Below are 144,179 nucleotides of genomic sequence, written 5' to 3' on the forward strand. Positions count from 1 at the left end.
GTGCCGCTGTTACATTGTTACTTTTATTTTGTATTAAAAATTAAATTCTTTTTAACTGACTGTGCGCCTACGGCTCTGTCCTATTTTAAATAGGTACCTACCACGGGTCACATATATAAAATCTTCTTATTTAACATTTTTAACTCTTTTTACTGTTCTTTTTAACTTGAATACATAAAAATGAATTATTTTAAAGCAAACATTAAAGATAAATGACATAATTGCCTTTGAGGAATCACAAGTTGTGTTTTATTAAATTATATAAACAAAGAGGATTTAAACGTGGGGCAAGGACAGGTGACCAGTGTTCTTTAAAAGACAAGTTCATTGACTTTTTCCATGTATGCCCTGCTTTCTAGCAGACAGGGCATACATGGAACTCTATAACAAGTGGCCAGCATAGCATACAGGGACATCTGTGCTCAGTGGGGCCAAAGAGGTTTGCGTTAAAAAACAGATTTATGAGATTTTTAGGGTTTTGTGGCCAAATAGAAAACCTGGAGAGGTAGACGAGGTCAGTTTAACTGATATCAGTCCTATCACAGCCATTAAGGGGAAAATGTCTTCTCTTCCTCGGTGGACTCTACAAACACAGTCTACTGAACACAGTGGCTAAAAATATAAAATGCAGAGGCTGTTGTAAAAGTTATCAGCAGCTTTCTTTTAGGGCTCTGAATGTTGTAATTTTTTCAGTGAGAACACAACACACGTAAAACCTGCTCACAACTAAGTCTGGATTTTGGTCTTATACATGAGTCCAGGACACTCAGATGCAGGTCAGATTTCCATGTATCTGAAATGAGGTAATCAATGTGTTTAGAGAGTCAGTCAGCTCTGATACTTCAGGGTCACTGCAGGAAGGTAGAAATCTGTGTGGAGAGACAGGAATAGGAAGTAAAGTGACAAATTAGAGAACAGATTATTTCACAATAAAACAGGAAGTGAAACAAAAAGAAAACCAAAGGATCACCACAGAGAGAAGAAAATAATAGAATCAAAGTGAAACTAGAAACGTTCAGAATAACAATGAGTTCAAAGTGTGCGGAGGTCTGATGTTCCAACAGTGTTCAGGCTGAGAATTATTACCTGCAATGCTCCAGTTTGACCTCATGGTGGCAGTGCTGTCTCACTGTCATAATGTTTTATAGATCATGTGCAGGTGTCAGCAGTGTTAATATGTAAATCTAGTGCAGTATATTAATCTTTGTGTCATTGTGAAGTCACATAATGTTGCACTAAAAAAATAATATTTTAAAAAGCTCAAACAAAGAAAGTGTTCATGACCTTTGACCTTTGAATTTATAATATCTTTACCCACATGATTGGAGCAGAACTGGAAATCTTTGGCTTCTATAACCTGTAAAAACTTCAGATTTTAAGATTTTTTCATGCAGTGTGTGATTTTGTGACACTTTGTGGTGTCATTGTGACATCGTATTGAAAAAATAAACTGTGTGTTGTTCATCTCTCTTCATGTCCTTTCATATTAGATATTATACTCCACATGGTTCCTTTACATTAATTTTGAAAGTCAACTTTGACCTTTGGCCCTAACAACAAAGGTCTACACTGCTAACACACAGACCGACAACATGACAGTGTTTGTGTGTTTGTTGTCATGGCAGCAGCAGCCATCAGTGACACCAGCACACAAAAGCAACACAACAGCAGGTTCAAACACTCAAAGAGCTGCATTACATTTGAATGTGTGACTGGTTGCTGAGCTGTTTGATGTTATGCGTCAGAGTTCAGCTTCACATGTTTGAAATAATAACACATTTCTGGGAGCAACAATGACAGAATAAGGAACAGGACAGACGATGACGACCTTCTTCTGTTGGACATGTGCACATCAGTTATATGCATTGATCCAGTGCTGTTTCACAAGTACACACACACAACAGGAAGCGGTTACCGCTTACAGATGAAGGTCATGTGGAGTTAACATCTGATTTACTGTTGGCTGGTTTCATCTGTGAAAACAAATGAACAAACTTCTTTTGGCTCTCAGAGGAGGCGGACACACTTTTTCTCCTCTCCTCTCCCTTATCTTCCCTGCTTATGTCCTTGTCCGGTCTCGTGTTTTTTGTATTACTTTCCCTGGAACACTCTCTCAGAGTCTGTTTCAAAGAACAGCTTTGAAAGTCTCATGAGTTGTTGTAACAGAAAAATTACCATCATAATCCGGCTACCCCTCGGTGCCAGCTGTGGGCTCAAGGCTGGAGCTGAAAAAAAAACTCGCTGATAACGACTATGTTGAGTCTGTTCCTTCCCATTCCATGCAAGGCCACCTGGGTTGGCTGGAAGACTGTTTACTTAGCCTGGCAGGGCGAAGGTCACTGTCTCAGCTGAACTATGGACACACACACACACACATATACTGATACTGATAAGCAGTCACTGACGCATCGCCCTCCCTACCCCAGATCCAACGCCACCTCCAACGCTTACCTCCCCTCTGATGTGGACATCAGGTCGAAGATTGCAGCGGTCAAAGATTGCAGAAGATTGCAGCGCAGGCGCAGTTGAAGATTGCAGCGGTCCCAGATCAGCTGTACACACAGGAACACTTTCCCATGTTGCTTGTCTGTGTTTATTGTGCTATGGTGTTTTGATATCTGTACATTCCTGTATTATCCTTTTGTGTTACACCTTTCAATGTTTTTTTTTTCCTCGCTACCTAGCCTGACCTGTCTCCCCAATGTGATGTTTTTGTATTGTATGTACGGTCGGCAAGGTCTGTCATCTCAGTTGTGGGCAAAAGACCTGCAACTGACATATAAAGGCTATCTCTCTCATCTCATCATCAAATCAAATGAATTGAATTGAAGAAAAGCTGTCAGACTTTATCTGACACAATATAAAGAAAATCACCTCCATCACAAAGCGGAATTGTACTCAGTTACTCTCCTGTACTCTCATTACAGTCATGTGACAAGACTGTTTACAGTCATGTGACAAGCATAAAAGTTACTGTACAGCTATCATTTGTTAACATGACGCTTGTTCTTATACATGTAATACATTTATTACCAAACTGAAAGTTTATCCGCTGGTCATTCGACATGACGAATGACTTCTGAAGTCTTAATTCATCTCAAGACGCTGTAAATTCCCGTCAGTAGCACTTTCAGTCCACTAGTAAAGAGTAGTTCTATTAATCTGTGCTTGAACCGGAACTGGATGTAAGTCCCAAAAAACTGAATTTTGGAACTGAAATTGAATTGTAGAACTGAAACTGAATGGTGAGAGTGAAACTGAAATTATTTGAGAGCTGAATTTTTATAGGATAAAATGCAGTTTCAAAGCAAATCAATTCATTTTCAAAATTTAAAATTCAATTTAAATTTAGTGATGATCATTTTCAAACCATAAATTCAATTTCAAATTAGACTAATTCAAATTCAGTTTTCAAAAGCTTTTATTCAAGTTACAATTCAGATTCAATCTGAGCAATTCCAATTCCAATTTAACTTATTCAAATTCAATTTCTGATGGCACAGATACTATAAGTTTTACTTCAGTGCAGTTCAGTGATGGATGGAGGACAATTTATTGTAGGCACAGAGATCCTTAACAGGGAGGAGAAAAAGAGTTACACTGGATCACAACAGTAAATTCTAAGAGAACAAGATGTATTTAATTTTATCCAATCCGATCCAAACCATCTTTATTCATACAGCACTTTAAAATACCCAGCACAGGACCAATAGAATAAAACAAAATGGTAAAAAAAACAAACATCAAAATTAAAACAGCCTTATATTTAAAACAAGATAAAACAAACAGAAGAGGCCTGTCTTATCTCAAAAGGCAGATTGTGCTGTGGAACAATCTCCTCTAAGTTTATGCTCAGTTCTGATTACATTAAGGGACAGTCATCAGCTGGCATCTAAATACACATTTAGGGCGACCAAAAACCATCACCTCCGTGTTTTTGTCATTGAAGTCAAGTCAAGTCAAGTTGGCTTTATTGTCACTTCAGCCATATACAGTTTGTACACAGTGAAGCGAAACAACGTTCCTCCAGGGCCAAGGTGCTACATGCAACATAAATTAACAGAAAATCACTAAACTAGCTAACTAGAGACAGGACAGACTGACCTAACAAAAATTACAACATAAATTAACAAAAACTAACTATCTAACTAAAAACTAACTATTCTAACTAGGTAGGTAGTGCAAAGGAAACCGTAAACATACTTGGTAGGTAGGTAGTGCAAAGGAAACCGTAAACATACTTGGTATGTAGGTAGTGCAGGAACAGTAAACATAAAAATATTGTGCAAAAAGAGCATTTACAGGTTGATGTGTAAGTCCAGTCTCAATGCTTTGAGGTAGTTGAGTTGAGTGATAGAGTGTGTGTGTGTGTGTGTGTGTGTTTATCAGTCCAGTCCCTTTTTGTTGAGGAGACGGATGGCTTGTGGAAAGAAGCTGTTGCACAGTCTGGATGTGTGTGCCCGAATGCTTCGGTACCTTTTTCCAGATGGCAGGAGTGTGAAGAGTGTGTGAGAGGGGTGTGTCCAATCAGCCACAATGCTGGTGGCTTTGCGGATGCAGCGTGTGGTGTAGATGTTCTTAATAGAGGGGAGAGAGACCCCGATGATCTTCTCTGCTGTTCCCACTATCCGCTGTAGGGTCTTGCGGTCCGATATGGCACAGTTCCCAAACCAGGCAGTGATACAGCTGCTCAGGATGCTCTCAATAGTTCCTCTATAGAAGGTGGTCAGGATCGGTGGTGGAAGCTGGGCCTTTCTCAGTCTTCTCAGAACGAAGAGACGCTGTTGGGCTTTCTTGTGCAGGAAGCTGGTGTTGAGGGACCATCCGAGGTCTTTATCCAGGTGGACGCCCCGGAATTTTTTGCCGTCGACGATCTCCACAGAGGAGCCGTTGATGCTCAGCGGTGAGTGGTCGCCTCGTGTCCTCCTAAAGTCAGCAACCATCTCTTTTGTCTTGTCAACATTCAGAGACAGGTTGTTGTCTTTACACCAGACCGTTAGCCTCTGCACTTCCTCTCTGTACGCTGACTCGTCGTTCTTGCTAATGAGACCCACCACGGTCATGTCATCAGCGAACTTAATGATGTGATTTGAACTGTGTGTTGCTACACAGTCATGAGTCAGCAGTGTGAACAGTAGAGGACTGAGCACACAGCCTTGTGGGGCCCCAGTGCTCAGTGTGGTGGTGCTGGAGGTGCAGTTCCCGATCCGTATTGACTGAGGCCTTCCGGTCAGAAAGTCCAGGATCCAGTTGCAGAGGGAGGTGTTCAGGCCCAACAGGCTCAGCTTTCTGATCAGCTGTTGGGGGATGATCGTGTTAAATGCTGAGCTGAAATCTATGTACAGCATTCGAACGTGTGTGTCCTTCTTGTCCAAGTGCGTGAGGGCAAGATGGAGTGCAGTGGAGATGGCGTCATCCGTTGAGCGGTTATAGCGGTATGCAAATTGCAGTGGGTCCAGTGAGGGGGGCAGCAGGGTCTTGATGTGTCTCATGACGAGCCGCTCAAGCACTTCATGATGGTGGGTGTAAGTGCAACAGGACGGTAGTCGTTGAGACAGGACACAGAAGACTTCTTGGGCACGGGGGACGATGGTGGTGGCCTTGAAGCACGTGGGAACGACGGCACTGCTCAGAGAGATGTTGAAGATGTCGGTGAGAACATCTGCCAGCTGTTCAGCACATTCTCTGAGCACTCTGCCTGGGATGTTGTCTGGACCAGCAGCTTTATGTGGGTTGACTCTGCGTAGAGTTTTCCTCACCTCAGCTGTAGTGAGACACAGCACCTGGTCGTTCGGAGGAGGGTGGACTTCCTCGCCGCCACGCCGTTCTGCCTGTCGAACCCGAGCGTAGAAGTTGTTCAGCGCATCTGGGAGGGAGCCGTCACCATCACAGGCAGGTGTTGTCGTCCTGTAGTTGGTGACGGCTTGTAAGCCCTGCCACATGCGCCGTGTGTCGCCGCTGTCCTTGAAGTGGTTGTGGATTCTCTGGGTGTGCACGCACGCCGCCTCTCTGATGGCCCGAGAAAGTTCCGCCCTAGCTCTGCTAAGCGCCACCTTATCTCCCGCTTTGAAGGCAGAGTCTCTGGTCCTCAGAAGTGCACGCATTTCGCAGTAATCCACGGTTTCTGATTGGGTCGTGAGATGATGGTCTTGGAGACAGTGACGTCATCGGTGCATTTGTTGATGTAGCTGGACACTGATGACGTGTACTCCTCCAAGTCAGTGAAGTCGCCGTAAGTTGCTGCCTCCCTAAACATGTTCCAGTCAGTGCTCTCAAAACAGTCCTGAAGAGCAGAGGTGGCTCCTGCTGGCCAGGTTTTCACCTGCTTCAGAACCGGTTTTGATCGCCTGACGAGTGGTCTGTATGCTGGAATTAGCATAACAGAGATGTGGACTGAGTAGCCAAGGTGGGGGCGGGGCTCTGCCCAATATGCGCCGGGGATGTTTGTATAAACAAGATCCAGCGTGTTTTCCCCTCTCGTTGCAAAGTCCACATACTGATGGAATCTAGGAAGCACTGACTTGAGATTTGCATGGTTGAAATCTCCAGCAACAATGAACAGTCCATCCGGGTGTGTGTTTTGCAGTTCACTGATGTTTGTATACAGTTCCCCTAACGCTTCCTTAGCATTAGCGCTAGGTGGAATGTACACTCCGATAATGAAAACAGTGGTGAATTCCCGTGGTAAATAAAAAGGTCTGCATCTAACAGTCACAAACTCCACCAGCGATGAGCAATAGCTAGAAACTAGCACAGAGTTCTTGCACCATTTCGCGTTGATGTAGATACACAGGCCGCCACCGCGAGTCTTACCACACAGAGCTGCGTTTCTGTCGGCACGAAACGAGGCCAGCCCGTTCAGCTGAATAGCGGCGTCCGGTACTCTGTCGCTGAGCCATGTCTCCGTGAAAATAAAGACACAGCAGTCTCTAACCTCACGCTGTGTAGCCTGCTGGAGTCGGATATAGTCCAGTTTATTATCCAGGGAGCAGACGTTGGATAAGATGATGGACGGGAGAGCCGGCCGGCTAGGGTTTGTTTTTAGCCTAGCACAGACTCCCGCCCGCTTGCCGCGCTTCCGCTTCCTCGCGCACCGCTTCCTCGCGCACCGCTTCCGATGTCCCCTCCTCCGGCCGCCGGCATCAGGCAATGACGAGGCTTCGAGGCCTGGTTCGCGGAGCAAGCCGAGTTCACGTAGCGTTTCCCGCAGCCCTTCTTGGGTGTCGTTAACCGGGTTATTTAGGTTGCAAAGTGTCTGGCTGTTGTATGTACGGACACCAGTTCCGACGATATCCATACATGGAGTAAAATAAAAACACGATACACACAAAAACGTAAACAATGTAGCACCATTTTTGGCTCCGGAGTGGCCGCTGCGTGCTACTGCCGCGCCGCCATCATCCGCCATACAGATGAACAGATTTATCCAGAGGAGAGATGCATCTGTACAAACGATTTCATCCTTTAAACCTGAACTCTGTAAACGGCTTAATGTTCGATGTGCTAAAGAATAGAAAACATTATTTCCCATCAGACCATGAGAAACATTCAGGCATCTAACACAGTAACACTAGTTAGCTGTGTGCACTACTAAAAAAAGGCTGTTCCAATTCTCAGCATCGCTCCTCTCTTTTCCTGAGTCCTTAGCAGTTCTCCTTCTCACGATGACGTTTTCCTTGAGGCCAAGGAAAGAGTTTAGGGAAAGGAGATAGGCGCTAATTTTGAAATAACAACCCACGTGGATACCTTGTGACGCTGAGTCACGTGACCGCACAGCCACAAATCACAGCAGAGCCGGGAAAAGGGGGCGGAGAAAGTGTGTGTGTAGAAGAGAGAAGTCGAGCAGAGAGAGCTGCTTTTTTACAGATACAATTGTCAAAATCTGAAGGGAAAAGTGTAGTTTGGACAGAAAGTAGGAACTTCTGGCAAATGGCATGGGATAATGAAACAAAAGGGAGACATTTATATAGGGTGCAAAACACAATAGAAGCCAAGAGGAGTAGCGGATTAAAGAGATAAGAGGAGGTTGTTATCAGTAGACTACGAATGGGCCACTGCTTTTTGAATGGGACTCTTTTTAGGATAGGTATACATCTGACTGGGTTGTGTGATGGGTGCACTGATATGGAGACGGTTGAGCATGTACTCCTTGGTTGTAGGAAGTATGCAAGTCACAGGAGGGTGATGTGGGGTGAATTGAATGGTGGAAGGGAACTTACGTTTGAACAAGTGGTTGATAAGTTAAGTCACGGTGAAGGGAAAGTGTTGGTTTTTCGGTTTTTGAGAAATACTGGTCTCATCAAGAGGATCTGAGGATTCAGGAGTGATGGATGATTAACAGCCAGGAGATGGCAGTAATGCAACAGTTTTGGATGCAGGCTGCCATTAAACTTGACTGACGAAGAAAAAGAAGAAGAAGAAGAAGAGAGCTGCTTTTTCTACAGATGATAGGAGAACATGAGACAGGGCTTTGTGGAGTGTGCCAGGAGGAGGAGGGGGCAGTAGAGCATGTAATACTGCAGTGCAAGGGTTATGATGTGGAGAGTAGTGATGGTGAGATGAAGCCTCATGATGAACTGAAGCTTTCCACCCAATTGGTCGACTCATGGTTCGAAGCACTGTGATGATTCATTTGCTCTACTGCGCCATCAAGTGGACAATTCAAGTGAAGTGGGCTCTGTGATTATAATGATGTGATGTGTAAACCTCTAAACTGAATAAATAAATTGTTTTCATGGTTATTTATCCCGAATATTGTCTCAGTATGTGTGATACAAAAGAGAAAGTGGAAACTATCAGGACAGAGTTTTGGTATTATTGTGTAACTGTTAGCCTCAGACAGTCAGTCAATAGTTTAATTCAGATCATAGATCAGTACATTTGCATATTTTTATAACTATAAAAAGAAAGCTGCCACTTTCGATACTTTATCTAATGTGTAAGCATCACAGCAGATGCCTTTGTGTCAACGTAGCTGAGGCTAAAACAGAAAAACGATTTTATAAAAAATATTCAGCAGTAGATCAAAACTGAAAGAAAACCATTAATCAACAAATGAACATTACCTGATGCTGCTGAATTGAAGCAAAGCAAATTGCAGAGGTTTTATTAGACACACAACTTAGCGTTTTGCAATTTTGCATAATGTTAAAAAGTTTAAATTTGCTTAGCCTATTGAATGGCAGAAATTAGGTTTTCTTTTTGGAAGTATTTAAAAGGGAAAAAACAGCGGCTGACAGCGCTGTAAACAACGGTAGACTCATGCGTAACAAACAAGCGAATAATGCAGAAAACAGATTTTTGGACGGGAAACTGTTCTTGAAGTATACTGTGTGTGTGTGTGTGTGTGTGTGTGAGTGTGAGAGAGAGAGAGAGAGAGTGAGAGAGTGAGAGAGAGAGCTGTGCATGAAGTGTGATTTTATCCTGGTGAAAGCAAAACAGCAAAAGTCAGAGGAAATTCATGACGATTATGTGAAGCTTAGTTTGGATCTTCTTCTGCTGGTTCGGTCAATATTGTTTGAAGGGAATTAAAACCTGCAGCTTCAGAATCAGCGCAAACAAGGCGTAAACACGAAACACGGACCGCCGACGGGTCAGAATCAGTGAGCTGTCGGCTTTCAGCCCCGACCGTGTCCGTGCCGTCGGGTGAGAAAGTCACATCTCACTGATTCTGATGCGTCAGCGGGTCCGCGCTGTGTGTTTACGTCTTTGTGCAGAATCGGTGTACCTGCTCTCATTTACTGTTTTAGCTGTTTGGTGGTTGTTGAAATGTAGTAATATTTATATTAGAAATCGATTCAGGATTTTAATGAATCGATATCACGTTATCCAAGCTAGAATCGATTTTAATCGATAATCAAAACCTGCTCCTAGTAACTGTGTAATCATGCTTATGTGCATCTGGATGATGACACAAACTAGTGTTTGGTGCTTCACTTTTTAATAAACTAAAAGACAGAAATCAGATTATAGGATCTGTAGTGTTGTTTATTTATATTATGGTGATTATCATGTGTGATATTTATTACTGTGTGCATACTTTATTAGGAGAGATGAAATAAAAAGAAATCTCTTCCTTGCTGGTTCCATCGAAGAAGAAATGCTCAAGTAAAACGTACATAATCCAATTCCACAACAGGGTGATGGGGAAATCAGCTGTGTTTGCTGCCCATTTTATTTGGAATCTGGCGCGAACCGGTGAATCATTTCCTGAATCAGTCACGTGGTACGTACTGCCCGCGAGGCCTCGAACGTCACTGCATACGTAATCAAAGCAAGCCTCGATACGCGCTTCACTAAGGCTACGTTCACACTGCAGGCAAATACGATTTTTTTTGCCCCTATGCGACCCATATCCGATCATGGTATGACAGTGTGAATGGCACAAATCCGATATTTTCAAATCCGATCTGGGTCACTTTCGTATGTGGTCCTGAATCCGATACATATCCGATGTTTTAGAAAGCAACTGCTGTGTGAACGGTCAAGTCGCATTAAATCCGTCTTTTACGTCACTGACACAAGACAGACGCCAATTATCAGCGCCGGAGAAGCGCCCGATAGGACATTGCAAACGATTTCTTTCCATCCGGTGAAACTGTTAGGAAGACCACGTTGGAGAAACGTGAACATTTTATTTGTACTGTATTTTCTGCAGATTCTGACAGAAATCTGCAACTATCCTTTGAAGCACCGCTCCTCTAAAACAGCAATAAGGATCATTATTAGGTCATCTACATTATTATGTAAATAACAAAATAACTTAAAGCCAAAATTTGGAAACATAAAGTCCGAAGTCTTTATATTAAGGGCAATCAGTCAAACAATATTGTTTGCTCTGGGTCTAAACAGAGCGAGTTGTGTGTGACATCTTCTTTTGCGCATGCGGGCCGCTTTGAGCGTTCACACTAGAGCGCGTTTGATGTCGCATTTTATGTGTAGTGTGAACAAGCAAACAAAAAAATCGGATTTGATCAAAAAATCGGAATTCAGCATTAAGACCTGCAGTGTGAACGTAGCCAAAAACGCCCCCGAGATTACCCGAAGCACGATTCGACGCTTCGACACACAGGACACATCACTAGTGGAGAGGAAAGTTCTGCAGAATAGATTGAAGGAGCGGGGAATTGGGGAATTTAATCTGAAGAGTGTGTTGGAGGGTAGTAGGGCACAGGTGAGGGAACGGGTGGGGTTTCTGAAGGATATAGGTGTTTATGTAAGAGTGTAGTTTTTTGGGTTTTTTTGATACAAATTGTAAACTCACTGTCTGGCCCATACTCCGGAACAGTAGGAGGCGGTAATGCTCTTTTACGTTGGTTGCCAACCGCCGTTAAACACAAAGAAGAAGAGAGCTGCTTTTTCATGAAATGGGAGTAAAGTAGTAAATTTACAGGAACATATACCACCACCAACGTTTGGATCGATATCTGCATCGATCTGCACCCTTGTCTCCTGGATTGTAGCTGAGATCAGCGTGAACCACGTGGGTCTCTGCTCCCTGATCTGTTTCCTGTTTGGAAAGACTTCCGGCTTTATCGCGGAGTTTCTCTCGGTTTGTGGGCTCATCTAAAGGTAAGCGCCGAGCTAACTTTAATGTGGGTTCAGTTTATGTTGAGTTTATTTCTGTTGGGAATAATAGATTGCTTGGTATACACTGGAGTTAGACAGACTGTAGAGTTCGTGATTGCTTGCAACATTATGAAATGGCGGTTGCTAGAGGATAAGAATACATACAGAAAAATAGTCTTGGAACAAAAGGATTGGGTGCAGGGCAGGAGAACAATCAACCCCCACCCCCAGGACAGATAGCCACAGGTACAAGCCTGGGGGGAGGGCAACCCCCAGGGATCCGATTTTTCAGTGATGACGTGACGAATCCTACTTCCGGGCCTAAAGTAGTCTGCGTTTAATATGGCCTTTGTGTTGTTAACATGGTTAATGTTTTGTATTTTCTTCTATTTAATCTCAAAAAGCTCCTAAAACAGTCAGTGATCACTGTTGATCCCTCGGCTTTTATTACCGCTAATCATTTATTTGAGCTCAGTTTTTAAAACCTTACGATGTAACTACAGCACAGCCCATGCAGCAGTATATGAATGACTAACCTCGTATTGTGGATGGATTATCTCACTTGTTCTCCTGGCTGAAGTTTAGTCCTTTTCCAGCATCCTGCCATGCGATTACATTTGTTCCCGACCACCGAGAACACTCACGTTAACTTTTATCGAGTGGAAAAAAAGTTAGCTTGTTTATATTATGCTAACATAGCTGTGTCGCTAGCGGTCACGTAGCACATCATTATATACCAGCTAGCCAAACTTCAGTAACCCTACAAACGTCACTGCTGTTTAGTTTTCTGTCTTCATTTATGTTGGAAGTGATAGCAGAGCTGTACGTTTTAATTTGTTTCCAAAACCCCCGCAGTCAGGACATTCTATATTGTATTTAGATAGAAGCTAGCGAGCTAACTTCCTGCTAACTTCTAACGCCGTTAAATGTTATAAATTCCATTTTCATGGATGCCTGGATGTTAAACTCAATTGTTACACCTGGTAGAGCAGAACACTGATCATTTTATTAAAGATGAAAGACTTTAGACAGTTTTTCAACTCTCAGTAATGCCATAGTGATCGTTTGATATATGGACCTGCAGCGGAGTTTAGGCCCAGACACGGCCAGTGACGTCAGACTGAACAACCGGTGCAGGGGTGCCAAAGGGCTACCTTGCCCGCAAGCAAGCGTGCACGCGCTAAATTGGATACGATACAGAGAAGACTAGAAAGCGAAAATTTCAGAAGAAATTTTATGTGTGCCTATGCCGCTGCTAATCACTGTAGTTGCCATTCATACGGCTACAGACAGCAAAACTCAGAAGAGCAGCCATTCTCCACCATGAACTATGGTAAAAACAAACACCGCTCACGCTTCACAGCTGACAGCTTACAGTTTTGTGTAAAGATGAAGTTACCAGCACAGCGCCGATTTGCAGGCGCTGTGCACACAGGTTCATGAGCAGAAGTCCCATTGTACCACGGCAGACCCGACAATGTTTGCATGAACACGCTTTGAAGCATTACATTATAGACCACTTTTCACACATGCATTCACTTTTTGTTTTTGTTATTTCTACACAGTGTTCTGAATTATGAACAATGGTCTACAGCCAATCTTGTGTATTATTATACAAACTTTGGTTGTGAGATTCAGATAACTATTTAATAAAAGCTAAATATTTTATATGAGAGTAAGAAAGAAAAGTATATCTTTATGTCCACCTTTCTCTGTTAATGCCCTACCTGGCCCCTGGCAAAAGCTTTGCTAGATCCGCCCCTGCACAGTTACCAGCTGTCAGCTACACAAAAAAGGAGCTTGGTGTTTACAGGAGTGCAGAATTATTAGGCAAATCAGTATTTTGTCCACATCATCCTCTTCATGCATGTTGTCTTACTCCAAGCTGTATAGGCTCGAAAGCCTACTACCAATTAAGCATATTAGGTGATGTGCATCTCTGTAATGAGAAGGGTGTGGTCTAATGACATCAACACCCTATATCAGGTGTGCATAATTATTAGGCAACCTCCTTTCCTTTGGCAAAATGGGTCAAAAGAAGGACTTGACAGGCTCAGAAAAGTCAAAAATAGTGAGATATCTTGCAGAGGGATGCAGCAGTCTTAAAATTGCAAAGCTTCTGAAGCGTGACAATCGAACAATCAAGCGTTTCATTCAAAATAGTCAACAGGGTCGCAAGAAGCGTGTGGAAAAACCAAGGCGCAAAATAACTGCCCATGAACTGAGAAAAGTCAAGCGTGCAGCTGCCAAGATGCCACTTGCCACCAGTTTGGCCATATTTCAGAGCTGCAACATCACTGGAGTGCCCAAAAGCACAAGGTGTGCAATACTCAGAGACACGGCCAAGGTAAGAAAGGCTGAAAGATGACCACCACTGAACAAGACACACAAGCTGAAACGTCAAGACTGGGCCAAGAAATATCTCAAGACTGATTTTTCTAAGGTTTTATGGACTGATGAAATGAGAGTGAGTCTTGATGGGCCAGATGGATGGGCCCGTGGCTGGATTGGTAAGGGCAGAGAGCTCCAGTCCGACTCAGACGCCAGCAAGGTGGAGGTGGAGTACTGGTTTGGGCTGGTATCATCAAAGATGAGCTTGTGGGGCCTTTTCGGGTTGAGGATGGAGTCAAGCTCAACTCCCAGTCCTACTGCCAGTTTCTGGAAGACACCTTCTTCAAGCAGTGGTACAGGAAGAAGTCTGCATCCTTCAAGAAAAACATGATTTTCATGCAGGACAATGCTCCATCACTGCGCGTCCAAGTACTCCACAGCGTGGCTGGCAAGAAAGGGTATAAAAGAAGGAAAACTAATGACATGGCCTCCTTGTTCACCTGATCTGAACCCCATTGAGAACCTGTGGTCCATCATCAAATGTGAGATTTACAAGGAGGGAAAACAGTACACCTCTCTGAACAGTGTCTGGGAGGCTGTGGTTGCTGCTGCATGCAATGTTGATGGTGAACAGATCAAAACACTGACAGAATCCATGGATGGCAGGCTTTTGAGCGTCCTTGCAAAGAAAGGTGGTTATATTGGTCGCCGATTTGTTTTTGTTTTGTTTTTGAATGTCAGAAATGTATATTTGTGAATGTGGAGATGTTATATTGGTTTCACTGGTAAAATAAATAATTGAAATGGGTATATATTTGTTTTTGTTAAGTTGCCTAATAATTATGCACAGGAAGTGTCACCTGCACACACAGATATCCCCTAAAATAGCTAAAACTATAAACTACTTCCAAAAACATTCAGCTTTGATATTAATGAGTTTTTAGGTTCATTGAGAACATGGTTGTTGTTCAATAATAAAATTATTCCTCAAAAATACAACTTGCCTAATAATTCTGCACTCCCTGTATGAGAGTAAGAAAGAAAAGTATATCTTTGTGTCCACCTTTCTCTGTTAATGCCCTACCTGGCCCCTGGCAAAAGCTTTGCTAGATCCGCCCCTGCACAGTTACCAGCTGTCAGCTACACAAAAAAATGAGCTTGGTGTTTGTCTCTCAGAAACAGTTCATAACTTCCCTTCAACTCATTCATGTCACCTAAGGGTAAACCTGTTTCTCCATCACCTGTTCAGCTCTGATGATTCAGTAAGGATATCTGGTTTGGAACAGCCGTTTTACAGCTGTGGCTGCAGCAAACATCAGCTGATACTAGAAATTAAAAGCAAATGAATTCTAACAACAGCTGATCAAGCTTAAACGTGCTGCTGTTGTTTAGCGCGATAAACAAACAAGAGCGAAAAGCCGATCATTGATCAGTTTCATGACTGAAGTTTCAACAGGCGAGAGAATGACAGGGGAGGCTTCAGAATAACGACAGAATAAATCGTAATATTTTCTCTGAATGTGGCACGATTCCGTTTGTACGGCAACTCTACGAACTAACCATTATGAATAAAATAAAGTCCAACGTCAGTAACTTTAGCGCACACAGCTGTATATAAACTCCCGTCGTGCTAGCTAGCACGCAGTACGATTGTAAAAAGTCAGCACAACGAAAATAAACTACACCTAAACTCTGTTTATATCTGACCCAAATAGAGTGCAGGTCATAACTTCCTACCTGAAATTCAGTTCACCTCACGCTCCTGCCTTCGCTTTCCCTGATCCATGATTCTAACAACAGCTGATCAAGCTTAAACGTGCTGCTGTTGTTTAGCGCGATAAACAAACAAGAGAGAAAAGCCGATCATTGATCAGTTTCATGACTGAAGTTTCAACAGGCGAGAGAATGACAGGGGAGGCTTCGTAACGACAGAATAAATCGTAATATTTTCTCTGAATGTGGCACGATTCCGTTTGTACGGCAACTCTACGAACTAACCATTATGAATAAAATAAAGTCCAACGTCAGTAACTTAGCGCGCACACAGCTGTATATAAACTCCCGTCGTGCTAGCTAGCACGCAGTACGATTGTAAAAAGTCAGCACAACGAAAATAAACTACACCTAAACTCTGTTTATATCTGACCCAAATAGAGTGCAGGTCATAACTTCCTACCTGAAATTCAGTTCACCTCACGCTCCTGCCTTCGCTTTCCCTGATCCATGATTGACCACCGCGTTAGCAATCGCCTGCCCGGCCTCATATGTCTCGTTGGCGGCATGTCCTTTCTGTCACACACCGGTGGGTAGCTGCCCTCTGTTGTAGCTCCACCACCAAACAACTCAGTTATTTTTTCCACATCCAGCTGTAACTCCGATTCTATGCGAGCATTTGCGAGAGACCAGGGAGGTGAAGCGACAGAGAGAGTCCCTCGCTATCCATTTGCAGCCAAGTCGCGGCAGCTAGCTAGGTAGCCAGCTAGGTAGCCGGCTAGCTGTCAGGCAGGACCCGGCGTAGTCAGAGCACTGTCGCTAAATATGGGATGTCTTGATAAAACAAGCAGATATTTGAAGTTTACACACCTACATTCTCGCCTGAAAATATCTTAAAAGCTTATTTTGTGACCTAGAAACACGAATAAAGACATATAAAACGAAGTGGTGGCCGCCATTGTTCACTCTGTAGAGGCGTGCTATGAATTGTGGGATATTGAGTTTTCCACCAAGCATTACCGTAACTTTTGAATGATTTGCGCAACCTTAAAAATTCCAAGGGCTCCTGAAAGCAGCGACGCTGTGCGCACCGTTGAAATTGTCATCATTACGGTAATCCAAATAAGGGTACACAGGCTGTACCACTCCCGGCATACCACTAGAGAGAGCCAAGACACCACAAATGAAGTCTGTTTATTTGGCGCCAAAAGATGAATTGGCCTAAATTTGCACTAAAATATTAATATTTAAAAACTATAAAAGTTATAAACACCAAAAGTCATAATATAATAGTCCAGCTCCAGCCGCACAAAATGATCTAACATATGTAACCCTAATGTCAAAACTGTTTGGCAGAGGAGCTGCGGGAAAATTTTCACTAAAATATTAATATTTAAAAACTATAAAATTCATAAACACCAAAAGTCATAGCACACCATTCCAGATCCGGCCGCACAAAATGAGGTAACATATATGAAGCTTGTCTCAAAACTGCGAGGCGAGATTCGCTGCAAAATTTCAGGCGGAAACTGGAGAATAATAATAATAACTAGAAAAATTTGCATTTCCTGCGAAAATGCTGTGTGGATGCCTTAACGCTGAAGTTGCCTGCTGAAAAAGCTGAAAAAGTTGAAAACTTGCAAAAACAGATGAATCAGCAGAATTTCTGCACAAAGGTGGCTATTCATTTCCCTGAGCCAAAGTCACTCTTACAAAGAAGAGGTGGAGAGACGGACAATTCTGCTGAAATGAGCAGAAGCTGATAAGAGGTGAAAAGGCTGAAAATTTTGCAGAAAAGAGGTGAATCAGCAGAATTTCTGCAGAAAAGAGGCAAAGAAGCAGAAACTTGCGCTGAAAAGAGATGAATCAGCAGAGTTTCTGCTCAAAAGAGTTGTCTTTTTTCTGAATACAGCCAAAAAAGCTGGAATTTGTGCTGAAAAGGGGTGAAAAAAATGAAAATTTTGCTGAAAAGGGGTGAGGAAGCTGAAGAAGCTAAAGTATACTAAATCAAAGTATTTGTGCCAAAACATAGTGTTTCTGCCATATTGTGGTACTACTACATTACAACATGAATACGGATTAAAGATGAAAGAAACTGGCAACAAATTCCTCCACTACAAACCAGTCTGATACCACTTCTTTGCAGTGTTCACTAAGGCACTACCCAAAAGGCGCCACAAGAGGGCACTCCAACACAAGAGATGAGGTGAATGAGCAGAATTTCTGCTGAAAAGAGGCAGAAGGTTCTGTATGTAGAAAAAGAAACACTGTTGAACCATGTGTGAAATAAATAAAGAAATGAAATGAAAGAACAACCTGGTTCTGCTCAAATTCACCAATCAGAGGTACTGCCTCAGTCTGTTTCATCAGGCTGTGTACTTGTTTCTGCCATGGGCGTTAACAAGAATCTGAGGTCCATATTACAAAAGCTGCTAAAATCATAAAACTTTGCAGAATTGTAATAGATTAGCAATATAAATTACAGGTCTGTGATAGTGTATAAATTTGTAGTGAAAAAAAAAAAAACGTGGACCAAGGTGGGATTGAACCCACGACCTTTGAGCTGCAGAGCCGTGTCATTACTGATTGCGCCACCTGGAAAGGGGCGGGCGGCTGAAAAACAAAGACATCAGCAATCAGAAATAAGAGATTTCTGTTGAAAACACCTGAAAAAGCTGGGATTTGTGCTGAAAAGGGTGAAAAAATGAAAATTTTGCTGAAAAGGGGTGAAGAAGCTAAAGTATACCAAATCAAAGTATTTGTGCCAAAACATAGTATTTCTGCCATATTGTGGTATTTGTGCCACAAAAGTTACTACATTACAACATGAATACGGATTAAAGATGAAAGAAACTGGCAACAAATTCCTCCACTACAAACTAGTCTGATACCACTTCTTTGCAGTGTTCACGTTTACTAAGGCACTACCCAAAAGGTGCCACAGGAGGGCACTCCAACACAAGAGATGACCTATGTACACTGATGCACTTAGTGACAGTCAGCCTCCTACTTAGCCATTACGTAATACAGCGATATGACAGTGTACAAATTCACATAAATTTGCAGGGGGAAAAAAACAAAGCAGGAACAAGCCCAAAACAATAAAATAACTGGGCTGCCATAGCTATTGCTAACTAGCACATACGCTAAAGGTAACTAAAACCAATACCAACCAATGTTTTTGCAGAAACACTGTAATTTCACTCAAATAATATGAAATAGCAGTAATACTATGATTTGGCAGAAATACTATGTTTCAGTACAAATACTATGACAAAGCAGAAATACTATGACTTAGAAGTAATACTATAACAAAAGGGATTCCTCAAAATACTATGAAATTGCATTAATTCTATGATTTGGCAGAAATACTGTGCCTGTACAAATACAATGCTTTGGTACAAATACTATATTTTGATTTCAATACTATGATTTGGCACGAGTAGTATGATTTAGTACAAATACTACGAATTGGCAGAAATACTGTGACTTAGTAGTAATACTATAACATAACAGATATACTATGATTTTGCAGACAGTCTATGTTTTTACACAACTAGCACAATATGGCAGAAATACTATGATTTGGCACAAGTACTATGATTTAGTACAAATACTCTTATTGGCACAAATACTATGTTTCAGTACAAATACTACGATTTGGCAATAATACTGGGTTTTAGCACAACTACTGAGATTTGGGTGAAATACTATGATTTAGAAGAAATACTATGACTTCGCACAAATACAATGTTTTGGTTCAAATAATATGATTTGCAAAAAATACTATGATTTGGCACACGTACCATGATTTAGTACAAATACTACAGTTTCGCTCAAATACTATGAAATTGCAGTGATACTATGATTTTGAAGGAATACTATGATTTGGTAGAAATACTATGCCTTAGTAGTAATACTATGATTTGCTATAAATACTATGATTTGGCACATATACTATAATCAGCAGATATACTATAACATAACAGAAATTCTACGACTTAGTAGTAACACTATAATATAACAGAAATTTTAACTGGACACAAATAACATGATTTGCCCCAAAACCATGATTTGGCAAAAAAATACCATGATTTGGCACAAATACGATCATATTGCAGAAATACTATGATTGGGTACAAATACTATGATTTGGCACAAGTACTATGAATAAGTACAAATACTATGATTTGGCAGAAATACTATGATTTAGCAGAAATACTATGTTTTAACATAAATAATATCTTTTCACAGAAATTTCTGCTAAAGGTACTATTTCTGCTTTTTAGCAGAAATACTGTAATTTTGCATAAATACTATGATTTGGGATAAATACTATGATTTGGCAGATATACTATATTCAGCAAATATACTATAACATAACAGACATTCCTCCACTTAGTAGTAATCTCATAACATAAAATAAATATTATGGTTCTGCCCCAAAACCATGATTTGGCACAAATACCATGATTTGTCAAAAATACTATGATTTAGCAGAAATACTATGATTGAGCAGAAGTACTAAGATGTAGTAGAAGTACTTTGATTTAGCACAAATACTATTATGGAGGAGTAATACTTTAACATGGGAGAAATATTGATATACACACACACATACACATAGAGCAAAGTGTACAGGGGCTGTTAAGAGTCTGGGCTTGGTATATCTAGGTCAGCTAAATTGGCTGCACCTGCTGTAATCAGCACTTACACACACAGACACAGAGAGAGGTATAAGTTTTCTGCAGTGTATTTCTCACATTCAGGATTCCCCTCGAACAAATGGCCATAATTTCCTAACCGTAGGGGCTAGAACGCTCATTCTGACACCGATTTGTTCAGAAGAGATGGGGAAAACTTCAGGCCTTCATAATTCAGAGATAAAATATAAATTATTGAAGATATATGACTTGTAATACACTGTAACTGAGTAGAGGCGAAGCAAAACTGCCTTGACTTGCCCTCAAACAACGTTTTGTAACTCTAAATCTATATGGAGCATCAAAATCATTCTTTCACCGTAAGAAACAGCAGGCTTTGGTGAACAGTCATGGAAATTTTCAGGTCTCTGTTGAAATCAATCAAAAAGATATGACGAGAGAAAAAAGTGCCTCATTTCCAGAGTTTGAAATCTGAAGAAATCTGAGCGAGGAAAAATTTCCTACCCTCAAACAAGTGTAATTCATGGCCAAACTGTAATAGGTGAGGAAAAAATTCTTGAATTGTGAGCATCAGGGATGTCTGAAGATATATTGGCACAAGCGTCATGTCTCAACTTTGTTTCGTTAAGGAGATATGACGATTTGAAAATGCCTCTCATTAGAGAATTCCAGCGCTGATTTTGAAGAAACTCTCCATTGAGTTTCTATGGAGAGTTTTGAGACTTTATGTTACTCTGAGGAGATTTGCAAAAATCTATGAGTCCCACAACAATGATAGTGACATTTTCTGAAAGCCAGCAAAAATACCTACGTTTTGATGTATAATTTGTGGGGTTGAGTGGAAATTGAGCGAGTAGCAAGAACTCGTTCAGACATGAAGAGAAAATTCAGAAAGGACGAGTGCACACTCTGAGTTAATTGCATAGCAACCATAACAACGCATGTATTTTCTGAAAAATCACAATTTTGCAACTGAAAACTTAAAGAGGTATAAAATTAAAATGGTAGAAGATCTGAAAAAGCTGAATCATTCAGGAATAGCCCAATAGTCTGAGAACATTTTAAAGTTTGAATGGAGTTTCTAGGTGAAAGTATGACAAAGTAGTTAAGTTTCAAAAACAAGCAAGTTTTAGCAGAATTGTGGAAGTTTTCCATTCATTTCAATGGGACAAATTAAAGGAAAAAAGTGTAATATTTTAAAAAGTATAAGAGTAATAAACACCAAAAGTCATAGCACACATTAGCAGAAAGAGCAGAACAGTATAGAGTTTGAACGGAGAAAATCGGCTGAAAACTGAGGCAGTAGATAGACGGCAAAAAACGTACGGAAGTCCTAAGAATAATAATAAAGAACTAGAAAAATTTGCATTTCCTGCGAAAATGCTGTGTGGATGCCATAACGCTGAAGCTGTCTGCTGAAAATGACTGAAAAAGATGAAAAGCTGCAAAAAATTGTATGGCGGTAAAGAAACTGAAAAATTCTGCTGAAAACAGGTGAAGAAGCAGAATCTTTTGCTGAAAAGAGTTGAAAAGGCAAAGATTCTGCTTAAAAGGGGTAGGAAGGTTCAAATTTGTACTGAAGAGGTGAAAAAGTTTCTTCTGAAATGAGCAGAAGATACTGAGATTTGTACTGATAAGAGATGAAAGGCTGAAAATTGTGCTTAAAATAGGTGAATCAGCAGAATTTCTACTGAAAAGAGGGAAAGTTGTAGAACGTTGCACTGAAAACAGGTGAATCAGTGGAATTTCCGCTAAAAAGAGATTTCTGCTAAAAAAACAACCGAAAAAGCTGGTATTTGTGCTGAAAAGGGATGAAAAAACTCACAATTCTGCTGAAACGGGATGAAGAAGAGGTGTTGGGGTCTTGAGAAGAGTTAAATAAGTTGAACTGATATGGTTGGGTACAAATAGTATGATTTGGCAATAATACTGCGTTTTAGCACAACTACTGAGATTTGATTGAAATACTATGATTTAGAAGAAATATTATGACTTTGTGCAAATACAATGTTTTGGCACAAATACTATGATTTGGTTGGAATGCTATGATTTGAAACTAATACTATGATTTGGCAGAAATACTATTATTTAGTAGAAATACTATGATTTACCAGAAATACTATGTTTCTCCAAAAGTACTATGATTTTGCAGAAATATTATGCCTTAGGAGTAATACTTTAACATAACAGATATATGATGATTTTGCAGACATTCTGGTTTTACACAAATACTATAATGTGGCAGAAATACTATGTTTTAGCACAAATACTATGATTTGCTATAAATACTACGATTTGGCACATATACTTCATTCAGCAGATATACTATAACAAAACAGAAAGTCTACGACTTAGTAATAATACTATAACATAACAGATATACTATGATTTTGCAGACAGTCTCTTTTTTTTCCACAAATAGCACAATATGGCAGAAATACTATGATTGTGCAGAAATACTATGTTTCAGTACAAATACCATGATTTGGCATTAATACTGCGTTTTAGCAAACCTGCTGAGATTTGATTGAAATACTATGATGTAGAAGAAATACTATGACTTCGTCCAAATACTATGACTTCGTCCAAATACTATGTTTTGGTTTGAATACTATGATTTGCATCAAATACTATGATTTGGCACAAGTACCATGATTTCGTACAAATACTACGATTTCGCTCAAATACTATGAAATTGCAGTAATACTATGATTTTGAAGAAATACTATGATTTGGTAGAATTACTATGCCTTAGTAGTAATACTATAACATAACAGATATACTGTAATTTTGCAGACATTGTATGTTTTTGCACAAATACTACGATTTTGCTCAAATACTATGAAATTGCAGTAATACTATGATTTTGAAGGAATACTATGATTTGGTAGAAATACTATGCCTTAGTAGTAATACTATAACATAACAGATATACTGTGATTTTGCAGACATAGTATGTTTTTGCACAAATACTACGATTTCGCTCAAATACTGTGAAATTGCAGTAATACTATGATTTTGAAGGAATACTATAATCTGGTAGAAATACTATGCCTTAGTAGTAATACCATAACATAACAGATATACTGTGATTTTGGAGACATAGTATGTTTTAGAACAAATACTACGATTTCACTCAAATACTATGAAATTGCAGTAGTACTATGATTTTGAAGGAATACTATAATCTGGTAGAAATACTATGCCTTAGTAGTAATACTATAACATAACAGATATACTGTGATTTTGCAGACATAGTATGTTTTAGAACAAATACTACGATTTCACTCAAATACTATGAAATTGCAGTAATACTATGATTTGGGATGCTATGATTTGGTAGGAATACTATGCCTTAGTAGTAATACTATAACATAACAGATATACTATGATTTTGCAGAAATTCCATGTTTTTGCACAAATACTACAACAACTACTACTACAAATACTACAAGAAATACTATGTTTGGGCAGTAATACTATTATTTGCTATAAATACTATTATTTGGCACATATACCATAATCAGCAGATATACTATAACATAACAGAAATTCTATGACTTAGTAGTAACACTAATATAACAGAAATTTTAACTGGCCACAAATAACATGATTTGGCACAAATACCATGATTTGGCAAAAGATACCATGATTTGGCACAAATACGATGATTGGGTACAAATACTATGATTTGGCACAAGTACTATGAATAAGTACAAATACTATGATTTGGCAGAAATACTATGATTTAGCAGAAATACTATGTTTTAACATAAATAATATCTTTTCACAGAAATTTCTGCTAAAGGTACTATTTCTGCTGCTTTTTAGCAGAAATACTGTAATTTTGCATAAATACTATGATTTGGGATAAATACTATGATTTGGCAGATATACTATATTCAGCACATAAACTATAACATAACAGACATTCCTGCACTTAGTAGTAATCTCATAACATAAAATTAATATTATGGTTCTGCCCCAAAACCATGATTTGGCACAAATACCATGATTTTCAAAAATACTATGATTTAGCAGAAATACTATGATTGAGCAGAAGTACTAAGATGTAGTAGAAGTACTTTGATTTAGCACAAATACTATTATGGAGGAGTAATACTTTAACATGGGAGAAATATTGATATACACACACACATACACATAGAGCAAAGTGTACAGGGGCTGTTAAGAGTCTGGGCTTGGTATATCTAGGTCAGCTAAATTGGCTGCACCTGCTGTAATCAGCACTTACACACACAGACACAGAGACAGCTATGAGTTCTTTTGCAGTGTATTTCTCACATTCAGGATCCCTCGAACAAATGGCCATAATTTCCTAACCGTAGGGGCTAGAACGCTCATTCTGACACCGATTTGTTCAGAAGAGATGGGGAAAACTTCAGGCCTTCATAATTCAGAGATAAAATATAAATTATTGAAGATATATGACTTGTAATACACTGTAACTGAGTAGAGGCGAAGCAAAACTGCCTTGACTTGCCCTCAAACAACGTTTTGTAACTCTAAATCTATATGGAGCATCAAAATCATTCTTTCACCGTAAGAAACAGCAGGCTTTGGTGAACAGTCATGGAAATTTTCAGGTCTCTGTTGAAATCAATCAAAAGATATGACGAGAGAAAAAAGTGCCTCATTTCCAGAGTTTGAAATCTGAAGAAATCTGAGCGAGGGAAAAATTTCCTACCCTCAAACAAGTGTAATTCATGGCCAAACGGTAATAGGTGAGGAAAAAATTCTTGAATTGTGAGCATCAGGGATGTCTGAAGATATATTGGCACAAGCGTCATGTCTCAACTTTGTTTCGTTAAGGAGATATGACGATTTGAAAATGCCTCTCATTAGAGAATTCCAGCGCTGATTTTGAACAAACTCTCCATTGAGTTTCTATGGAGAGTTTTGAGACTTTATGTTACTCTGAGGAGATTTGCAAAAAGTCTATAAGTCCCACAACAATGATAGTGACATTTTCTGAAAGCCAGCAAAAATACCTACGTTTTGATTTATAATTTGTGTGGGTTGAGTGGAAATTGAGCGAGTAGCAAGAAGTTGTTCAGACATGAAGAGAAAATTCAGAAAGGACGAGTGCACACTCTGAGTTAATTGCATAGCAACCATAACAACGCATGTATTTTCTGAAAAATCACAATTTTGCAACTGAAAACTTAAAGAGGTATAAAATTAAAATGGTAGAAGATCTGAAAAAGCTGAATCATTCAGGAATAGCCCAATAGTCTGAGAACATTTTAAAGTTTGAATGGAGTTTCTAGGTGAAAGTATGACAAAGTAGTTAAGTTTCAAAAAACAAGCAAGTTTTAGCAGAATTGTGGAAGTTTTCCATTCATTTCAATGGGACAAATTAAAGGAAAAAGTGTAATATTTTAAAAAGTATAAGAGTAATAAACACCAAAAGTCATAGCACACATTAGCAGAAAGAGCAGAACAGTATAGAGTTTGAACGGAGAAAATCGGCTGAAAACTGAGGCAGTAGATAGACGGCAAAAACGTACGGAAGTCCTAAGAATAATAATAAAGAACTAGAAAAATTTGCATTTCCTGCGAAAATGCTGTGTGGATGCCTTGACGCTGAAGCTGTCTGCTGAAAAGCTGAAAAAGATGAAAAGTTGCAAAAAGTTGTTGTGGAGAGACGGACAATTCTGCTGAAATGAGCAGAAGCTGCTGAGAATTGTGCTGATAACAGGTGAAAAGGCTGAAAGTTTTGCAGAAAAAGAGGTGGATCAGCAGAATTTCTGCAGAAAAGAGGCAAAGAAGCAGAAACTTGCGCTGAAAAGAGATGAATCAGCAGAGTTTCTGCTGAAAAGAGTTTTTTTTTCTGAAAACAGCCAAAAAGCTGGAATTTGTGCTGAAAAGGGGTGAAAAAATGAAAATTTTGCTGAAAAGGGGTGAAGAAGCTAAAGTATACCAAATCAAAGTATTTGTGCCAAAACATAGTGTTTCTGCCATATTGTGGTACTACTACATTACACCATGAATACGGATTAAAGATGAAAGAAACTGGCAACAAATTCCTCCACTACAAACCAGTCTGATACCACTTCTTTGCAGTGTTCACGTTTACTAAGGCACTACCCAAAAGGCGCCACAAGAGGGCACTCCAACACAACAGATGACCTATGTACACTGATGCACTTAGTAACAGTCAGCCTCCTTGAATTGGCAGAAATACTGTGATTTAGTAGTAATACTATAACATAACAGATATACTGTGATGTTGCAGACATAGTATGTTTTTGCACTACTCATTTGTAGTGAAAAAAAAATAGCAATATAAATTACAGGTCTGTGATAGTGTATAAATTTGTAGTGAAAAAAAATGTTGACCAAGGTGGGATTGAACCCACGACCTTTGAGCTGCAGAGCCGTGTCATTACTGATTGCGCCACCTGGCAATAGGGCAGGCGGCTGAAAACAAAGAGATCAGCAATCAGAAATAGATCGCGGTGAGAGGAGAAGCGCCGCTTTTTGGAGTTACAAAGCGTCGTGTAACTCAAAAACTAGGAGGGCTATCAGCATCAGCAGTTGCTGAAAACAAGCGAAAAAGCAGAATTATCTGCTAAAAAGAGGTGTAGACGCGTTTGATGGAGATGGCTTTATGTGTAAGGGTACACTGAAGAGTGTCACGAAAGCAGAGTGCATGCAAGGGGGGATGATGTGTAGCAACTGTCACAGGTAGGACTCGAACCTCTGCCACCGGGTCTCACAGTAGCTTCTCAACCCTCTGAGCCAAATGAGGTCTGGTCACAAAGGGGGCGGGTGCCTAAAACACAGAGACTTGAGCAGTCAGAATTAGATCGCGGAGAGGCGTAAAACGCTGATTTTTCGGAGTTACAAAACGTCGTGTAACTCAAAAACTAGGTGGGATAGAAGCACAATTCTTGTACTGGGTAAATCAGCAGACTTTGCTGAACTTTGACTGCGATTTTCATAGCTCTTTGTACCTCCGTCGCGGAGATATGACGAGAGAAGAAACGGCTTCATTTTAAGAGTTGGAAAACAAACGTAATTTATGGCTCAACAGTAAGATGACAGTAAAACTGCTCCAACCGTGACTGGCAGCACTGTCTGAAGATGAATTGGAACAAGCTTCTCATCTTAACTTTGCTTTATTAAAATTATTATGGCACATACAAGTCTTGCAAATAAGCACACACAGGAAAGCTTGAGCTTGTAATTCCACCCCAAGCTGGTAGGAGAAGCTTTTATTAAACACTTGCTTGTTCTACAATGTGCTTCAAGGGTCAATAACAGCATAACAGAACTCACTTATGGTACTGCATTCTTCCTTCCTATAAAACAATAACTGTCAGTGACTTTGTACCATAGTATAAACACAACATTCAAGACAACAGTTAAAAGTAACGTAACCATAAACAATGAAACAAGAACATCTAAACAGCAGCACATGTCCCAAGGCATGATGGGAGAGGACTAGCTGTTCCCCAACACGCCACATTATTTATGATTTATGATTTGGCAGAAACACTGGGACTTGGTATGATTTACATGAAATACTTTGATTTAGCAGAAAAACTATAATCTAGCAGAAAGCACCTCAGCATAGCAGAAATTCTATGAGCAGAATTACTAGGATTTAGCACAAACGCTATGATTTGTCTCAAAACCTTTATTTTGCAGTTATATTGTGATTTGGCAGAAATACTGTGCTTTGGAGCAAATACCAAAATTTGGCAGAAATACTATGAGCAGTAATAATATAACGTAGCAGAAATACAAATATTTTGTGGAAATACTATGATACTATGAAAAGCTAAAACGATGAAAAGTTGCAAAAAGTTGTATGGTGGTGAAAAAAAATGCCCCACTGAGCAGGATTCGAACGTGGCCCTCCTGGTCTCAAGGTGGCTATTCATTTCCCTGAGCCAAAGTCATTCTTACAAAGAAGAGGTGGAGAGACGGACAATTCTGCTGAAATGAGCAGAAGCTGCTGAGAATTGTGCTGATAAGAGGTCAAAAGGCTGAAAGTTTTGCAGAAAAGAGGTGAATCAGCAGAATTTTTGCAGAAAAGAGGTAAAGAAGCAGAAACTTGCGCTGTAAAGAGATGAATCAGCAGAGTTCTGCTGAAAAGAGGTTTTTTCTGAAACAGCCAAAAAGCTGGAATTTGTGTTTTTTCTGAAAACAAAAGGGAATTTGTGCTGAAAAAAAATCAAAATTTTGCTGAAAAGGGTGAAGAAGCTAAAGTATACCAAATCAAAGTATTTGTGCCAAAACATAGTGTTTCTGCCATATTGTGGTACTACTACATTACACCATGAATACGGATTAAAGACGAAAGAAACTGGCAACAAATTCCTCCACTACAAACCAGTCTGATACCACTTCTTTGCAGTGTTCACGTTTACTAAGGCACTACCCAAAAGGCGCCACAAGAGGGCACTCCAACACAACAGATGACCTATGTACACTGATGCACTTAGTAACAGTCAGCCTCCTTGAATTGGCAGAAATACTGTGATTTAGTAGTAATACTATAACATAACAGATATACTGTGATGTTGCAGACATAGTATGTTTTGCACTACTCATTTGTAGTGAAAAAAATTAGCAATATAAATTACAGGTCTGTGAAAGTGTATAAATTTGTAATGAAAAAAATGTTGACCAAGGTCGGATTGAACCCACGACCTTTGAGCTGCAGAGCCGTGTCATTACTGATTGCGCCACCTGGAAAGGGGCGGGCGGCTGAAAAACAAAGACATCAGCAATCAGAAATAAAAGAGATTTCTGTTGAAAACATCTGAAAAAGCTGGGATTTGTGCTGAAAAGGGGTGAAAAAATGAAAATTTTGCTGAAAAGGGTGAAGAAGCTAAAGTATACCAAATCAAAGTATTTGTGCCAAAACATAGTATTTCTGCCATATTGTGGTATTTGTGCCACAAAAGTTACTACATCACAACATGAATACGGATTAAAGATGAAAGAAACTGGCAACAAATTCCTCCACTACAAACCAGTCTGATACCACTTCTTTGCAGTGTTCACGTTTACTAAGGCACTACCCAAAAGGCGCCACAAGAGGGCACTCCAACACAACAGATGACCTATGTACACTGATGCACTTAGTAACAGTCAGCTCTCCTACTTAGCCACTACGTAATACAGCGATATTACAGTGTACAAATTCACATAAATTTGCAGGGGAACAAACAAAGCAGGAACAAGCCCAAAACAATCAAATAACTGTGCTGCCATAGCTATCGCTAACTAGCACATACGCTAAAGGTAACTAAAACCAATACACACAAGTAGCAGGGTAAACATCTTAAGCATGGAACATTAACTCACGTTTATGTGACACACACCATCCCCAACAAATACAGGATGGGCTATTTGCTCCCCTTCCCAGCAGCTCTCTCCTCAATCGTTAGCCCAGGAGCGAAGGAAGACCATCTAGCTCAGAAGTCCCATGAATTCCCTCACTGCTCAGAGGCTGCTGGGTAATGTAGCTCACACTAACACAGGTTTTTCTACAAGCACAAATACTATAACATAGCAGAAATACTGTGATTTTGTTGAAATACTATTCTTTAGGACAAATACTATGATTTGGCAGAAATACTATGTTTTAGGACATATACTATGATTTGGCACAAATACTATGATATAGCAGCAATACTATGTTTTGGTACAAATGCTGCGCTTAGGCACAAATATTATGATTTGGCAGACACTATGATTTAGCAGAGATAATATCATTTGGCAGAAATACTAAACTTTGGCACAAATACTATAATTGAGTGCAAGTACTTTAAGATAACAGAAATACTATGATTTAGCAGAAATACAATGTTTTTGCAGAAACACTGTAATTTCACTCAAATACTTTGAAATAGCCGTAATACTATGATTTGGCAGAACATAACAGAAATTCTACGACTTAGTAGTAATACTATAACATAACAGAAATATTAATTGGGCACAAATACTATAATTTGGCACAAGTACCATGTTTTGGCAAAATCCCATAATTTGGCATAAATACTATGATTTGGCAGACACTATGATTTAGCAGAGATAATATCATTTGGCAGAAATACTAAACTTTGGCACAAATACAATAATTAAGTACTTTAAGATGAGAGAAATACTATGATTTTGCAGAAATACAATGTTTTGCAGAAACACTGTAATTTCACTCAAATACTATGACTTAGAAGTAATACTATGATTTTGCAGAAATTCTATGTTTTTGCACAAATACTACAACAACTACTACTACAAATACTACAAGAAATACTATGTTTGGGCAGTAATACTATTATTTGCTATAAATACTATTATTTGGCACATATACCATAATCAGCAGATATACTATAACATAACAGAAATTCTATGACTTAGTAGTAACACTACTATAACAGAAATTTTAACTGGCCACAAATAACATGATTTGGCACAAATACCATGATTTGGCAAAACGATACCATGATTTGGCACAAATACGATCATATTGCAGAAATACTATGATTGGGTACAAATACTATGATTTGGCAGAAGTACTATGAATAAGTACAAATACTATGATTTGGCAGAAATACTATGATTTAGCAGAAATACTATGTTTTAACATAAATAATATCTTTTCACAGAAATTTCTGCTAAAAGGTACTATTTCTGCTTTTTAGCAGAAATACTGTAATTTTGCATAAATACTATGATTTGGGATAAATACTATGATTTGGCAGATATACTATATTCAGCACATAAACTATAACATAACAGACATTCGTGCACTTAGTAGTAATCTCATAACATAAAATTAATATTATGGTTCTGCCCCCAAACCATGATTTGGCACAAATACCATGATTTTTCAAAAATACTATGATTTAGCAGAAATACTATGATTGAGCAGAAGTACTAAGATGTAGTAGAAGTACTTTGATTTAGCACAAATACTATTATGGAGGAGTAATACTTTAACATGGGAGAAATATTGATATACACACACACATACACATAGAGCAAAGTGTACAGGGGCTGTTAAGAGTCTGGGCTTGGTATATCTAGGTCAGCTAAATTGGCTGCACCTGCTGTAATCAGCACTTGCACACACAGACACAGAGAGAGCTATGAGTTTTCTGCAGTGTATTTCTCACATTCAGGATTCCCCTCGAACAAATGGCCATAATTTCCTAACCGTAGGGGCTAGAATGCTCATTCTGACACCGATTTGTTCAGAAGAGATGGGGAAAACTTCAGGCCTTCATAATTCAGAGATAAAATATAAATTATTGAAGATATATGACTTGTAATACACTGTAACTGAGTAGAGGCGAAGCAAAACTGCCTTGACTTGCCCTCAAACAACGTTTTGTAACTCTAAATCTATATGGAGCATCAAAATCATTCTTTCACCGTGAAGAAACAGCAGGCTTTGGTGAACAGTCATGGAAATTTTCAGGTCTCTGTTGAAATCAATCAAAAGATATGACGAGAGAAAAAAGTGCCTCATTTCCAGAGTTTGAAATCTGAAGAAATCTGAGCGAGGGAAAAATTTCCTACCCTCAAACAAGTGTAATTCATGGCCAAACGGTAATAGGTGAGGAAAAATTCTTGAATTGTGAGCATCAGGGATGTCTGAAGATATATTGGCACAAGCGTCATGTCTCAACTTTGTTTCGTTAAGGAGATATGACGATTTGAAAATGCCTCTCATTAGAGAATTCCAGCGCTGATTTTGAACAAACTCTCCATTGAGTTTCTATGGAGAGTTTTGAGACTTTATGTTACTCTGAGGAGATTTGCAAAAATCTATGAGTCCCACAACAATGATAGTGACATTTTCTGAAAGCCAGCAAAAATACCTACGTTTTGATGTATAATTTGTGGGGGTTGAGTGGAAATTGAGCGAGTAGCAAGAAGTTGTTCAGACATGAAGAGAAAATTCAGAAAGGACGAGTGCACACTCTGAGTTAATTGCATAGCAACCATAACAACGCATGTATTTTCTGAAAAATCACAATCTTGCAACTGAAAACTTAAAGAGGTATAAAATTAAAATGGTAGAAGATCTGAAAAAGCTGAATCATTCAGGAATAGCCCAATAGTCTGAGAACATTTTAAAGTTTGAATGGAGTTTCTAGGTGAAAGTATGACAAAGTAGTTAAGTTTCAAAAACAAGCAAGTTTTAGCAGAATTGTGGAAGTTTTCCATTCATTTCAATGGGACAAATTAAAGGAAAAAGTGTAATATTTTAAAAAGTATAAGAGTAATAAACACCAAAAGTCATAGCACACATTAGCAGAAAGAGCAGAACAGTATAGAGTTTGAACGGAGAAAATCGGCTGAAAACTGAGGCAGTAGATAGACGGCAAAAACGCGACGGAAGTCCTAAGAATAATAAAGAACTAGAAAATTTGCATTTCCTGCGAAAATGCTGTGTGGATGCCTTAACGCTGAAGCTGTCTGCTGAAAAGCTGAAGAAGATGAAAACTTGCAAAAGTTGTATGGTGGTGAAAAAAAAATAGTTTTGCGCTGATCAGGATTCGAACCTGGCCTCCTGGACTCAAGGCAGCTACTCATCTCACTGAGCTAAACTCATTCTCTCAAAAAAAAAAGAGGAGGAGAGACTGACAATTCTGCTAAAATGAGCAGAAGCTGCTCATTTTTGTGCTGAGAAGAGGCAAAAAGGCTGAAAAGTTTGCAGAAAAGAGATAAATCAGCAGAATATCTGCAGAAAAGAGGTAGAACAAAAGAGAAAACAGAAAACAGGTTTTGCCATGACCGGGATTTGAACCTGGCCGTTCTGGTCTCAAGGCAGCTGCTCATCCCACTGAACCAAACTCATTCTTGCAAAAACAAGAGATGGAGAAAGGGCAATTTTGCTAAATGAGCAGAAGCTGCTGAGAATTGTGCTGAGAAGAAGTGAAAAGGCTGAAAATTTTGCAGAAAAGAGGTGAATCAGCAGAATTTCTGCAGAAAAGAGGTAAAGAAGCAATAAGTTGCGCTGAAAAGAGATGAATCAGCAGAATTTATGCTCAAAAGAGTTTTTTTCTGAAAACAGCTGAGATTTGTGCTGATAAGAGGTGAAAGGGCTGAAAACTTTGCAGAAGAGGTGAATCAGCAGAATTTCTGCTAAAAAGAGGTAAAGAAGCAGAAAGTTGCGCTGAAAAGAGATGAATCAGCAGAATTTCTGCTCAAAAGAGTTTTTTTCTGAAAACAGCTGAGATTTGTGCTGATAAGAGGTGAAAGAGCTGAAATTTCTGCTGAAAAGAGTTCAATCAGCAGAATTTCTGCTGAAAAGAGTTCTGCAGAACTCTTTTCAAAATTCTGCTGAAAAGAGTTTTTTTTGCTGAAAACAGCTGAAAAAGCTGGGATTTGTGCTGAAAAGTGGTGAAAAAACTGAAAATTTTGCTGAAAAGGGGTGGAAAAGCTGAAATTTGTGTTGAAAAGAGTTAAAAAAGTTTAACTGTTAACTGAAAGAAATGTTGCCATAAGCGGGATTTGAACCCGGGCCTCCCAGTCTGAGAACGGCTGCTCATCTCACTGAGCTAAAACACGGCTCAACCGGGCAAGGAAAACTAGTGACCCCACTGATAATGTGCAAAATGGGCAAAAATATTGCAAAAAAAAATTCAATATCTCAAAAAGTATAGAAGTTATGAGCACCAAAAGTCATAGCACACATTAGCAGAAAGAGCAGAATTTTTTAAAGTTTGAACTGAGAAAATCGGCTGAAAACTGAGGCAGTAGTTAAGCGGCAAAAAGTGTACGGAAACCCCAAGAATAACTAGAAAAAGTTTGCATTTCCTGCGAAAATGCTGTGTGGATGCCTTAACGCTGAAGCTGTCTGCTGAAAAGCTGAAAAAGATGAAAAGTTGCAAAAAGTTGTATGGTGGTGAAAAAAAAAGTTTTGCACTGAGCAGGATTCGAACCTGGCCCTCCTGGACTCAAGGCGGCTACTCATCTCACTGAGCTAAACTCATTCTCTCAAAAAAGATGAGGAGAGACTGACAATTCTGCTAAAATGAGCAGAAGCTGCTCATTTTTTGTGCTGAGAAGAGGCAAAAAGGCTGAAAAGTTTGCAGAAAAGAGATAAATCAGCAGAATATCTGCAGAAAAGAGGTAGAACAAAAGAACAAAAGAGAAAACTGAAAACAGGTTTTGCCATGACCGGGATTTGAACCTGGCCGTTCTGGTCTCAAGGCAGCCGCTCATCTCACTGAACCAAACTCATTCTCGCAAAAACAAGAGATGGAGAAAGGGGCAATTTTGCTAAATGAGCAGAAGCTGCTGAGAATTGTGCTGAGAAGAAGTGAAAAGGCTGAAAATTTTGCAGAAAAGAGGTGAATCAGCAGAATTTCTGCAGAAAAGAGGTAAAGAAGCAATAAGTTGCGCTGAAAAGAGATGAATCAGCAGAATTTATGCTCAAAAGAGTTTTTTTCTGAAAACAGCTGAGATTTGTGCTGATAAGAGGTGAAAGGGCTGAAAACTTTGCAGAAGAGGTGAATCAGCAGAATTTCTCCTAAAAAGAGGTAAAGAAGCAGAAAGTTGCGCTGAAAAGAGATGAATCAGCAGAATTTCTGCTGAAAAGAGTTTTTTTCTGAAAACAGCTGAGATTTGTGCTGATAAGAGGTGAAAATTCTGAAATTTCTGCTGAAAAGAGTTCAATCAGCAGAATTTCTGCTGAAAAGAGTTCTGCAGAACTCTTTTCAAAATTCTGCTGAAAAGAGTTTTTTTTGCTGAAAACAGCTGAAAAAGCTGGGATTTGTGCTGAAAAGTGGTGAAAAAACTGAAAATTTTGCTGAAAAGGGGTGGAAAAGCTGAAATATGTGTTGAAAAGAGTTAACAAAGTTTAACTGTTAACTGAAAGAAATGTTGCCATAAGCGGGATTTGAACCCGGGCCTCCCAGTCTGAGAACGGCTGCTCATCTCACTGAGCTAAAACACGGCTCAACCGGGCAAGGAAAACTAGTGACCCCACTGATAATGTGCAAAAATGGGCAAAAAATATTGCAAAAAAAATTCAATATCTCAAAAAGTATAGAAGTTATGAGCACCAAAAGTCATAGCACACATTAGCAGAAAGAGCAGAATTTTTTAAAGTTTGAACTGAGAAAATCGGCTGAAAACTGAGGCAGTAGTTAAGCGGCAAAAAGTGTACGGAAACCCCAAGAATAATAAAGAATAAAGAGAAACAGGAAAACAATTGTGTGGAAGCCCTTTAGGGCATCCACACAATAAAGAATAAAGAGAAACAGGAAAACAATTGTGTGGAAGCCCTTTAGGGCATCCACACAATAAAGAGAAACAGGAACTCAATAGTGTGGAAGCCCTTTGAGGGCATCCACACAATAAAGAGAAACAGGAACTCAATAGTGTGGAAGCCCTTTAAGGGCATCCACACAACTAGAAAAATTTGCATTTCCTGCGAAAATGCTGTGTGGATGCCTTAACGCTGAAGCTGTCTGCTGAAAACCTGAAAAAGATGAAAAGTTGCAAAAAGTTGTATGGTGGTGAAGAAACTGAAAATTCCGCTGAAAACAAGTGAAGAAGGAGAGATTTTTGCTTAAAAGTGGTGAAAAGCAAAAAATTCTACTGCAAAGGGGTAAAGACGGCGAAATTTTGCTAAAAAAGTGGTGAAAGAAACCCCCCTATGTTGCCATGAGCAGGATTCGAACCCGGCCCTCCTGGTCTCAAGGCAGCTACTCATCTCACTGAGCCAAACTCATTCTCCCAATGAAGAGGTGGAGAGACTGACACTTTTGCTGAAATGAGCAGAAGCTGCTGAGAATTGTGCTGATAAGAGGAGAAAAGGCTGAAAATTTTGCAGAAAAGAGGTGAATCAGCAGAATTTCTGCAGAAAAGAGGTAAAGAAGCAGAAAGTTGCACTGAAAAGAGATGAATCAGCAGAATTTCTGCTCAAAAGTGTTTTTTCTGAAAACAGCTGAGATTTGTGCTAATAAGAGGTGAAAAGGCTGAAAATTTTGCAGAAGAGGTGAATAAGCAGAATTTTCAGCAGAATTCTCCGAAAAGATGTTTTTGCTGAAAATACCTGAAAAAGCAGGGACTTGTGCTGAAAAGTGGTGAAAAAAAAATATTGCCGTGAGCAGGATTTGAACCTGGCCCTCCTGGTCTCAAGGAAGCCACTCATCTCACTGAGCCAAACTCACTCTTGCAAAGAATAGGTGGAGAGACTCATAATTCTGCTGAAATGAGCAGAAGCTGCTCAAACTTCTGCAGAAAAGAGGTAAAACAACCTGTTTCTGCTCAAATTCACCAATCAGAGGTACTGCCTCTGTCTGCTTCATCAGGTGGGTACTTGTATGTATTTCTGCCATGGAGCATTAACAAGAATCTGAGGTCCATATTAGAAAAGCTGCTAAAATCATAAAAGCGTGCGCTGAAAAGAGATGAATCAGCAGAGTTTCTGCTGAAAAGAGTTGTTTTTTTTTCTGAATACAGCCAAAAGGCTGGAATTTGTGCTGAAAAGGGGTGAAAAAATGAAAATTTTGCTGAAAAGGGGTGAAGAAGCTAAAGTATACCAAATCAAAGTATTTGTGCCAAAACATAGTGTTTCTGCCATATTGTGGTACTACTACATTACAACATGAATACGGATTAAAGATGAAAGAAACTGGCAACAAATTCCTCCACTACAAACCAGTCTGATACCACTTCTTTGCAGTGTTCATGTTTACTAAGGCACTACCCAAAAGGCGCCACGAGAGGGCACTCCAACACAAGAGATGAGGTGAATGAGCAGAATTTCTGCTGAAAAGAGGCAGAAGGTTCTGTATGTAGAAAAAGAAACACTGTTGAACCATGTGTGAAATAAATAAAGAAATGAAATGAAAGAACAACCTGGTTCTGCTCAAATTCACCAATCAGAGGTACTGCCTCAGTCTGCTTCATCAGGCTGTGTACTTGTTTCTGCCATGGAGCGTTAACAAGAATCTGAGGTCCATATTAGAAAAGCTGCTAAAATCATAAAACTTTGCAGAATTGTAATAAATTAGCAATATAAATTACAGGTCTGTGATAGTGTATAAATTTGTAGTGAAAAAAAAAAAAAACGTGGAGCAAGGTGGGATTGAACCCACGACCTTTGAGCTGCAGAGCCATGTCATTACTGATTGCGCCACCTGGAAAGGGGGCGGCGGTCTGAAAGACAGATACTTGGGCAGTCAGAAAATAGATCGCGGTGAGAGGCGAAAAACGCCGTGAGGAGGACAGATTTCCACCCCTCAAACAAACGTAATTCATTGCTCAACGGTAAGATAATTGTAAAAACTGCTTCCACTGTGAGTGTCAGCAGTGTCTGAAGATATATTGGCACAAGCCTCATGTCCTAACTTTGCTTTGTTAAAGAGATATGGCGATTTGAAAATGCCTCCCGTTTCAGAATTTCAGCTCTGAATTTCAAAACCTCCCCATAGACTTTGAATGGGGACTTGTCAGACCTTGTGTCACTCCGAGGCAAATTGCGAAAAAACGGTAAACCTCACAATAAAGATAGTGACATTGTCTGAAAGCCAGCAAAAATACCTACGTTTTGATGTATAATTTGTGGGGATTGAGTGGAAATTGAGTGAGTAGCAAGAAGTTGTTTAGACATGAAGAGAAAATTCAGAACGGACCAGCACTCTGAGTTAATTGCACAAAATTGTGGAAGTTTCCCATTCATTTCAATGGGACAAATTAAAGGAAAAAGTGTAATATTTTAAAAGTATAACAGTAATAAACACCAAAAGTCATAGCAGGAATTAGCAGAAAGAGCAGAACAGTTTAGAGTTTGAGCGGAGAAAATCGGCTGAAAACTGAAGTAGTAGTTAAGCTGCAAAGAAGCGGAGCAACTTGAAGAATAAAGTATAAAGAATAAAGAGAAACAGGAACTCAATAGTGTGGAAGCCCTTTAGGGCATCCACACAATAAAGAGAAACAGGAACTCAATAGTGTGGAAGTTTTAGGGCATCCACACAATTTGCATTCCTCTTGAAAATGCTGTGTGGATGCCTTAACGCTGAAGTTGCCTGCTGAAAATGACTGAAAAAGATGAAAAGCTGCAAAAATTGTATGGCAGTAAAGAAACTGAGAAATTATGCTGAAAACAAGTGAAAAAACAGAAACTTTTGCTGAAAAGATGTGAAAAGGAAAAATTCTGTTTCAAAGGGGTACAGAAGTTCAAATTTCTACTGAAAAGAGGTGAAATGGTTTCCTCTGAAATGAGCAGAAGATACTGAGATTTGTATTGATAAGAGGTGAAAGGCTGAAAATTCTGCTTAAAATAGGTGAATCAGCAGAATTTCTACTGAAAAGAGGTAAAGAAGTAGAACGTTGCACTGAAAACAGGTGAATCAGTAGAATTTCTGCTAAAAAGAGATTTCTGTTGAAAACACCTGAAAAAGCTGGGATTTGTGCTGAAAAGGGTGAAAACACTCACAATTCTGCTGAAACGGGGTGAAGAAGAGGTGTTAGGCTGTTGAGAAGAGTTAAATAAGTTGAACTGATATGTTTGAGTACAAATACTATGATTTGGCAATAATACTGCGTTTAGCACAACTCCTGAGATTTGATTAAAATACTATGATTTAGAAGAAATATTATGACTTTGTACAAATACAATGTTTTGGCACAAATACTATGATTTGGCAGAAATACTATTATTTAGTAGAAATACTATGATTTACCAGAAGTACAAGGTTTCTGCAAAAATACTATGATTTTGCAGAAATACTATGCATTAGTAGTAATACTATAACATCACAGATATATGATGATTTTGCAGACATTCTGGTTTTACACAAATACTATAATGTGGCAGTATACTATGTTTTAGCACAAATACTATGATTTGCTATAAATACTATGATTTGGCACATATACTATATTCAGCAGATATACTATAACAAAACAGAAAGTCTACGACTTAGTAGTAATACTATAACATAATAGATATACTATGATTTTGCAGACAGTCTATTTTTTTTCCACAACTAGCACAATATGGCAGAAATACTATGATTTGGCACAAGTACCATGATTTAGTACAAATACTATGATTTCGCTCAAATACTATGAAATTGCAGTAATACTATGATTTTGAAGAAATGCTATGATTTGGCAGAAGTACTATGATTTAGCAGAAATACTATGTTTTAACATAACTAATATCTTTTGACAGAAATTCCTGCTAAAAGGTACTAGTTCTGCTTTTTAGCAGAAATACTGTAAAATACTATGATTCGGGATAAATACTATGATTTGGCAGATATACTGTAATCAGCACATATACTATAACATGACAGAAATTCCTCCACTTATTAGTAATACTATAGCTTAACAGAAATGTTATGTTTTGGCACAAAAACCATGATTTGGCAAAAATACTATGATTTAGCAGAAATACTATGATTGAGCAGAAGTACTAAGATGTAGTATAAGTACTTTGATTTAACAGAAATACTATTATGGAGTAGTAATACTTTCTGCAATCAGAGGTACTGCTTCTGTCTGCTTCATCAGGCTGTGTACTTGTATGTATTTCTGCCATGCAGTCTTAACAAGAATCTGAGGTCCATATTAGAAAAGCTGCTAAAATCATAAAACTTTGCAGAATTGTAATAAATTAGCAATATAAATTACAGGTCCGTGATAGTGTATAAATTTGAAGTGAAAAAAAAAAATATTGACCAAGGTGGATTTGAACCCACGACCTTTGGGCTGCAGACCCGTGTCATTACCAATTGCGCCACCTGGAAAGGGGGCGGGTATCCGAAAACCAGATTGATAACCAGTCAGAAATAGATCGCGGTGAGAGGTGAAAAACGCCGTTTTTTGGAGTTACAAAACGTCGTGTAACTCAAAAACTAGGAGGGCTAGCAGCATAATTGTTGTACTGGGTGAATCAGCGGACTTTGGTGTACTTTGACTGCGATTTTCATTGCTCTTTCTACCTCCATCGCGGAGATATGACGAGAGAAGAAACGGCTTCATTTTCGGAGTTTGAAAACTGAGAGGAGGACAGATTTCCACCCCTCAAACAAACGTAACTTATGGCTCAACAGTAAGATGACAGTAAAAACTGCTCACACCATGACTGTCAGCAGTGTCTGAAGATAAATTGGCAGCATGCAGATGAATATTACAAAGAAGCTCAGAGAGAGACTGCGCTTGTATTTCCACCCCAAGCTGGTAGGGGATGCTCTTTATTAAACACTTGCTTGTACTACAATGTGCTTCAAGGGTCATTAACAGCATAACAGAACTCACTTATGGTACTGCATTCTTCCTATAAAACAATAACTGTCAGTGACTTTGTACCATAGTATAAACACAACATTCAAGACAACAGTTAAAAGTAACGTAACCATAAACAATGAAACAAGAACATCTAAACAGCAGCACATGTCCCAAGGCATGATGGGAGAGAACTAGCTGTTCCACCAACACGCCACATTATTTATGATTTATGATTTGGCAGAAACACTGGGAATTGGTATAAATAGTATGATTTACATGAAATACTTTGACTTAGCAGAAATTCTATAATCTAGCAAAAGCACTTCAGCATAGCAGAAATTCTATGATTGAGCAGAATTACTAGGATTTAGCACAAACACTATGATTTGGCTCAAAACCTTTATTTTGCAGTTATATTGTGATTTGGCAGAAATGCTGTGCTTTGGAACAAATACCAAGATTTGGCAGAAATACTATGAGCAGTAATAATATAACATAGCGGAAATACTGTTATTTTGTGGAAATAGTATGCTTTGGCACAAATACCATGATTTGGCAAAAACACTGATTTAACAGAAATACTATGATTGAGCAGAAGTACTAAGATGTAGTAGAAGTACTTTGATTTAGCACAAATACTATTATGGAGTAGTAATGGTTTAACATGGGAGAAATATTGATACAGACACACAAACATACACATACACAGAGCCTAAAAGGAACAGAGGCTGTGAAGAGTCTGGACTTGGTATATCTAGGTCAGTTAAATTGGCTGCACCTGCTGTAATCAGCCCTTACACACACCGCTCACGCTTCACAGATGACAGCTTACAGTTTTGTGTAAAGATGAAGTTACTTCGTACAGCGCCGATTTGCAGACGCTGTGCACACAGGTTCATGAGCAGAAGTCCCATTGTACCACGGCAGACCCGACAATGTTTGCATGAACACGCTTTGAAGCATTACATTATAGACCACTTTTCACACATGCATTCACTTTTTGTTTTTTGTTATTTCTACACAGTGTTCTGAATTATGAACAATGGTCTACAGCCAATCTTGTGTATTATTATACAAACTTTGGTTGTGAGATTCAGATAACTATTTAATAAAAGCTAAATATTTTATATGAGAGTAAGAAAGAAAAGTATATCTTTATGTCCACCTTTCTCTGTTAATGCCCTACCTGGCCCCTGGCAAAAGCTTTGCTAGATCCGCCCCTGCACAGTTACCAGCTGTCAGCTACACAAAAAAAGGAGCTTGGTGTTTACAGGGAGTGCAGAATTATTAGGCAAATCAGTATTTTGTCCACATCATCCTCTTCATGCATGTTGTCTTACTCCAAGCTGTATAGGCTCGAAAGCCTACTACCAATTAAGCATATTAGGTGATGTGCATCTCTGTAATGAGAAAGGGTGTGGTCTAATGACATCAACACCCTATATCAGGTGTGCATAATTATTAGGCAACCTCCTTTCCTTTGGCAAAATGGGTCAAAAGAAGGACTTGACAGGCTCAGAAAAGTCAAAAATAGTGAGATATCTTGCAGAGGGATGCAGCAGTCTTAAAATTGCAAAGCTTCTGAAGCGTGACCATCGAACAATCAAGCGTTTCATTCAAAATAGTCAACAGGGTCGCAAGAAGCGTGTGGAAAAACCAAGGCGCAAAATAACTGCCCATGAACTGAGAAAAGTCAAGCGTGCAGCTGCCAAGATGCCACTTGCCACCAGTTTGGCCATATTTCAGAGCTGCAACATCACTGGAGTGCCCAAAAGCACAAGGTGTGCAATACTCAGAGACACGGCCAAGGTAAGAAAGGCTGAAAGATGACCACCACTGAACAAGACACACAAGCTGAAACGTCAAGACTGGGCCAAGAAATATCTCAAGACTGATTTTTCTAAGGTTTTATGGACTGATGAAATGAGAGTGAGTCTTGATGGGCCAGATGGATGGGCCCGTGGCTGGATTGGTAAAGGGCAGAGAGCTCCAGTCCGACTCAGACGCCAGCAAGGTGGAGGTGGAGTACTGGTTTGGGCTGGTATCATCAAAGATGAGCTTGTGGGGCCTTTTCGGGTTGAGGATGGAGTCAAGCTCAACTCCCAGTCCTACTGCCAGTTTCTGGAAGACACCTTCTTCAAGCAGTGGTACAGGAAGAAGTCTGCATCCTTCAAGAAAAACATGATTTTCATGCAGGACAATGCTCCATCACACGCAGCGTCCAAGTACTCCACAGCGTGGCTGGCAAGAAAGGGTATAAAAGAAGGAAAAACTAATGACATGGCCTCCTTGTTCACCTGATCTGAACCCCATTGAGAACCTGTGGTCCATCATCAAATGTGAGATTTACAAGGAGGAAAACAGTACACCTCTCTGAACAGTGTCTGGGAGGCTGTGGTTGCTGCTGCATGCAATGTTGATGGTGAACAGATCAAAACACTGACAGAATCCATGGATGGCAGGCTTTTGAGCGTCCTTGCAAAGAAAGGTGGTTATATTGGTCGCCGATTTGTTTTTGTTTTGTTTTTGAATGTCAGAAATGTATATTTGTGAATGTGGAGATGTTATATTGGTTTCACTGGTAAAAATAAATAATTGAAATGGGTATATATTTGTTTTTGTTAAGTTGCCTAATAATTATGCACAGTAAGTGTCACCTGCACACACAGATATCCCCTAAAATAGCTAAAACTATAAACTACTTCCAAAAACATTCAGCTTTGATATTAATGAGTTTTTGGGTTCATTGAGAACATGGTTGTTGTTCAATAATAAAATTATTCCTCAAAAATACAACTTGCCTAATAATTCTGCACTCCCTGTATGAGAGTAAGAAAGAAAAGTATATCTTTGTGTCCACCTTTCTCTGTTAATGCCCTACCTGGCCCCTGGCAAAAGCTTTGCTAGATCCGCCCCTCGCACAGTTACCAGCTGTCAGCTACACAAAAAAAAATGAGCTTGGTGTTTGTCTCTCAGAAACAGTTCATAACTTCCTTCAACTCATTCATGTCACCTAAGGGTAAACCTGTTTCTCCATCACCTGTTCAGCTCTGATGATTCAGTAAGGATATCTGGTTTGGAACAGCCGTTTTTACAGCTGTGGCTGCAGCAAACATCAGCTGATACTAGAAATTAAAAGCAAATGAATTCTAACAACAGCTGATCAAGCTTAAACGTGCTGCTGTTGTTTAGCGCGATAAACAAACGAGAGAAAAGCCGATCATTGATCAGTTTCATGACTGACGTTTCAACAGGCGAGAGAATGACAGGGGAGGCTTCGTAACGACAGAATAAATCGTACTAGAAAGCGAAAATTTCAGAAGAAATTTTATGTGTGCCTATGCCGCTGCTAATCTGTGTAGTTTTCCATTCATACGGCTACAGACAGCAAAACTCAGAAGAGCAGCCATTCTCCACCATGAATTATGGTAAAAACAAACACCGCTCGCGCCTCACAGATGACAGCTTACAGTTTTGGGTAAAGATGAGGTCACTTTGTACAGCCCCGATTTGCAGACGCTGTGCACACAGGTTCATAAGCAGAAGTCCCTCTGTACCACGGCAGACCCCGACAATGTTTGCACGAACACACTTTGAACCAACGTTATGGACCACTTTTCACACATGGTTGGTGTACCCTCCCAGCCAGCTGTAGCTTTTCAACTCACAGCCCCGACACACACCCAAAAACAGCCGAGAGAGCACAGACTACGCCCGAGAGGTGTGATTGCAGATGCCCCTCAGGTGGGTCCACCTCCCTGCAGCGGCACTGCAGACCACGCCCGCCACACATATCAAACACGTAAAATAAATATTTATGCACTTTTGCATTCACTTTTTGTTTTTGTTATTTTTACACAGTGTTCTGAATGATGAACAATGGTCTACAGCCAATCTTGTGTATTATTATACAAACTTTGGTTGTAAGATTCAGATAACTATTTAATAAAAGCTAAATATTTTATACAGGGAGTGCAGAATTATTAGGCAAATGAGTATTTTGTCCACATCATCCCCTTCATGCATGTTGTCTTACTCCAAGCTGTATAGGCTCGAAAGCCTACTACCAATTAAGCATATTAGGTGATGTGCATCTCTGTAATGAGAAGGGTATGGTCTAATGACATCAACACCCTATATCAGGTGTGCATAATTATTAGGCAACTTCCTTTCCTTTGGCAAAATGGGTCAAAAGAAGGACTTGACAGGCTCAGAAAAGTCAAAAATAGTGAGATATCTTGCAGAGGGATGCAGCAGTCTTAAAATTGCAAAGCTTCTGAAGCGTGATCATCGAACAATCAAGCGTTTCATTCAAAATAGTCAACAGGGTCGCAAGAAGCGTGTGGAAAAACCAAGGCGCAAAATAACTGCCCATGAACTGAGAAAAGTCAAGCGTGCAGCTGCCAAGATGCCACTTGCCACCAGTTTGGCCATATTTCAGAGCTGCAACATCACTGGAGTGCCCAAAAGCACAAGGTGTGCAATACTCAGAGACATGGCCAAGGTAAGAAAGGCTGAAAGACGACCACCACTGAACAAGACACACAAGCTGAAATGTCAAGACTGGGCCAAGAAATATCTCAAGACTGATTTTTCTAAGGTTTTATGGACTGATGAAATGAGAGTGAGTCTTGATGGGCCAGATGGATGGGCCCGTGGCTGGATTGGTAAAGGGCAGAGAGCTCCAGTCCCACTCAGGACGCCAGCAAGGTGGAGGTGGAGTACTGGTTTGGGCTGGTATCATCAAAGATGAGCTTGTGGGGCCTTTTCGGGTTGAGGATGGAGTCAAGCTCAACTCCCAGTCCTACTGCCAGTTTCTGGAAGACACCTTCTTCAAGCAGTGGTACAGGAAGAAGTCTGCATCCTTCAAGAAAAACATGATTTTCATGCAGGACAATGCTCCATCACACGCGTCCAAGTACTCCACAGCGTGGCTGGCAAGAAAGGGTTTAAAAGAAGAAAAACTAATGACATGGCCTCCTTGTTCACCTGATCTGAACCCCATTGAGAACCTGTGGTCCATCATCAAATGTGAGATTTACAAGGAGGAAAACAGTACACCTCTCTGAACAGTGTCTGGGAGGCTGTGGTTGCTGCTGCACGCAATGTTGATGGTGAACAGATCAAAACACTGACAGAATCCATGGATGGCAGGCTTTTGAGTGTCCTTGCAAAGAAAGGTGGCTATATTGGTCGCTGATTTGTTTTTGTTTTGTTTTTGAATGTCAGAAATGTATATTTGTGAATGTGGAGATGTTATATTGGTTTCACTGGTAAAATAAATAATTGAAATGGGTATTTTTTTTTTTTTTTGTTAAGTTGCCTAATAATTATGCACAGTAATAGTCACCTGCACACACAGATATTGTAGCTTCTTACCTGAAATTCAGTTCACCTCACGCTCCGACCGGCAGCCGCCTGCTTCTCCTGCCTTTGGTTTCCCTGATCCACGATCTACCACCGGTCGATCGGCGGTTGCCTCGCCGCCTCGTTCCCCGCATGTTCTTTCTGACACACACCGGTGGATAGCTGCCCTCGGTTGTAGCTCCGCGTCAGCGACTACCAAACAACTCAGTTATTTTTTCCACATCGACCAGCATCTGGACAATCCACCGCCTTTCACTGTTTGTACCGTTACTAAAAAAACCCCTCATCGGCCCATTGAGAACCTGTGGTCCATCATCAAATGTGAGATTTACAAGGAGGGAAAACAGTACACCTCTCTGAACAGTGTCTGGGAGGCTGTGGTTGCTGCTGCATGCAATGTTGATGGTGAACAGATCAAAACACTGACAGAATCCATGGATGGCAGGCTTTTGAGCGTCCTTGCAAAGAAAGGTGGTTATATTGGTCGCCGATTTGTTTTTGTTTTGTTAATGAGTTTTTTGGGTTCATTGAGAACATGGTTGTTGTTCAATAATAAAATTATTCCTCAAAAATACAACTTGCCTAATAATTCTGCACTCCCTGTATGAGAGTAAGAAAGAAAAGTATATCTTTGTGTCCACCTTTCTCTGTTAATGCCCTACCTGGCCCCTGGCAAAAGCTTTGCTAGATCCGCCCCTGCACAGTTACCAGCTGTCAGCTACACAAAAAAATGAGCTTGGTGTTTGTCTCTCAGAAACAGTTCATAACTTCCTTCAACTCATTCATGTCACCTAAGGGTAAACCTGTTTCTCCATCACCTGTTCAGCTCTGATGATTCAGTAAGGATATCTGGTTTGGAACAGCCGTTTTACAGCTGTGGCTGCAGCAAACATCAGCTGATACTAGAAATTAAAAGCAAATGAATTCTAACAACAGCTGATCAAGCTTAAACGTGCTGCTGTTGTTTAGCGCGATAAACAAAGCGAGAGAAAAGCCGATCATTGATCAGTTTCATGACTGACGTTTCAACAGGCGAGAGAATGACAGGGAGGCTTCAGTAACGACAGAATAAATCGTACTAAGCGAAAATTTCAGAAGAAATTTTATGTGTGCCTATGCCGCTGCTAATCTGTGTAGTTTTCCATTCATACGGCTACAGACAGCAAAACTCAGAAGAGCAGCCATTCTCCACCATGAATTATGGTAAAAACAAACACCGCTCGCGCCTCACAGATGACAGCTTACAGTTTTGGGTAAAGATGAGGTCACTTTGTACAGCCCCGATTTGCAGGCGCTGTGCACACAGGTTCATAAGCAGAAGTCCCTCTGTACCACGGCAGACCCCGACAATGTTTGCACGAACACACTTTGAACCAGTACGTTATGGACCACTTTTCACACATGGTTGGTGTACCCTCCCAGCCAGCTGTAGCTTTTCAACTCACAGCCCGACACACACCCAAAAACAGCCGAGAGAGCACAGACTACGCCCGAGAGGTGTGATTGCAGATGCCCCTCAGGTGGGTCCACCTCCCTGCAGCGGCACTGCAGACCACGCCCGCCACACATATCAAACACGTAAAATAAATATTTATGCACTTTTGCATTCACTTTTTGTTTTTGTTATTTTTACACAGTGTTCTGAATGATGAACAATGGTCTACAGCCAATCTTGTGTATTATTATACAAACTTTGGTTGTAAGATTCAGATAACTATTTAATAAAAGCTAAATATTTTATACAGGAGTGCAGAATTATTAGGCAAATGAGTATTTTGTCCACATCATCCCTTCATGCATGTTGTCTTACTCCAAGCTGTATAGGCTCGAAAGCCTACTACCAATTAAGCATATTAGGTGATGTGCATCTCTGTAATGAGAAGGGTATGGTCTAATGACATCAACACCCTATATCAGGTGTGCATAATTATTAGGCAACTTCCTTTCCTTTGGCAAAATGGGTCAAAAGAAGGACTTGACAGGCTCAGAAAAGTCAAAAATAGTGAGATATCTTGCAGAGGCATGCAGCAGTCTTAAAATTGCAAAGCTTCTGAAGCGTGATCATCGAACAATCAAGCGTTTCATTCAAAATAGTCAACAGGGTCGCAAGAAGCGTGTGGAAAACCAAGGCGCAAAATAACTGCCCATGAACTGAGAAAAGTCAAGCGTGCAGCTGCCAAGATGCCACTTGCCACCAGTTTGGCCATATTTCAGAGCTGCAACATCACTGGAGTGCCCAAAAGCACAAGGTGTGCAATACTCAGAGACATGGCCAAGGTAAGAAAGGCTGAAAGACGACCACCACTGAACAAGACACACAAGCTGAAATGTCAAGACTGGGCCAAGAAATATCTCAAGACTGATTTTTCTAAGGTTTTATGGACTGATGAAATGAGAGTGAGTCTTGATGGGCCAGATGGATGGGCCCGTGGCTGGATTGGTAAAGGGCAGAGAGCTCCAGTCCCACTCAGACGCCAGCAAGGTGGAGGTGGAGTACTGGTTTGGGCTGGTATCATCAAAGATGAGCTTGTGGGGCCTTTTCGGGTTGAGGATGGAGTCAAGCTCAACTCCCAGTCCTACTGCCAGTTTCTGGAAGACACCTTCTTCAAGCAGTGGTACAGGAAGAAGTCTGCATCCTTCAAGAAAACATGATTTTCATGCAGGACAATGCTCCATCACACGCGTCCAAGTACTCCACAGCGTGGCTGGCAAGAAAGGGTTTAAAAGAAGAAAAACTAATGACATGGCCTCCTTGTTCACCTGATCTGAACCCCATTGAGAACCTGTGGTCCATCATCAAATGTGAGATTTACAAGGAGGAAAACAGTACACCTCTCTGAACAGTGTCTGGGAGGCTGTGGTTGCTGCTGCACGCAATGTTGATGGTGAACAGATCAAAACACTGACAGAATCCATGGATGGCAGGCTTTTGAGTGTCCTTGCAAAGAAAGGTGGCTATATTGGTCGCTGATTTGTTTTTGTTTTGTTTTTGAATGTCAGAAATGTATATTTGTGAATGTGGAGATGTTATATTGGTTTCACTGGTAAAAATAAATAATTGAAATGGGTATATTTTTTTTTTTTGTTAAGTTGCCTAATAATTATGCACAGTAATAGTCACCTGCACACACAGATATTGTAGCTTCTTACCTGAAATTCAGTTCACCTCACGCTCCGACCGGCAGCCGCCTGCTTCTCCTGCCTTTGGTTTCCCTGATCCACGATCTACCACCGGTCGATCGGCGGTCATCTCGCCGCCTCGTTCCCGCATGTTCTTTCTGACACACACGGTGGATAGCTGCCCTCGGTTGTAGCTCGGCGTCAGCGACTCACCAAACAACTCAGTTATTTTTCCACATCGACCAGCATCTGGACAATCCACCGCCTTTCACTGTTTGTACCGTTACTAAAAAAACCCCTCATCGGCCCATTGAGAACCTGTGGTCCATCATCAAATGTGAGATTTACAAGGAGGGAAAACAGTACACCTCTCTGAACAGTGTCTGGGAGGCTGTGGTTGCTGCTGCATGCAATGTTGATGGTGAACAGATCAAAACACTGACAGAATCCATGGATGGCAGGCTTTTGAGCGTCCTTGCAAAGAAAGGTGGTTATATTGGTCGCCGATTTGTTTTTGTTTTGTTAATGAGTTTTTTGGGTTCATTGAGAACATGGTTGTTGTTCAATAATAAAATTATTCCTCAAAAATACAACTTGCCTAATAATTCTGCACTCCCTGTATGAGAGTAAGAAAGAAAAGTATATCTTTGTGTCCACCTTTCTCTGTTAATGCCCTACCTGGCCCCTGGCAAAAGCTTTGCTAGATCCGCCCCTGCACAGTTACCAGCTGTCAGCTACACAAAAAAATGAGCTTGGTGTTTGTCTCTCAGAAACAGTTCATAACTTCCTTCAACTCATTCATGTCACCTAAGGGTAAACCTGTTTCTCCATCATCTGTTCAGCTCTGATGATTCAGTAAGGATATCTGGTTTGGAACAGCCGTTTTTTTACAGCTGTGGCTGCAGCAAACATCAGCTGATACTAGAAATTAAAAGCAAATGAATTCTAACAACAGCTGATCAAGCTTAAACGTGCTGCTGTTGTTTAGCGCGATAAACAAACGAGAGAAAAGCCGATCATTGATCAGTTTCATGACTGACGTTTCAACAGGCGAGAGAATGACAGGGAGGCTTCGTAACGACAGAATAAATCGTATTAGAAAGCGAAAATTTCAGAAGAAATTTTATGTGTGCCTATGCCGCTGCTAATCTGTGTAGTTTTCCATTCATACGGCTACAGACAGCAAAACTCAGAAGAGCAGCCATTCTCCACCATGAATTATGGTAAAACAAACACCGCTCGCGCCTCACAGATGACAGCTTACAGTTTTGGGTAAAGATGAGGTCACTTTGTACAGCCCCGATTTGCAGGCGCTGTGCACACAGGTTCATAAGCAGAAGTCCCTCTGTACCACGGCAGACCCGACAATGTTTGCACGAACACACTTTGAACCAGTACGTTATGGACCACTTTTCACACATGGTTGGTGTACCCTCCCAGCCAGCTGTAGCTTTTCAACTCACAGCCCGACACACACCCAAAAACAGCCGAGAGAGCACAGACTACGCCCGAGAGGTGTGATTGCAGATGCCCCTCAGGTGGGTCCACCTCCCCTGCAGCGGCACTGCAGACCACGCCCGCCACACATATCAAACACGTAAAATAAATATTTATGCACTTTTGCATTCACTTTTTGTTTTTGTTATTTTTACACAGTGTTCTGAATGATGAACAATGGTCTACAGCCAATCTTGTGTATTATTATACAAACTTTGGTTGTAAGATTCAGATAACTATTTAATAAAAGCTAAATATTTTATACAGGAGTGCAGAATTATTAGGCAAATGAGTATTTTGTCCACATCATCCCCTTCATGCATGTTGTCTTACTCCAAGCTGTATAGGCTCGAAAGCCTACTACCAATTAAGCATATTAGGTGATGTGCATCTCTGTAATGAGAAGGGGTATGGTCTAATGACATCAACACCCTATATCAGGTGTGCATAATTATTAGGCAACTTCCTTTCCTTTGGCAAAATGGGTCAAAAGAAGGACTTGACAGGCTCAGAAAAGTCAAAAATAGTGAGATATCTTGCAGAGGCATGCAGCAGTCTTAAAATTGCAAAGCTTCTGAGCGTGATCATCGAACAATCAAGCGTTTCATTCAAAATAGTCAACAGGGTCGCAAGAAGCGTGTGGAAAAACCAAGGCGCAAAATAACTGCCCATGAACTGAGAAAAGTCAAGCGTGCAGCTGCCAAGATGCCACTTGCCACCAGTTTGGCCATATTTCAGAGCTGCAACATCACTGGAGTGCCCAAAAGCACAAGGTGTGCAATACTCAGAGACATGGCCAAGGTAAGAAAGGCTGAAAGACGACCACCACTGAACAAGACACACAAGCTGAAATGTCAAGACTGGGCCAAGAAATATCTCAAGACTGATTTTTCTAAGGTTTTATGGACTGATGAAATGAGAGTGAGTCTTGATGGGCCAGATGGATGGGCCCGTGGCTGGATTGGTAAAGGGCAGAGAGCTCCAGTCCCACTCAGACGCCAGCAAGGTGGAGGTGGAGTACTGGTTTGGGCTGGTATCATCAAAGATGAGCTTGTGGGGCCTTTTCGGGTTGAGGATGGAGTCAAGCTCAACTCCCAGTCCTACTGCCAGTTTCTGGAAGACACCTTCTTCAAGCAGTGGTACAGGAAGAAGTCTGCATCCTTCAAGAAAAACATGATTTTCATGCAGGACAATGCTCCATCACACGCGTCCAAGTACTCCACAGCGTGGCTGGCAAGAAAGGGTTTAAAAGAAGAAAAACTAATGACATGGCCTCCTTGTTCACCTGATCTGAACCCCATTGAGAACCTGTGGTCCATCATCAAATGTGAGATTTACAAGGAGGGAAAACAGTACACCTCTCTGAACAGTGTCTGGGAGGCTGTGGTTGCTGCTGCATAATGTTGATGGTGAACAGATCAAAACACTGACAGAATCCATGGATGGCAGGCTTTTGAGTGTCCTTGCAAAGAAAGGTGGCTATATTGGTCGCTGATTTGTTTTTGTTTTGTTTTGAATGTCAGAAATGTATATTTGTGAATGTGGAGATGTTATATTGGTTTCACTGGTAAAAATAAATAATTGAAATGGGTATATTTTTTTTTTTTGTTAAGTTGCCTAATAATTATGCACAGTAATAGTCACCTGCACACACAGATATCCCCTAAAATAGCTCAAACTAAATACAAACTAAAAACTACTTCCGAAAACATTCAGCTTTGATATTAATGTGTTTTTGGGTTCATTGAGAACATGGTTGTTGTTCAATAATAAAATTATTCCTCAAAAATACAACTTGCCTAATAATTCTGCACTCCTGTATGAGAGTAAGAAAGAAAAGTATATCTTTGTGTCCACCTTTCTCTGTTAATGCCCTACCTGGCCCCTGGCAAAAGCTTTGCTAGATCCGCCCCTGCACAGTTACCAGCTGTCAGCTAAATAAAAAAAAAGGAGCTTGGTGTTTATTTCTCTCAGAAACAGTTCATAACTTCCTTCAACTCATTCATGTCACTAAAAAAAAGGTAAACCTGTTTCTCCATCACCAGTTCAGCTCTCATGATTCAGTAAGGTCATCTCCTGGTTTCGACCAGCCGCTTCTACAGCTGTGGCTCCAGCAAACATCAGCTGATACTAGAAATTAAAATCAAATGAATTCTAACAACAGCTGATCAAGCTTAAACGTGCTGCTGTTGTTTAGCGCGATAAACAAACAAGAGAGAAAAGCCGATCATTGATCAGTTTCATGACTGAAGTTTGAACAGGCGAGAGAATGACAGGGAGGCTGTCATAAAGTTCAACATCAGTAACTTAGCGCGCACACAGCTGTATAGAAACTCCATCGTGCTAGCTACCACGCAGTGCGAGTTATTATAACTGATTGTAAAAAGTCAGCACAACGAAAATAAACTACACCTAAACTCGGTTTATATCTGACCCAAATAGAGTGCAGGTCATAACTTCTTACCTGAAATTCAGTTCACCTCACGCTCCGACCGGCAGCCGCCTGCTTCTCCTGCCTTTGGTTTCCCTGATCCACGATCTACCACCGGTCGATCGGCGGTCGCCGCCGCCGCCTCGTTCCCGCATGTTCTTTCTGACACACACGGTGGATAGCTGCCCTCGGTTGTAGCTCCGCGTCAGCGACTACCAAACAACTCAGTTATTTTTTCCACATCGACCAGCATCTGGACAATCCACCGCCTTTCACTGTTTGTACCGTTACTAAAAACCCTCATCGGCTCATAAAAACGAAAAATAAGTCCAGCTATGACCCTGAGTCAAAAGACAGCCAGCTCGGGTTAGCTAGCTACCTGTCTAGCTCTTTGCAGGCACTGAAAACATCAGAGCTAATATGGGATGTCTTGGTAACACGAGCAGATATTTGAAGTTTACATCTGGCCAATCCACCACCTTTCACTGTTTATACCGTTACTAAAATGAAGAAATAAATAAATCATCGGTCCATATAAACGAAAAATAAGTCCAGCTAAAACACATACTGTCGGCGAGCGACCAGGTGCTGACACGAGTTTCACCCGCCTCAATATAAGCCAAGCCTGGGTGCTTTTTTCACGAAGGGTCGCTAGCGGTGCTAGCTAACTATGCTAGCGGCGCTAGCTAGCTAGCCGGCTATCAGCAACACATAAGAGAACTGCTGCTAAATAAACTACACCTAAACTCGGTTTATATCTGACCCAAATAGAGTGCAGGTCATAACTTCTTACCTGAAATTCAGTTCACCTCACGCTCCTGCCTTCGCTTTCCCTGATCCACGATTGACCTCGCGTTAGCAAACACCGGTCGATCGGCGGTCGCGGCATGTCCTTTCTGTCATACACGGTGGATAGCTGCCCACTGTTGTAGCTCCGGCGTTATAGCACCACCAAACAACTCAGTTATTTTTTCCACATCCAGCTGTAACTCCGATTCTGTGCGAGCATTTGCGAGAGACCGGGAGGTGAAACGACAGAGAGAGTCCCTCGCTATCCATTTGCAGCCAAGTCGCGGCAGCTAGCTAGGTAGCCGGCTAGCTGTCAGGCAGGACCGACGTCGTCAGAGCACTGTCGCTAAATATGGGATGTCTTGATAAAACAAGCAGATATTTGAAGTTTACACACCTACATTCTCGCCTGAAAATATCTTAAAAGTTTATTTTGTGACCTAGAAACACGAATAAAAGACATATAAAACGAAGTGGTGGCCGCCATTGTTCACTCTGTAGAGGCGTGCTATGAATTGTGGGATATGGAGTTTTCAACACAAGGATAAATCTTTTCGGCTGTACTACTCCCGGTATACCACTAGAGAGAGCCAAGACACCACAAATGAAGTCTGTTTATTTGGCGCCAAAAGATGAATTGGCCTAAATTTGTACTAAAATATTAATATTTAAAAACTATAAAAGTCATAAACACCAAAAGTCACAACATAATAGTCCAGCTCCAGCCGCACAAAATGATCTAACATATGTAATCCTAATGTCAAAACTGTTTGGCAGAGGAGCGTGGGAAAATTTTCACTAAAATATTAATATTTAAAAACTATAAAATTCATAAACACCAAAAGTCATAGCACACCATTCCAGATCCGGCCGCACAAAATGAGGTAACATATATGAAGCTTGTCTCAAAACTGCGGGCGTGATACGTGCGAAATTTAGGCGGAAGATGGAGAATAATAATAATAATAACTAGAAAGCGAAAATTTCAGAAGAAATTTTATGTGTGCCTATGCCGCTGCTAATCACTGTAGTTGCCATTCATACGGCTACAGAGAGCAAAACTCAGAAGAGCACCCATTCTCCACCATGAACTATGGTAAAACAAACACCGCTCACGCTTCACAGATAACAGCTTACAGTTTTGTGTAAAGATGAAGTTACTTCGTACAGCGCCGATTTGCAGACGCTGTGCACACAGGTTCATGAGCAGAAGTCCCATTGTACCACGGCAGATCCGACAATGTTTGCATGAACACGCTTTGAAGCATTACGTTATGGACCACTTTTCACACATGGTTGGTGTACCCAAACAGCCGGCTGTAGCTTTTCAACTCACAGCCCGACACACACCCAAAAACAGCCGAGAGAGCACAGACTACGCCCGAGAGGCGTGATTGCAGGTGCCGCTCAGGTGGGTCCACCTCCCTGCAGCGGCACTGCAGACCACGCCCGCCACACACATCAAACACGTAAAATAAATATTTATGCACTTTTGCATTCACTTTTTGTTTTTGTTATTTTTACACAGTGTTCTGAATGATGAACAATGGTCTACAGCCAATCTTGTGTATTATTATACAAACTTTGGTTGTAAGATTCAGATAACTATTTAATAAAAGCTAAATATTTTATATGAGAGTAAGAAAGAAAAGTATATCTTTGTGTCCACCTTTCTCTGTTAATGCCCTACCTGGCCCCTGGCAAAAGCTTTGCTAGATCCGCCCCTGCACAGTTACCAGCTGTCAGCTACACAAAAAAGGAGCTTGGTGTATATTTGTCTGTCAGAAACAGTTCATAACTTCCTTCAACTCATTCATGTCACCTAAGGGTAAACCTGTTTCTCCATCACCAGTTCAGCTCTGATGATTCAGTAAGGACATCTCCTGATTTCATCTTCATGCTCCAGCAAACATCAGCTGATACTAGAAATTAAAATCAAAAGAATTCTAACAACAGCTGATCAAGCTTAAAGCGTGCTGCTGTTGTTTAGCGCGATAAACAAACAAGAGAAAAGCCGATCATTGATCAGTTTCATGACTGAAGTTTCAACAGGCGAGAGAATGACAGGGGAGGCTGTCATAAAGTTCAACATCGGTAACTTAGCGCACACAGCTGTATACAAACTCCGTAGTGCTAGCTAGCACGCAGTACGAGTTATTGTAAGTGATTGAAAAAGTCAACACAACGAAAATAAACTACACCTAAACTCGGTTTATATCTGACCCAAATAGAGTGCAGGTCATAACTTCTTACCTGAAATTCAGTTCACCTCACGCTCCTGCCTTCGCTTTCCCTGATCCACGATTGACCTCGCGTTAGCAAACACCGGTCGATCGGCGGTAGCCTCACCGCCTTGTATGTCTCGTTCGCGGCATGTCCTTTCTGTCACACACCGGTGGATAGCTGCCCTCTGTTGTAGCTCCACCACCAAACAACTCAGTTATTTTTCCACATCGACCAGCATCATCGGCCCATATAAACGAAAAATAAGTCCAGCTAAGACACAGACCCTTGCCGAGCGATCGGCGATTAAACAAATTTTAGCCACCTCACTATCAGCCAAGCCTGGGTGGTTTTTTCACGAAGGGTCGCTAGTCGCGCTAGCTAGCTAAGCTAGCGGCGCTAGCTAGCTAGCCAGCCGGCTATCAGCAACACGTAAGAGAACTGTTGCTAAATAAACTACACCTAAACTCGGTTTATATCTGACCCAAATAGAGTGCAGGTCATAACTTCTTACCTGAAATTCAGTTCACCTCACGCTCCTGCCTTCGCTTTCCCTGATCCACGATTGACCTCCGCGTTAGCAAACACCGGACGATCGGCGGTAGCCTCACCGCCTTGTATGTCTCGTTCGCGGCATGTCCTTTCTGTCACACACCGTGGATAGCTGCCCTCTGTTGTAGCTCCACCACCAAACAACTCAGTTATTTTTTCCACATCGACCAGCATCATCGGCCCATATAAACGAAAAATAAGTCCAGCTAAGACACAGACCCTTGCCGAGCGATCGGGCGATTAAACAAATTTTAGCCACCTCACTATCAGCCAAGCCTGGGTGGTTTTTTCACGAAGGTCGCTAGCCGCGCTAGCTAGCTAAGCTAGCGGCGCTAGCTAGCTAGCCAACCGGCTATCAGCAACACGTAAGAGAACTGTTGCTAAATAAACTACACCTAAACTCGGTTTATATCTGACCCAAATAGAGTGCAGGTCATAACTTCTTACCTGAAATTCAGTTCACCTCACGCTCCTGCCTTCGCTTTCCCTGATCCACGATTGACCTCCGCGTTAGCAAACACGGACGATCGGCGGTAGCCTCACCGCCTTGTATGTCTCGTTCGCGGCATGTCCTTTCTGTCACACACCAGTGGATAGCTGCCCTCTGTTGTAGCTCCACCACCAAACAACTCAGTTATTTTTTCCACATCGACCAGCATCATCGGCCCATATAAGCGAAAAATAAGTCCAGCTAAGACACAGACCCTTGCCGAGCGATCGGGCGATTAAACAAATTTTAGCCACCTCACTATCAGCCAAGCCTGGGTGGTTTTTCACGAAGGCGCTAGCTAGCTAAGCTAGCGGCGCTAGCTAGCTAACCGGCTATCAGCAACACTTAAGAGAATTGTCGCTAATATGGGATGTCTTGATAAAACGAGCAGATATTTGAAGTTTACACACCTACATTCTCGCCTGAAAATATCTTAAAAGTGTATTTTGTGACCTAGAAACACGAATAAAAGACATATAAAACGAAGTGGTGTCCGCCATTGTTTGACTCGGTAGAGGCATGCTATGAATTGTGGGATATGTAGTTTTCACCAAGCATGGCACCCTTTAGGCCGTACTACTACCCGGTATACCACTAGAGAGAGCCAACACACCACAAATGAAGTCTGTTTCTATGGTGCCAAACGCAGAATCTTTCTCAGGAGCCTAGAAATTGGCCTAAATTTGCACTAAAATCTAAATATTTCAAAAACTATAAAAGTTATAAACACCAAAAGTCACACCATACTAGCCCAGCTCCAGCCGCACAAAATGATGTAACATATGTACCCCTATTGTCAAAACTGTTTGGCAGAGGTAGCGGAAAATTTTGACTAAAATATTAATATTTAAAAAACTATAATAGTCATAAACACCAAAAGTCATAGCACACCATTCCAGATCCAGCCGCACAAAATGAGGTAACATATATGAAGCTTTTCTCAAAACTGCGGGCGTGATACGTGCGAAATTTAGGCGGAAGATGGAGAATAATAATAATAATAATAATAAGAATAATAAATCCGACGAATAGTAATATGTGTGCCTCTTGTCATAGGCACACATAATAATAAGAATAATAAATCCGACGAATAGTAATATGTGTGCCTCTTGGCATAGGCACACATAAATATTTTCTCTGAATGTGGCACGATTCCGTTTGTACGGCAACTCTACGAACTAACCATTATGAATAAAATAAAGTCCAACGTCAGTAACTTAGCGCGCACACAGCTGTATATAAACTCCCCTCGTGCTAGCTAGCACGCAGTACGATTGTAAAAAGTCAGCACAACGAAAATAAACTACACCTAAACTCTGTTTATATCTGACCCAAATAGAGTGCAGTTCATAACTTCTTACCTGAAATTCAGTTCACCTCACGCTCCTGCCTTCGCTTTCCCTGATCCATGATTGACCCACCGCGTTAGCAATCGCCTGCCCGGCCTCATATGTCTCGTTGGCGGCATGTCCGTTCTGTCACACACCGGTGGGTAGCTGCCCTCTGTTGTAGCTCCACCACCAAACAACTCAGTTATTTTTTCCACATCCAGCTGTAACTCCGATTCTATGCGAGCATTTGCGAGAGACCAGGAGGTGAAACGACAGAGAGAGTCCCTCGCTATCCATTTGCAGCCAAGCGCGGCAGCTAGCTAGGTAGCTAGCTAGGTAGCCGGCTAGCTGTCAGGCAGGACCGGCGTAGTCAGAGCACTGTCGCTAAATATGGGATGTCTTGATAAAACAAGCAGATATTTGAAGTTTACACACCTACATTCTCGCCTGAAAATATCTTAAAAGCTTATTTTGTGACCTAGAAACACGAATAAAAGACATATAAAACGAAGTGGTGGCCGCCATTGTTCACTCTGTAGAGGCGTGCTATGAATTGTGGGATATTGAGTTTTCCACCAAGCATTACCGTAACTTTTGAATGATTGCGCAACCTTAAAAATTCCAAGGGCTCCTGAAAGCAGCGACGCCTGCGCACCGTTGAAATTGTCATCATTACGGTAATCCAAATAAGGGTACACAGGCTGTACCACTCCCGGCATACCACTAGAGAGAGCCAAGACACCACAAATGAAGTCTGTTTATTTGGCGCCAAAAGATGAATTGGCCTAAATTTGCACTAAAATATTAATATTTAAAAACTATAAAAGTTATAAACACCAAAAGTCATAACATAATAGTCCAGCTCCAGCCGCACAAAATGATCTAACATATGTAACCCTAATGTCAAAACTGTTTGGCAGAGGAGCGCTGGAAAATTTTCACTAAAATATTAATATTTAAAAACTATAAAATTCATAAACACCAAAAGTCATAGCACACCATTCCAGATCCGGCCGCACAAAATGAGGTAACATATATGAAGCTTGTCTCAAAACTGCGAGGCGAGATTCGCTGCAAAATTTCAGGCGGAAACTGGAGAATAATAATAATAACTAGAAAAATTTGCATTTCCTGCGAAAATGCAGTGTGGATGCTGGAACGCTGAAGCTGTCTGCTGAAACTAGCTGAAAAAGCTGAAAAGTTGCAGAAATTGTAAAAACTTTGCAGAAGCAAAGGGCGTTGCTAAAATGTAGTAACTTAGCAGAACTGCAATATCTTAGAGGAAACATAATACTTGGCAGAAATACAATAGCATAGCAGAACTTAGCAGAAATATTGTAACTTACCAGAAACACGATAACTTCCCAAAATTACAAGAATTTCGGAGAAATAGTATAAGATAACAGAAAGAATATATTTAGCCAAACATTCTTAAACATTACAGAAATACTACTCTATAGCAGAAATGATATATTTAGAAAGAAAAATATAATATAGTAGAAATACTATGATTTAGCAGAAATCCTACAATATAGCTCAGTAACAATGATTTAGAACAGATACTATGATTGAGCAGAATAGTAATAACTTAAGTGAAAATATTGGAAAGGTAAAATGACAAGCTGAATAAAAGGAACATGGTTAAGTTTGCTCAAAACTAATTTTTGTTCACCTGTGAAAAAATAAAATAAAAATACATTTAGAAATACAAATAAGAACAGCCAACAGATACACACAAAATTAAATATGGATACACAAATCAACAAATACACACAAAATCAAATATGGATACACAAATGTACAGAGAGACACACACACAGGGTCTATGCCAGTCAACCAGTCTGAATATATTATATTTTTATCAAACAATGAGATGCTGCCCCAAAAAGGGCTTTGTGTGTCTTTCTCTCTCTCTCTCTCTCACACACACACACACACACACACTCTCTCAAACACTCACACCCACACTCAGGCTCACACACACACACACGCGCGTACATCAGCAAGTGAACAGGGGCTGTTAACAGCATGTTTCTAGGTCAGTCAAACAGCTGTGAGATTCTCAATTTGAATCCACCAATCAGAGGGGCTGTGTGCTTTTTCCCGCCAAAACTGGTGCACCAAGTGCAGGCTTTTACAGCACAGAGAGAGACAGGATTTTTGCAGTCTATTTCTCATAGTGAGGACTCCCCTCAAACAAACAGCCATAAATTCCTAACCGTAGGGGCTACAACGGTCAATCTTAGACCGTTGTGTTCAGAAGACATGGGAGAATCTTGAAATGTTGACCATTTAAAATAAAAATATGAAACATCATAGATATAGGACATAGATGACTGGTTGTCTTAGAAGCCATGATTGCCCCAATACGCAAATTTGAATGTGCAAGGCCTAAGATATGATTGGCTGGCTGGGAAGCCATGAAGGCAACAATATGCAAATTTGAATGTGCAAGCCCTCGGATATGATTGGTTGTCTTAGAAGCCATATAAAAAGCAGTAAAACTGTACTATGATTTGGTAGAAAAACTATAATTAATCAAAAATACTATATTTGGCAGAAATACTATGTTGTAGCAGAAACACTATATTTAGCACAAATCTGATGAAATAGAAGAAATAGTATGATTTAGCAGAAATGCTGTATTTAGCACAAATACTGGAAAGCAGCAGAAATGCTATGACTTAGCACAATAGTAATAATCTAAATAGAAAAATTGGAAAAGCAAAATGGACAGCTGAAAAATGCTGAACATGCTAAGGGTCCCTCAAATGTAATTGTTAAATGAAAAAAAACCAGCAAAAAAAGTATAACAGTCATACAACCACAAATATGTACACATATGGTAACACAAATGCACAGACAGACACACACAGGATCAAATTCAGTCAACCAGTCTAACTATATTGAATTTAAATCACACACACACACACACACACACACACACACAATATCCAATTCAGTCAACCAGTCTAAATATATTGAATTTAAATCTTACAATGAGATCATCCCATAAAGAGGCTTTCTCTCTCACTCTCTCTCTCCCTCTCTCTCTCTGTCACACACACACACACACACACACATAGACACACACAAGATCCATTTCAGTCAACCAGTCTAAATATATTGAATTTGAATCTTACAATGAGATCATCCCATAAAGAGGCTTTCTCTCTCTCTCTCTCTCTCTCTCTCTCTCTCACACACACACACACACACACACACACACACACACACACACACACACACACACACACACAGGATCCAATTCAGTCAACCAGTCTAAATATATTGAATTTGAATCTTACAATGAGATCATCCCATAAAAGGCTTTTCTCTCTCTCTCTCTCTCTCTCTCTCTCTCTCTCTCTCTCTCTGTCACACACACACACACACACACACACGCACACACAAGATCCAATTCAGTCAACCAGTCTAAATATATTGAATTTGAATCTTACAATGAGATCATCCCATAAAGAGGCTTTCTCTCTCTCTCTCTCTCTCTCTCTCTCTCTCTCTCTCTCTCACACACACACACACACACACACACACACACACAAGATCCAATTCAGTCAACCAGTCTAAATATATTGAATTTAAATCTTCCAATTCAGTCAACCAGTCTAAATATATTGAATTTGAATCTTACAATGACATCATCCCATGAAAAGGCTTTCTCTCTCTCTCTCTCTCTCTCTCTCTCTCTGTCACACACACACAGACACACAGACACACACACACAAGATCTAATTCAGTCAACCAGTCTAAATATATTGAATTTGAATCTTACAATGAGATCATCCCATAAAAGGCTTTCTCTCTCTCTCTCTCTCTCTCTCTCTCTCTCACTCACACACACACACAACGCACACACACACACACACACACACACACACACACACACAGGAGAGAGAAGTAAGTTTCTAGCTCAGTCAAGCAGCCTGGGAGCTGCTGAATTTGAATCCACCAATCAGAGAGCCTGTGCACTTTTTCCCGCCAAAACAGGTGCACGCAGCACAGAGAGACACAGGATTTTTGCAGTCTATTTCTCATAATGACGACTCCCCTCAAACAAATGACCATAATTTCCTAACCGTGAGGGGCTAGAACGGTCATTCTTACACCGTTTTGTTCAGAAGAGATGGGGAATCTTAAAGTGTTGACACTTTATCATTAAAATATGAATTATTGAAGATATTTGACTTCTAATGCACCATAACTGAGTATAGGTAAGCAAAACTGCCTTGGCTTGCCCTCAAACAACGCTTTCTAACTCTAAATCTATTTGGAGTATTGATATAATTCTTTCACCGTAAGAGACAGCAGGCTTTGGTGAACAATCATGGAAATTTTCAGGTCTTTGTGGAAATCTATCAAAAGATATGACGAGAGAAAAAAGTGGTTCATTCCAGAGTTTGAAAGCTGAAGAAATCTGAGCGAGGGACAAATTTCCTACCCTCAAACAAACCCAATTCATGGCCAAATGGTAATAGGTGAGAAAAAAATCGAACACTGTGAGCGTCAGGAGTGTCTGAAGATATATTGGCACAAGTCTCATGTCTTAACGTCGCTTTGTTAGGGAGATATGACGATTCGAATATGCCTCTCATTACAGAAATCCAGCGGTGATTTTGAACAAACTCTCCATTGACTTTCTATGGAGAGTTTCCAGACTTTGTGTTGGTCTGAGGAGATTTGCCAAAATTCTATAAATCCCACAACAATGATAGTAACATTTTCTGAAAGCCAGCAAAATACCTACGTTTTGATGTATAAATTGTGGAAGTGGAGTGAAGACTGAGCAAGTAGCAAGAAGTTGTTCGGACATGAAGAGAAGACTGCAAAACCTTCAGTGGCACACTGAAAGCCAAGTGCATAGCAACCATAACAACGCATGTATTTTGTGAAAAATCAAAAAAAGAAACTCAAAACTTAAAGAGGATAAGATGAAAACGGTAACAGATATGAAAAAGCTGAATCATTCATGAATAGCCCAATAATTTGTGAACATTTTAAAATTTGAATGGTTGTTCTAGGTGAAAGTATGACAAAGTAGATAAGTTTCAAAAACAAGCAAGATTTAGCAGAATTGTGGAAGTTTCCCATTCATTTCAATGGGACAAATTAAAGGAAAAAAACGTAATATTTTAAAAAGTATAATACCAAAAAATACCAAAAGTCATAGCGCACATTAGCAGAAATAGCAGAATAGTTTAAAATTTGAACGGTAAAAATCGGTTGAAAATTGTGGAAGTAGATAAGTGCCAAAAAAGTACAAAAAGTTGCAACTAGAATAATAATAATAAAGTATAATAATAAAGAATAAAGAGAAACAGGAACTCAATAGTGTGGATGCATAAAGCATCCACACAATAATAATAAAGAATAAAGAGAAACAGGAACTCAATAGTGTGGATGCCTCCAGCATCCACACAACTAGAAAAATTTGCATTTCCTGCGAAAATGCTGTGTGGATGCCTTGACGCTGAAGCTGTCTGCTGAAAAGCTGAAAAAGATGAAAAGTTGCAAAAAGTTGTTGTGGAGAGACGGACAATTCTGCTGAAATGAGCAGAAGCTGCTGAGAATTGTGCTGATAACAGGTGAAAAGGCTGAAAGTTTTGCAGAAAAGAGGTGGATCAGCAGAATTTCTGCAGAAAAGAGGCAAAGAAGCAGAAACTTGCACTGAAAAGAGATGAATCAGCAGAGTTTCTGCTGAAAAGAGTTTTTTTTTCTGAAAACAGCCAAAAAAAGCTGGAATTTGTGCTGAAAAGGGGTGAAAAAATGAAAATTTTGCTGAAAAGGGTGAAGAAGCTAAAGTATACCAAATCAAAGTATTTGTGCCAAAACATAGTGTTTCTGCCATATTGTGGTACTACTACATTACAACATGAATACGGATTAAAGATGAAAGAAACTGGCAACAAATTCCTCCACTACAAACCAGTCCGATACCACTTCTTTGCAGTGTTCACGTTTACTAAGGCACTACCCAAAAGACGCCACAAGAGGGCACTCCAACACAACAGATGACCTATGTACACTGATGCACTTAGTAACAGTCAGCCTCCTACTTAGCCATTACGTAATACAGCGATATTACAGTGTACAAATTCACATAAATTTGCAGGGAAAAAAAACAAAGCAGGAACAAGCCCAAAACAATAAAATAACTGGGCTGCCATAGCTATTGCTAACTAGCACATACGCTAAAGGTAACTAAAACCAATACCAACCAATGTTTTTGCAGAAACACTGTAATTTCACTCAAATACTATGAAATAGCAGTAATACTATGATTTTGCAGAAATACTATGTCTTTGCAGAAACACTGTAATTTCACTCAAATACTATGAAATAGCAGTAATACTATGATTTGGCAGAAATACTATGTTTCAGTACAAATACTATGACAAAGCAGAAATACTATGACTTAGAAGTAATACTATAACAAAAGGGATTCCTCAAAATACTATGAAATTGCAGTAATTATATGATTTGGCAGAAATACTGTACTTGTACAAATACAATGCTTTGGTACAAATACTATATTTTGATTTGAATACTATGATTTGGCACGAATAGTATGATTTAGTACAAATACTACGAATTGGCAGAAATACTGTGACTTAGTAGTAATACTATAACATAACAGATATACTATGATTTTGCAGACAGTCTATGTTTTTTTGCACAACTAGCACAATATGGCAGAAATACTATGATTTGGCACAAGTACTATGATTTAGTACAAATACTACGATTTGGCAATAATACTGGGTTTTAGCACAACTACTGAGATTTGGGTGAAATACTATGATTTAGAAGAAATACTATGACTTCGTTACAAATACAATGTTTTGGTTCAAATAATATGATTTGCAAAAAATACTATGATTTGGCACAAGTACCATGATTTAGTACAAATACTACAGTTTCGCTCAAATACTATGAAATTGCAGTGATACTATGATTTTGAAGGAATACTATGATTTGGTAGAAATACTATGCCTTAGTAGTAATACTATAACATAGCAGATATAATGTGATTTTGCAGACATAGTATGTTTTTGCACAAATACTACGATTTCGCTCAAATACTATGGAATTGCAGTAATACTATGATTTGGAATACTATGATTTGGTAGGAATACTACGCCTTAGTAGTAATACTATAACATAACAGATATACTATGATTTTGCAGAAATTCTATGTTTTTGCACAAATACTACAATTTGGCAGAAATACTATGTTTGGGCAGTAATACTATGATTTGCTATAAATACTATGATTTGGCACATATACTATAATCAGCAGATATACTATAACATAACAGAAATTCTACGACTTAGTAGTAACACTATAATATAACAGAAATTTTAACTGGACACAAATAACATGATTTTCCCCAAAACCATGATTTGGCAAAAAAATACCATGATTTGGCACAAATACGATGATATTGCAGAAATACTATGATTGGGTACAAATACTATGATTTGGCACAAGTTCTATGAATAAGTACAAATACTATGATTTGGCAGAAATACTATGATTTAGCAGAAATACTATGTTTTAACATAAATAATATCTTTTGACAGAAATTTCTGCTAAAGGTACTATTTCTGCTTTTTAGCAGAAATACTGTAATTTTGCATAAACACTATGATTTGGGATAAATACTATGATTTGGCAGATATACTATATTCAGCAAATATACTATAACATAACAGACATTCCTCCACTTAGTAGTAATCTCATAACATAAAATAAATATTATGGTTCTGCCCCAAAACCATGATTTGGCACAAATACCATGATTTTTCAAAAATACTATGATTTAGCAGAAATACTATGATTGAGCAGAAGTACTAAGATGTAGTAGAAGTACTTTGATTTAGCACAAATACTATTATGGAGGAGTAATACTTTAACATGGGAGAAATATTGATACTCACACACACATACACAGAGAGCAAAGTGTGCAGAGGCTGTTGAGAGTCTGTGCTTGGTATATCTAGGTCAGCTAAATTGGCTGCACCTGCTGTAATCAGCCCTTACACACAGACACAGAGAGAGCTATGGGTTTTCTTCAGTGTATTTTCACATTCAGGATTCCTCTCGAACAAATGGCCATAATTTGATAACCGTAGGAGATAGAACGGTCATTCTGACACCGTTTTGTTCAGAAGAGATGGGGAATCTGGAGGTCTTCATAATTCAGAGATAAAATATAAATTATTAAAGATATATGACTTGTAATACACTGTAACTGAGTAGAGGCGAAGCAAAACTGCCTTGACTTGCCCTCAAACAACGTTTTGTAACTCTTAATCTATATGGAGCATCAAAATCATTCTTTCACCGTAAGAAACAGCAGGCTTTGGTGAACAGTCATGGAAATTTTCAGGTCTCTGTTTAAATCCATCAAAAGATATGACGAGAGAAAAAGTGCCTCATTTCCAGAGTTTGAAATCTGAAGAAATCTGAGCGAGGGACAAATTTCCTACCCTCAAACAAGTGTAATTCATGGCCAAATGGTAATAGGTGAGGAAAAAATTCTTGAATTGTGAGCATCAGGGATGTCTGAAGATATATTGGCACAAGCGTCATGTCTCAACTTTGTTTCGTTAAGGAGATATGACGATTTGAAAATGCCTCTCATTAGAGAATTCAAGCGCTGATTTTGAAGAAACTCTCCATTGAGTTTCTATGGAGAGTTTTGAGACTTTATGTTACTCTGAGGAGATTTGCAAAAATCTATAAGTCCCACAACAATGATAGTGACATTTTCTGAAAGCCAGCAAAAATACCTACGTTTTGATGTATAATTTGTGGGGGTTGAGTGGAAATTGAGCGAGTAGCAAGAAGTTGTTCAGACATGAAGAGAAAATTCAGAAAGGACGAGTGCACACTCTGAGTTAATTGCATAGCAACCATAACAACGCATGTATTTTCTGAAAAATCACAATTTTGCAACTGAAAACTTAAAGAGGTATAAAATTTAAACGGTAGAAGATCTGAAAAAGCTGAATCAGACAGGAATAGCCCAATAGTCTGAGAACATTTTAAAGTTTGAATGGAGTTTCTAGGTGAAAGTATGACAAAGTAGTTAAGTTTCAAAAACAAGCAAGTTTTAGCAGAATTGTGGAAGTTTTCCATTCATTTCAATGGGACAAATTAAAGGAAAAAAGTGTAATATTTAAAAAAGTATAAGAGTAATAAACACCAAAAGTCATAGCACACATTAGCAGAAATAGCAGAACAGTTTAGAGTTTGAAGTGAGAAAATCGGCTGAAAACTGAGGAAGTAGTTAAACGGCAAAAAACGTACGGAAGTCCTAAGAATAATAATAAAGAACTAGAAAAATTTGCATTTCCTGCGAAAATGCTGTGTGGATGCCGGAACGCTCAAGCTGTCTGCTGAAAATGACTGAAAAAGATGAGAAGCTGCAAAAATTGTATGGCAGTAAAGAAACTGAAAAATTATGCTGAAAACAAGTGAAAAAACAGAAACTTTTGCTGAAAAGAGGTGAAAAGGCAAAAATTCTGCTTCAAAGGGGTACAGAAGTTCAAATTTGTACTGAAAAGAGGAGAGGTGAAAAGGTTTCCTCTGAAATGAGCAGAAGATACTGAGATTTGTATTGATAAGAGGTGAAAGGCTGAAAATTCTGCTTAAAATAGGTGAATCAGCAGAATTTCTACTGAAAAGAGGTAAAGAAGTAGAACGTTGCACTGAAAACAGGTGAATCAGCAGAATGTCTGCTAAAAAAGAGATTTCTGTTGAAAACACCTGAAAAAGCTGGAATTTGTGCTGAAAAGGGGTGAAAAAACTCACAATTCTGCTGAAACGGGGTGAAGAAGAGGTGTTGGGCTGTTGAGAAGAGTTAAATAAGTTGAACTGATATGTTTGGGTACAAATACTATGATTTGGCAATAATACTGCTTTTTAGCACAACTACTGAGATTTGATTGAAATACTATGATTTAGAAGAAATATTACGACTGTGTACAAATACAATATTTTGGCACAAATACTATGATTTGGCAGAAATGCTATTATTTAGTAGAAATACTATGATTTACCAGAAGTACAATGTTTCTGCAAAAATAGTATAATTTTGAAGAAATACTATGCCTTAGTAGTAATACTATAACATAACAGATATATGATGATTTTGCAGACATTCTGGTTTTACACAAATACTATAATGTGGCAGAAATACTATGTTTTAGCACAAATACTATGATTTGCTATAAATACTATGATTTGGCACATATACTGTATTCAGCAGATATACTATAACAAAATAGAGAGTCTACGACTTAGTAATAATACTATAACATAATCGATATACTATGATTTTGCAGACAGTCTATGTTTTTGCACAACTAGCACAATGTGGCAGAAATACTATGATTTGGCACAAGTACTATGATTTAGTAGAAATACTCTTTTGGCACAAATACTATGTTTCAGTACAAATACTATGATTTGGCAATAATACTGCGTTTCAGCACAACTACTGAGATTTGATTGAAATACTATGATTTAAAAGAAATACTATGATTTCGTACAAATACTATGTTTTGGTTCAAATACTATGATTTGCAAAAAATAGTATAATTTGCACAAGTACCATGATTTAGTACAAATACTATGAATTGGTAGAAATACTGTGACTTAGTAGTAACACTTTAACATAACAGATATACTGTGATTTTGCAGACATAGTATGTTTTTGCACATATACTACGATTTTGCTCAAATACTATGAAATTGCAGTAATACTATGATTTTGAAGGAATACTATGATTTGGTAGAAATACTATGCCTTAGTAGTAATACTATAACATAACACATATACTGTGGTTTAGCAGACATAGTATGTTTTTGCACAAATACTACGATTTTGCTCAAATACTATGAAATTGCAGTGATACTATTATTTTGAAGGAATACTATGATTAGGTAGAAATACTATGCCTTAGTGGTAATACTATAACATAACAAATATACTGTGGTTTACCAGACATAGTATGTTTTTGCACAAATACTACGATTTTGCTAAAATACTATGAAATTGCAGTAATACTATGATTTTGAAGGAATACTATGATTAGGTAGAAATACTATGCCTTAGTAGTAGTACAATAACATAACACATATACTGTGATTTACCAGACATAGTATGTTTTTGCACAAATACTACGATTTTGCTCAAATACTCCGAAATTGCAGTGATACTATGATTTTGAAGGAATACTAAAATTTGGCAGAAATACTATGTTTGGGCACAAATACTATGATTTTGCACAAATACTATGTTTTAACATAAATAATATCTTTTGACAGAAATTTCTGCTAAAAGGTATTATTTCTGCTTTTTAGCAGAAATACTGTAATTTTGCATAAATATTATGATTTGGGATAAATACTATGATTTGGCAGATATATTGTATTCAGCAAATATACTATAACATAACAGACATTCCTCCACTTAGTAGTAATACTATAACATAAAATAAATATTATGGTTTTGCCCCAAAACCATGATTTGGCACAAACAACATGATTTTTCAAAAATACTATGATTTAGCAGAAGTACTAAGATGTAGTAGAAGTACTTTGATTTAGCACAAATACTATTATGGAGGAGTAATACTTTAACATGGGAGAAATATTGATACTCACACACACATACACATAGAGCAAAGTGTACAGGGGCTGTTAAGAGTCTGGGCTTGGTAAATCTAGGTCAGCTAAATTAGCTGCACCTGCTGTAATCAGCACTTACACACACAGACACAGAGAGAGCTATGGGTTTTCTTCAGTGTATTTCTCACATTCAGGATTCCCCTCGAACAAATGGCCATAATTTCCTAACCGTAGGAGCTAAAACGGTCATTCTGACACCGTTTTGTTCAGAAGAGATGGGGGAATCTGCAGGTCTTCATAATTCAGAGATAAAATATAAATTATTGAAGATATATGACTTGTAACACACTGTAACTGAGTAGAGGCAAAGCAAAACTGCCTTGACTTGCCCTCAAACAACGTTTTGTAACTCTAAATCTATATGGAGTATCAAAAACAATTTTTCACTGTAAGAAACAGCAGGCTTTGGTGAACAGTCATGGAAATTTTCAGGTCTCTGTTGAAATCCATCAAAAAGATATGACGAGAGAAAAAAGTACCTCATTTCCAGAGTTTGAAATCTGAAGAAATCTGAGCGAGGGACAAATTTCCTACCCTCAAAGATGTGTAATTCATGGCCAAACGGTAATAGGTGAGGAAGAAATTCTTGAATTGTGAGCATCAGGGATGTCTGAAGATATATTGGCACAAGCCTCATGTCTCAACTTTGTTTCGTTAAGGAGATATGACGATTTGAAAATGCCTCTCATTAGAGAAATCGAGCGCTGATTTTGAACAAACTCTCCATTGACTTTCTATGGAGAGTTTTGAGACTTTGTGTTGCTCTGAGGAGATTTGCAAAACATCTGTAAATCCCACAACAATGATAGTGACATCTTCTGAAAGCCAGCAAAAATACCTACGTTTTGATGTATAATTTGTGGGGGTTGAGTGGAAATTGAGCGAATAGCAAGAAGTTGTTCGGACAAGAAGAGAAAATTCAGAAATTTCCACTGTCCACTCTGAGTTAATTGCATAGCAACCATAACAACGCATGTATTTTCTGAAAAATCACAATTTTGCAACTGAAAACTTAAAGAGGTATAAAATTAAAACGGTAGAAGATCTGAAAAAGCTGAATCACTCAGGAATAGCCCAATAATCTGAGAACATTTTAAAGTTTGAATGGAGTTTCTAGGTGAAAGTATGACAAAGTAGTTAAGTTTCAAAAACAAGCAAGTTTTAGCAGAATTTCTGAAGATTTCCATTCATTTCAATGGGACAAATTAAAGGAAAAAAGTGTAATATTTTAAAAAGTATAAGAGTAATAAACACCAAAAGTCATAGCACACATTAGCAGAAATAGCAGAACAGTTTAGAGTTTGAACTGAGAAAATCGGCTGAAAACTGAGGAAGTAGTTAAACGGCAAAAAACGTACGGAAGTCCTAAGAATAATAATAAAGAATAAAGAGAAACAGGAACTCAATAGTGTGGAAGCCCTTTAAGGGCATCCACACAATAAAGAGAAACAGGAACTCAATAGTGTGGAAGCCCTTTGAGGGCATCCACACAATAACTAGAAAGCGAAAATTTCAGAAGAAATTTTATGTGTGCCTATGCCGCTGCTAATCACTGTAGTTTCCCATTCATACGGCTACAGAGAGCAAAACTCAGAAGAGCAGCCATTCTCCACCATGAACTATGGTAAAAACAAACACCGCTCACGCTTCACAGATGACAGCTTACAGTTTTGTGTAAAGATGAAGTTACTCGTACAGCGCCGATTTGCAGGCGCTGTGCACACAGGTTCATGAGCAGAAGTCCCATTGTACCACGGCAGACCTGACAATGTTTGCATGAACACGCTTTGAAGCATTACGTTATGGACCAATTTTCACACATGGTTGGTTTACCCACACAGCCGGCTGTGCATTCACTTTTTGTTTTTGTTATTTTTACACAGTGTTCTGAATGATGAACAATGGTCTACAGCCAATCTTGTGTATTATTATACAAACTTTGGTTGTAAGATTCAGATAACTATTTAATAAAATCTAAATATTTTATACAGGGAGTGCAGAATTATTAGGCAAATGAGTATTTTGTCTACATCATCCTCTTCATGCATGTTGTCTTACTCCAAGCTGTATAGGCTCGAAAGCCTACTACCAATTAAGCATATTAGGTGATGTGCATCTCTGTAATGAGAAGGGTGTGGTCTAATGACATCAACACCCTATATCAGGTGTGCATAATTATTAGGCAACTTCCTTTCCTTTGGCAAAATGGGTCAAAAGAAGGACTTGACAGGCTCAGAAAAGTCAAAAATAGTGCGATATCTTGCAGAGGGATGCAGCAGTCTTAAAATTGCAAAGCTTCTGAAGCGTGATCATCGAACAATCAAGCGTTTCATTCAAAATAGTCAACAGGGTCGCAAGAAGCGTGTGGAAAAACCAAGGCGCAAAATAACTGCCCATGAACTGAGAAAAGTCAAGCGTGCAGCTGCCAAGATGCCACTTGCCACCAGTTTGGCCATATTTCAGAGCTGCAACATCACTGGAGTGCCCAAAAGGACAAGGTGTACAATACTCAGAGACATGGCCAAGGTAAGAAAGGCTGAAAGACGACCACCACTGAACAAGACACACAAGCTGAAACGTCAAGACTGGGCCAAGAAATATCTCAAGACTGAATTTTCTAAGGTTTTATGGACTGATGAAATGAGAGTGAGTCTTGATGGGCCAGATGGATGTGCCCGTGGCTGGATTGGTAAAAGGCATAGAGCTCCAGTCCCACTCAGACGCCAGCAAGGTGGAGGTGGAGTACTGGTTTGGGCTGGTATCATCAAAGATGAGCTTGTGGGGCCTTTTCGGGATGCAAAGAAAGGTGGCTATATTGGTCGCTGACTTGTTTTTGTTTTGTTTTTGAATGTCAGAAATGTATATTTGTGAATGTGGAGATGTTATATTGGTTTCACTGGTAATAAATAATTGAAATGGGTATATATTTGTTTTTTGTTAAGTTGCCTAATGTGGAATTACAGGGATTATTTTACATAACCATCATCTTATCATTGCATTAATTATCATTTCATCAAAGTGTTTATTGAAGCTGCTGGCATTATGTTATAATTTATATTATAGGGGTTATCCTAATCAAATATTAACATGTTTATTACAGGTGCAGTTATAACTACTTTAAAATGATTGAGTTAAATATATATATATCATAACTCATATGCTGAGTATATTGGTATAGTAAAATAGTAGCTGAGCAAAGGCCTGAATGTATTCAGCTTCTTGTGGTATTTGAGTTTGCTTAGTTACAGGTGACGGAAGGATGTCCAGTCCATGGTGACCTCAAAGGCCTTAGATCATCACCATATTCTTAAGAGTATGCCACAAGGAGGAACCTCTATGTTGCAGTTAATTCTTAAAATACATGAATGTTCTGTACATGCAAATTATGTGCTTGTAAACGCAAGAAGGGCGTTACAATACCCTGATGTTATAAAAGCAATCTAGAGTGTAATTTGGGTAGAGATGTACAACTGTTTTGCAGTTTACACCTCTCCACGCCATGCGTGCATTCATTAAAATCAATTGTTTGATTGACCTCTTCTGGACCATCATTGTTTTACTCTCATCCTCAATTTCGGACCCGTAACATTTGGTGCATTGGCCGAGGGTTGAGGGAGAAAAGGTGGAGGTTGAGACTGAGAGGGTCCAAGGTGCTCAAACAGGCAGACACGAGTCAGTGGTCGAAGTGAGTGGACATAAGCCGGCTTATTCAAAGGTAAGGCACTACCTGTTGAATTATTTCCAAACAGTGCTGAATTGGGTCTGACAAAATTGAAAGTCTACTCACTGAAAATTACTGGTAAAGGTCTGTTTTGGTTTTGGTGAAAATCTCATGAGAAGTTGAAGTTGAAGTAATGATAAGAAAAAGAGTAAAAGTGAGTTAGAGTCTCACTAAAGGTACCGGGTTAAAGTCCCAAAGGAATAAGAATAAAGAGGATTTAGGATAAAGAGAATTTAGAATAATAGGTAATTGGTGAAGTTTGTGACATTAAAGTCTCAATTGAATATAAAGCCGGGCTTGGACACCGATATGGGGGGTTTATGATTTTCGGGGTGTCTTCAAAATAATTAAATTGTATAGAACGGGACTCTGGGAGTCTAACAAGTGCATTGCTCAGACGTAACGGTTGCCAAGGTCAAGGACGCTTAGACCTTGTCCTCAGTTGAGGGATAGTCAGTTGGTCACTGTGGAGCTTGGGGCACTCCAGAATAACTAGTGGTTGGACCACTTTGCCGTCCGGGACGGTGGTTTGCACTTTTTTGGTCAGTAGAAACCGGGTTTCGGGCGTCTACCTTTTAACTTAAAACTTCGGGGAAGCCTGGGATGTGGGGTGTCCACATAACAGGGCTTTTCGGGTTGAGTTGATTGATGCTTTTAAATTGTGTAGGGTCTTAGATATTTGGCCACGGCCCGGGGCCGAGACTGGTTACAATTGATGACAAAAAACTCAGGGAGTTTATCGGTCGGACCGTTAATTTAAAAATTGTCTAAATTGTGTAGGTTTTGAAATGAGAAGCCTAAAATCTGTGCAGTTGTAATCATAGGACGTCTGTGTAAATATATTAAGAGACATGTCTGAGTCTGTGAGTCAGGCTGGTATTATTTTTAGACTGTGTGTGTGTGTGTGAGAATGCAAATAAGGCAGCTGAGAGGTCAATAGAGTATGAGGAAGTTAATAGGGACTGCTAGACATTGCTGGTGCATGTACTTAAGATGCTGGTTTTGTTTATTACAATATGTAAGTAAAGTTTTATTTCTTGCCATGACTGTATGACTTTTTGAGGGGTTTTGAGATAGCATACATAAACTGTTGATACTTAAGACCGTTACCTGGGTTCTGAGAACTGAAATTGAATTTGAGATAATTTAATTAATAAATATGTCTGTAAGCCATGTGTGTTTTGGGGTGTCAAGTAAGATGTTTTAGGATTTTTAGATGGGTTTTGTTTCAGTTTGAGATAATATATATACAGTTACATTTTCTGTGTGTGTCGTTGAGTGACAACATGCGCACTTTAAATTGGGCGCTGTCCCTTCCTCTTTTTAGTTTCAAAACACAAAGGCTGTGAGATTAAAATTACTGTGAGTAACGGTTTGACTTTTGACTAGGAAATAATATGCTTACTTTTGGGTCTATGAAGATATTTGACCTTCAGTGATGTTATGAGAGGTTTCAGTTTTCTTTTTCTTTTTTCTTTTGACTTGCTCTTTCTGATCATGGAAGGCATGTCCAAGATACTCGTATGAAGGCGTATTTTGTGTGATTTTAACTGTGTGAATGCTGTCAGTATTTGATTTGAGTGACTGGGTGATTTGTCTGAGTAAGTGAAAAGGGAAGTCTGAGAGAGAGAAAGGCAGTGCGTGTGAGACGATTTATGGCGTCTGAAAGAGGTTAGAGCATTTAAAAGGTGTGTATGGAATAAAGGAGTGTGAAATATATTTCTTGTGTGATGAAAAGTAGGATGTGCTAAAGTTTGAAAGTGTTTTAATTCAAGAAAACAAAAACAAAGGAGTTAGATTAGTTTGAGGAACAGGAAATATTGCTCTGTGTACCGGGGCTGCAGCGACAGGAAATAGTGAACAGGAACTGTGCATGCCCATATATGGGAACTGAGTGTGTACAGAAAGAACACAGAGAGAGATTTAACTCTAGGCACATGAAGCAAATGAAGCCTTTAAGAAAAATGAATATAATACTAATTATATGGTTTAGTGTGTCAATACAGGTGGGCGTCTTTCAACTTTGCAACCTTGAGTTCAGCAGCAGAAAAGTAGATTAAAAGAATTGGGAGAATAAGCCAGTTTTTGGCTCGAAATTGTGCGGCTGGATCTCTCACTTTGTCCCTGAAGCGGAGAAGAAGTTCAAAGGACAGTCAATCGCCTGATGAAGACCGATAGAACATCGTGGACTTGAATACAGCAGGCAAACGACAGTGCCACTGATCCAGTAACACTGATGACGACTGACGACCAGCAGCAGCATGTAAGTGTAATGTAACATGTACTGTGAAAATACAGGCTGGGCAGTTGAACAGTGGGATAAAGAATTGTGGAAGAGCACTACACATTGAGTGATATTTTGCCATGCTGGGACTTAATCTGAAAGAAAGACTGTAAAGAAACAGAGAAGAAGACAGCAGCTGAGTTGAGACTGTGTTTGCTGGAGCTTTGAAGCCCGAACAGGACATTGTGCAGAGAGGACCAGTGAGAGATGAAGCTGGACGAGTTTGACTGCGAGAAGATAGGAGATGATTGGATTGAAAATTGAAACCTGAACTCATGAATCGTTTAGGGATGTCCACCATAGCATAACAAAGAGGTAAACATTAGAAAAGGTAAGAATAATGAAAGAAATAATTGTCATTACCTTAATGAATAGAAAACACACATACAAATTGTTACATGTGAGATTATTTTTGAAATGAATCAGAAGTGAGATAGTTTGAATCTAGAGCTCAGTGAAAAGATGCATAAATTAACTATGAATACATGAAAATGCAATGAATACATAAGGATGCAATGAAGAAAACAGCTTACACTGCATTTACATGACCACATAACGCAAGGAAGAACACGCTTACATACATGGCATAATTGGTATTTTGACTAGAAAAGAGAAATGGGTCGTTTAGGCGTCCGTGATAATAATGAAAATGTCTTAGTTTGTTATTTTCAGGAGTAAAGCAGACCCAGGCCAATTCTCCAGATGCAGGAGTCTGAAGAAATTACAGGTTAACATGAATGGATATGTTAAGGCAAGTTTCTGGTTGAATTATTTACAGTGTCCAGGAACCTGAGAGCAAGCCCTAACTGCTGGCGGAAGGCCAGGAGGGCTGTGATTTAAGGTGGGAAATTAAAGTTGGGGTTAGTGATTCGGGGACGGAGAAAACTGACTCTTTAACTGGAGAATGGGAAAGTGTCTGTGAGACTGTGAAGCCATATATGCAAAATAGCACACACAAACATACGCAATGAAGATCGCTTGCTACTTGTATGAGTGATAGAATGGTGTGAATGTTTAATAAAGTGATTAAAGTGTTTATAAGAGTGACTCAGGAGTGCTCTTGCACTGATTGATCAAAGTAAGTGATTAGTATAGAAAGAAAATGAAAATAATCGAATAATGTGATAAAGTTTAAACATGTATTTATTTTGCCAAGTTAAATTGTTGAGATATGGCTGAGTATGGAAAAAGTTTGAGAGCTCGTGTGAATGTGGACAGAGGAGGTTGCTGTGTGTGTGTGATTGAGGCCTTAAAGGAGGGGTAGATTGTTCAGAGGTGCAAATTTGATTAAGAGGTTTATAAATTAGTGTTGACATATTGTGAGAACGTGCTTATATGTTAAGGTTGAATGTGAGTTTGGTAAAGTGCTTAAAGGGGATCTCGTGTACAAAACGGTGTAGCTTTTTTACGTTTTGGGTGTGTTCTATGGGTGAAATTTAAGATTGTTGAAGATTTTTGAGGTTGTTGTTTTATTTTTAAAGAGGGAGTGTTAATAAACATGGACATGTTTAAGGGGTTTTGTAACAGTGCACTTATAAAGAAAAACCTGTCAGGTGATTTTGTTTTGTACTTTGATGAGCTAATACTCAGCTCTCTTTTTTCTCATTTTTGTTCTAAGCAGGCCTGCAAAAGAGTGGATAACAGCGCTGACAAAGTAAAAGGATTGCCATGAGCCAATCCAGTCTAAAAGCAGAAAGAACTATTTTCTTAAAAACAAAGTAAAACAAATAAATGAGTTGATGTTGCTGAGAGTGAAGACTGAATATTTGCGAGATAGTCTCCACTGTCAGCAATACCTGATGGTAATGCGTGTGAGTGAATGTGTGGGAATGGACAGGTGAATGGACGGACGAGGCAGACCATAGGTTGGACCGACTGGACACTGACAAAAGACTGGACTAAGGTTGGACATATGACTGATAATTGTTCTGTTTTAACTTTTTTTTATATTACAGGTTGGATGAAGTGGAGAAACTGAGTATAAAAGGTGATGTTCTGGTTAACACACAGGTTTTTGTTTCTAGGACGTTTCAAGGATGCAGGCTGTGGATGGAGCCAAGAAAGGATTTGACATGATGATTAATTTGATTTCATTCCTTAAATACAGGTTTGAAGGGCCGGAGCATTTATACATAATATGATAGGACTAAACTTTTCTTTAATTCCCTAACCTGAGTGAAGGATTTTGAGTTTGTAACACATGAGATGTGTCACAAAAAGGGGGGTGTTAATATATGCGATTAGCTACATGAAATGTGTTCTTTTAGGGTTACTAGGCAAATGTCTACGTGACCTTTACCTAATAACCTTTGTGAGGATAAACTTGTTTACCGACTTGCTCTCTTTGTAGAACAGACAGACTTAGAAAAGGGGAACCTCAGCTCTGAGTTCTGAGAATAACTCTGTTAAGTTGACAGGAAACACGTCGAGACAGCAATATAGGGCAAATCTGTTTGAGCTTGTAATTAAATGTGGGACTTGAAAAGAGGAAGTAAATTTGGTACAGGACGTGCTTGAGACGATCAGGCGAGAGAAGGAGAAGGTCAGGAATAGTTTAAACTAAGATTGAGAAAGTAAATGGGGTGAAAGGGGTGTAGCTTCAGGGCAGTTCACAGCCTGGCGTAAACGCAAGGTGCTGTCACACAGCTTAAGTTATTTGGTTGATTTATTTTATGACAAAATAATAAGGAAATATTAAAAATATACAACACGTTGAGAAGATTTCTTATGTTATATTTTAGTGTTTAACATGGAAGATGCCTCTCCGGAGCTTCTCTCCTGATGCTACTCCACCAAAAGAAGTTCATTTATAGAGACTATGTCAGCTCCCAAACAGACAACAATAAACCAAGACTAGCAAAAAACAATGTAAATATAAAGAATAAGAAATAAAGAACAATACAGAATCCAAATCTGAACCAAAGAACAAAATAGTGAAATGTGGATTATTGGGTTTTTCTCTGTATATATGAAGTATTTGTAATGTGTATCTGCTAATGAAGGCTTGTAGAGGCCAGTTTATACTCACAAACAAGTGCTCAGCCAGACTGAAAAACAGGAAGCTTTAGTGCACAAGGCATATTAATAAATATAGACACAAAAGAGGAACTCCCCATATAAACAACGTTCAAAAATGTGTGAAGTATAAAGTACCGAAATAACACTATATAAGTCACAGCTGATGATTCTAATGTTAGAGAGCTCTTGCAACTGGCGTCTGAGCTGTGCAGAGGTCTCTCTTAAGACAGGTACTTAGGTAGGTTACCATGAGGTTGAGTTAATTTTATACACAATGCATAACTGTGCTTGTTTAGAGTTGATGTTCCGTCCAAACAGGTTTTAAGCTTCACTGGTGAGAGTGTCCAGGTGATACATGTTGAGGGATGATGAGAACATAGCAGGTGAATTGCACGCACGCTTACAAACACACATGATTTAAATATAGGCCAGGCCAGAGGCCTGGACTTGATGTAGCTTTCAACTTTACAGCTCCTAACTTGTAGGAATGGCGTGGAGTGTAATGAATGAATGCAAAACATGCTTACAGACACAATCATGACAGGGGTTTATTTTACAGGGTAAAGGTGGACCACAGGTTGCTTTGTTTCTGCTTAGCAACTCCTGAGGTAAAAGGTGTTAAAGATAAATATGCAATAAGTGAACAGGAAATGTGTGAGGGTGAGCCGGGTGAAACAAAATGTTGTAGATAATGGAAACTTGTCTAACGGGCATTAACAGTAACCTTGGCATGTTATGTATATGCTTGAGGCCAAAAGAGGCGTAAATCCAGATAGAAAACTTTGAAGTGTGCTTTTTAGCGGAGATTTAGGCTGACATGGGGATGGTGTGCATTTTACTTGGGTTGTGTTTAATAAGACTAAAAGCGTTGCTCACACACATAAAGAGTATTGAGATTAAATAAAGTTAATATAATGGATAGAGCCCAGAACAGGATAATACATAAGTAAAATCAAATGTAATGTTTGATTTCACTTTTATTGGGAAAATAATTAGCCAAGAAATGTGTATTGAATTCTCCACATACTTTGAAACTGCGCAACTCTGAGTGGGCAATGTAATGAAGCAACTGTTACATATTTGCATTAAACTAGCCAACATAGACTCACCACCACATGATGTTGCCCTGCAGCGGGGCAGAAAATCATTTGCAAACCAGGGATCTTATGTTGATTATCATATTCTTACTTATGTACACACACACACACAGAAGAGAAAATTTCAAAACAAAACAAAAAACAACTTCGCTTAACCTGTCAAGCACAGGAGTAAAATAAAAATCTCTTTGGGCTCTGTTAAAATTTCTTTAGTAAAAGTGTAAAAGGCCAAACCTAGGAAGTTCGGCAAACAGGAAAGTTCCTCGAGTATCAGGAGTTAATAGTCAGGAAACATTTCTCACATTAACGCCTTATATCTGACAAATCATTGATTCATAGATGCAGATAGACACACAAGTGCACATACATCCAGATGTGCATTTAGACATTAAAAGTGTAGAGGCATGTACACACAGATTGGCAAACCGGTACAGAGTCTAACTGAAGAGCTTAACAAAGCAGACGTGGCAGTAGGGTTTGTGATTTTGCCTGATGTGATATTGTGAACCAACTTTGAATAATGACAGGAACCTTAGATGAACAAAGTAGGTTAGTAAGGTGTAGCAGAGAAAGGTTGTTTGTTTTCTATCCCTTACAGGAGAAGATTTCCACCAGAGAAGGACCCAGAAAAGGAGCGGAGATTACCTAAGCATGAAGTGTTTTCAAGTGGGGGCTGGTGTTTTATTGCTGGACCACCTAGAGGACATGAGGTTGTTGTCGGATTTGCTGAGTCAGGGGGCGGCTAGAGAGGGTCAGAGCGAAGGTAGTGGACCTGGGAATGGTGTAGTGACGTCTTTGGAAGACGTCAAAAGGGGGAATTGTGGAATTACAGGGATTATTTTACATAACCATCATCTTATCATTGCATTAATTATCATTTCATCAAAGTGTTTATTGAAGCTGCTGGCATTATGTTATAATTTATATTATAGGGGTTATCCTAATCAAATATTAACATGTTTATTACAGGTGCAGTTATAACTACTTTAAAATGATTGAGTTAAATATATATATATCATAACTCATATGCTGAGTATATTGGTATAGTAAAATAGTAGCTGAGCAAAGGCCTGAATGTATTCAGCTTCTTGTGGTATTTGAGTTTGCTTAGTTACAGGTGACGGAAGGATGTCCAGTCCATGGTGACCTCAAAGGCCTTAGATCATCACCATATTCTTAAGAGTATGCCACAAGGAGGAACCTCTATGTTGCAGTTAATTCTTAAAATACATGAATGTTCTGTACATGCAAATTATGTGCTTGTAAACGCAAGAAGGGGCGTTACAATACCCTGATGTTATAAAAGCAATCTAGAGTGTAATTTGGGTAGAGATGTACAACTGTTTTGCAGTTTACACCTCTCCACGCTGCGTGCATTCATTAAAATCAATTGTTTGATTGACCTCTTCTGGACCATCATTGTTTTACTCTCATCCTCAATTTCGGACCCGTAACACTAATAATTATGCACAGTAATAGTCACCTGCACACACAGATATCCCCCTAAAATAGCTAAAACTAAACACAAACTAAAAACTACTTCCAAAAACATTCAGCTTTGATATTAATGTGTTTTTTGGGTTCATTGAGAACATGGTTGTTGTTCAATAATAAAATTATTCCTCAAAAATACAACTTGCCTAATAATTCTGCACTCCCTGTATGAGAGTAAGAAAGAAAGGTATATCTTTGTGTCCACCTTTCTCTGTTAACGCCCTACCTGGCCCCCTGGCAAAAGCTTTGCTAGATCCGCCCCTGCACAGTTACCAGCTGTCAGCTAAATAAAAAAAAGGAGCTTGGTGTTTATTTCTCTCAGAAACAGTTCATAACTTCCCTTCAACTCATTCATGTCACCTAAAAAAAAAAAGGTAAACCTGTCTGTTTCTCCATCACCAGTTCAGCTCTGATGATTCAGTAAGGTCATCTCCTGGTTTCGACCAGCCGCTTCTACAGCTGTGGCTCCAGCAAACATCAGCTGATACTAGAAATTAAAAGCAAATGAATTCTAACAACAGCTGATCAAGCTTAAACATGTTGCTGTGTTTAGCGCGATAAACAAGAGCGAAAAGCCGATCGTTGATCAGTTTCATGATTGAAGTTGCAACAGGCAGAGAATGACAGGGGAGGCTTCGTAACGACAGAATAAATCGTAATATTTTCTCTGAATGTGGCACGATTCCGTTTGTACGGCAACTCTACGAACTAACCATTATGAATAAAATACAGTCCAACATCAGTAACTTAGCGCGCACACAGCTGTATATAAACTCCCGTCGTGCTAGCTAGCACGCAGTACGATTGTAAAAAGTCAGCACAACGAAAATAAACTACACCTAAACTCTGTTTATATCTGACCCAAATAGAGTGCAGTTCATAACTTCTTACCTGAAATTCAGTTCACCTCACGCTCCTGCCTTCGCTTTCCCTGATCCATGATTGACCTCCCCGTTAGCAAACACCGGTCGCCTGCCTCGTATGTCTCATTCGCGGCATGTCCTTTCTGTCATACACCGGTGGATAGCTGCCCAGTGTTGTAACTCCGCGTTATAGCACCACCAAACAACTCAGTTATTTTTTCCACATCCAGCTGTAACTCCGATTCTATGCGAGCATTTGCGAGAGACCAGGAGGTGAAACGACAGAGAGTCCCTCGCTATCCATTTGCAGCCAAGCGCGGCAGCTAGCTAGATAGCCGGCTAGCTGTCAGGCAGGACCGACGTAGTCAGAGCACTGTCGCTAAATATGGGATGTCTTGATAAAACAAGCAGATATTTGAAGTTTACACACCTACATTCTCGCCTGAAAATATCTTAAAAGTTTATTTTGTGACCTAGAAACACTAATAAAAGACATATAAAACGAAGTGGTGGCCGCCATTGTTTAACTCGGCAGAGGTGTGCTATGAATTGTGGGATATGGAGTTTTCCACCAAGCATAGAAGCCATTGTGTTTACCGTAACTATTCAATGGTTCGCGCAACCTTAAAATCTCCAATGGTTCCTGAAAGCAGCGAGGCTGTGCGCGCCATTGATATTGTCATCATTACGGTATCCAAATAAGGGTACACAGGCTGTACCACTCCGCATACCACTAGAGAGAACCAACACACCACAAATGAAGTTTGAAATTTGTTTCAATGGGACCAAAAGATGGCGCCAACACACCACAAATGAAGTCTGTTTATTTGGCGCCAAAAGATGAATTGGCCTAAATTTGCACTAAAATATTAATATTTAAAAAACTATAAAAGTCATGAACACCAAAAGTCATGACATAATAGTCCAGCTCCAGCCGCACAAAATGATCTAACATATGTAACCCTAATGTCAAAACTGTTCGGCAGAGGAGCGCGGGAAAATTTTCACTAAAATATTAATATTTAAAAACTATAAAATTCATAAAGACCAAAAGTCATAGCACACCATTCCAGATCCGCCGCACAAAATGAGGTAACATATATGAAGCTTGTCTCAAAACTGCGGTGATTTAGATTCGCTGCAAAATTTCAGGCGGAAACTGGAGAATAATAATAATAACTAGAAAAATTTGCATTTCCTGCGAAAATGCTGTGTGGATGCCTTATTGCTGAAGCTGTCTGCTCAAAAACTGAAAAAGATGAAAAGTTGCAAAAAGTTGTATGGTGGTGAAAAAAAAAAAATTGCACTGAGCAGGATTCGAACCTGGGCCTCCTGCTCTCAAGGCAGCTATTCATCTCACTGAGCTAAACTCATTCTGACCAAAAAGAGGTGGAGAGACGGCCAACTCTGCTGAAATGAGCAGAAGCTGCTGAGAATTGTGATGATAAGAGGAGAAAAGGTTGAAAATTTTGCAGAAAAGAGGTGAATCAGCAGAATTTCTGCTGAAAAGAGGCAAAGAAGCAGAAAGTTGCGCTGAAAAGAGATGAATCAGCAGAATTTCTGCTCAAAACAGTTTTTCCTGAAAACAGCTGAGACTTGTGCTAATAAGAGGTGAAAAGGCTGAAAAATTTTGCAGAAGAGGTGAATAAGCAGAATTTGGGCTGAAAAGAGGTGAAAATTCTCCTGAAAAGAGTTCAATCAGCAGAATTTCTGCTGAAAAGAGTTCTGCAGAAGTCTTTTCAGAATTCTGCTGAAAAGATGTTTTTGCTGAAAACAGCAGAAAAAGTTGGGATTTGTGCTGAAAAGTGGTGAAAAAACTGAAAATTTTGCTGAAAAGGGTGAAAAAGCTGAAATTGAGTTAAAACAGTTTAACTGTTAATTGAAAGAAATGTTGCCATAAGCGGGATTTGAACCGGGTCTCCCAGTCTGAGAACGCTGCTGCTTATCTCACTGAGCTAAAACACGGCTCAACCGGGCAAGGAAAACTAGTGAGGCCACTGATAATGTGCAAAATGGGCAAAAAATATTGCAAAAAAAATTCAATATCTCAAAAAGTATAGAAATTATGAGCACCAAAAGTCATAGCAAACATTAGCAGAAAGAGCAGAATTTTTAAAGTTTGAACTGAGAAAATCGGCTGAAAACTGAAGGAGTAGTTAAGCGGCAAAGAACGCACGGAAGCAACTTGAAGAATAATAATAAAGAACTAGAAAAATTTGCATTTCCTGCGAAAATGCTGTGTGGATGCCTTATTGCTGAAGCTGTCTGCTCAAAAACTGAAAAAGATGAAAAGTTGCAAAAGTTGTATGGTGGTGAAAAAAAAAAAAATTGCCCTGAGCAGGATTTGAACCTGGGCCTCCTGCTCTCAAGGCAGCTACTCATCTCACTGAGCTAAACTCATTCTGACCAAGAAGAGGTGGAGAGACGGCCAACTCTGCTAAATGAGCAGAAGCTGCTGAGAATTGTGATGATAAGAGGAGAAAAGGCTGAAAATTTTGCAGAAAAGAGGTGAATCAGCAGAATTTCTGCTGAAAAGAGGCAAAGAAGCAGAAAGTTGCGCTGAAAAGAGATGAATCAGCAGAATTTCTGCTCAAAACAGTTTTTCCTGAAAACAGCTGAGACTTGTGCTAATAAGAGGTGAAAAGGCTGAAAAATTTTGCAGAAGAGGTGAATAAGCAGAATTTGGGCTGAAAAGAGGTGAAAATTCTCCTGAAAAGAGTTCAATCAGCAGAATTTCTGCTGAAAAGAGTTCTGCAGAAGTCTTTTCAGAATTCTGCTGAAAAGATGTTTTTGCTGAAAACAGCAGAAAAAGTTGGGATTTGTGCTGAAAAGTGGTGAAAAACTGAAAATTTTGCTGAAAAGGGGTGAAAAAGCTGAAATTGAGTTAAAACAGTTTAACTGTTAACTGAAAGAAATGTTGCCATAAGCGGATTTGAACCCGGGTCTCCCAGTCTGAGAACGGCTGCTTATCTCACTGAGCTAAAACACGGCTCAACCGGCAAGGAAAACTAGTGAGGCCACTGATAATGTGCAAAATGGGCAAAAAATATTGCAAAAAATTCAATATCTCAAAAAGTATAGAAATTATGAGCACCAAAAGTCATAGCAAACATTAGCAGAAAGAGCAGAATTTTTTAAAGTTTGAACTGAGAAAATCGGCTGAAAACTGAAGGAGTAGTTAAGCGGCAAAAAACGTACGGAAGCAACTTGAAGAATAATAATAAAGAACTAGAAAAATTTGCATTTCCTGCGAAAATGCTGTGTGGATGCCTTAACACTGAAGCTGTCTGCTGAAAAGCTGAAAAAGCTGAAAAGTTGCAAAAAGTTGTATGGTGGTGAAAAAAAACATGTCGCCCTGAGCAGGATTCGAACCTGGTCCTCCTGGTGTCAAGGCAGCTACTCATCTCACTGAGGTAAACTCATTCTCTCAAGAAGAGGAGGAGAGACCGACAATTCTGCTGAAATGAGCAGAAGCTGCTGAGAATTGTGCTGAGAAGAGGTGAAAAGGCTGAAAATTTTGCAGAAAAGAGGTAAATCGGCAGAACAAAAGAGAAAACTGAAAACAGGTTTTGCCATGACCGGGATTTGAACCTGACCGTTCTCATCTCAAGGCAGCTGCTCATCTCACTGAACCAAACTCTTTCTCTCAAAAATAGAGATGGAGAAACTGACAATTTTGCTAAATGAGCAGAAGCTGCTGAGAATTGTGCTGAGAAGAAGTGAAAAGGCTGAAAATTTTGCAGAAAAGAGGTGAATCAGCAGAATTTCTGCTCAAAGGCGGCTATTCATTTCCCTGAGCCAAAGTCATTCTTACAAAGAAGAGGTCGAGAGACGGACAATTCTGCTGAAATGAGCAGAAGCTGCTGACAATTGTGCTGATAAGAGGTGAAAAGGCTGAAAATTTTGCAGAAAAGAGGTGAATCAGCAGAATTTCTGCAGAAAAGAGCCAAAGAAGCAGAAACTTGCGCTGAAAAGAGATGAATCAGCAGAGTTTCTGCTCAAAAGAGTTGTCTTTTTCTGAATACAGCCAAAAAGCTGGAATTTGTGCTGAAAAGGGGTGAAAAAATGAAAATTTTGCTGAAAAGGGGTGAAGAAGCTGAAGAAGCTAAAGTATACTAAATCAAAGTATTTGTGCCAAAACATAGTGTTTCTGCCATATTGTGGTACTACTACATTACAACATGAATACGGATTAAAGATGAAAGAAACTGGCAACAAATTCCTCCACTACAAACCAGTCTGATACCACTTCTTTGCAGTGTTCACGTTTACTAAGGCACTACCAAAAGGCGCCACAAGAGGGCACTCCAACACAAGAGATGAGGTGAATGAGCAGAATTTCTGCTGAAAAGAGGCAGAAGGTTCTGTATGTAGAAAAAGAAACACTGTTGAACCATGTGTGAAATAAATAAAGAAATGAAATGAAAGAACAACCTGGTTCTGCTCTAATTCACCAATCAGAGGTACTGCCTCAGTCTGCTTCATCAGGCTGTGTACTTGTTTCTGCCATGGAGCGTTAACAAGAATCTGAGGTCCATATTAGAAAAGCTGCTAAAATCATAAAACTTTGCAGAATTGTAATAAATTAGCAATATAAATTACAGGTCTGTGATAGTGTATAAATTTGTAGTGAAAAAAAAAACCATGTGGACCAAGGTGGGATTGAACCCACGACCTTTGGGCTGCAGACCCGTGTCATTACCAAACGCGCCACCGGCAAAGAGAGCCAGTGCCTGGAAAACAGGGAGATGAGCAGTCAGAATTAGATCGCAGTGAGAGGCGTAAAGCGCCGTTTTCTGGAGTTACAAAACGTCGTGTAACTCAAAAACTAGGTGGGATAGAAGCACAATTCCTTTACTGGGTGAATCAGCAGAATTTCATGAACTTTGACTGCGATAGCTCTTTGTACCTCCGTCGCGGAGATATGACGAGAGAAGAAACGGCTTCATTTTAAGAGTTTGAAAACAAACGTAATTTATGGCTCAAGAGTTTGAAAACAAACGTAATTTATGGCTCAACAGTAAGATGACAGTAAAACTGCTCCAACCGTGAGTGTCAGCAGTGTCTGAAGATGAATTGGCACAAGCCTCTCGTCTTAACTTTGCTTTATTAAAATTATTGTGGCATGCAGATGAATCTTGCGAAGAAGCTCACAGGGACAGATTGAGCCTGTATTTCCACCCCAAGCTGGTAGGGGAGTTTTTATTGAACATACTTGCTTGTGTCACAATGTGCTTCAAGGGTCAATAACAGCATAACAGAACTCACTTATGGTACTGCATTCTTCCTGTAAAACAATAACTGTCAGTGACTTTGTACCATAGTATAAACACAACATTCAAGACAACAGTTAAAAGTAACGTAACCATAAACAATGAAACAAGAACATCTCAAATGCAGCACATGTCCCAAGGCATGATGGGAGAGAACTAGCTGTTCCCCAACACGCCACATTATTTATGATTTATGATTTGGCAGAAACACTGGGACTTGGTATAAATACTATGACTTACATGAAATACTTTGACTTAGCAGAAATTCTGTAATCTAGCAAAAAGCACTTCAGCATAGCAGAAATTCTATGATGGAGCAGAATTACTAGGATTTAGCACAAACACTATGATTTGTCTAAAAAAAAAAAACCCTTTATTTTGCAGTTATATTGTGATTTGGCAGAAATACTATGCTTTGGAACAAATACCAAGATTTGGCAGAAATACTATGAGCAGTAATAATATAACATAGCAGAAATACTGTTATTTTGTGGAAATACTATGCTTTGGCACAAATACCATGATTTGGCCAAAATACCATGATTTAGCAGAAATACTAAGATGTAGTAGAAGTACTTTGATTTAACAGAAATACTATTATGGAGGAGTAATACTTTAACATGGGAGAAATATTGATACAGACACACAAACATACACATACACAGAGCGTAAAGGGAACAGTGGCTGTTAAGAGTCTGGGCTTGGTATATCTAGGTCAGTTAAATTAGCTGCACCTGCTGTAATCAGCCCTTACACACACAGACACAGAGAGAGGTATAAGTTTTCTGCAGTGTATTTCTTACATTCACATTCAGGATTCCCCTCGAACCTCCTGGTCTCAAGGCAGCTACTCATCTCACTGAGCCAAAGTCATTCTCACAAAAAGAGGTAGATAGACTGACAATTGTGCTGAAATTATCAGAAGCTGCTGAGAACTGTGCTGATAAGAGGCAAAAGGATGAAAATTTTGCAGAAAAGAGGTGAATCAGCAGAATTTCTGCAGAAAAGAGGCAAAGAAGCAGAACCTTGCGCTGAAAAGAGGTGAATCAGCAGAGTTTCTGCTGAAAAGAGGGTTTTTTTTTTCTGAAACCACCAAAAAGCTGGAATTTGTGCTGAAAAGGGGTGAAAAAATGAAAATTTTGCTGAAAAGGGGTGAAGAAGCTAAAGTATACCAAATCAAAGTATTTGTGCCAAAACATGGTATTTCTGCCATATTGTGGTATTTGTGCCACAAAAGTTACTACATTACAACATGAATACGGATTAAAGATGAAAGAAACTGGCAACAAATTCCTCCACTACAAACCAGTCTGATACCACTTCTTTGCAGTGTTTACTAAGGCACTACCCAAAAGGCGCCACAAGAGGGCACTCCAACACAACAGATGACCTATGTACACTGATGCACTTAGTAACAGTCAGCCTCCTACTTAGCCACTACGTAATACAGCGATATTACAGTGTACAAATTCACATAAATTTGCAGGGGGACCAAACAAAGCAGGAACAAGCCCAAAACAATCAAATAACTGTGCTGCCATAGCTATCGCTAACTAGCACATACGCTAAAGGTAACTAAAACCAATACACACAAGTAGCAGGGTAAACATCTTAAGCATGGAACATTAACTCACGTTTATGTGACACACACCATCCCCAACAAATACAGGATGGGCTATTTGCTCCCCTTCCCAGCAGCTCTCTCCTCAATCGTTAGCACAGGATCGAAGGAAGACCATCTAGCTCAGAAGTCCCATGAATTCCCTCACTGCTCAGAGGCTGCTGGGTAATGTAGCTCACACTAACACAGGTTTTTCTACAAGCACAAATACTATAACATAGCAGAAATACTGTGATTTTGTTGAAATACTATGCTTTAGGGCAAATACTATGATTTAGAAGAAATACTATGACTTCGTACAAATACAATGTTTTGGTTCAAATAATATGATTTGCAAAAAATACTATGATTTGGTACAAGTACCATGATTTAGTACAAATACTACAATTTCGCTCAAATACTATGAAATTGCAGTGATACTATGATTTTGAAGGAATACTATGATTTGGTAGAAATACTATGCCTTAGTAATAATACTATAACATAGCAGATATAATGTGATTTTGCAGACATAGTATGTTTTTGCACAAATACTACGATTTAAGCTCAAATACTATGGAATTGCAGTAATACTATGATTTGAAATGCTATGATTTGGTAGGAATACTATGCCTTAGTAGTAATACTATAACATATCAGATATACTATGATTTTGCAGAAATTCTATGTTTTTGCACAAATACTACAACAACTACTACTACAAATACTACAAGAAATACTATGTTTGGGCAGTAATACTATTATTTGCTATAAATACTATTATTTGGCACATATACCATAATCAGCAGATATACTATAACATAACAGAAATTCTATGACTTAGTAGTAACACTAATATAACAGAAATTTTAACTGGCCACAAATAACATGATTTGGCACAAATACCATGATTTGGCAAAAGATACCATGATTTGGCACAAATACGATCATATTGCAGAAATACTATGATTGGGTACAAATACTATGATTTGGCACAAGTACTATGAATAAGTACAAATACTATGATTTGGCAGAAATACTATGATTTAGCAGAAATACTATGTTTTAACATAAATAATATCTTTTGACAGAAATTTCTGCTAAAGGTACTATTTCTGCTTTTAGCAGAAATACTGTAATTTTGCATAAATACTATGATTTGGGATAAATACTATGATTTGGCAGATATACTATATTCAGCACATAAACTATAACATAACAGACATTCCTCCACTTAGTAGTAATCTCATAACATAAAATAAATATTATGGTTCTGCCCCAAAACCATGATTTGGCACAAATACCATGATTTTTCAAAAATACTATGATTTAGCAGAAATACTATGATTGAGCAGAAGTACTAAGATGTAGTAGAAGTACTTTGATTTAGCACAAATACTATTATGGAGGAGTAATACTTTAACATGGGAGAAATATTGATATAGACACACATATACACAGAGAGCAAAGTGTACAGGGGCTGTTAAGAGTCTGGGCTTGGTATATCTAGGTCAGCTAAATTGGCTGCACCTGCTGTAATCAGCACTTACACACACAGACACAGAGATAGCTATGAGTTCTTCTGCAGTGTATTTCTCACATTCAGGATTCCCCTCGAACAAATGGCCATAATTTCCTAAACCGTAGGGGCTAGAACGCTCATTCTGACACCGATTTGTTCAGAAGAGATGGGGAAAACTTCAGGCCTTCATAATTCAGAGAGAAAATATAAATTATTGAAGATATATGACTTGTAATACACTGTAACTGAGTAGAGGCGAAGCAAAACTGCCTTGACTTGCCCTCAAACAACGTTTTGTAACTCTTAATCTATATGGAGCATCAAAATCATTCTTTCACCGTAAGAAACAGCAGGCTTTGGTGAACAGTCATGGAAATTTTCAGGTCTCTGTTGAAATCAATCAAAAAGATATGACGAGAGAAAAAAGTGCCTCATTTCCAGAGTATGAAATCTGAAGAAATCTGAGCGAGGGACAAATTTCCTACCCTCAAACAAGTGTAATTCATGGCCAAACGGTAATAGGTGAGGAAAAATTCTTGAATTGTGAGCATCAGGGATGTCTGAAGATATATTGGCACAAGCGTCATGTCTCAACTTTGTTTCGTTAAGGAGATATGACGATTTGAAAATGCCTCTCATTAGAGAATTCCAGCGCTGATTTTGAAGAAACTCTCCATTGAGTTTCTATGGAGAGTTTTGAGACTTTATGTTACACTGAGGAGATTTGCAAAAATCTATAAGTCCCACAACAATGATAGTGACATTTTCTGAAAACCAGCAAAAATACCTACGTTTTGATGTATAATTTGTGGGGGTTGAGTGGAAATTGAGCGAGTAGCAAGAAGTTGTTCAGACATGAAGAGAAAATTCAGAAAGGACGAGTGCACACTCTGAGTTAATTGCATAGCAACCATAACAACCCATGTATTTTCTGAAAAATCACAATTTTGCAACTGAAAACTTAAAGAGGTATAAAATTAAAACGGTAGAAGATCTGAAAAAGCTGAATCAGACAGGAATAGCCCAATAGTCTGAGAACATTTTAAAGTTTGAATGGAGTTTCTAGGTGAAAGTATGACAAAGTAGTTAAGTTTCAAAAACAAGCAAGTTTTAGCAGAATTGTGGAAGTTTTCCATTCATTTCAATGGGACAAATTAAAGGAAAAAGTGTAATATTTTAAAAAGTATAATAGTAATAAACACCAAAAGTCATTGCAAACATTAGCAGAAAGAGCAGAACAGTATAGAGTTTGAACGGAGAAAATCGGGCTGAAAACTGAGGCAGTAGTTAAACGGCAAAAACGCGTCACGGAAGCAACTTGAAGAATAATAATAAAGAATAAAGAGAAACAGGAACTCAATAGTGTGGAAGTTTTTTAGGGCATCCACACAATAAAGAGAAACAGGAACTCAATAGTGTGGAAGCCCTTTAGGGCATCCACACAACTAGAAAAATTTGCATTTCCTGCGAAAATGCTGTGTGGATGCCTTAACGCTGAAGCTGTCTGCTGAAAAGCTGAAAAAGCTGAAAAGTTGCAAAAAGTTGTATGGTGGTGAAAAAAAAACACGTCACCCTGAGCAGGATTCGAACCTTGCCCTCCTGGTCTGAAGGCAGCTACTCATCTCACTGAGCTAAACTCATTCTCTCAAAAAAGTGGAGGAGAGACCGACAATTCAGCTGAAATGAGCGGAAGCTGCTGAGAATTGTGCTGAGAAGAGGTGAAAAGGCTGAAAATTTTGCAGAAAAGAGGTAAATCAGCAGAATTTCTGCAGAAAAGAGGCAGAACAAAAGAGAAAACTGAAAACAGGTTTTGCCCTGAGCAGGATTCGAATCTGGCCCTCCTGGGCTCAAGGCAGCTATGCATCTCACTGACCCAAACTCACTCTCACAAGGAAAGAGATGGAGAGACTGACAATTATGGTGTAATGAGCAGAAACTGCTGAGAATTGTGCTGAGAAGAGGTGAAAAGGCTGAAAATTTTGCAGAAAAGAGGCAGAACAAAACAGAAAACTGAAAACAGGTTTTGCCATGACCAGGATTTGAACCTGGCCGTTCTCGTCTCAAGGCAGCTGCTCATCTCACTGAACCAAACTCTTTCTCTCAAAAACAAGAGATGGAGAATCTGACAATTTTGCTAAATGAGCAGAAGCTGCTGACAATTGTGCTGATAAGAGCTGAAATGGCTGAAAATTTTGCAGAAAAGAGGTGAATCAACAGAATTTCTGCAGAAAAGAGGCAAAGAAGCAGAAACGTGCGCTGAAAAGAGATGAATCAGCAGAGTTTCTCCTCAAAAGAGTTGTCTTTTTTCTGAATACAGCCATAAAAGCTGGAATTTGTGCTGAAAAGGGGTGAAAAAAAATGAAAATTTTGCTGAAAAGGGGTGAAGAAGCTGAAGAAGCTAAAGTATACTAAATCAAAGTATTTGTGCCAAAACATAGTGTTTCTGCCATATTGTGGTACTACTACATTACAACATGAATACGGATTAAAGATGAAAGAAACTGGCAACAAATTCCTCCACTACAAACCAGTCTGATACCACTTCTTTGGAGTGTTCACGTTTACTAAGGCACTACCCAAAAGGCGCCACAAGAGGGCACTCCAACACAAGAGATGAGGTGAATGAGCAGAATTTCTGCTGAAAAGAGGCAGAAGGTTCTGTATGTAGAAAAAGAAACACTGTTGAACCATGTGTGAAATAAATAAAAAAATGAAATGAAAGAACAACCTGGTTCTGCTCAAATTCACCAATCAGAGGTACTGCCTCAGTCTGCTTCATCAGGCTGTGTACTTGTTTCTGCCATGGAGCGTTAACAAGAATCTGAGGTCCATATTAGAAAAGCTGCTAAAAATCATAAAAGTTTGCAGAATTGTAATAAATTAGCAATATAAATTACAGGTCTGTGATAGTGTATAAATTTGTAGTGAAAAAAAAAAACGTGGACCAAGGTGGGATTGAACCCACGACCTTTGAGCTGCAGAGCCGTGTCATTACTGATTGCGCCACCTGGAAAGGGGCGGCGGTCTGAAAGACAGATACTTGGGCAGTCAGAAAATAGATCGCGGTGAGAGGCGAAAAACGCCGTTTTTGGAGTTACAAAACGTCGTGTAACTCAAAAACTAGGAGGGCTAGCAGCATAATTCTTGTACTGGGTGAATCAGCGGACTTTGGTGTATTTTGACTGCGATTTTCATAGCTCGTTCTACCTCCGTCGCGGAGATATGACGAGAGAAGAAACGGCTTCATTTCCAGAGTTTGAAGACTGAGAGAAGGACAGATTTCCACCCTCAAACAAACGTAATTCATTGCTCAACGGTAAGATAATTGTAAAACTGCTTCCACTGTGAGTGTCAGCAGTGTCTGAAGATATATTGGCACAAGCCTCATGTCCTAACTTTGCTTTGTTAAAGAGATATGGCGATTTGAAAATGCCTCCCGTTACAGAATTTCAGCTCTGAATTTCAAAACCTCCCCATAGACTTTGAATGGGGACTTGTCAGACCTTGTGTCACTCCGAGGCAAATTGCGAAAAAACGGTAAACCTCACAATAAAGATAGTGACATTGTCTGAAAGCCAGCAAAAATACCTACGTTTTGATGTATAATTTGTGGGGATTGAGTGGAAATTGAGTGAGTAGCAAGAAGTTGTTTAGACATGAAGAGAAAATTCAGAACGGACCAGCACTCACTCTGAGTTAATTGCACAAAATTGTGGAAGTTTCCCATTCATTTCAATGGGACAAATTAAAAAAAAAAGTGTAATATTTTAAAAAGTATAACAGTAATAAACACCAAAAGTCATAGCAGGAATTAGCAGAAAGAGCAGAACAGTTTAGAGTTTGAACGGAGAAAATCGGCTGAAAACTGAAGTAGTAGTTAAGCGGCAAAGAACGGAGCAACTTGAAGAATAAAGTATAAAGAATAAAGAGAAACAGGAACTCAATAGTGTGGAAGCCCTTTAGGGCATCCACACAATAAAGAGAAACAGGAACTCAATAGTGTGGAAGCCCTTTAGGGCATCCACACAATAACTAGAAAGGGAAAATTTCAGAAGAAATTTTATGTGTGCCTATGCCGCTGGTAATCAGTGTAGTTTGCCATTCATACAGCTACAGAGAGCAAAACTCAGCAGAGCAGCCATTCTCCACCATGAACTATGGTAAAACAAACACCGCTCGCGCCTCACAGATGACAGCTTACAGTTTTGGGTAAAGATGAAGTGACTTCAGTACAGCGCCGATTTGCAGGCGCTGTGCACACAGGTTCATGAGCAGAAGTCCCATTGTACCACGGCAGATCCGACAATGTTTGCATGAACACGCATTGAAGCATTACGTTATGGACCACTTTTCACACATGGTTGGTGTACCCAAACAGCCGGCTGTAGCTTTTCAACTCACAGCCCCGACACACCCAAAAACAGCCGAGAGAGCACAGACTACGCCCGAGAGGCGTGATTGCAGGTGCCGCTCAGGTGGGTCCACCTCCCTGCAGCGGCACTGCAGACCCGCCCGCCACACACATCAAACACGTAAAATAAATATTTATGCACTTTTGCATTCACTTTTTGTTTTTGTTATTTTTACACAGTGTTCTGAATGATGAACAATGGTCTACAGCCAATCTTGTGTATTATTATACAAACTTTGGTTGTAAGATTCAGATAACTATTTAATAAAAGCTAAATATTTTATATGAGAGTAAGAAAGAAAAGTATATCTTTGTGTCCACCTTTCTCTGTTAATGCCCTACCTGGCCCCCCCCTGGCAAAAGCTTTGCTAGATCTGCCCCTGCACAGTTACCAGCTGTCAGCTACACAAAAAAAGGAGCTTGGTGTATATTTGTCTCTCAGAAACAGTTCATAACTTCCCTTCAACTCATTCATGTCACCTAAGGGTAAACCTGTTTCTCCATCACCTGTTCAGCTCTGATGATTCAGTAAGGACATCTGGTTTGGAACAGCCGTTTTACAGCTGTGGCTGCAGCAAACATCAGCTGATACTAGAAATTAAAAGCAAATGAATTCTAACAACAGCTGATCAAGCTTAAACATGCTGCTGTTGTTTAGCGCGATAAACAAACAAGAGAGAAAAGCCGATCATTGATCAGTTTCATGACTGAAGTTTCAACAGGCGAGAGAATGACAGGGGAGGCTGTCATAAAGTTCAACATCGGTAACATCGGTAACTTAGCGCGCACACAGCTGTATACAAACTCCCTCGTGCTAGCTAGCACGCAGTACAAGTTATTGTAAGTGATTGAAAAAGTCAGCACAACGAAAATAAACTACACCTAAACTCGGTTTATATCTGACCCAAATAGAGTGCAGGTCATAACTTCTTACCTGAAATTCAGTTCACCTCACGCTCCTGCCTTCGCTTTCCCTGATCCACGATTGACCTCCGCGTTAGCAAACACCGGTCGATCGGCGGTAGCCTCACCGCCTTTTATGTCTCGTTCGCGGCATGTCCTTTCTGTCACACACCGGTGGATAGCTGCCCTCTGTTGTAGCTCCACCACCAAACAACTCAGTTATTTTTTCCACATCGACATCAGCTGATACTAGAAATTAGAAGCAAATGAATTCTAACAACAGCTGATCAAGCTTAAACGTGCAGCTGTTGTTTAGGCGATAAACAAACAAGAGCGAAAAGCCGATCATTGATCAGTTTCATGATTGAAGTTGCAACAGGCAGAGAATGACAGGGGAGGCTTCGTAACGACAGAATAAATCGTAATATTTTCTCTGAATGTGGCACGATTCCGTTTTGTACGGCAACTCTACGAACGAACCCTTATGAATAAAATAAGTCCAACGTCAGTAACTTAGCGCGCACACAGCTGTATACAAACTCCCGTCGTGCTAGCTAGCACGCAGTACGATTGTAAAAAGTCAGCACAATGAAAACAAACTACACCTAAACTCGGTTTATATCTGACCCAAATAGAGTGCAGTTCATAACTTCTTACCTGAAATTCAGTTCACCTCACGCTCCTGCCTTCGCTTTCCCTGATCCACGATTGACCTCCGCGTTAGCAAACACCGGTCGATCGGCGGTCGTGACATGTCCTTTCTGTCATACACGGTGGATAGCTGCCCACTGTTGTAGCTCCGCGTTATAGCACCACCAAACAACTCAGTTATTTTTTCCACATCCAGCTGTAACTCCGATTCTGTGCGAGCATTTGCGAGAGACCGGGAGGTGAAAGCGACAGAGAGAGTCCCTCGCTATCCATTTGCAGCCAAGGCGCGGCAGCTAGCTAGGTAGCCGGCTAGCTGTCAGGCAGGACCAACGTAGTCAGAGCACTGTCGCTAAATATGGGATGTCTTGATAAAACAAGCAGATATTTGAAGTTTACACACCTACATTCTCGCCTGAAAATATCTTAAAAGTTTATTTTGTGACCTAGAAACACGAATAAAAGACATATAAAAGCGAAGTGGTGGCCGCCATTGTTCACTCTGTAGAGGCGTGCTATGAATTGTGGGATATGGAGTTTTCAACACAAGGATAAATCTTTTCGGCTGTACTACTCCCGGTATACCACTAGAGAGAGCCAAGACACCACAAATGAAGTCTGTTTATTTGGCGCCAAAAGATGAATTGGCCTAAATTTGTACTAAAATATTAATATTTAAAAACTATAAAAGTCATAAACACCAAAAGTCACAACATAATAGTCCAGCTCCAGCCGCACAAAATGATCTAACATATGTAATCCTAATGTCAAAACTGTTTGGCAGAGGAGCGCGGGAAAATTTTCACTAAAATATTAATATTTAAAAACTATAAAATTCATAAACACCAAAAGTCATAGCACACCATTCCAGATCCGCCGCACAAAATGAGGTAACATATATGAAGCTTGTCTCAAAACTGCGGGCGTGATACGTGCGAAATTTAGGCGGAAGATGGAGAATAATAATAATAATAAGAATAATAAATCCGACGAATAGTAATATGTGTGCCTCTTGGCATAGGCACACATAATAATAAATCGAGGAATAGTAATATGTGTGCCTCTTGGCATAGGCACACATAATAATAATAATAATAATAACTAGAAAGCGAAAATTTCAGAAGAAATTTTATGTGTGCCTATGCCGCTGCTAATCACTGTAGTTGCCATTCATACGGCTACAGAGAGCAAAACTCAGAAGAGCACCCATTCTCCACCATGAACTATGGTAAAACAAACACCGCTCACGCTTCACAGATAACAGCTTACAGTTTTGTGTAAAGATGAAGTTACCGTACAGCGCCGATTTGCAGGCGCTGTGCACACAGGTTCATGAGCAGAAGTCCCATTGTACCACGGCAGATCCGACAATGTTTGCATGAACACGCTTTGAAGCATTACGTTATGGACCACTTTTCACACATGGTTGGTGTACCCAAACAGCCGGCTGTAGCTTTTCAACTCACAGCCCGACACACACCCAAAACAGCCGAGAGAGCACAGACTACGCCCGAGGCGTGATTGCAGGTGCCGCTCAGGTGGGTCCACCTCCCTGCAGCGGCACTGCAGACCACGCCCGCCACACACATCAAACACGTAAAATAAATATTTATGCACTTTTGCATTCACTTTTTGTTTTTGTTATTTTTACACAGTGTTCTGAATGATGAACAATGGTCTACAGCCAATCTTGTGTATTATTATACAAACTTTGGTTGTAAGATTCAGATAACTATTTAATAAAAGCTAAATATTTTATATGAGAGTAAGAAAGAAAAGTATATCTTTGTGTCCACCTTTCTCTGTTAATGCCCTACCTGGCCCCCTGGCAAAAGCTTTGCTAGATCCGCCCCTGCACAGTTACCAGCTGTCAGCTACACAAAAAAAGGAGCTTGGTGTATATTTGTCTCTCAGAAACAGTTCATAACTTCCTTCAACTCATTCATGTCACCTAAGGGTAAACCTGTTTCTCCATCACCTGTTCAGCTCTGATGATTCAGTAAGGACATCTCCTGATTTCATCTTCATGCTCCAGCAAACATCAGCTGATACTAGAAATTAAAATTAAAAGAATTCTAACAACAGCTGATCAAGCTTAAACGTGCTGCTGTTGTTTAGCGCGATAAACAAACAAGAGAGAAAAGCCGATCATTGATCAGTTTCATGACTGAAGTTTCAACAGGCGAGAGAATGACAGGGAGGCTGTCATAAAGTTCAACATCGGTAACATCGGTAACTTAGCGCGCACACAGCTGTATACAAACTCCGTAGTGCTAGCTAGCACGCAGTACGAGTTATTGTAAGTGATTGAAAAAGTCAGCACAACGAAAATAAACTACACCTAAACTCGGTTTATATCTGACCCAAATAGAGTGCAGGTCATAACTTCTTACCTGAAATTCAGTTCACCTCACGCTCCTGCCTTCGCTTTCCCTGATCCACGATTGACCTCCGCGTTAGCAAACACCGGTCGATCGGCGGTAGCCTCACCGCCTTGTATGTCTCGTTCGCGGCATGTCCTTTCTGTCACACACGGTGGATAGCTGCCCTCTGTTGTAGCTCCACCACCAAACAACTCAGTTATTTTTTCCACATCGACCAGCATCATCGGCCCATATAAGCGAAAAATAAGTCCAGCTAAGACACAGACCCTTGCCGAGCGATCGGGCGATTAAACAAATTTTAGCCACCTCACTATCAGCCAAGCCTGGGTGGTTTTTCACGAAGGGTCGCTAGTCAGCGCTAAGCTAGCGGCGCTAAGCTAGCGGCGCTAGCTAGCTAGCCAGCCAGCTATCAGCAACACGTAAGAGAACTGTTGCTAAATAAACTACACCTAAACTCGGTTTATATCTGACCCAAATAGAGTGCAGGTCATAACTTACCTGAAATTCAGTTCACCTCACGCTCCTGCCTTCGCTTTTCCTCATCCACGATTGACCTCGCGTTAGCAAACAGCGGTCGATCCGCGGTAGCCTCACCGCCTTGTATGTCTCGTTCGCGGCATGTCCTTTCTGTCACACACCGGTGGATAGCTGCCCTCTGTTGTAGCTCCACCACCAAACAACTCAGTTATTTTTCCACATCGACCAGCATCATCGGCCCATATAAGCGAAAAATAAGTCCAGCTAAAACACAGACCCTTGCCGAGCGATCGGGCGATTAAACAAATTTTAGCCACCTCACTATCAGCCAAGCCTGGGTGGTTTTTCACAAAGGGGCGCTAGCTAGCTAAGCTAGCCGGCTATCAGCAACACTTAAGAGAATTGTCGCTAATATGGGATGTCTTGATAAACGAGCAGATATTTGAAGTTTACACACCTACATTCTCGCCTGAAAATATCTTAAAAGTGTATTTTGTGACCTAGAAACACGAATAAAAGACATATAAAGCGAAGTGGTGTCCGCCATTGTTTGACTCGGTAGAGGCATGCTATGAATTGTGGGATATGTAGTTTTCACCAAGCATGGCACCCTTTAGGCCGTACTACTCCCGGTATACCACTAGAGAGAGCCAACACACCACAAATGAAGTCTGTTTCTATGGTGCCAAAAGCAGAATCTTTCTCAGGAGCCTAGAAATTGGCCTAAATTTGCACTAAAGTCTAAATATTTCAAAAACTATAAAAGTTATAAACACCAAAAGTCACACCATACTAGCCCAGCTCCAGCCGCACAAAATGATGTAACATATGTACCCCTATTGTCAAAACTGTTTGGCAGAGGAGCGCGGGGAAAATTTTCACTAAAATATTAATATTTAAAAAACTATAATATTCATAAACACCAAAAGTCATAGCACACCATTCCAGATCCAGCCGCACAAAATGAGGTAACATATATGAAGCTTGATATTAATATTTAAAAAACTATAATATTCATAAACACCAAAAGTCATAGCACACCATTCCAGATCCAGCCGCACAAAATGAGGTAACATATATGAAGCTTGTCTCAAAACTGCGGGTCGAGATACACTGCAAAATTTCAGGCGGAAAAAGGAAAATAATAATAATAATAATAATAAGAATAATAAATCCGAGGAATAGTAATATGTGTGCCTCTTGGCATAGGCACACATAATAAATCCGACGAATAGTAATATGTGTGCCTCTTGTCATAGGCACACATAATAATAAGAATAATAAATCCGACGAATAGTAATATGTGTGCCTCTTTCCATAGGCACACATAATAATAAATCCGACGAATAGTAATATGTGTGCCTCTTGTCATAGGCACACATAATAAATCCGACGAATAGTAATATGTGTGCCTCTTTCCATAGGCACAGATGTGGCTGATTTTACTACAGAGTAGGACGGATTGTAGAGTAGCAAACATCGTCGGAAAAGACGTTTTCAACACTGCAGGTTACCTGGGTGTGATGTTTTTCTGCTAAAAAGAAACATGGTCTGAGTCCTACCTAACTATATAAAGAGTAACTGAAGGTTAAATGCAGCTAACATGTCCTGTTTTAAGCCAGACACTCAACCTCCGCTCCGCTGCGTCTCAGCCACCATCACTCTGGCTGAAGCACCCCAAAAAATGGGTCAATATCGCCCCTGCTCCCAGCGCAAATGAAGACGTCTGATTTTGGAAGTATTGCTACCATCAAAAAGAATCGTACTTCAACAGCTCCTGGATGAGGTCTTCTGCTGCTCTCCTCGGTATCTGTTCACAGTTTATTGTGAAGACGTTGAGAGAAGAGTGAGGCTGCGTCCACACTAGCCCGGATAGATTGGAAAACGGCGTTCCCTTCTGAAAACATTCCATGTCCACACTAGCATTTTCAGTCGTTTTCACAGTGTTGCGCGTCCACATTGAAACAGCTGAAAACGCTTACGTGCCAGTACTGCGCATGCGTGAAACGCAAGAAGATTCGACCTGCCTCATTTCTGTCTGCTGCTTATTTACTTTCTGGTGTTCTGACAAACCATCGTACTTTGGCAAAAACGTCCTACCGTAAGTAGTTTATGCAGATTTCTGCTGTCACAGAGTAATTCCAGCACAAATTTAAGTTTGCCACTTAACTTTGCCCATCAGAGTATGCTTGTAGCTCATATTCAAAAAGCCAGGACAGTTTGCCACTTAATTTTACCCATTAAAGTATGCTTGTAGATAGAGCTGGGCGATAAAACGATAACGATATGTATTGCGAAATAACTTTTTCTCGATAGAAAAATTAAACTATTGCGATAGACCTCATCTCTCTTGTCCTCTTAAAAAAAAAAAAAAAAGAACAGCCAATCCAAATTAAGTAGCGCAGAGCCGAACCAATCACAGCCGCAGCGTCACGTCACATGACTTGTTACGTACAGCACAAGCGCCAAGGCGCACATGTGTATTTGTTTTTGCAGCCGGGCCGCCCAGGTAATGAAGGAAATGAGTTTGCCGACTAGAGAAAAATCAACCGAGAGCGTGAGCGAAGGTTACCGAAGAAAAAACAGATGATGGTTCCAATGCTGGAGAGATTGTCAAACGGAAGGGCCACAGAAGCTCTGTAGTGTGAAGGTATTTCGCTATTTCAAGTCTGACAAAAACAGAGTAGCGCGCACTGTAAATTGTGCCGAAAGCAAGTCTGGATATACAATAAAGCGGTGCATGCTCAATCTCTGACTGAAAGCGCTAATTCGTCATTCGGCTTTTGTCAGACTAAAGTAACTGTTAAAACTGTTTGAAAAGCTAAGCTATACAACAAGGAGAGATTGATGCTACGTCCACACGCACCGGGTATTTTGAAAACGCAGATTTTTCTATGCGTTTGCACCTTTTAAATCCCACGAAAACGGCGTTTTCAGTCACTGAAAACGGAGATTTCTAAAAACGCCTGCCAGGGTGGATATTTTCGAAAACTCCATTTTTGCATTTACGTGTGGACAAGAAAACGGAGAAAACGCAGCATCAAAGGTGTGCGCCTTTTTGACGCCACACTGTGCGCCACGTTATTGTTTCGGTGAAATGAATTTCTACAATACTGTTACTGTTAATTGTACTCTCTGCAGTGTTTAAATGCTTACATATACACACATAGTTACTGTCCCTCCACACATACGACTCGGTTCTGTTTCTATGCCCCATCTTTGTTTACTATTTCCTACCGAGGCTTCTCGACTTCTGATTGGCCAACATTTCTACACGGTTAGGAATATATCGCCACCTGTTGCTTTGGCATGTTCCTAGCAGCGTTTTCCTTCATTTCTCCGTTTACGTGTGGACGGGATTATTTTTAAAAGAAAACGGAAAATCTCCGTTTTCAAAAATACCGATATGCGTGTGAACGTAGCCTGAGAATTTCCTTTTAGTTCTCAGTTTATTTGATATTGACAAAAGTTAGTCAATTTTGTCTGTTCTTCTGTAAAACGACCTAAGATTTATTTTTAGAATTAAAGTTTTGTTTCTAAGTGGAATTGACAATTTAGTGGTCTGTTTTGTTTGTTCTATTTTGAAACTTAAACGCTTTAGCGGCTGCCTTTTGTGTAGTTTACAATATTTGCCTTTATCTGAAACTGAAGTCTCATGTTCCTTAAGTACATCTACCCTGTTGAACTTATTATGGGAAATAAATATTTTAATTAAAACAAGCTGCTAATTATTTCACATTTTACTTGTGAGCAACGGCACATTTAAATCTTACAAATATAGTTATTTGGCTTATATCGTGATATATATCGTTATCGCCTGAAATGAAAAAAACATATCGTGATATGAAAAAATCTTATATCGCCCAGCTCTACTTGTAGATAACATTCACAAAGGTATCACGGTTTGGCACTTAATTTTACCCATCAGAGTATGTTTCTAGCAGTTATTGACAAAGGTTTTGCACATGTGCTGAAACAACGGGTAGGATGGTATGTTAGGTAGGATGGATTCCCAGAACACGGGCTCTTTGAAACGTGGCAGCAAAATGTTGAGGAAAAGCACAGAGTTTTTTAAATGGACTAACAATGAGGTGGACTTGTTGCTGTGAGTAACACAAAAGTAAAAAATTGCAGAAGCGATTGAGAGTTAAATAATTTCAAGAAATCTGGAGCATGTACAGACTGATATTAATCTTTAATAGGACTGTCAAAATTGAGAGCAAACAATACAACTGCTGTATAACGCCCTCCGCTATCCTAGTTTAATTGGTCACATGACTGCATCATAAGGTTAACATGCGTCATCGTTTTAGAAAGTTTCCGTTTTCGCTGTCCACACTGCAACGCAAATCCACCGTTTTCAGATGTATTCGTTTTCAAGAGCGTTTTCAAACCACTGCGCTTTCCATCAGCGAAAACGCCGTCTCAGTGTGGACCGGATGCCAAAATGGAGAGAAAACGTTGTATTTTCAAACAAAAACGCGTTAGTGTTGACATAGCCTCAGGCTACACTCACACTATTCAGCTGGTGTTTCCACTTCAATGTAGTCCACATCTATTCCATTAAAATATGCTCAACAAGTGTCAGTCCCATACTAAACACGCTTATCTGGCTAAGTGTTTTTTGCTCTCCCTCAAAACCATCTTCACTAGGGCAGTGCGATATGACCAAAATCTCATATCCCGATATTAAGACATCTATCGTCCGATAACGATATAAATTACAAAAATGTAACATTTTCTGTAAACTCTGTGAATGTCGGGCAGCTCGACTTGCGTGAAGTGTTTCCAGCTGGGCGTCGCGTTCCTGGAGTCGAGTGTTTTAAGCGATGCATGAAACGATTCATTTTTAGACATAGGTTGTAACGGCCGCCGTTTTATTTGTAAGTATTTATTACACAGCGTGCTGCGGGGAAAAGCCTGTTCTAACATTTGAATCTAAGGTTTATTTTTTAGCACCTGACGGCTCTTTTTTGCTTCTCATCCGTAAATACTCTGCATCTTTCACGTGATTCAGTTTATTTTGAAAAGTGTCAACAGGATCTTGAGCTTTATTGTGAAAGGTTTATGTGGAAAATAAACAAGCGGACACGCCGTGGTTTTACCGTCGTTGTTGCTAACGACAACACATAAAAACAAGCGCTTGTCCATCCGTATTGTGGTTATATTAAATATAAAAGAAAGAGAGAACTTTAAGAAATTAATATAGCCATTACAGTGACCATCAAAATGATGAAAAAATATGGCCGGAAACAGTTTATTTTGCAACACCACGAAACAAACGATAGCGTAAAATGAAACGTTAGATGTTATTATATCGTCATCCGATATATATCGTTATATCGAACAGCCCTAATCTTCACCTGTGTCTCTTTCTTCTCTCTGTACTAAAACTAGAACCTCTGTTGTAGGAGCTTTTGACATTCTCTACTTCAACACTCAGTGTCTTCCGTGTTGGGTGATTCTCTGCGTTCTTCCTCCTCTTCTTGCTTCAATCTCAGGGGTAGACTGCCCTGAGATATGTTTTTCCACTGACTAGGGGATTATTCTGCCCCTGCAGTTGAGATTTGAGATGGACAGATCCGATATTACGTATTGGTCCGATACTCACCTAAATTACTTGATCGGTTATCGAAAAGACATACAAAATTTAATCCGATCCTTTAAATATCACAAAAGCACTTCACAAAAACTTGCGACATAGCGTAACCCAGCTCATAACCTTAGCACGTTGGAGCAGCATGCGTCATGTGATAGAGGGGCTGTGGCGTAAGAGAGCTGTCGGTGGTCTCGTGGAGCATTTGGAGCTTTGCTACGAAACCAGCATTTCATCTAAGAGAAAGCTGTCCCGGAGAAAGCAAGAAAGCATTCTTACACTAAGCTTAACAACCGATATATGGAGCGACTGCCTCTTCTTCTCTCCCCTTCCCTCTCCTGTTGCTACTTCAATCATGAAACTGATCAATGATCAGCTGATTGGCTTTTCTGTTGTAGTCTTGGATCCTGGACCTGACCACACGCATGCAAAACCAGTGTGCTGTGCTGTGCAGTTTCTCAACAATGACGTGCATTTTTGGAGATGTGTTCGGCAAATAAACAAAAACGTCATATTGCCAGAAATGTCATCACTAAAAACACTATGTCGAAAATCAAGCATTTTATCATCACAGTCTTGGTCTGCCAATAAACAATGGCCTAGTTTTTATTGTTATCTTTTGTAAAGACAGCATCTGTGAGGATCTCCTGTTGCTACTTCAATCATGAAACTGATCAATGATCAGCTGATCGTCTGACTTTTATCCTAGATGACTTTTATATCTCGTTGGGACTGGATTTTAGATTCCTGATGGCAACTTGACTTGGACGCGGTGAGTTTTCTTCTTTCTCGGAACTCCTTCCCCCCATTTGTTCATTTTTCTGCTCTCCCCAGACCAATGGTAGAGGTCGAGGGCTAGCTTCAGTATTTAAAAACGATTTTCGCTGTCGGCAACTGCCACCTGTTTCATATGGAAGCGTTGAGGGGCAGCTTTTGGAAATGAACTGCGCTCCATCAGCTGTCTGCGCGGTTGTTTATCGTCCACCGAAATGCGTTAAGGATTTTAATCCCAATTTTGCTGACTTACTAGGGAATCTTATGTTAGGATATGGCCGTGTTTTAATTACTGGTGATTTTAACATCTATGTATGCTATGAGACTGGACCACTAGTAAAAGATTTCCTTGCCCTTAGAGTGGGTAAGTGATCCAACCCACGAGAAAGGTCATACACTTGATCTGGTGCTGGGATATCTTCTTGATGTCTTTATTACAGAAATCAAGGACTGTGGGATATCGGATCATTTTTCCAGTTATGTGCAGTGCGTAACGTGGAGTTGGACAGCGAGCGACCTGTGCATCAGATGCGCATGATAAATTTAGTAACTGCTGCTCGCTTTTCCTCCGCTTTTACTAACTCAGTCCTCTGTGATACCAACCCCGGTGTGAAACTATCAGCTGATGACCTAGCTAACCTTTTTAACTCAATATGCTCCACTATCCTTGACTCTGTTGCTCCACTAAGGACTAAACGCACCAAATCTTCACATCAACCTTGGCTCAATGAAACAACCCGCGCTCTCAGACGTGAATGGCGACGTTAGGGCTGCACGATTAATCGTTAGAAAATCGCGATCTCAAATCATACTTATGTGCGATCTCATTTCCAAATGACAACGATTAAAAAAAAAAAAAAAAAAAAAAAAGACGAAGTTGATGTGCAGTTAATAAGTGCAATAAATATGACTGAAAATCATGATCTCAATTCTAAGCAAAAAAATTGTGATTCTCATTTTATGCAAAATCGTGCAGCCCTAGTCGACGTGCAGAGAGAAAATGGAAAGAAAACAAGCTCCAGGTGTCTTTGGGCATCCTGCGTGACTGCTTAACAAAATATCAGAAAACTGTTAAAGCTGCAAAATCTGCTTTCCTATCCGGTGTAATTTCTACCAACTTTCATAAGCCCTGAGTTCTTTTTAATATTTTTAATTCTGTGATTAACCCCTGTGCCTCTGTTCCTATGGAGGCTTCCTTTGCACTTTGTGAAAACTTTTTGAATCACTTCATTAAAAAAATCTCAACCTTACGAACACTGTATTCCCAGGCAGTGTTAGACCTAGATCCACCTTGTAAATGCTCGGCTGTTTTTCAGCAGTTTGAGCCTTTGACTTTTTCTGCACTGAAGGAAGTAATTGATCACTTAAGACCATCTAATTCCACACAAGATATTCTTCCTTCTCGCCTCCTTAAAGAAACTCTTCATGCCATCGGGCCTAGTATTTTATTTTTATTAAATACTTTATTGTCAACAGGTTGTATACCAGCTGTTTTTAAACATGCTGTTGTGCAACCCATAAAAAAAAATCAGAAAAAATTTCTTGATCCAAATGTACTTTCTAACTTCAGGCCAATTTCTAAACTCTCTTGAGTCCAAAACTTTGGAAAAGGTTGTTTTCAAGCAACTTCAGACCTTTTTAGACACTCAAGGCATTTGTGAAGTGTTCCAGTCTGGTTTTAAATCTCTTCACAGTACTGAGACGGCGCTTTTACAAGTTTTTAATGATCTTCTTTTAACTGTCGACTCAAGTTGCTCTGTTTTTTTAGTCCTTTAGATTTGACTGCTGCCTTTGACACAGTTGATCACAGCTATGGGCAGAAATCTGTGCCATCAGAAACTGAACTTGAATAAGTTCAATTTGAATTTGAATTGCTCGGATTGAATCTGAATTGTAACTTGAATAAAAGCTTTTGAAAACTGAATTTGAATTAGTCTAATTTGAAATTGAATTTATGGTTTGAAAATGAATTGATTTGCTTTGAAACTGCATTTTATCCTTTAAAAATTCAGCTCTCGAATAATTTCAGTTTCACTTCTCACTATTCAGTTTCAGTTCTACAATTCAATTTCAGTTCCAAAATTCAGTTTTTTGGGACTTGCATCCGGTTCCGGTTCAAGCGCAGATTAATAGAACTACGTTCTAGCAGACTGAAAGTGTTACTGACGGGAATCTACAGCGTCTTGAGCTGAATTAAGACTTCAGAAGTCATTCGTCATGTCGAATGACCAGCGGATAAACTCTCAGGTTGGTAATAAATGTATTACATGTATAAGAACAAGCGTCATGTTAACAAATGATAGCCGTACAGTAACTTTTATGCTTATTGTAGCTGCTAGCTAAAAACGCAAATTTAGCGTAGGTTGCCCTGGATTCAGCTTTGACAAACAAATATGATCGACTGTTTCTAGTAGAAATCCAAAGGTGTCATCTTGTACCCTCTCAAAGCCCTGTATGCTTGCAGAGACCCCTACAGTAGGGAAACATGCAAAACGGTGTCCAAACCTTTGTATTTTCGCTTTATTTATGTCTTACACAGCACCCCACCTCTTTAGCTAACTTAATAACTTTAGCTAAAGTGAATAGTTAGTCTAATTCATTAGTGCAGCATTACTGGATCACCTGTTTAAAGTGATATAATGATATACAACTATCACTGAAACAGCAAACTTTGTAAATAAACAAACAACACCTCTCATTCTCATGGCCACAGCTGTAGATTACACTTTGTTTTTTTGTTTTTTTTTAGTTTTTCTGTAATGCTGCCGATCTCCGACTTGTATCCCCATGTGATGTCTGTGTTGTGTGTGTGTGTGTGTAAGGTCGGGGGTTCTATTCCACTGCAGGGTGACCTGCATGTGGCCAATAAAGCCTTGATTCATTCATTCATTCATTGCTCTCCGTTGTTTTTTCCCTGCCAGCTGGCTTCTGTATCACGTGGTATAAGGCTCCGCCCTTGTCATATGTTGACCTGGAAGAGTGAGCGCTTGTTTTCATGCAGATTATGTCCCGGATCAAAACGCGGTACAATCGTCTTTTTTTCTACATCATTGTCATTTGGAAATGAGATCGCACATAGGTATGAATTGAGATCGCGAATTTCTAGCATTTAATTGTGCAGCCCTAAATGATGCCATTGAACAGATTTTTTGTCCATTAATTTTAATTTTATACCACAGGCTGAATTTTAGGTGGTGCTGCTTGTGTCCAAACTGTCATACAATATGAAAAATGAGAATATCATGGAATGCTGTCACAGTCTGGCAGACAAAGACTGTATGGAGTGATGTAGAGGACCCAAAATGCAGACAAAATGGAATGTGGAACAAAACTTGAATTAACAAAAAGCGAAACGTTTAATGAGGCTGGTAAAGGAAGAAAAAAAAAAAGGTCCAACAAAGGGCAAGGCAAACTGAAGTAAAACTAACATTAACCTAAACTGGAAGAACTAAACACACAACATGAAAAACTTGCACATGAAATCTAGAAACATGGCATGGAAAATTCATTGTTTATCTGATCAGGAACAAGAAACTAAGAATCTGTTAGTCTCACTCATTTAAACCCTCTGCTGCATTCTGTTCAACATTGCTATCATTCAATCATCTTTCCTAATATAATATTAGTCCACTAGTTCATATATCGCTTCTCATCTCACTAAGTGAGCCGAACAAGATGATAAAATCAGAAACACAGGCTTAAAATACCATCTGCTATTCATGAGCATCATTGCATGTGTGTGTATGTGTTAGTAGGATTAAAACATTCTGTGCTTATGTATGTCATTTTAACTACTTTCCCCTTTTTCTGAAACAAATCTCTGTTTACTACACCTTCTTGTTTCAGAAACATCTAAAGAAGAAAGTCTCTATTGTAGTCAGGCACAGCTAAATTCTGCTTGTGAGTTAACCTAGCCAACCACACTGTGTGTTGTTAACACCTTCAACATGTACCCCCTCGTGATGTGTGCCACTTCCTCTATGTCCTCTATTTGTACCACCATATGGAGAACCACAATAGCCACACACATCGAAATACAGAATTCTTAGATGCTTAGATGATGAATTGTAGAATAAATTCTCCATTTGTGAAATAATTTTAGAATTCCACATTAACAAAGTGAGTTTCGAAATGTTTTCTAAAACCCTCACTGCCATCCTAGGGGAGCTAGGATGGTAATGAGGTGCTTGAAATGTTGTAGGTGGCTGAGTTTATACTGCTACCATTGAGACAGGACTCCGTCTTTGTTGATCTATGGAAGTCCATATATACAGGGTGTAGCATCCCCTGGGTAAAGGCGGTGATATGGAGGGGGGTCAGAGATTTTTTCCCTTTCAAGTTCTTGTAGGCAACTGATGACTGTCTTTTTGTAGTTGCTTCTGGGGTTTGTTAGAATCTCCCTGTTCTTTCGATCTTTGGGCTGAAGGAAGCAATGCTCAATCAACAATTACTTTATTACACACAATTCAACACTTTTGAGCACAAACCATCATGATGGGGAGACATGCATGCAGAGGGTCACAGCAAATCTCAAACCGGTGGAGGGTTACTCAAACTCTCAAACAGTATTTCTTATACCCCAGCAGTATAATGCATTATAAAACAATATCATTCATTCACCATTAATCAGCAGTCTAATGTGATCTCCAAAAGTTGATTCTGTTCATCTGGACGTAGCGTTTTGTGGGAGAAACGTTTCGTCACTCATCCAAGTGACTTCTTCAGTCCAGATGAACAGAATCAACTTTTGGAGATTTAGTTTCCTGGATGATTGAGAATGCATCAAGACGTCTAATGTGATACAAATCAGTTTAATAGGTGTAATAATTCAGGAGAATAATGCAAACTAAAACTACATAATAATATCACAATCTTTAATTAGGGGTATAACATGGCATAAGATAATATCACAATCTCACAGGTTTCACCTTGAAGCTTCATAGGTATTGTTGTCACTGAGGAGTTTAGTCATGTTTATTTGCTCTGCTTCTTTTGTCAGAGATAAAATACAAATAAATACTTTTTGTGTCCCAGCTGAGTAACAGGAGGAGAAGAGTCTGGTGGTGCAGCAGAGGAACATTTTCAGCCATTTGGACTCAGCTCAGCCACTACAGAGGAAACAATGACTTCAACACAAAAGGTGAGAAAAACATCACAGTTACACTGTTATTGAAACTGTGTGTACAGCTGGTTGGTTTTTAAAAACCCATCAACAGCAGCTTTATCTTTTCCATCCTGGGCTCCTCCATATATACAGAATCTACATTCACAACCAAAAACCACAGAAGTTACAAGAAAATACAAAGATCATATTTTCTCTACACACATTGAAACAACAATATAATCAGTTGAACTCAATTTCTGTCTGAAATAAAAGAGTTTCTCTACTGAGATCAATATTTCTTCAATAATGTCATTATGTGTGCCTATGCCAAGAGGCACACATATTACTATTCGTCGGATTTATTATGTGTGCCTATGCCAAGAGGCACACATATTACTATTCGTCAGATTTATTATTATGTGTGCCTATGACAAAAGGCACACATATTACTATTCGTCGGATTTATTATGTGTGCCTATGACAAGATTCACACATATTACTATTCGTCGGATTTATTATTATTATGTGTGCCTATGCCAAGAGGCACACATATTACTATTCCTCGGATTTATTATTCTTATGATTATGTGTGCCTATGGAAAGAGGCACACATATTACTATTCGTCGGATTTATTATGTGTGCCTATGGAAAGAGGCACACATATTACTATTCGTCGGATTTATTATTATTATTATTATGTGTGCCTATGCCAAGAGGCACACATATTACTATTCGTCGGATTTATTATTATGTGTGCCTATGCCAAGAGGCACACATATTACTATTCGTCGGATTTATTATTATTATTATTATTATTATTCTCCAGTTTCCGCCTGAAATTTTGCAGCGAATCTCGCCCCGCAGTTTTGAGACAAGCTTCATATATGTTACCTCATTTTGTGCGGCTGGATCAGGAATGGTGTGCTATGACTTTTGGTGTTTATAACTATTATAGTTTTTTAAATATTAATATTTTAGTGAAAATTTTCCCGCGCCTCTCTGCCTAACAGTTTTGACAATAGGGTTACATATGTTAGATCATTTTGTGCGGCTGGAGCTGGACTAGTATGGTATACACTTTTGGTGTTCATGACTTTTATAGTTTTTGAAATATTTAGATTTTAGTGCAAATTTAGGCCAATTTCCATAGAAACAGACTTTATTTGTGGTGGGTTGGCTCTCTCTAGTGGTATACCGGGAGTAGTACGGCCGAAATCTGTATGCTTGTTTTTAAACTCAATATCCCATAATGCATAGCACGCCTCTGCCGAGTTCAACAATGGCGGACACCTCTTCGTTTTAAACGTCTTTTATTCGTGTTTCTAGGTCACAAAATGAACTTTTAAGATATTTTCAGGCGAGAATGTAGGTGTGTAAACTTCAAATATCTGCTCGTTTTGTCAAAACATCCCATATTATATCTGACGATGTTGCCGGCTAACTAGCTAGCGTGGCTAGCGACCCTTCGAGCACCGGGCTTGCCTTCAGTGAGACTGCTGACCATCACCTGTTCGCCGCCAACAGACTGTCTTAGGTGGACTTATTTTTCGTTTATATGGGCCGATGATGCTGGTCGATGTGGAAATAATAACTGAGTTGTTTGGTCTTGGCTAACGCGCAGAGCAACAGAGAGCAGCTATCTACGGTGTGTGTCAGAAAAACATGCGGGAGCGAGACATAGGAGGCGGCGAGGGGACCGCCGATCGACCGGTGGTAGATCGTGGATCAGGCAAACCTAAGGCAGGAGCGTGAGGTGAACTGAATTTCAGGTAAGAAGTTATGAATTGCACAGGAGTTTCTATAGAGCTGTGTGCGCGCTAAGTTACTGACGTTGAACTTTATTTTATTCATAACGGTTAGTCCGTAGAGTTGCCGTACAAACGGAATCGTCCCACATTCAGAGAAAATATTACAATTTATTCTGTCGTTATGAAGCCTCCCCTGTCATTCTCTGGCCTGTTGCAACTTCAATCGTGAAACTGATCAACGATCGGCTTTTCGCTCTTGTTTATCGCGCTAAACAACAGCAGCACGTTTAAGCTTGATCAGCTGTTGTTAGAATTCATTTGATTTTAATTTTGCGGCTGGTCCAAACCAGGAGATGTCCTTACTGAATCATCAGAGCTGAACTGGTGATGGAGAAACAGGTTTACCCTTTACAGGGCTCGCAAAATCGCTAGCCCGACGTCCCGGGGCTAGCGATTTTTCCAGTCGGGCTACCAAAATCCATCTCAGCCCTGCCCGTCGGGCTATCATGGGAGGAAAGATATGTCAATGCTTTTGCATTCTTTCGCAAATGTAGCTGAGTAATTATGTCATCGGCATCGATGAGCCACTGTCAATATGTGACACATTGAAATCGCGTTTGAATTTGCGCTTGTTTTTGCTTTCACTTTCACTTTGCGCTAACTGTGTGTAGAGAGCGACAGCACTAATTGGTAAGTCACAGATTAATTGCACACCACTTCCTCTGACATCGTCTTATCAATCGTTAGCTTACTATCAAACATGACAAGTGAAATCTCCTGCAGCAAGCTTAAACGTGATAGAGGCTGATTACGCAGAGAATTGCTGATCGTTATGTAAATATGCATGTAAGAGCAGATGGATTTAAGCAGGTATTTTAGTTCTGCAGAGCCAAACAAGAGAGGTCAGGGTGAAGAAGGGCAGCCAAAGAAAAGCCAACCACAAAACGGAAAAGTTATGACAAATCAGACTATGAGGGAAAAGAAAGCGCAGCTTTATGGTTTCATGGACTAAAGAATTTATGTGGCTGGAATACGACGAGCTAAATAACCTCATGTTCTGCCGGGTGTGTTGTGAGTTTCCCTCGATTTCTGAGTCGACAAGCGCCTTTGTTACTGGGACCAGTCATTTTAAGAAAGACCCCATCAGAACCCATGACAAATGCAAGAAATGCATTATTGCCCAGTCTGCAATATCTTTCCCAGAACAAACACCAATTGCAAAAAGCATACTAAAAATAAACCAAGCATAACAAGAAGTCCTGAAAAATCTGTTTAGAACAGCCTACTATGTTGCAAAGAGTGAACTACCACTGACAAAATTTAGCAGTCTTTGCAAACTTCAAAAAGCAAATGGCCTAGATCTTGGTTGCACTTGCCTCTTACCTGTGATTTCAGTGGAAATGTCAAAAATAAGGATCTGACACAGACTGATTCCTGTTGTACAGTTCTTACAAGTTCATAGAAATTTGTTCAATTAGAACCAAATATTTGAGTTGATGATTGAAATTGTTGTTGTAATTTTTGTTTTAAATATTTTTAGATTGATGTTTTGTTTCCTTTACAGTATTATACTTTAATGTATAATATTGTAAAGGAAACAAAACATCAATCAAAAAATTGTCCTCTTTTTTTTTATTCGGCTACTTAAATTTATTACCAAAAACTGAAGAGTGCCTCCCGAAGGGCTACCAGGGATTTTGAAATTTTGCGAGCCCTGCTTTAGGTGACATGAATGAGTTGAAGGAAGTTATGAACTGTTTCTCAGAGACAAATAAACACCCAGCTCCTGTTTTTGTGTAGCTGACAGCTGGTAACTGTGCAGGGGCGGATCTAGCAAAGCTTTGCCAGGGGCCAGGTAGGGCATTAACAGGGAAAGGGGACACAAAGATATACTTTTCTTTCTTACTCTCGTATAAAATATTTAGCTTTTTATTAAATAGTTATCTGCATCTTACAACCAAAGTTTGTATAATAATACACAAGTTTGGCTGTAGACCATTGTTAATCATTTACTGTGTAAAAATAACAAAAAACAAAAAGTAAATGCAAAAGTGCATAAATATTTATTTTACTTGTTTGATGTGTGTGGCGGGGCGTGGTCTGCAGTGCCGCTGCAGGGGAGGTGGACCCACGGGCGTAAAGTCTGTGCTCTTTCGGCTGTTTTTTGGGTGTGTGTCGGGCTGTCAGTTGAAAAGCTACAGCCGGCTGTGTGGGTACACCAAGCATGTGTGAAAAGTGGTCCATAACGTAATGCTTCAAAGAGTGTTCATGCAAACATTGTCGGGTCTGCCGTGGTACAATGGGACTTCTGCTCATGAACCTGTGTGCACAGCATCTGCAAATCGGGGCTGTGCAAAGTCACTTCATCTTTACCCAAAACTGTAAGCTGTCATCTGTGAGGCGCGAGCGGTGTTTGTTTTTACCATAGTTCACGGTGGAGAATGGCTGCTCTTCTGAGTTTTGCTCTCTGTAGCCGTATGAATGTCAAACTACACTGATTCGCAGCGGCATAGGCACACATAAAATTTCTTCTGAAATTTTCGCTTTCTAGTTCTTATTATTATTATTCTCCATCTTCCGCCTAAATTTCGGCACGTATCACGCCCCGCAGTTTTGAGACAAGCTTCATATATGTTACCTCATTTTGTGCGGCCGGATCTGGAATGGTGTGCTATGACTTTTGGTGTTTATGAATTTTATAGTTTTTTAAATATTAATATTTTAGTGAAAATTTTCCCGCGCTCCTCTGCCAAACAGTTTTGACATTAGGATTACATATGTTAGATCATTTTGTGCGGCTGGAGCTGGACTATTATGTTGTGACTTTTGGTGTTTATGACTTTTATAGTTTTTTAAATATTAATATTTTAGTACAAATTTAGGCCAATTCATCTTTTGGCGCCAAATAAACAGACTTCATTTGTGGTGTCTTGGCTCTCTCTAGTGGTATACCGGGAGTAGTACAGCCGAAAAGATTTATCCTTGTGTTGAAAACTCCATATCCCACAATTCATAGCACGCCTCTACAGAGTGAACAATGGCGGCCACCACTTGCTTTTATATGTCTTTTATTCGTGTTTCTAGGTCACAAAATAAACTTTTAAGATATTTTCAGGCGAGAATGTAGGTGTGTAAACTTCAAATATCTGCTTGTTTTATCAAGACATCCCATATTTAGCGACAGTGCTCTGACGACCTCGGTCCTGCCTGACAGCTAGCCGGCTACCTAGCTAGCTGCCGCACTTGGCTGCAAATGGATAGCGAGGGACTCTCTCTGTCGTTTCACCTCCCGGTCTCTCGCAAATGCTCGCACAGAATCGGAGTTACAGCTGGATGTGGAAAAAATAACTGAGTTGTTTGGTGGTGCTATAACGCGGAGCTACAACAGTGGGCAGCTATCCACCGGTGTATGACAGAAAGGACATGCCGCGACCGCCGATCAACCGGTGTTTGCTAACGCGGAGGTCAATCGTGGATCAGGGAAAGCGAAGGCAGGAGCGTGAGGTGAACTGAATGTCAGGTAAGAAGTTATGACCTGCACTCTATTTGGGTCAGATATAAACCGAGTTTAGGTGTAGTTTATTTAGCAGCAGTTCTCTTATGTGTTGCTGATAGTCGGCTAGCTAGCTAGTGCCGCTAGCATAGTTAGCTAGCACCGCTAGCGACCCTTCGTGAAAAAGCACCCAGGCTTGGCTTATATTGAGGCGGGTGAAACTCGTGTCAGCACCGGTCGTCGCCGACAGTATGTGTTTTAGCTGGACTTATTTTTCGTTTATATGGACCGATGATTTATTTATTTATTCATTTTAGTAACGGTATAAACAGTGAAAGGTGGTGGATTGGCCAGATGTAAACTTCAAATATCTGCTCGTGTTACCAAGACATCCCATATTAGCTCTGATGTTTTTCGGTGCCTGCAAAGAGCTAGACAGGTAGCTAGCTAACCCGAGCTGGCTGTCTTTTTGACTCAGGGTCATAGCTGGACTTATTTTCGTTTTTATGAGCCGATGAGGGTTTTTTTTAGTAACGGTACAAACAGTGAAAGGCGGTGGATTGTCCAGATGCTGGTCGATGTGGAAAAAATAACTGAGTTGTTTGGTAGTCGCTGACGCGGAGCTACAACCGAGGGCAGCTATCCACCGGTGTGTGTCAGAAAGAACATGCGGGAACGAGGCGGCGGCGACCGCCCGATCGACGGTGGTAGATCGTGGATCAGGGAAACCGAAGGCAGGAGAAGCAGGCGGCTGCCGGTCGGAGCGTGAGGTGAACTGAATTTCAGGTAAGAAGTTATGACCTGCACTCTATTTGGGTCAGATATAAACCGAGTTTAGGTGTAGTTTATTTTGTTGTGCTGACTTTTACAATCAGTTATAATAACTCGTACTGCGTGGTAGCTAGCACGATGGAGTTTATGACAGCCTCCCTGTCATTCTCTCGCCTGTTCAAACTTCAGTCATGAAACTGATCAATGATCGGCTTTTCTCTCTTGTTTGTTTATCACGCTAAACAACAGCAGCACGTTTAAGCTTGATCAGCTGTTGTTAGAATTCATTTGATTTTAATTTCTAGTATCAGCTGATGTTTGCTGGAGCCACAGCTGTAGAAGCGGCTGGTCGAAACCAGGAGATGACCTTACTGAATCATCAGAGCTGAACTGGTGATGGAGAAACAGGTTTACCTTTTTTTTAGGTGACATGAATGAGTTGAAGGAAGTTATGAACTGTTTCTGAGAGAAATAAACACCAAGCTCCTTTTTTTATTTAGCTGACAGCTGGTAACTGTGCAGGGGCGGATCTAGCAAAGCTTTTGCCAGGGGCCAGGTAGGGCATTAACAGAGAAAGGTGGACACAAAGATATACTTTTCTTTCTTACTCTCATACAGGGAGTGCAGAATTATTAGGCAAGTTGTATTTTTGAGGAATAATTTTATTATTGAACAACAACCATGTTCTCAATGAACCCAAAAACACATTAATATCAAAGCTGAATGTTTTCGGAAGTAGTTTTAGTTTGTTTTAGTTTTAGCTATTTTAGGGGATATCTGTGTGTGCAGGTGACTATTACTGTGCATAATTATTAGGCAACTTAACAAAAACAAATATATACCCATTTCAATTATTTATTTTTACCAGTGAAACCAATATAACATCTCCACATTCACAAATATACATTTCTGACATTCAAAACAAAACAAAAACAAATCAGCGACCAATATAGCCACCTTTCTTTGCAAGGACACTCAAAAGCCTGCCATCCATGGATTCTGTCAGTGTTTTGATCTGTTCACCATCAACATTGCGTGCAGCAGCAACCACAGCCTCCCAGACACTGTTCAGAGAGGTGTACTGTTTTCCCTCCTTGTAAATCTCACATTTGATGATGGACCACAGGTTCTCAATGGGGTTCAGATCAGGTGAACAAGGAGGCCATGTCATTAGTTTTTCTTCTTTAAACCCTTTCTTGCCAGCCACGCTGTGGAGTACTTGGACGCGTGTGATGGAGCATTGTCCTGCATGAAAATCATGTTTTCTTGAAGGATGCAGACTTTTTCCTGTACCACTGCTTGAAGAAGGTGTCTTCCAGAAACTTGCAGTAGGACTGGGAGTTGAGCTTGACGCCATCCTCAACCCGAAAAGGCCCCACAAGCTCACCTTTGATGATACCAGCCCAAACCAGTACTCCACCTCCACCTTGCTGGCGTCTGAGTGGGACTGGAGCTCTCTGCCCTTTACCAATCCAACCACGGGCCCATCCATCTGGCCCATCAAGACTCACTCTCATTTCATCAGTCCATAAAACCTTAGAAAAATCAGTCTTGAGATATTTCTTGGCCCAGTCTTGACGTTTCAGCTTGTGTGTCTTGTTCAGTGGTGGTCGTCTTTCAGCCTTTCTTACCTTGGCCATGTCTCTGAGTATTGCACACCTTGTGCTTTTGGGCACTCCAGTGATGTTGCAGCTCTGAAATATGGCCAAACTGGTGGCAAGTGGCATCTTGGCAGCTGCACGCTTGACTTTTCTCAGTTCATGGGCAGTTATTTTGCGCCTTGGTTTTTCCACACGCTTCTTGCGACCCTGTTGACTATTTTGAATGAAACGCTTGATTGTTCGATGATCACGCTTCAGAAGCTTTGCAATTTTAAGACTGCTGCATGCCTCTGCAAGATATCTCACTATTTTTGACTTTTCTGAGCCTGTCAAGTCCTTCTTTTGACCCATTTTGCCAAAGGAAAGGAAGTTGCCTAATAATTATGCACACCTGATATAGGGTGTTGATGTCATTAGACCATACCCTTCTCATTACAGAGATGCACATCACCTAATATGCTTAATTGGTAGTAGGCTTTCGAGCCTATACAGCTTGGGGTAAGACAACATGCATGAAGAGGATGATGTGGACAAAATACTCATTTGCCTAATAATTCTGCACTCCCTGTAAACACCAAGCTCCTTTTTTTGTGTAGCTGACAGCTGGTAACTGTGCAGGGGCGGATCTAGCAAAGCTTTTGCCAGGGGGCCAGGTAGGGCATTAACAGAGAAAGGTGGACATAAAGATATACTTTTCTTTCTTACTCTCATATAAAATATTTAGCTTTTATTAAATAGTTATCTGAATCTCACAACCAAAGTTTGTATAATAATACACAAGATTGGCTGTAGACCATTGTTCATAATTCAGAACACTGTGTAGAAATAACAAAAAACAAAAAGTGAATGCATGTGTGAAAAGTGGTCTATAATGTAATGCTTCAAAGCGTGTTCATGCAAACATTGTCGGGTCTGCCGTGGTACAATGGGACTTCTGCTCATGAACCTGTGTGCACAGCGTCTGCAAATCGGCGCTGTACGAAGTCACTTCATCTTTACACAAAACTGTAAGCTGTCATCTGTGAAGCGTGAGCGGTGTTTGTTTTTACCATAGTTCATGGTGGAGAATGGCTGCTCTTCTGAGTTTTGCTGTCTGTAGCCGTATGAATGGCAACTACAGTGATTAGCAGCGGCATAGGCACACATAAAATTTCTTCTGAAATTTTCGCTTTCTAGTTATTATTATTATTATTCTCCAGTTTCCGCCTGAAATTTTGCAGCGAATCTCACCGCAGTTTTGAGACAAGCTTCATATATGTTACCTCATTTTGTGCGGCCGGATCTGGAATGGTGTGCTATGACTTTTGGTGTTTATGAATTTTATAGTTTTTTAAATATTAATATTTTAGTGAAAATTTTCCCGCGCTCCTCTGCCAAACAGTTTTGACATTAGGGTTACATATGTTAGATCATTTTGTGCGGCTGGAGCTGGACTATTATGTTATGACTTTTGGTGTTTATAACTTTTATAGTTTTTAAATATTAATATTTTAGTGCAAATTTAGGCCAATTCATCTTTTGGCGCCAAATAAACAGACTTCATTTGTGGTGTGTTGGCTCTCTCTAGTGGTATGCCGGGAGTGGTACAGCCTGTGTACCCTTATTTGGATTACCGTAATGATGACAATTTCAACGGTGCGCACAGCGTCGCTGCTTTCAGGAGCCCTTGGAATTTTTAAGGTTGCGCAAATCATTCAAAAGTTACGGTAATGCTTGGTGGAAAACTCAATATCCCACAATTCATAGCACGCCTCTACAGAGTGAACAATGGCGGCCACCACTTCGTTTTATATGTCTTTTATTCGTGTTTCTAGGTCACAAAATAAGCTTTTAAGATATTTTCAGGCGAGAATGTAGGTGTGTAAACTTCAAATATCTGCTTGTTTTATCAAGACATCCCATATTTAGCGACAGTGCTCTGACTACGCCGGTCCTGCCTGACAGCTAGCCGGCTACCTAGCTGGCTACCTAGCTGGCTACCTAGCTAGCTGCCGCACTTGGCTGCAAATGGATAGCGAGGGACTCTCTGTCGTTTCACCTCCCTGGTCTCGCAAATGCTCGCATAGAATCGGAGTTACAGCTGGATGTGGAAAAAATAACTGAGTTGTTTGGTGGTGGAGCTACAACAGAGGGCAGCTACCCACCGGTGTGTGACAGAAAGGACATGCCGCCAACGAGACATATGAGGCCGGGCAGGCGATTGCTAACGCGGTGGTCAATCATGGATCAGGGAAAGCGAAGGCAGGAGCGTGAGGTGAACTGAATTTCAGGTAAGAAGTTATGAACTGCACTCTATTTGGGTCAGATATAAACCGAGTTTAGGTGTAGTTTATTTAGCAGCAGTTCTCTTATGTGTTGCTGATAGTCGGCTAGCTAGCTAGCGCCGCTAGCATAGTTAGCTCGCGCCGCTAGCAACCCTTCGTGAAAAAGCACCCAGGCTTGGCTTATATTGAGGCGGGTGAAACTCGTGTCAGCACCGGTCGCTCTCTATTTGGGTCAGATATAAACCGAGTTTAGGTGTAATTTATTTTCGTTGACCTTTACAATCGTAATGCCACGGGAGTTTATATACAGCTGTGTGCGTACTAAGTTACTGACGTTGGACTTTATTTTATTCATTAGGGTTAGTTCATAGAGTTGCCGTGCCGCACAAACGGAATCGTCCCACATTCAGAGAAAACATTATGATTTATTCTGTCGTTACGAAGCCTCCCTGTCATTCTCTCGCGTGTTGAAACGTCAATCATGAAACTGATCAATGATCGGCTGTTCGCTCTTATTTATCGCGCTAAACAACAGCAGCACGTTTAAGCTTGATCAGCTGTTGTTAGAATTCTTTTGATTTTAATTTCTAGTATCAGCTGATGTTTGCTGGAGCATGAAGATGAAATCAGGAGATGTCCTTACTGAATCATCAGAGCTGAACTGGTGATGGAGAAACAGGTTTACACTTTAGGTGACATGAATGAGTTGAAGGAAGTTATGAGTTGTTTCTGAGAGACAAAGACCAAGCTCCTTTTTTTGTGTAGCTGACAGCTGGTAACTGTGCAGGGGCGGATCTAGCAAAGCTTTAGGGGGGAAGCTAGGGCATTAACAGAGAAAGGTGGACACAAAGATATACTTTTCTTTCTTACTCTCATATAAAATATTTAGCTTTTATTAAATAGTTATCTGAATCTCACAACCAAAGTTTGTATAATAATACACAGGATTGGCTGTAGACCATTGTTCATAATTCAGAACACTGTGTAAAAATAACAAAAACAAAAAGTGAATGCATGTGTGAAAAGTGGTCTATAATGTAATGCTTCAAAGTGTGTTCATGCAAACATTGTCGGGTCTGCCGTGGTACAATGGGACTTCTGCTCATGAACCTGTGTGCACAGCGTCTGCAAATCGGCGCTGTACAAAGTAACTTCATCTTTACACAAAACTGTAAGCTGTCATCTGTGAAGCGTGAGCGGTGTTTGTTTTACCATAGTTCATGGTGGAGAATGGCTGCTCTTCTGAGTTTTGCTCTCTGTAGCCGTATGAATGGCAAACTACAGTGATTAGCAGCGGCATAGGCACACATAAAATTTCTTCTGAAATTTTCGCTTTCTAGTTATTATTATTATTCTCCAGTTTCCGCCTGAAATTTTGCAGCGAATCTCGCCTCGCAGTTTTGAGACAAGCTTCATATATGTTACCTCATTTTGTGCGGCCGGATCTGGAATGGTGTGCTATGACTTTTGGTGTTTATGAATTTTATAGTTTTTAAATATTAATATTTTAGTGAAAATTTTCCCCGCTCCTCTGCCAAACAGTTTTGACATTAGGGTTACATATGTTAGATCATTTTGTGCGGCTGGAGCTGGACTATTATGTTATGACTTTTGGTGTTTATAACTTTTATAGTTTTTAAATATTAATATTTTAGTGCAAATTTAGGCCAATTCATCTTTTGGCGCCAAATAAACAGACTTCATTTGTGGTGTCTTGGCTCTCTCTAGTGGTATACCGGGAGTAGTACAGCCGAAAAGATTTATCCTTGTGTTGAAAACTCCATATCCCACAATTCATAGCACGCCTCTACAGAGTGAACAATGGCGGCCACCACTTCGTTTTATATGTCTTTTATTCGTGTTTCTAGGTCACAAAATAAGCTTTTAAGATATTTTCAGGCGAGAATGTAGGTGTGTAAACTTCAAATATCTGCTTGTTTTATCAAGACATCCCATATTTAGCGACAGTGCTCTGACTACGTCGGTCCTGCCTGACAGCTAGCCGGCTACCTAGCTAGCTGCCGCACTTGGCTGCAAATGGATAGCGAGGGGACTCTCTCTGTCGTTTCACCTCCCTGGTCTCTCGCAAATGCTCGCATAGAATCGGAGTTACAGCTGGATGTGGAAAAAATAACTGAGTTGTTTGGTGGTGCTATAACGCGGAGCTACAACAGAGGGCAGCTATCCACCGGTGTGTGACAGAAAGGACATGCCGCCAACGAGACATACGAGGCCGGGCAGGCGATTGCTAACGCGGTGGTCAATCATGGATCAGGGAAAGCGAAGGCAGGAGCGTGAGGTGAACTGAATTTCAGGTAAGAAGTTATGAACTGCACTCTATTTCGGTCAGATATAAACCGAGTTTAGGTGTAGTTTATTTTCGTTGTGCTGACTTTTTCAGTCACTTACAATAACTCGTACTGCGTTCTAGCTAGCACGACGGAGTTTCTATACAGCTGTGTGCGCATGTTGAACTTTATGACAGCCTCCCTGTCATTCTCTCGCCTGTTGAAACTTCAGTCATGAAACTGATCAATGATCGGCGTTTCTCTCTTGTTTGTTTATCGCGCAAAACAACAGCAGCACGTTTAAGCTTGATCAGCTGTTGTTAGAATTCATTTGCTTTTAATTTCTGGTATCAGCTGATGTTTGCTGGAGCTACAGCTGTAAAAACGGCAGATGTCCTTACTGAATCATCAGAGCTGAACTGGTGATGGAGAAACAGGTTTACTCTTTAGGTGACATGAATAAGTTGAAGGAAGTTATGAACTATTTTGACAGACAAATACAGGGAGTGCAGAATTATTAGGCAAGTTGTATTTTTGAGGAATAATTTTATTATTGAACAACAACCATGTTCTAAATGAACCCAAAAACTCATTAATATCAAAGCTGAAAGTTTTGGAAGTAGTTTTTAGTTTTAGCTATTTTAGGGGATATCTGTGTGTGCAGGTGACTATTACTGTGCATAATTATTAGGCAACTTAACAAAAACAAATATATACCCATTTCAATTATTTATTTTTACCAGTGAAACCAATATAACATCTCCACATTCACAAATATACATTTCTGACATTCAAAAAACAAAACCAAAGCAAATCAGCGACCAATATAGCCACCTTTCTTTGCAAGGACACTCAAAAGCCTGCCATCCATGGATTCTGTCAGTGTTTTGATCTGTTCACCATCAACATTGCGTGCAGCAGCAACCACAGCCTCCCAGACACTGTTCAGAGAGGTGTATTGTTTTCCCTCCTTGTAAATCTCACATTTGATGATGGACCACAGGTTCTCAATGGGTTCAGATCAGGTGAACAAGGAGGCCATGTCATTAGTTTTTTTCTTCTTTTATACCCTTTCTTGCCAGCCACGCTGTGGAGTACTTGGACGCTGCGTGTGATGGAGCATTGTCCTGCATGAAAATCATGTTTTTCTTGAAGGATGCAGACTTCTTCCTGTACCACTGCTTGAAGAAGGTGTCTTCCAGAAACTGGCAGTAGCACTGTGAGTTGAGCTTGACTCCATCCTCAACCCGAAAAGGCCCCACAAGCTCATCTTTGATGATACCAGCCCAAACCAGTACTCCACCTCCACCTTGCTGGCATCTGAGTGGGACTGGAGCTCTCTGCCTTTACCAATCCAGCCACGGGCCCATCCATCTGGCCCATCAAGACTCACTCTCATTTCATCAGTCCATAAAACCTTAGAAAAATCAGTCTTGACATATTTCTTGGCCCAGTCTTGACGTTTCAGCTTGTGTGTCTTGTTTAGTGGTGGTCGTCTTTCAGCCTTTCTTACCTTGGCCGTGTCTCTGAGTATTGCACACCTTGTGCTTTTGGGCACTCCAGTGATGTTGCAGCTCTGAAATATGGCCAAACTGGTGGCAAGTGGCATCTTGGCAGCTGCACGCTTGACTTTTCTCAGTTCATGGGCAGTTATTTTGCGCCTTGGTTTTCCACACGCTTCTTGCGACCCTGTTGACTATTTTGAATGAAACGCTTGATTGTTCGATGATCACGCTTCAGAAGCTTTGCAATTTTAAGACTGCTGCATCCCTCTGCAAGATATCTCACTATTTTTGACTTTTCTGAGCCTGTCAAGTCCTTCTTTTGACCCATTTTGCCAAAGGAATGGAGGTTGCCTAATAATTATGCACACCTGATATAGGGTGTTGATGTCATTAGACCATACCCCTTCTCATTACAGAGATGCACATCACCTAATATGCTTAATTGGTAGTAGGCTTTCGAGCCTATACAGCTTGGAGTAAGACAACATGCATGAAGAGGATGATGTGGACAAAATACTCATTTGCCTAATAATTCTGCACTCCCTGTAAACACCAAGCTCCTGTTTTTTGTGTAGCTGACATCTGGTAACTGTGCAGGGGCGGATCTAGCAAAGCTTTTGCCAGGGGGCCAGGTAGGGCATTAACAGAGAAAGGTGGACATAAAGATATACTTTTCTTTCTTACTCTCATATAAAATATTTAGCTTTTATTAAATAGTTATCTGAATCTTACAACCAAAGTTTGTATAATAATACACAAGATTGGCTGTAGACCATTGTTCATCATTCAGAACACTGTGTAAAAATAACAAAAACAAAAAGTGAATGCATGTGTGAAAAGTGGTCCATAATGTAATGCTTCAAAGCGTGTTCATGCAAACATTGTCGGGTCTGCCGTGGTACAATGGGACTTCTGCTCATGAACCTGTGTGCACAGCGTCTGCAAATCGGCGCTGTACCGAAGTAACTTCATCTTTACACAAAACTGTAAGCTGTCATCTGTGAAGCGTGAGCGGTGTTTGTTTTACCATAGTTCATGGTGGAGAATGGCTGCTCTTCTGAGTTTTGCTCTCTGTAGCCGTATGAATGGCAACTACAGTGATTAGCAGCGGCATAGGCACACATAAAATTTCTTCTGAAATTTTCACTTTCTAGTTATTATTATTATTGTTATTATTATTTTCCTTTTTCCGCCTGAAATTTTGCAGTGTATCTCGACCCGCAGTTTTTAGACAAGCTTCATATATGTTACCTCATTTTGTGCGGCTGGATCTGGAATGGTGTGCTATGACTTTTGGTGTTTATGAATATTATAGTTTTTTAAATATTAATATTTTAGTGAAAATTTTCCCGCGCTCCTCTGCCAAACAGTTTTGAGAATAGGGTACATATGTTACATCATTTTGTGCGGCTGGAGCTGGGCTAGTATGGTGTGACTTTTGGTGTTTATAACTTTTATAGTTTTTGAAATATTTACATTTTAGTGCAAATTTAGGCCAATTTCTAGGCTCCTGAGAAAGATTCTGCTTTTGGCACCATAGAAACAGACTTCATTTGTGGTGTCTTGGCTCTCTCTAGTGGTATACCGGGAGTAGTACAGCCGAAAAGATTTATCCTTGTGTTGAAAACTCCATATCCCACAATTCATAGCACGCCTCTACAGAGTGAACAATGGCGGCCACCACTTCGCTTTTATATGTCTTTTATTCGTGTTTCTAGGTCACAAAATAAGCTTTTAAGATATTTTCAGGCGAGAATGTAGGTGTGTAAACTTCAAATATCTGCTTGTTTTATCAAGACATCCCATATTTAGCGACAGTGCTCTGACTACGTCGGTCCTGCCTGACAGCTAGCCGGCTACCTAGCTAGCTGCCGCACTTGGCTGCAAATGGATAGCGAGGGGACTCTCTCTCTCTCCTTTCACCTCCCCGGTCTCTCGCAAATGCTCGCATAGAATCGGAGTTACAGCTGGATGTGGAAAAAATAACTGAGTTGTTTGGTGGTGGAGCTACAACAGAGGGCAGCTACCCACCGTGTGTGACAGAAAGGACATGCCGCCAACGAGACATATGAGGCCGGGCAGGCGATTGCTAACGCGGTGGTCAATCATGGATCAGGAAAGCGAAGGCAGGAGCGTGAGGTGAACTGAATTTCAGGTAAGAAGTTATGAACTGCACTCTATTTGGGTCAGATATAAACAGAGTTTAGGTGTAGTTTATTTTCGTTGTGCTGACTTTTTACAATCGTACTGCGTGCTAGCTAGCACGACGGGAGTTTATATACAGCTGTGTGTGCGCGCTAAGTTACTGACGTTGGACTTTATTTTATTCATAATGGTTAGTTCGTAGAGTTGCCGTACAAACGGAATCGTGCCACATTCAGAGAAAATATTACGATTTATTCTGTCTCACGAAGCCTCCCTGTCATTCTCTCGCCTGTTGAAACTTCAGTCATGAAACTGATCAATGATCGGCTTTTTTCTCTTGTTTGTTTATCGCGCTAAACAACAGCAGCACGTTTAAGCTTGATCAGCTGTTGTTAGAATTCATTTGCTTTTAATTTCTAGTATCAGCTGATGTTTGCTGCAGCCACAGCTGTAAAACGGCTGTTCCAAACCAGATATCCTTACTGAATCATCAGAGCTGAACAGGTGATGGAGAAACAGGTTTACCCTTAGGTGACATGAATGAGTTGAAGGAAGTTATGAACTGTTTCTGAGAGACAAACACCAAGCTCATTTTTTTGTGTAGCTGACAGCTGGTAACTGTGCAGGGGCGGATCTAGCAAAGCTTTTGCCAGGGGGCCAGGTAGGGCATTAACAGAGAAAGGTGGACACAAAGATATACTTTTCTTTCTTACTCTCATACAGGAGTGCAGAATTATTAGGCAAGTTGTATTTTTGAGGAATAATTTTATTATTGAACAACAACCATGTTCTCAATGAACCCAAAAAACTCATTAATATCAAAACTGAATGTTTTTGGAAGTAGTTTTAGTTTGTTTTTAGTTTTAGCTATTTTAGGGGATATTTGTGTGTGCAGGTGACTATTACTGTGCATAATTATTAGGCAACTTAACAAAAACAAATATATACCCATTTCAATTATTTATTTTTACCAGTGAAACCAATATAACATCTCCACATTCACAAATATACATTTCTGACATTCAAAAACAAAACAAAAACAAATCAGTGACCAATATAGCCACCTTTCTTTGCAAGGACACTCAAAAGCCTGCCATCCATGGATTCTGTCAGTGTTTTGATCTGTTCACCATCAACATTGCGTGCAGCAGCAACCACAGCCTCCCAGACACTGTTCAGAGAGGTGTACTGTTTTCCTCCTTGTAAATCTCACATTTGATGATGGACCACAGGTTCTCAATGGGGTTCAGATCAGGTGAACAAGGAGGCCATGTCATTAGTTTTTCTTCTTTTATACCCTTTCTTGCCAGCCACGCTGTGGAGTACTTGGACGCGTGTGATGGAGCATTGTCCTGCATGAAAATCATGTTTTTCTTGAAGGATGCAGACTTCTTCCTGTACCACTGCTTGAAGAAGGTGTCTTCCAGAAACTGGCAGTAGGACTGGGAGTTGAGCTTGACTCCATCCTCAACCCGAAAAGGCCCCACAAGCTCATCTTTGATGATACCAGCCCAAACCAGTACTCCACCTCCACCTTGCTGGCGTCTGAGTCGGACTGGAGCTCTCTGCCCTTTACCAATCCAGCCACGGGCCCATCCATCTGGCCCATCAAGACTCACTCTCATTTCATCAGTCCATAAAACCTTAGAAAAATCAGTCTTGAGATATTTCTTGGCCCAGTCTTGACGTTTCAGCTTGTGTGTCTTGTTCAGTGGTGGTCGTCTTTCAGCCTTTCTTACCTTGGCCGTGTCTCTGAGTATTGCACACCTTGTGCTTTTGGGCACTCCAGTGATGTTGCAGCTCTGAAATATGGCCAAACTGGTGGCAAGTGGCATCTTGGCAGCTGCACGCTTGACTTTCCTCAGTTCATGGGCAGTTATTTTGCGCCTTGGTTTTTCCACACGCTTCTTGCGACCCTGTTGACTATTTTGAATGAAACGCTTGATTGTTCGATGATCATGCTTCAGAAGCTTTGCAATTTTAAGACTGCTGCATCCCTCTGCAAGATATCTCACTATTTTTGACTTTTCTGAGCCTGTCAAGTCCTTCTTTTGACCCATTTTGCCAAAGGAAAGGAAGTTGCCTAATAATTATGCACACCTGATATAGGGTGTTGATGTCATTAGACCACACCCCTTCTCATTACAGAGATGCACATCACCTAATATGCTTAATTGGTAGTAGGCTTTCGAGCCTATACAGCTTGGAGTAAGACAACATGCATGAAGAGGATGATGTGGACAAAATACTCATTTGCCTAATAATTCTGCACCCTGTAAACACCAAGCTCCTTTTTTTGTGTAGCTGACAGCTGGTAACTGTGCAGGGGCGGATCTAGCAAAGCTTTTGCCAGGGGCCAGGTAGGGCATTAACAGAGAAAGGTGGACATAAAGATATACTTTTCTTTCTTACTCTCATATAAAATATTTAGCTTTTATTAAATAGTTATCTGAATCTCACAACCAAAGTTTGTATAATAATACACAAGATTGGCTGTAGACCATTGTTCATAATTCAGAACACTGTGTAGAAATAACAAAAACAAAAAGTGAATGCATGTGTGAAAAGTGGTCTATAATGTAATGCTTCAAAGCGTGTTCATGCAAACATTGTCGGGTCTGCCGTGGTACAATGGGACTTCTGCTCATGAACCTGTGTGCACAGCGTCTGCAAATCGGCGCTGTAATGAAGTAACTTCATCTTTACACAAAACTGTAAGCTGTCATCTGTGAAGCGTGAGCGGTGTTTGTTTTACCATAGTTCATGGTGGAGACTGGCTGCTCTTCTGAGTTTTGCTGTCTGTAGCCGTATGAATGGCAACTACAGTGATTAGCAGCGGCATAGGCACACATAAAATTTCTTCTGAAATTTTCGCTTTCTAGTTATTATTATTCTTCAGTTTCCGCCTGAAATTTTGCAGCGAAACTCGCCCCGCAGTTTTGAGACAAGCTTCATATATATTACCTCATTTTGTGCGGCTGGATCAGGAATGGTGTGCTATGACTTTTGGTGTTTATAACTATTATAGTTTTTAAATATTAATATTTTAGTGAAAATTTTCCCGCTTCTCTGCCAAACAGTTTTGAAAATAGGGTTACATATGTTAGATCATTTTGTGCGGCTGGAGCTGGACTAGTATGGTATAACTTTTGGTGTTTATAACTTTTATAGTTTTTGAAATATTTAGATTTTAGTGCAAATTTAGGCCAATTTCCATAGAAACAGACTTTATTTGTGGTGGGTTGGCTCTCTCTAGTGGTATACCGGGAGTAGTACGGCTGAAAATCTGTATGCTTGTTACAAAACTCCATATCCCATAATTCATAGCACCCTCTTCCGAAGTTAAACAATGGCGGACACCACTTCGTTTTATATGTCTTTTATTCGTGTTTCTAGGTCACAAAATACACTTTTAAGATATTTTCAGGCAAGAATGTAGGTGTGTAAACTTCAAATATCTGCTCGTTTTATCAAGACATCCCATATTAGCGACAATTCTCTTAAGTGTTGCTGATAGTCGGTTAGTTAGCTAGCACCGCTAGCTTAGCTAGCTAGCGCCTTCGTGAAAAACCACCCAGGCTTGGCTGATAGTGAGGTGGCTAAAATTTGTTTAATCGCCTGATCGCTTGGCAAGGGTCTGTGTCTTAGCTGGACTTACTTTTCGTTTATATGGGCCGATGATGCTGGTCGATGTGGAAAAAATAACTGAGTTGTTTGGTGGTGGAGCTACAACAGAGGGCAGCTATCCACCGGTGTGTGACAGAAAGGACATGCCGCATGAACGAGACATACAAGGCGGTGAGGCTACCGCCGATGGTCCGTGTTTGCTAACGCGGAGGTCAATCGTGGATCAGGGAAAGCGAAGGCAGGAGCGTGAGGTGAACTGAATTTCAGGTAAGAAGTTATGACCTGCACTCTATTTGGGTCAGATATAAACCGAGTTTAGGTGTAGTTTATTTAGCAACAGTTCTCTTACGTGTTGCTGATAGCCGGCTGGTTAGCTAGCTAGCGCCGCTAGCTTAGCTAGCTAGCGCGCTAGCGAGCGACCGTCGTAAAAACCACCCAGGCTTGGCTGATAGTGAGGTGGCTAAAATTTGTTTAATCGCCCGATCGCTCGGCAAGGGTCTGTGTCTTAGCTGGACTTATTTTTCGTTTATATGGGCCGATGATGCTGGTCGATGTGGAAAAAATAACTGAGTTGTTTGGTGGTGGAGCTACAACAGAGGGCAGCTATCCACCGGTGTGTGACAGAAAGGACATGCCGCGAACGAGACATACAAGGCGGTGAGGCTACCGCCGATCGTCCGGTGTTTGCTAACGCGGAGGTCAATCGTGGATCAGGGAAAGCGAAGGCAGGAGCGTGAGGTGAACTGAATTTCAGGTAAGAAGTTATGACCTGCACTCTATTTGGGTCAGATATAAACCGAGTTTAGGTGTAGTTTATTTAGCAACAGTTCTCTTAGGTGTTGCTGATAGCCGGCTGGCTAGCTAGCTAGCGCCGCTAGCTTAGCTAGCTAGCGCCGCTAGCGACCTTCTTCGAAAAAAACCACCCAGGCTTGGCTGATAGTGAGGTGGCTAAAATTTGTTTAATCGCCCGATCGCTCGGCAAGGGTCTGTGTCTTAGCTGGACTTACTTTTCGTTTATATGGGCCGATGATGCTGGTCGATGTGGAAAAAATAACTGAGTTGTTTGGTGGTGGAGCTACAACAGAGGGCAGCTATCCACCGGTGTGTGACAGAAAGGACATGCCGTGAACGAGACATACAAGGCGGTGAGGGTACCGCCGATTGACCGGTGTTTGCTAACGCGGAGGTCAATCGTGGATCAGGGAAAGCGAAGGCAGGAGCGTGAGGTGAACTGAATTTCAGGTAAGAAGTTATGGCCTGCACTCTATTTGGGTCAGATATAAACCGAGTTTAGGTGTAGTTTATTTTCGTTGTGCTGACTTTTTCAATCACTTATAATAACTCGTACTGCGTGCTAGCTAGCACTACGGAGTTTGTATACAGCTGTGTGCGCGCTAAGTTACCGATGTTACCGATGTTGAACTTTATGACAGCCTCCCCTGTCATTCTCTCGCCTGTTGAAACTTCAGTCATGAAACAGATCAATGATCGGCTTTTCTCTCTTGTTTGTTTATCGCGCTAAACAACAGCAGCACGTTTAAGCTTGATCAGCTGTTGTTAGAATTCATTTGCTTTTAATTTCTAGTATCAGCTGATGTTTGCTGGAGCATGAAGATGAAATCAGGAGATGTCCTTACTGAATCATCAGAGCTGAACTGGTGATGGAGAAACAGGTTTACCCTTAGGTGACATGAATGAGTTGAAGGAAGTTATGAACTGTTTCTGACAGACAAATATACACCAAGCTCCTTTTTTGTGTAGCTGACAGCTGGTAACTGTGCAGGGGCGGATCTAGCAAAGCTTTTGCCAGGGGCCAGGTAGGGCATTAACAGAGAAAGGTGGACATAAAGATATACTTTTCTTTCTTACTCTCATATAAAATATTTAGCTTTTATTAAATAGTTATCTGAATCTCACAACCAAAGTTTGTATAATAATACACAGGATTGGCTGTAGACCATTGTTCATAATTCAGAACACTGTCTAAAAATAACAAAAACAAAAAGTGAATGCATGTGTGAAAAGTGGTCTATAATGTAATGCTTCAAAGTGTGTTCATGCAAACATTGTCGGGTCTGCCGTGGTACAATGGGACTTCTGCTCATGAACCTGTGTGCACAGCGTCTGCAAATCGGCGCTGTACAAAGTAACTTCATCTTTACACAAAACTGTAAGCTGTCATCTGTGAAGCGTGAGCGGTGTTTGTTTTTACCATAGTTCATGGTGGAGAATGGCTACTCTTCTGAGTTTTGCTCTCTGTAGCCGTATGAATGGCAAACTACAGTGATTAGCAGCGGCATAGGCACACATAAAATTTCTTCTGAAATTTTCGCTTTCTAGTTATTATTATTATTATTCTTCAGTTTCCGCCTGAAATTTTGCAGCGAAACTCGCCCCGCAGTTTTGAGACAAGCTTCATATATGTTACCTCATTTTGTGCGGCTGGATCAGGAATGGTGTGCTATGACTTTTGGTGTTTATGACTATTATAGTTTTTTAAATATTAATATTTTAGTGAAAATTTTCCCGCGCTTCTCTGCCAAACAGTTTTGAAAATAGGGTTACATATGTTAGATCATTTTGTGCGGCTGGAGCTGGACTAGTATGGTATACACTTTTGGTGTTTATGACTTTTATAGTTTTTGAAATATTTAGATTTTAGTGCAAATTTAGGCCAATTTCCATAGAAACAGACTTTATTTGTGGTGGGTTGGCTCTCTCTAGTGGCATACCGGGAGTAGTACGGCTGAAAATCTGTATGCTTGTTACAAAACTCCATATCCCATAATTCATAGCACCCCTCTGCCGAGTTAAACAATGGCGGACACCACTTCGTTTTATATGTCTTTTATTCGTGTTTCTAGGTCACAAAATACACTTTTAAGATATTTTCAGGCGAGAATGTAGCTGTGTAAACTTCAAATATCTGCTTGTTTTATCAAGACATCCCATAATAGCGACAATTCTCTTAAGTGTTGCTGATAGCCGGCTAGCTAGCTAGAGCCGCTAGCTTAGCTAGCTAGCGCCCCTTCGTGAAAAACCACCCAGGCTTGGCTGATAGTGAGGTGGCTAAAATTTGTTTAATCGCCTGATCGCTGGGCAAGGGTCTGTGTCTTAGCTGGACTTATTTTTCGTTTATATGGGCCGATGATGCTGGTCGATGTGGAAAAAATAACTGAGTTGTTTGGTGGTGGAGCTACAACAGAGGGCAGCTATCCACGGTGTGTGACAGAAAGGACATGCCGCGAACGAGACATAGAAGGCGGTGAGGCTACCGCCGATCGTCGGTGTTTGCTAACGCGGAGGTCAATCGTGGATCAGGAAAGCGAAGGCAGGAGCGTGAGGTGAACTGAATTTCAGGTAAGAAGTTATGACCTGCACTCTATTTGGGTCAGATATAAACCGAGTTTAGGTGTAGTTTATTTAGCAACAGTTCTCTTACGTGTTGCTGATAGCCGGCTGGCTAGCTAGCTAGCGCCGCTAAGCTTAGCTTAGCTAGCTAGCGCGGCTAGCGACCCTTCGTGAAAACCACCCAGGCTTGGCTGATAGTGAGGTGGCTAAAATTTGTTTGATCGCCCGATCGCTCGGCAAGGGTCTGTGTCTTAGCTGGACTTATTTTTCGTTTATATGGGCTGATGATGCTGGTCGATGTGGAAAAAAAATAACTGAGTTGTTTGGTGGTGGAGCTACAACAGAGGGCAGCTATCCACGGTGTGTGACAGAAAGGACATGCCGCGAACGAGACATAGAAGGCGGTGAGGCTACCGCCGATCGTCGGTGTTTGCTAACGCGGAGGTCAATCGTGGATCAGGGAAAGCGAAGGCAGGAGCGTGAGGTGAACTGAATTTCAGGTAAGAAGTTATGACCTGCACTCTATTTGGGTCAGATATAAACCGAGTTTAGGTGTAGTTTATTTAGCAACAGTTCTCTTACGTGTTGCTGATAGCCGACTGGCTAGCTAGCTAGCGCGGCTAGCTTAGCTAGCTAAGCGCTAGCTAGCGACCTTCGTGAAAAACCACCCAGGCTTGGCTGATAGTGAGGTGGCTAAAATTTGTTTAATCGCCCGATCGCTCGGCAAGGGTCTGTGTCTTAGCTGGACTTATTTTTCGTTTATATGGGCCGATGATGCTGGTCGATGTGGAAAAAATAACTGAGTTGTTTGGTGGTGGAGCTACAACAGAGGGCAGCTATCCACCGGTGTGTGACAGAAAGGACATGCCGCGAACGAGACATACAAGGCGGTGAGGCTACCGCCGATCGACCGGTGTTTGCTAACGCGGAGGTCAATCGTGGATCAGGAAAGCGAAGGCAGGAGCGTGAGGTGAACTGAATTTCAGGTAAGAAGTTATGACCTGCACTCTATTTGGGTCAGATATAAACCGAGTTTAGGTGTAGTTTATTTTCGTTGTGCTGACTTTTTCAATCACTTACAATAACTCGTACTGCGTGCTAGCTAGCACTACGGAGTCTGTATACAGCTGTGTGCGCGCTAAGTTACCGATGTTACCGATGTTGAACTTTATGAGAGCCTCCCCTGTCATTCTCTCGCCTGTTGAAACTTCAGTCATGAAACTGATCAATGATCGGCTTTTCTCTCTTGTTTGTTTATCGCGCTAAACAACAGCAGCACGTTTAAGCTTGATCAGCTGTTGTTAGAATTCTTTTGATTTTAATTTCTAGTATCAGCTGATGTTTGCTGGAGCATGAAGATGAAATCAGGAGATGTCCTTACTGAATCATCAGAGCTGAACTGGTGATGGAGAAACAGGTTTACCCTTAGGTGACATGAATGAGTTGAAGGAAGTTATGAACTGTTTCTGACAGACAAATATACACCAAGCTCCTTTTTTTGTGTAGCTGACAGCTGGTAACTGTGCAGGGGCGGATCTAGCAAAGCTTTTGCCAGGGGCCAGGTAGGGCATTAACAGAGAAAGGTGGACACAAAGATATACTTTTCTTTCTTACTCTCATATAAAATATTTAGCTTTTATTAAATAGTTATCTGAATCTTACAACCAAAGTTTGTATAATAATACACAAGATTGGCTGTAGACCATTGTTCAACATTCAGAACACTGTGTAAAAATAACAAAAACAAAAAGTGAATGCAAAAGTGCATAAATATTTATTTTACGTGTTTGATGTGTGTGGCGGGCGTGGTCTGCAGTGCCGCTGCAGGGAGGTGGACCCACCTGAGCGGCACCTGCAATCACACCTCTCGGGCGTAGTCTGTGCTCTCTCGGCTGTTTTGGGTGTGTGTCGGGCTGTGAGTTGAAAAGCTACAGCCGGCTGTTTGGGTACACCAACCATGTGTGAAAAGTGGTCCATAACGTAATGCTTCAAAGCGTGTTCATGCAAACATTGTCGGATCTGCCGTGGTACAATGGGACTTCTGCTCATGAACCTGTGTGCACAGCGTCTGCAAATCGGCGCTGTACAAAGTAACTTCATCTTTACACAAAACTGTAAGCTGTTATCTGTGAAGCGTGAGCGGTGTTTGTTTTTACCATAGTTCATGGTGGAGAATGGGTGCTCTTCTGAGTTTTGCTCTCTGTAGCTGTATGAATGGCAAACTACACTGAATAGCAGCGGCATAGGCACACATAAAATTTCTTCTGAAATTTTCCCTTTCTAGTTATTATTATTATTATTATTATGTGTGCCTATGCCAAGAGGCACACATATTACTATTCCTCGGATTTATTATTATGTGTGCCTATGCCAAGAGGCACACATATTACTATTCCTCGGATTTATTATGTGTGCCTATGCCAAGAGGCACACATATTACTATTCCTCGGATTTATTATGTGTGCCTATGCCAAGAGGCACACATATTACTATTCCTCGGATTTATTATGTGTGCCTTTGACAAGAGGCACACATATTACTATTCGTCGGATTTATTATGTGTGCCTATGCCAAGAGGCACACATATTACTATTCGTCGGATTTATTATTGTGTGGATGCCCTCAAAGGGCTTCCACACTATTGAGTTCCTGTTTCTCTTTATTGTGTGGATGCCCTAAAAGGGCTTCCACACTATTGAGTTCCTGTTTCTCTTTATTGTGTGGATGCCCTAAAAGGGCTTCCACACTATTGAGTTCCTGTTTCTCTTTATTCTTTATTATACTTTATTCTGGTTGCTTCCGTACGTTTTTTATCGTCTAACTACTCCTTCAGTTTTCAGCCGATTTTCTCAGTTCAAACTTTAAAAAATTCTGCTCTTTCTGCTAATGTTTGCTATGACTTTTGGTGCTCATAACTTCTATACTTTTTGAGATATTGAATTTTTTTTTGCAATATTTTTGCCCATTTTTGCACATTATCAGTGGCCTCACTAGTTTTCCTTGCCCGGTTGAGCCGTGTTTTAGCTCAGTGAGATAAGCAGCCGTTCTCAGACTGGGAGGCCGGGGTTCAAATCCCGCATATGGCAACATTTCTTTCAGTTGACAGTTAAACTTTTTTAACTCAATTTCAGCTTTTTCACCCCTTTTCAGCAAAATTTTCAGTTTTTTCACCACTTTTCAGCACAAATCCCAGCTTTTTCAGCTATTTTCAGCAAAAACATCTTTTCAGCAGAATTCTGAAAAGAGTTCTGCAGAACTCTTTTCAGCAGAAATTCTGCTGATTGAACTCTTTTCAGCAGAATTTTCACCTCTTTTCAGCCCAAATTCTGCTTATTCACCTCTTCTGCAAAATTTTCAGCCTTTTCACCTCTTATTAGCACAAGTCTCAGCTGTTTTCAGGAAAAACTGTTTTGAGCAGAAATTCTGCTGATTTATCTCTTTTCAGCGCAACTTTCTGCTTCTTTACCTCTTTTCAGCAGAAATTCTGCTGATTCACCTCTTTTCTGCAAAATTTTCAGCCTTTTCTCCTCTTATCAGCACAATTCTCAGCAGCTTCTGCTCATTTCAGCAGAGTTGGCCGTCTCTCCACCTCTTCTTGGTCAGAGTGAGTTTAGCTCAGTGAGATGAGTGGCTGCTTTGAGACCAAGAGGGCCAGGTTCGAATCCTGCTCAGGGCAATTTTTGTTTTTTTCACCACCATATAACTTTTTGCAACTTTTCATCTTTTTCAGTTTTTGTGCAGACAGCTTCAGCAATAAGGCATCCACACAGCATTTTCGCAGGAAATGCAAATTTTTCTAGTTCTTTATTATACTTTATTCTGGTTGCTTCCGTACGTTTTTTGTCGTTTAACTACTTCCTCAGTTTTCAGCCGATTTTCTCAGTTCAAACTCTATACTGTTCTGCTCTTTCTGCTAATTATTGCTATGACTTTTGGTGTTTATTACTGTTATACTTTTTAAAATATTACACTTTTTTCCTTTAATTTGTCCCATTGAAATGAATGGAAATCTTCAGAAATTCTGCTAAAACTTGCTTGTTTTTGAAACTTAACTACTTTGTCATACTTTCACCTAGAAACTCAATTCAAACTTTAAAATGTTCTCAAATTATTGGGCTATTCCTGTCTGATTCAGCTTTTTCAGATCTTCTACCGTTTTAATTTTATACCTCTTTAAGTTTTCAGTTGCAAAATTGTGATTTTTCAGAAAATACATGCGTTGTTATGGTTGCTATGCAATTAACTCAGAGTGTGCACTCGTCCTTTCTGAATTTTCTCTTCATGTCTGAACAACTTCTTGCTACTCGCTCAATTTCCACTCAACCCCCACAAATTATACATCAAAACGTAGGTATTTTTGCTGGCATTCAGAAAATGTCACTATCATTGTTGTGGGACTTATAGACTTTTGCAAATCTCCTCAGAGTAACATAAAGTCTCAAAACTCTCCATAGAAACTCAATGGAGAGTTTCTTCAAAATCAGCGCTGGAATTCTCTAATGAGAGGCATTTTCAAATCGTCATATCTCCTTAACGAAACAAAGTTGAGACATGACGCTTGTGCTAATATATCTTCAGGCATCCCTGATGCTCACAATTCAAGAATTTTTTCCTCACCTATTACCGTTTGGCCATGAATTACACTTGTTTGAGGATAGGAAATTTGTCCCTCGCTCAGATTTCTTCAGATTTCAAACTCTGGAAATGAGGCACTTTTTTTCTCGTCATATCTCTTTTGATGGATTTAAACAGAGACCTGAAAATTTCCATGACTGTTCACCAAAGCCTGCTGTTTCTTACGGTGAAAGAATGATTTTGATGCTCCATATAGATTTAGAGTTACAAAACGTTGTTTGAGGGCAGGTCAAGGCAGTTTTGCTTTGCCTCTACTCAGTTACAGTGTATTACAAGTCATATATCTTTAATAATTTATATTTTATCTCTGAATTATGAAGACCTCCAGATTCCCCCATCTCTTCTGAACAAAACGGTGTCAGAATGACCGTTCTATCTCCTACGGTTAGGAAATTATGGCCATTTGTTCGAGGGGAATCCTGAATGTGAGAAATACACTGCAGAAAACTTATACCTCTCTCTGTGTCTGTGTGTGTAAGTGCTGATTACAGCAGGTGCAGCCAATTTAGCTGACCTAGATATACCAAGCACAGACTCTTAACAGCCACTGTACACTTTGCTCTCTGTGTATGTGTGTGTGAGTATCAATATTTCTCCCATGTTAAAGTATTACTCCTCCATAATAGTATTTGTGCTAAATCAAAGTACTTCTACTACATCTTAGTACTTCTGCTCAATCATAGTATTTCTGCTAAATCATAGTATTTTTGAAAAATCATGGTATTTGTGCCAAATCATGGTTTTGGGGCAGAACCATAATATTTATTTTATGTTATGAGATTACTACTAAGTGGAGGAATGTCTGTTATGTTATAGTATATTTGCTGAATATAGTATATCTGCCAAATCATAGTATTTATCCCAAATCATAGTGTTTATGCAAAATTACAGTATTTCTGCTAAAAAGCAGAAATAGTACCTTTTAGCAGAAATTTCTGTCAAAAGATATTATTTATGTTAAAACATAGTATTTCTGCTAAGTCATAGTATTTCTGCCAAATCATAGTATTTGTACTTATTCATAGTACTTGTGCCAAATCATAGTATTTGTACCCAATCATAGTATTTCTGCAATATCATCGTATTTGTGCCAAATCATGGTATTTTTTTTGCCAAATCATGGTTTTGGGGCAAATCATGTTATTTGTGTCCAGTTAAAATTTCTGTTATATTATAGTGTTACTACTAAGTCGTAGAATTTCTGTTATGTTATAGTATATCTGCTGATTATAGTATATGTGCCAAATCATAGTATTTATAGCAAATCATAGTATTACTGCCCAAACATAGTATTTCTGCCAAATTGTAGTATTTGTGCAAAACAAAGAATTTCTGCAAAATCATAGTATATCTGTTATGTTATAGTATTACTACTAAGGCATAGTATTCCTATCAAATCATAGTATTCCAAATCATAGTATTACTGCAATTCCATAGTATTTGAGCGAAATCGTAGTATTTGTGCAAAACATACTATGTCTGCAAAATCACATTATATCTGCTATGTTATAGTATTACTACTAAGGCATAGTATTTCTACCAAATCATAATATTCCTTCAAAATCATAGTATCACTGCAATTTCATAGTATTTGAGCAAAACTGTAGTATTTGTACTAAATCATGATACTTGTGCCAAATCATAGTATTTTTTGCAAATCATATTATTTGAACCAAAACATTGTATTTGTAACGAAGTCATAGTATTTCTTCTAAATCATGGTATTTCACCCAAATCTCAGTAGTTGTGCTAAAACCCAGTATTATTGCCAAATCGTAGTATTTGTACTGAAACATAGTATTTGTGCCAATAAGAGTATTTGTACTAAATCATAGTACTTGTGCCAAATCATAGTATTTCTGCCATATTGTGCTAGTTGTGCAAAAACATAGACTGTCTGCAAAATCATAGTATATCTGTTATGTTATAGTATTACTACTAAGTCACAGTATTTCTGCCAATTCGTAGTATTTGTACTAAATCATACTACTCGTGCCAAATCATAGTATTGAAATCAAAATATAGTATTTGTACCAAAGCATTGTATTTGTACAAAGTACAGTATTTCTGCCAAATCATAGAATTACTGCAATTTCATAGTATTTTGAGGAATCCCTTTTGTTATAGTATTACTTCTAAGTCATAGTATTTCTGCTTTGTCATAGTATTTGTACTGTTCCTGCTTTGTTTTTTTCCCCCTGCAAATTTATGTGAATTTGTACACTGTAATATCGCTGTATTACGTAATGGCTAAGTAGGAGGCTGACTGTTACTAAGTGCATCAGTGTACATTGGTCATCTCTTGTGTTGGAGTGCCCTCTTGTGGCGCCTTTTGGGTAGTGCCTTAGTAAACGTGAACACTGCAAAGAAGTGGTATCAGACTGGTTTGTAGTGGAGGAATTTGTTGCCAGTTTCTTTCATCTTTAATCCGTATTCATGTTGTAATGTAGTAGTACCACAATATGGCAGAAACACTATGTTTTGGCACAAATACTTTGATTTGGTATACTTTAGCTTCTTCACCCTGTAGGCAAAATTTTCATTTTTTTCACCCCTTTTCAGCACAAATTCCAGCTTTTTGGCTGTTTTCAGAAAAACAAAACTCTTTTGAGCAGAAACTCTGCTGATTCATCTCTTTTCAGCGCAACTTATTGCTTCTTTACCTCTTTTCTGCAGAAATTCTGCTGATTAACCTCTTTTCTGCAAAATGTTCAGCCTTTTCACCTCTTATAAGCACAAATCTCAGCTGTTTTCAGAAAAAAAACTCTTTTGAGCAGAAATTCTGCTGATTCATCTCTTTTCAGCGCAACTTATTGCTTCTTTACCTCTTTTCTACAGAAATTCTGCTGATTCACCTCTTTTCTGCAAAATTTTCAGCCTTTTCACTTCTTCTCAGCACAGTTCTCAGCAGCTTCTGCTCATTTAGCAAAATTGTCAGTTGCTCCATCTCTTGCTTTTGTGACAATGAGTTTGGTTCAGTGAGATGAGCAGCTGCCTTGAGACCAGAAGGGCCAGGTTCAAATCCCGGTCATAGCAAAAGCTGTTTTCAGTTTTCTCTTTTGTTCTGCCTCTTTTCTGCAGAAGTTCTGCTCATTCACCTCATCTCTTGTGTTGGAGTGCCCTCTTGTGGCGCCTTTTGGGTAGTGCCTTAGTAAAGCGTGAACACTGCAAAGAAGTGGTATCAGACTGGTTTGTAGTGGAGGAATTTGTTGCCAGTTTCTTTCATCTTTAATCCGTATTCATGTTGTAATGTAGTAGTACCACAATATGGCAGAAACACTATGTTTTGGCACAAATACTTTGATTTGGTATACTTTAGCTTCTTCACCCTTTTCAGCAAAATTTTCATTTTTTTCACCCCTTTTCAGCACAAATTCCAGCCTTTTTGGCTGTATTCAGAAAAAAAAAACAACTCTTTTCAGCAGAAACTCTGCTGATTCATCTCTTTTCAGCGCACGTTTTATGATTTTAGCAGCTTTTCTAATATGGACCTCAGATTCTTGTTAATGCTCCATGGCAGAAATACATACAAGTACCCACCTGATGAAGCAGACAGAGGCAGTACCTCTGATTGGTGAATTTGAGCAGAAACAGGTTGTTTTACCTCTTTTCTGCAGAAGTTTGAGCAGCTTCTGCTCATTTCAGCAGAATTATGAGTCTCTCCACCTATTCTTTGCAAGAGTGAGTTTGGCTCAGTGAGATGAGTGGCTTCCTTGAGACCAGGAGGGCCAGGTTCAAATCCTGCTCACGGCAATATTTTTTTTTCACCACTTTTCAGCACAAGTCCCTGCTTTTTCAGGTATTTTCAGCAAAAACATCTTTTCGGCAGAATTCTGCTGAAAATTCTGCTTATTCACCTCTCAAAGGGCTTCCACACTATTGAGTTCCTGTTTCTCTTTATTGTGTGGATGCCCTCAAAGGGCTGAGCCGTGTTTTAGCTCAGTGAGATGAGCAGCCGTTCTCAGACTGGGAGGCCCGGGTTCAAATCCCGCTTATGGCAACATTTCTTTCAGTTAACAGTTAAACTTTGTTAACTCTTTTCAACACATATTTCAGCTTTTCCACCCCTTTTCAGCAAAATTTTCAGTTTTTCACCACTTTTCAGCACAAATCCCAGCTTTTTCAGCTGTTTTCAGCAAAAAAACTCTTTTCAGCAGAATTTTGAAAAGAGTTCTGCAGAACTCTTTTCAGCAGAAATTCTGCTGATTGAACTCTTTTCAGCAGAAATTTCAGAATTTTCACCTCTTATCAGCACAAATCTCAGCTGTTTTCAGAAAAAACTCTTTTCAGCAGAAATTCTGCTGATTCATCTCTTTTCAGCGCAACTTTCTGCTTCTTTACCTCTTTTTAGGAGAAATTCTGCTGATTCACCTCTTCTGCAAAGTTTTCAGCCCTTTCACCTCTTATCAGCACAAATCTCAGCTGTTTTCAGAAAAAAACTCTTTTGAGCATAAATTCTGCTGATTCATCTCTTTTCAGCGCAACTTATTGCTTCTTTACCTCTTTTCTGCAGAAATTCTGCTGATTCACCTCTTTTCTGCAAAATTTTCAGCCTTTTCACTTCTTCTCAGCACAATTCTCAGCAGCTTCTGCTCATTTAGCAAAATTGCCCCTTTCTCCATCTCTTGTTTTTGCGAGAATGAGTTTGGTTCAGTGAGATGAGCGGCTGCCTTGAGACCAGAACGGCCAGGTTCAAATCCCGGTCATGGCAAAACCTGTTTTCAGTTTCTCTTTTGTTCTTTTGTTCTACCTCTTTTCTGCAGATATTCTGCTGATTTATCTCTTTTCTGCAAACTTTTCAGCCTTTTTGCCTCTTCTCAGCACAAAAATGAGCAGCTTCTGCTCATTTTAGCAGAATTGTCAGTCTCTCCTCATCTTTTTGAGAGAATGAGTTTAGCTCAGTGAGATGAGTAGCCGCCTTGAGTCCAGGAGGGCCAGGTTCGAATCCTGCTCAGTGCAAAACTTTTTTTTTCACCACCATACAACTTTTGCAACTTTTCATCTTTTTCAGCTTTTCAGCAGACAGCTTCAGCGTTAAGGCATCCACACAGCATTTTCGCAGGAAATGCAAACTTTTCTAGTTATTCTTGGGGTTTCCAGACACTTTTGCCGCTTAACTACTGCCTCAGTTTTCAGCCGATTTTCTCAGTTCAAACTTTAAAAATTCTGCTCTTTCTGCTAATGTGTGCTATGACTTTTGGTGCTCATAACTTCTATACTTTTTGAGATATTGAATTTTTTTTTGCAATATTTTTGCCCATTTTGCACATTATCAGTGGGGTCACTAGTTTTCCTTGCCCGGTTGAGCCGTGTTTTAGCTCAGTGAGATGAGCAGCCGTTCTCAGACTGGGAGGCCCGGGTTCAAATCCCGCTTATGGCAACATTTCTTTCAGTTAACAGTTAAACTTTTTAACTCTTTTCAACACAAATTTCAGCTTTTCCACCCCTTTTCAGCAAAATTTTCAGTTTTTCACCACTTTTCAGCACAAATCCCAGCTTTTTCAGCTGTTTTCAGCAAAAAACTCTTTTCAGCAGAATTTTG

The 144,179-nt window shown here is 39.9% G+C and overlaps 1 long non-coding RNA gene across 1 annotated transcript in view; it reads left to right on the forward strand.

The window, feature by feature from the left end:
• LOC120438341 overlaps positions 1-1,087 on the forward strand; it is a 2,014-nt gene extending 927 nt beyond the window's left edge. The window contains exon 3 of the long non-coding RNA XR_005611810.1: positions 1-1,087. This exon is cut by the window's left edge and continues 501 nt beyond it. This is a non-coding gene — a long non-coding RNA (uncharacterized LOC120438341).
• The last annotated feature ends 143,092 nt before the right edge of the window (positions 1,088-144,179 follow it).

The sequence above is a fragment of the Oreochromis aureus genome, linkage group 3 (genome assembly GCF_013358895.1).
Source record: "Oreochromis aureus strain Israel breed Guangdong linkage group 3, ZZ_aureus, whole genome shotgun sequence".
NCBI classification, from domain to species: domain Eukaryota; kingdom Metazoa; phylum Chordata; class Actinopteri; order Cichliformes; family Cichlidae; genus Oreochromis; species Oreochromis aureus.